The sequence below is a fragment of the Enoplosus armatus genome, chromosome 17 (assembly GCF_043641665.1).
Source record: "Enoplosus armatus isolate fEnoArm2 chromosome 17, fEnoArm2.hap1, whole genome shotgun sequence".
In the NCBI taxonomy this organism is placed as follows: Eukaryota; Metazoa; Chordata; class Actinopteri; order Centrarchiformes; family Enoplosidae; genus Enoplosus; species Enoplosus armatus.
This window is the reverse complement of record NC_092196.1, coordinates 11,733,943-11,846,401: the sequence shown is the minus strand read 5'-3', so window position 1 is coordinate 11,846,401 and position 112,459 is coordinate 11,733,943. Positions and strand designations below refer to the sequence as shown.

The 112,459-nt window shown below is 43.2% G+C and overlaps 6 protein-coding genes across 7 annotated transcripts; 3 read left to right on the top strand and 3 right to left on the bottom strand.

Moving 5' to 3' along the window:
* Window positions 1-1,137: 1,137 nt before the first annotated feature.
* LOC139299633 (adenylate cyclase type 9-like) lies at window positions 1,138-28,024 on the top strand. Its single transcript, XM_070922460.1, has 10 exons — window positions 1,138-2,950; window positions 20,487-20,659; window positions 22,348-22,461; window positions 22,877-23,133; window positions 23,309-23,411; window positions 24,155-24,363; window positions 25,548-25,707; window positions 26,028-26,170; window positions 26,395-26,418; window positions 26,665-28,024. The coding sequence occupies exons 1-10, from the start codon at window positions 1,138-1,140 to the stop codon at window positions 28,022-28,024; spliced, it is 4,356 nt and encodes a 1,451-aa protein (XP_070778561.1).
* A 5,652-nt stretch (window positions 28,025-33,676) lies between these two features.
* On the top strand, window positions 33,677-65,176 carry crebbpb (CREB binding protein b). The gene is made up of 31 exons (XM_070922418.1): window positions 33,677-33,761; window positions 41,984-42,594; window positions 46,399-46,566; window positions 48,304-48,541; window positions 49,759-49,872; window positions 50,657-50,887; window positions 51,012-51,108; window positions 51,505-51,642; window positions 51,732-51,849; window positions 52,060-52,234; window positions 52,411-52,473; window positions 52,814-52,935; window positions 53,484-53,672; window positions 53,835-54,227; window positions 54,479-54,652; window positions 54,977-55,154; window positions 55,561-55,679; window positions 55,796-56,035; window positions 56,194-56,282; window positions 57,297-57,379; window positions 57,488-57,584; window positions 57,699-57,776; window positions 57,932-57,999; window positions 58,114-58,264; window positions 59,047-59,193; window positions 59,290-59,403; window positions 59,521-59,686; window positions 60,404-60,571; window positions 60,824-60,985; window positions 61,381-61,662; window positions 61,776-65,176. The coding sequence occupies exons 1-31, from the start codon at window positions 33,677-33,679 to the stop codon at window positions 64,149-64,151; spliced, it is 7,434 nt and encodes a 2,477-aa protein (XP_070778519.1). The 3' UTR covers window positions 64,152-65,176.
* Window positions 65,177-65,896: 720 nt separating this feature from the next.
* trap1 (TNF receptor-associated protein 1) lies at window positions 65,897-72,704 on the top strand. Its single transcript, XM_070922968.1, has 18 exons — window positions 65,897-66,032; window positions 67,015-67,200; window positions 67,309-67,391; window positions 67,571-67,711; window positions 68,238-68,309; window positions 68,467-68,627; window positions 68,775-68,884; window positions 68,988-69,061; window positions 69,208-69,363; window positions 69,570-69,690; window positions 69,823-69,892; window positions 70,012-70,159; window positions 70,327-70,512; window positions 70,767-70,905; window positions 70,996-71,081; window positions 71,212-71,357; window positions 71,464-71,536; window positions 71,686-72,704. Exons 1-18 carry the CDS (start codon window positions 65,912-65,914, stop codon window positions 71,785-71,787), a joined length of 2,175 nt encoding a protein of 724 aa, XP_070779069.1. The 5' UTR covers window positions 65,897-65,911; the 3' UTR covers window positions 71,788-72,704.
* Window positions 72,705-72,806: 102 nt separating this feature from the next.
* LOC139300603 (MAPK regulated corepressor interacting protein 2-like) lies at window positions 72,807-77,286 on the bottom strand. Its single transcript, XM_070923754.1, has 5 exons — window positions 76,911-77,286; window positions 76,729-76,798; window positions 76,066-76,205; window positions 74,570-74,662; window positions 72,807-73,180 (listed from the first exon to the last, which is right to left on the bottom strand). Exons 1-5 carry the CDS (start codon window positions 76,963-76,965, stop codon window positions 73,110-73,112), a joined length of 429 nt encoding a protein of 142 aa, XP_070779855.1. The 5' UTR covers window positions 76,966-77,286; the 3' UTR covers window positions 72,807-73,109.
* Window positions 77,287-79,442: 2,156 nt separating this feature from the next.
* Window positions 79,443-88,096, bottom strand: LOC139300441 (glycerophosphodiester phosphodiesterase 1-like). The gene is made up of 7 exons (XM_070923550.1): window positions 88,081-88,096; window positions 82,993-83,258; window positions 81,129-81,304; window positions 80,819-80,924; window positions 80,484-80,576; window positions 79,908-80,119; window positions 79,443-79,590 (listed from the first exon to the last, which is right to left on the bottom strand). Exons 2-7 carry the CDS (start codon window positions 83,251-83,253, stop codon window positions 79,443-79,445), a joined length of 996 nt encoding a protein of 331 aa, XP_070779651.1. The 5' UTR covers window positions 83,254-83,258; window positions 88,081-88,096.
* Window positions 83,635-109,170, bottom strand: LOC139300440 (dynein axonemal assembly factor 5-like). 2 transcript variants are annotated; one of them, XM_070923547.1, is made up of 13 exons: window positions 108,633-109,170; window positions 107,910-108,094; window positions 107,661-107,785; window positions 107,290-107,408; window positions 104,475-104,707; window positions 103,908-104,132; window positions 99,344-99,487; window positions 97,713-97,881; window positions 94,880-95,027; window positions 91,600-91,750; window positions 89,832-89,988; window positions 89,292-89,483; window positions 83,635-84,152 (listed from the first exon to the last, which is right to left on the bottom strand). In XM_070923547.1, exons 1-13 carry the CDS (start codon window positions 109,168-109,170, stop codon window positions 83,998-84,000), a joined length of 2,541 nt encoding a protein of 846 aa, XP_070779648.1. In that variant the 3' UTR covers window positions 83,635-83,997. The 2 variants fall into 2 exon arrangements, with proteins under 2 accessions (XP_070779648.1, XP_070779649.1); XM_070923548.1 differs by having other exon boundaries at window positions 97,713-97,870; window positions 99,333-99,487; window positions 108,633-109,161.
* Between the last annotated feature and the right edge of the window lie 3,289 nt (window positions 109,171-112,459).

Below are 112,459 nucleotides of genomic sequence, written 5' to 3'. Positions count from 1 at the left end.
CTGGTTGGTGTACAGCCTTGGGGGAACGTGTTTACACACGAGTCATTGACAGCTGAGCTTGTGCAATTAAACCAAACAGGGTTATCGGGTATTCTCTGCGCACCGCGTCTCATGCATTTGCCTCCTGCAGACCTCCGTGCACACCATCCCCTCTGGGTTTGGAGACGCAGCGGTGGTGGAGACACCGGAGTAGCGAGGAGTCAGGAAAGGACAGGGCTCTGTCCACGGAAATAGTCACGATCAGGCCCTGCAGCAAGGGGCATGTGGGTATAAATAAAATCTCTGATGGCAATTTGTGCGCACATGTTCCCGTCATCCGGAGTTGATCTGCGCCTTAAAATTCAGAGCTGGCCCTTTCGACCAAGACGGCAAAAGAAGCAGATGTCGAGTCAAAGCGAATACTGCGGAGGATGTGTTTTGGATAAAGTTTTGCACAGACGTGTAAACAAAACGTGGTGAAGTTCACGAGGAGTTACTGTATAGCAGTGGAACTGAGTGGAGCAGAAAACTCAATGGATAAACGGGGATAGACATGCACCAGTGAGGAAAGTATATTGACTGCAGGACAACAAGAAAACACTCAATAATACATTTTAACTGGTCCGGATATTCGACACATACTCATACTCTTGGTGATCACAACTTCTCAAGAAGCCCTTTAAACCCACTTCTTCACTTCTTCGGAGTTTCTTATCCAACCTTTTCCATTACGCACAGTGTTTTGTAATTCCCCAAACATTTTTCCAATGTGTGAAACGGTGTGTAAGCAGCTGAGTGGACTGAGAGTAGAACAGAGCAGGCAGTGAGTGAACCTTGCAGACTCAAGTGCGTCAAAACAGACGGGAATGTAGAGGAATGCAGGGGTTGACGTCAAGAAGGACAATAATGAACTATTCAAAATCTTAGTAAGGTCTACTTGTGTTTCTACTGCCACTACACTGCTAACTGAGTGGAGTTTCTCTGAAAAGGTTTTTGTTTTTGCTCTCCTTTTTCACTTTTAAGAGTTAACAATCATTGCCCTAGTTGTTGTACTGTGGCCCCATACTTTGCCTTACTTCTTCATCTGCTTTGTTTTTAAAATAACTGTCCCTTCTGCATAGTTTTTTTTTTAAAAATTTGGATAGATTACAGAGCAGCATGGCGTCCCCGCAACATCAACAACTGCTGCCTCACAACACAGAAGTGAGCTGTGACTCAAGTGGAGATGGAGGTGTCTCAGTGAGGATTGGCAGCAGCGTCAAACACAAGCACGGAGGCGGGCCGCTGGGTTCAATCGGGGGAGGCTTCATTGGGGGATCCAAGCACTGCAAGTACAGCATCTCCTCCAGCTGCAGCTCCGGAGAGTCCGGAGTCAGGAGGCCGGCGGTCAAAAGCTTTCGCACACAGAAGAAAATGCCTCAGCTTTTTGAGAGATCTGCTGGCCATTTCTGGGACCCAAAGTTTGACTCTTCGATCCTGGAGGAGGCCTGTAGAGAACGATGTTTCCCTCAGACCCAGCGGCGCTTCCGATATGTGCTCTTTTACCTGGTTGCCGCTGGTCTCCTCTGGGGATTGTACTTTGCCGCCAACCCTTCCCGCTGTGACAGGACTACCTTTCTTCTTCCCACCGCATCCTTCCTCATTTTCTGTTTCCTTCTCTTCCTCTTAACTTTTACTAAGCTTTACTCTCGCTGCTACAACCAAGCATCTCTACTGCTCATCCTTGTAACCTTCATCCTGACCCTGGCCCCCCAGATCCAGACATCAAGCTTCAGGGACGTGGAGACTCCCACACCTGCACTCGATGTGGAAGAGTTCAGTGGCATGGGACCCACGTACAACCTGTCCTATGACAAGCTTGTGGGAGGTAGCAGCTGGTCTCCCTGTCTTTCTCCTGTAGGCACCTTCTCTCTCTGCATTGAGGTTCTTCTGTTGCTATACAGCGTTCTCCATGTTCGCCTCTATGTTTCTGTCCTGCTTGGGTTTCTCTACTCTGTCTTTTTTGAGAGTTTGGGCTGGCTGCACCTGACCCAGGTAGGGGATAACTGGAATTTAGCCTCTCGATCAGACTGGGATACATTAAGTTGGCTGGGCCCTGCCAAAGCTCTGCTCCACCTCTGTGCCCATGCCATCGGCATCCACCTATTTATCATGTCTGAGGTGCGATCTCGCAGCACCTTCCTTAAGGTGGGACAAGCCATCATGCATGGCAAAGACCTGGAGGTGGAGAAAGCCTTGAAGGAGCGAATGATCCACTCTGTCATGCCCCGAATCGTGGCTGATGAGCTGATGAAGCAGGGTGATGAGGAGATAGGTGATAACTCTGTTAAGCGGTACTCCACCAGTGGTGCAGCAGCGGCAATCTCCAGCCCTAAAAACAATAAACGCAAGAAAACCTCCATCCCTCGAGGCCAGATCATCTTCAGACCCTTCAACATGAAACGGATGGAGCCCGTCAGCATCCTCTTTGCAGACATTGTGGGCTTCACAAAAATGTCTGCCAACAAATCTGCGCACGCCCTCGTTGGGCTCCTAAATGATCTATTTGGTCGTTTTGATCGACTTTGTGAGCTCACTGGCTGTGAGAAGATCAGTACTCTAGGAGACTGTTACTACTGTGTGGCTGGTTGTCCTGAACCCAGACCAGACCATGCCTATTGCTGCGTGGAGATGGGCCTGGGCATGATTCAGGCTATTGAACAGTTCTGCCAGGAGAAGAGGGAGATGGTCAACATGAGGGTGGGTGTCCACACTGGCACTGTGCTGTGTGGCATCCTGGGCATGAAACGCTTCAAGTTTGACGTTTGGTCAAATGACGTCAACCTGGCCAACCTAATGGAGCAGCTGGGCGTGGCCGGGAAGGTCCACCTGTCACAGGCCACTGCCAACTTCCTGGATGACCGCTACCAGCATGAAAGCGGACAAGTCATTGAGAGAATAGGACAGAGTGTGGTGGCTGACCAGCTCAAAGGTAGGTGCTCTGTGAAAACATGGCATAAATGACCATGAGATGTAGTGAGTTGAGTAAATATTGCCACTTCCAGTGTTATTTCATGTCTACAGCTCACTTTATATTTTGGCTTGCAGTAATAAAAAGGTAGACATGTTTAATTCCTAACGAGTAATATAAGTACAAGCTCAGCAGCAGTTACTACAAATTGGCTGCAACAGTGAGACTTACCGCTGCAGTTATTCCCCAATGAGCCCACAAACTTTTTAAAGGCATTTTTAGGTGCTTAAGATTTTGTCCTGTAATGCCCCTCTGTCATCCCTTTAAAAAAATGTCTACTCATCCCAGCATATCAGCAGTTCACCCCCCAGGTGGATCAAAACAGGGGCAGGGGAGCACTTGCATTGGTCTCTGGGTTTTTAGTGTCATGTATCGCAACTGACACAGAGGGTTTGAGTTTGTTGTAAGTGCCCTGTGTGGTGTTGGTATTATGTGACTGTATCGCAGACAGACGCCATCTTCTCTCTCATCCTCCCTTCCACCCTGTCTCTACCCACTCTTTGTTCTCTTGTTCAATTACATTGCCTTCTAGACGACCTCAATGTGTCCTGTTCTCTTAACCTCGCTGTGAACCCAAGGGATTGCTTTACAACTTAATACAACTATCGCCTTCTCTAATAGAGATTTGCCTGCAGCTTTATCTTTGCCACTCTATCTTGTCCTCACTTTTCCTTGCCTCTAAACCGCTTGACTGCAGCTTTTATTTGATACATTTATGCAAATCACCCCAGTGTAACTAAATGTTGGCTTAATGGCTCTTTTCATCATTTAAGGCTTGCCGATCCATTATCACCCAGTGTAAGTGAAGCGACAGTGTCTGACGAAGGTATGACAGATGGTGTTCATCTGCCCTTTTGAATTAGCATTTCAGGTTTATTTTTGTTTCAGTAGATGCAGAGAGTGCTTCCTTGGAGGCTGCACGTCTGATTTTGTGCAGTACATTTTAGGCATGGATTAATATGAACATTAATGTCTTGTGCACACAAAATATCAAAACAATTGTATACCTGAGGGACTCCATTATTTGGCCTGGAAATCTGTGCTGTGACCAGTCAAGAAACAAGATTGAGCGAAAGTGCCTCTTGTTTACCAGCTCGCAGGAGCGATTTATGAGCTTGCATTTTCCCATCATCCGTTAGATTAATGAGTGACTTCCCCTCTTGCTTTTTTTATTGTGAGGATAAATGTGTTACCCTCAGTGTTATACCCCCCCCTCCTTTCTTGCCTCCTTCATGTATTCAGTTTCCCTCCGAAGATTTATCCTCTCCCTCTAGATCTGCTGTGCCAGTGAGAGAGCTGGCTGTCAGGGGAGAGTTGTTCTCCCGTGAAGTAAAATTCCCTTCCCTGTCTGGCTCAGTCTGTGTTAATCACTTGGGTAACATTGCAGCCAGGCATGGATCCTGGCTGCGGCTGGTCCCTGTTGCCTGACTCAGAGGTAAATTGTTCTGACCCTGGCACTGATTGCTGTGCAGCTGTCTTCTATGTATTTTTGATGTCCCTTTTTGAGTTAGTGTGATGTTTCACTTTCTCACAAAAGTTTTTGGCTCGTGAGTGTTTCACAGTTCCACTATAACTCAAGACTGAGGCTGTAGAGTCTGGTTTATTGTCTCATCCTGTAGGTGCACACGTTCAAAAATGCTTTCTTACTTATAGCTTCCCACTGTAACTCTAAGCTATTTGTGGCTCATTGTAGCAGAGGTTCACATGGGGTGCAGCCACGTGTGGTCAGTTGAGTGTTGCAGCCGCATCCTGTTGGCTCCTCAGCACTGACCCGAGGCCTGTGGTTTTAGCAACAAATGGCAAAAAGATGTTGGCTTGGTTTACATCCCAGTGGCTGATAGCTGGTGTTTGAGGTTAAGTAAGACAGTTTAATAACATTGCAGTTAGTTTTGAGGTTCTAACTAATGATTATTTTCAGTCTATAGAATCAGAAAATAGTGAAACAGAAACAAAAAGTACTTAATTTACACAGATATAAGGACAGAGAAAAGCAGCAAAACTTCACTTTTGAGAAACTAGGACCAGTGAATGTTTGGCATTTTTGCTTGCTACATAATTTAAAAGATTTAATCAATATCAAATGTATCCAACTAACAGTCCAAAACACAAAGATAGTTCAGTTTACGATTATATAAAACAGAGAAAAGCAGCAGATCGTCACACTGGAGATGCCGGAGCCTTAAAAATGACAAATGATTAATCGATTATCAATATTTGACATTTGACATATTTTACATTTTATAGATGATTAATGAATTAATTGAGAAAATAAAAGGCAGAATAATCAATATGGTTAGTTGATTAGTTGCAGTCCTATCTTAAATACCCATTTGAAGGACTTACTGAGATGATGTGAACAGTGCAGCCCATACGACTCTCTGTACAAGGCTCCTTGTGTGTGACTGTCTCTAAGGAGCTGCACGTGAGGCCAGGCCTTGATGTGTTGTTCGTTTTCCTGACTGGAAATGGGAGCTATATTTGGCTCTGTTTCCCTGGAAAATACCTGTGTATGTCCTTCCTTTGTGCTTAATGCAGAATGATGGCACCTGCCAGTGTGTAGTCATTAGAGTTGTTACCAGTTCAATCTTTAACACTTTACAACAACAATATTACAGATTAAAGCCCAGACAGCTTCAGTGGCTTAGTGGAAGACATTAAAGTGTTATTTCTATAATAACAATGTATCAAATGACAATCTGCAACTTTACTGTCTCACCGCACTCATAGCATTGTTTTCAGACACGCAAGTCGTTTTCAGTGGAAAAAGCTCTAAAAACCCACTCTACACTACCTGCTCAGAACCAAACAGCAGACAGACACAGTTAGCGAGTAGCAGCTAAAGAGCCAGATATTTCCAACAGGAGTCCAAGAGCTAAAAGAGAGTGAATATTGGACCAAATGGCCAGAAACACAACTCCAAATGAATGATAATGTTGCTCTGTAACTGCTGGATGTGTACGCAACTGTTCGCTGACAAATTCGCCACATCAACTTAAAAATGTGTAATATGTCTATGCTGTGTTCACAACTTGTTTCCATTGCCCCCAAGTGGCCAAAAAGAAATCAGTAAGTACAAGTTTAAAAGACTCTTCTTGCCTTTGAGAGTCTTCCTATTTTGTATGCATCTTCCCTCCTCTCTCCTGCTGTGGATCTTCCAGGCTGTAACTCAGTTGGAATGAATGAAAACATAGGAGAAATAACCCCAAATGATCACTAGCTGCTCCACTTTGATGATCTAAAGAACACTTTCATTCATTTGAGCTTCTGACAGCTCGTTGTATAATTGCACAGCAACCTTTCCACTAATACTCATTATGTACTGGGTTCTCAGTAACCAGCTGCCTCAAGGTAAGGCATGTTCTCAGATTCAGTTTGAAATTGTGAGCATGACCTTTTCTAACTTAACTGCTGAGCAAAGCTCTGCCGGGTAGCTGCGTACAGTATATCCCTTCCCGACCTGCTCTCTCCTCCCTTTGCCCTGTGGGAGATTTCTAATAAAGAAAGACTGGGCGATCTGCTCAGCTAAAGTGATTAATGTTAGTAATTCTCCGTCATATCTTCCCGCACTGGCCCTGGTGTTAGCCCGACCCCGAACACATCAGCTGCCTGCCAGCCAGCCGTTTTTATCACAGAGAATGATATTGATTGCCTATAATGAGGCTGTCATGGCTGTGTTTATTTATGATGAGGCAAAGAGAGAGGTTTTCATGTCATGTTGATATCAAAGAGAATCAACCAAGGCCAGGGGTTGTCCAAGCTATAAAACGTGAGATAATATCTATTCTGGTCCTCGATATTAATTTGTCCCAATTCCTTGTCCACCTTTAAGCCGTCTGAACAATAATTGATTGGCTACATTTGGATTGATTTGAGCACAGAGCAGAACTTGGCTGCAAATAGTCCTGGTGATGAATGTTCTGTGTCTCTTCTCTCTGGCCCTATTAGTTCATACTCTGCAGCAGGTATTTGTTATCGGGACAGCCATTTGTGCTTTTGGGACATGCACACACACATTCACACTCACACACCCCTCCCCTTACCCCGTGAATGCTATTCCATAGGGATGTACTGTCAGTCAGCAAAGTGTACAGTATTTGCCTGAGGCTCAGTGGAGAATTACTTATAATGGCGACTACCTGTGACCTTGATAAATGGTCTTGAGGTTACACTCAAAGAAGCAAGGGTGGAGAAATGAAGGCGAGAGAGAACTAATCAGATGTTAACTGCGGTCCTGTTCTGCCGTCTGAGACACGGTCCAATGGATGGTGGTACTAAAGAGCAGAAGTGCAGCGGCGTTGCCTAACCACCTTTTCATTAAGCCACCGTGTAACTGGACCTCAGCATTGAGCTCTAGTGTGAACCACATGCAGAGAAAGGGAGGCTGTACACACTTAAGCCTCTGGATTTCACACCTAAAGTGCTGTGTGTGTGTGTTTTGTGTGTGTGCTGTCAGTCTACACACTGCTGTACTTGACAAAAAGTTAAACGGATTGGCTTTTCCACCCTAATATATACACAGCTGTCTTCTCCCCCTGCCAGCAATCAAAATACCTGGCATAATTTTCGTCTAGACTCTTGAGTCCAAATCAGTATGCACACACAGCATTCAGCCCTACTGTAGAAAGACAGTGGGGGTCGATAGCGAGGTGGAGTGCTCTGAGTGGAGTGGCTTACTTCCAGGAGGGGCAGACAGAGCTAGAATATGGTTAGGCCATGGTGGCAGCTGTTGGGATGGTTTATTAAACCAGAGGTAAATAGATGCCGCGATTACTATTACACAGCATATTGCGTTCTGCAGCGGCCCTCTCATCTGAAGTCTCCTCACAGGCTGCCAGTGGAACGAAACAGCCAGGGGGACTCTAAGCTGCTGTATTGTATTGCAGTGACCAAGCCCTGCCTAGAACACCTTGGACCTGCATGGTAGATTACAGCTCTGCCGAGAGAGTAATGGCATAATACATCACACTGCATTGTGCGTATTATGGTTCAGCACGTCGTGGCATTGTAGCCTGCAGCAACGCAATCTCACCATTAATCATCTTTGGCCTTATCATACTGAGGGAGTCTGCAGCTCTTAAGGATCCCTTGTCATGCTCCGCCAACATGGGGGCCATTGTGGCAAGGTTACTGAAGGTCTACGATGCGGTGATTAGCAGGATTTTATAGCTGCAGTCATTTAGGTTATCTGCTGTGTCACGCTGTTACTCAGCAGGATTGGACTACCTGTACTCGTTCAGGAGGACTGTGCAGCAGAGGTATTGCTTGCAGCTTCGACCCAGCAAGCAATAAAAGATTTGTACTCAGAGGGTGTAATGAGTTTCTGGATGAAGAGCAGAAAATCAGACAGCATATTAGTCCAAAGGGCTGCAAATTATCTCATCTTCACAGCCCAGTGAGCTTTCTTCGATACTGTTGGAGATTTTCCTCTGAACATCTATATATCCTGTTGTGCTCCACTTAATCCTGACAAGTGTCAGCAAACCCTGCAGACCTCCCATTCCCCCTATAGGGGACAGCTGTCCTATTGGCTCAATGGGGAAGTGTCCTGCCTTTATCTACTCTGACAGAGATGACCCAGGGCGAGGTGCATGAGAGAGCCTGATATCAGCGCCACCACTGTCTGTCTGATAAGGAGCAACACATGCGAGCGGCTGACACGGCTGTGAGCCTGTAGAACAAACGCAACACATGTAGCATGTGGAGTAGAACATGCTTCACGACATGCTGTCAAGCACACACTGTTTCACTTTGCTTAGAGGCCTCTTGCCTTTTCAATGTGGTAAGTTAAGCACACAAATCAAGATCAATGGCAGTGCTGACAAAGGATAATGTTCAGGTGACCTCTTAGCGGTTGTAGGATGAAGGTATCCTCTTTGGATTTTGATGCTGCTGACAAAACAGTGTTTTACAAAGCCACCAGAGCTGCAGTAGAGTTGGCGTCAATTGATAACATCATGATATTGTGAACAGAGGTTGAGGTTGTAGTACTGTAGACCTGATTTTTTTTTTAATGTGACGAAAAAATAAAGTGCCGTATTACATACTACATTTTACTTATTAGACCGTTCTAGTAAAAAAAAAAATCTTGTGTGTAAATGTTTTGGAAGCACCTATAATCGTTGTATTATCACATAATTAAGTTTGAGCTGAAATGATTAGTCAATGAATTGATAAGTCAATCAACAGAAAATTGATTGCTAACTAATCTGGTAATTGTTTAGTTGTTTCAGTCATTGGGTTTTGGACAGTTGGTCAGACAAAAAAGACACGTCACCTCAGACTCTGTGAACTTGTGATTGAATTTTTCTTTGTTATTTTCCAGCATTTCTAAACGATTAAAACATTTATCAAAAAACAGATGTATTGATGATGTAAGCCCTAGTTTGAGTTATCAAATGTGTTGATACAATGATATATCAAGCTGATATATTATTGTATCAACCTATTTTATTTAGTAGACCTAAGTGTTAGAAAAGAGAATAGAGACTTACCAAAGACCTGTTACCACAACCTGTCCATTTATTCCCCCGGGGCCTCTGGTATGGTGAAATGGCAGAGTAATGTGAGTTGATTCCACGTTTCAGCTGCTCCATTAGCTACCATTAAACTGGTGGAGTAACGCAGGTAAGATAATGTAGTGCAGCCATGCGTCTGTTGTGTGGAAGCGGTCATATGACAGATATTTACTTTCTTGTATAATTAGCTCATAACTCACTGAGGTTATGAGTAGAGAAGGATGGAGGGAATGTTGATCTGCAGGATAGTTTACATAATGTCTTAGTTATGGGTACTATAATATCTTGTTTCTTATTTTCAAGCTACAAAGTGTGTAGTTTACAAGAGTTTTCCTTGCAGTATTTGCATTTAAAATATTTATGAGGCTCCTGAATAGAAGAGGCCTGCAAACATGATTACAAGTAGACTTGGACTCTTTCCACTACCGTAGGTGACAAAAAAAAAACGTATTTACAGTGTCAGAGGTGCAGTAATATCATGCCATCTTGATATGCTTTAGTAAAATGTCAACATGCTTCAACGCAGCCAGAGTTTGTAAAGGAATCCTCTTGCTGCTCTCTCCTTCATTGCACACAGCAAGCGAATCTGTTATCAAACACTGAAGGGCTTTTGTGCAAATGCAAATGAGCTGAGAAGATCTGCCGGTATATCGTCCTGCAAACATAACTTCCCCTCCTACAGATTGGAAAAAAAATGAAAACCCAACAGAGAAAGCAGAAAAAAGGAAAGAGTTTGCAAGAAAGAGGTTATGAAGAGAAAAAAGAAACAGATAAATACAGAGTGAGCCTCCACCTGGCTCACAGTCATAACGCCAGCCTCAGCAGAACACATGGGAAATGTTTCCCATCCGCAGCAACACACACACGCACACACACACTTACTCCAGCTCCGCACCCTGGGCCTGCCAAGGCTAATTGCCATGGCAACAGGCTATTGAAAGGGGCGAGGGTCAGCTAGAAACTGGAGGCTCTTTTTATGTGGAACGACTGGTGCTCTAACCGGGAGAGAGGGGCCAAATTTACTTTATTCAGCTGAACCTTTGGCTTTCATATTGATGTGAAAGCCAAGCGAAGGCCTATTTTTGTGTGAGCCCAGCAAGAATAAGCCAAACACGTGTTGTACACGATTCTTCGCCGCCGCAGCTCTAACGGACACCTACACAGATACAAATTGCGCACATTCTGACTCTCAAGAATTTGTAAACCTTGACGAAGTGAAAGAAATGTGAAAGTATCTCGGTGTGTCTTTCTCCTGCTGTTGCCGTCTCGCTGTTTAGCACATAGATCTCTAGCAGTACAGTGGGAGTTGAGCTGTGCATGGGGCTGAGCTTGCTCTCCGCACCACCGTGCAGATGCTCGGGTGATAAATTGCTATCATGAGTCATTGATGCATCCTAAGCTTTTCTCCTTTTGCGATCAAGGGTACAGAAAATGCCAGCACTCCTCCTGACCGACACAGACGCCTAGCCTTTACTGACATTGACAGATGGAGCTCACTCTTAAGGTGACACACACAATAACCTCCACCCACCCTCCTAAACGCACACACACTCCCTTTTTGCACTTTGCGTTCAAGTACACTAAATGCAAACACCCACACACGTGCAGCCGCACCCTGTCTGTGTTTATGGGCTGTGGAGACTCGTTAGTGTGCACAGCAGGGGTGTGTGTGTGTGTGTGTGTGTGTGTGTGTGTGTGTGTGTGTGTGTGTGTGTGTGTGTGTGTGTGTGTGTGTGTGATAAATGGCTGTGTGAATTATGAATGAGGGAAGATGACGGGGAGCCAGTCCACCCTGAAGCCTGCTACTGCACTCAGCCTGCAGGGATTGACTGTGCATGTTTTGTGTGTGTGTGTGTGTATGTAATGTACAGTAAGAGTGTGTTTTCCCCCATGAATTCTTTTGTGTATATGTGTGTCTGTTATAAATGCATGCCTAAGTATTTTATTATTAGCAGTGCAGGCTGTGAAACGAATTTTAGAGTTTCTAAGGCCACTTTAGCTCTGTCCTGCTTTACGAATGAGGAAGCCTCTGTAAGACTTGCCTCTCACACCTTCGTTCTGTATTTCTTTTTGTAACGCAAGAGACTTTTATATCAAGTGATTTTCTTTGACTCACTTCTGACCCGCCACCCTGTCTTCCTCTTCTCCCATTCACTTTCCTGTTATCTTTTCTGTTGTGTATATACTTCTCTATAGCTATTAGTCTTTAATCTCCCTGCCATTTTTAAAAAAATCACTTTAAATAATGTTTTGTTCTTAAATGGCCCAGTTAATGCATGTGAGTGTGTTTGTGTGTGTTGAAGAGCTCAAACAAATGGTCAATTAATCAATTTGTTAACAAACATAAATATCATTGATGACAGTTTTGTTAATTGATTAATTACCAAGACTGGGATAACTGAACTAAACATATCAACAAATTGCTGGTTACATTTGAGGTTTTGCTTGCCATCATCAGTCTTTTAGATTGTCAGATAAAAAGCACTTAGTTTTGGATTCTGGTTACTGGTGAGAGGCACTTATTAGTAATTGTTTGACCAAATAATAAAACTGACTAATCAAGAAGATTATTGCTAAATAAAAAACAAAATCTGAGATATATTGACCCATATTCTTTTCTTTTTTTTTTTACATAAACACATTCTTACAAAGAAAATATTTGTCAATGCCCTCTGGTGTATAAACTACGTACCTCAAACATATCTTGCATTATGTGGTATTTCTCTACTGTAATTTCTTGTTACTTATGGCTGACACATACACCAGTACCAATACATCTGCCATAAGGTAATATCAGCTTGGCTTTAGTGTATAGCTGGTGTGGCTGCCTCAGCTCCCTCCGATGGCTTCTGTGTGGGACATCCCCCCCCGCGTGTCCCCTCCAGCTGCCAGCTGCTCCTCCATCCACATACTTTATAGCCCCAGGAATCCACCATGCTGTCACCCCTAAAGGCCATTGCTGACTTACTGCATGTATGTGTGTGTGCGTGCGTGCGTGCGTGTGTGTGTGTGTGTGTGTGTGTGTGTGTGTGTGTGTGTTCATGATATATTCCCGACAGAGGCCATTCCCCACCCTTTTATCACTTTCAATCTGTCTCTCTTTGTGTCACTTGTCCTTTCTGCCTCCCTTTCTGTTTTTTCTCTCCTTCCATCTTGTTGCTGTCTCATTTGGTAACTTTTGAGTCAGAGTGCTGCCTCTGCTGTTTTGTAAATGACAACTTCATCAACAAACATTACAGCAAGGTTTATCTCAACAGGCTGCATATCAAATTGTTTCTGGCCCTCCTTCCTGTGCTTGACCGTGAGATTTAATGAACCTGTCAATTCCGCTTTTTAAAGAGGTCAACGGTCCAAACAACCATCAGCATACACACAGCTTGTGTCTCTGTCTCAGGCAGAATATGATTCAGGAATGTGGAAGCTGAGCTTGTAGTTAGCAACCTAATTTCCTCCTGCTGTATCAACGGCCTGCTTTAGATAAAGAGTCCTCTGGGAGCTGCGCAGCAGAAGGTCCAGCACATTTTCATCATCAACCCCCAGTGAAGATGCCATTACTCAAAATGTTGAGTAGGGAAAGGTGGAACATGAGAGGGAGGGAGGTGTTTGTCTGTGTTGGCTGTTTGCTTTGATCATTTACCCAGAGCCACAAACTAGGTCACTGTTAAATCGATAGGGGAGCGCTGCTCATAGCTGTGGGTCAATAGCACCTCAAGTCGAGATAATTCAGCATGTGATGAAATCGAAATTTCAGTTAGAAGCAAGACTGTGTCATAAAAGATGTCTCTTTGTTTTATTTCAACTCCTGACCAGAGATTAATGAGAAATTGGTCCCTTTTTTGTGGTAATTTGCTCTTTTTAGAGAAGAAGACAGCCGTCTGAAAAAGGTTAAGAGCTGAACCAACTTAAGGTTGATATCATCATGGAGGAGAGGAACGCCATAAGTATTTGATAATCTTACATTTCTTCATATAACACCTGTTTTAAAAAGTGCCTTACAGAATGATTGAAAGGATATATAAAGTGATTGCATTAAACTTTTTTTCAAGTGCAGTCATGAATACAAGTAGGAGGAATGTAGAAAGGAATTAAGTTGGACATCCTGCCTCAGGATTTCAAGCTGTGCTTCAACTAAATATTTTATTACCACGAGTGAAAGGTTTAATGAGGGTAACTTCATTTCTATTTTAAAACAAAACAATGCAAGGCAGATAAAGAAAATCCCAACTGATTCTAGAAAATCTTTGAAACTGATTGAGCAGGAAACAGATGTGCTGAATTGTATAAGGAGCCATACGGTCACCATTATGAGAGAGATGAAAAGAGGGTGGGGGCATTAGCATTCAGAGGAGCATGCATGGGTGAAGGGTGTGACAGAGGAAGAGGAAGATGGTGTAAAAAAGATGAGATGGAAAGTGAGTTTGAGCTTTCGGGATGATGTCAGTCGTGGCAATTCTTCGCAGAAAAGAGCCCTAAAAGCCTATGAGGTGACGAGGCAAATGGATAACGGCTTGGACACAAAAGAACAGGGAGGATAGTTTGATTTGGGATGGAGAGAGAGAGGAGGAGGAGGGGGGGGCAGACAGACAGTGAGTTACACTGATTGACAAAACACGGAGAAAATACAGGCCACTGAGCAAAGGATGAGCGGGGGTTTAAAGATTTTGGAGGGATGTCAACTGTATCTGTTGTTTTGCCAGCAGACCATGGCAGCCAAGTCAAGGATGGAGGGAGCAGAGGCACAGAATACAAAACGAGCGCCGAGTATGTACGAGACAGACACAGCCAAGCAAGAGTTAAAGACTTTGGAGAGATGTCAAGTGTTTCTATTGTCGTTTTGAGAGAGCCGCGATGGGGCCGGATTGAAGCCAGGAAAAAAAAAAACACTGGCCAAATACTTTTCTACAGCCACCCTTGTTTACAGCAGTGAGGGACAGAGAGAGGGGAAGGATATTGACAGATTTTGTTGATTGATAACGGGAAGACAGACCTGAGTATGGCTTGTTGTGCTGGGACAGTGTGTTTGTGTGTTAGCAGAGAAGTGCTCTGACGTAATTCACAGTGTAGAGACGTGAGGTTTGTGCTGAGAAAGCCCAGGTGGTGTGCAAGACTTGCTGTTTCTTTTTATGAACTCAGGCTTATATAACTTGTACCAAGAGGTCACTGTGGGTTATCAGGGGTCTCTGAGTGTTTGAGAAAAATTGTATTGGTTTAGCTGCGCTTCAATGACTTTGGTGTGTACACAGTAGGCACGACTTTAGTTGTATCCAGTCTGTAACATCTTGTTTGTGCCAGTGTTTGGTGCGACTTGAAAATGTTAAGTTACTTGATTTCTGCCAGAAAGCATTAAAAATATAAAGCTCTACTGCAGTGGTTTCCAACCTTTTAGACTTGTGCCCCCCTAAAACAAAACAATCACACTGGCGATCCGTCCTCGTCAATCCACCACTTCTGACTAGTTCAACCAAAGACTTTCTCCCACACTGAAATGGGAACTGGCAACAATGTGCCATCTTCAAAGCCCCGAAGAAGCTCTGAAGAAGGCACGATGTTACTGAAACGTCAGCTCATGGAATAAAGTCTACGCATATCCATCATTGCAGAGCCGAGGTGCTCCCACTTCTTTTTTTTATGTCATTATACTTGTTTGCGTCTAATGTAAAGCAAGGCTATTGCTATTTCTTTGAAACAGTAGACTAAGATCTCACTCTCAAGAGAGTAGTTTAATTGTGTTACATAATTAACAGAAGGTTGTTGGCTAATAAAATAATAAAAAATTAAACAATGTAAAATAAAAACTAATACATTTTATTTAATGTTACCAGTGACAGCAAGGTAATAAGGTCTGAAATCTGAATTCTCCTAATGACACTGAAATACTCTTATATTGCATCAGCAATGTAGATTTTTCTGGAAATTCAATTGTGAAGCCAAGACAAAATAACCAGATGGGAATTAGTTTTTGGGCCAATCCAGTGAATGAAATACCCCGCAAAAATCAAGGTACCTCATTGCATTGATGCTAAAACCAAATATTTCCATAAAGCAGCCCTGCTCATTTGCAACTTAGCTAACAATGGCCTAATTCAACCGGACATATTCAAGGAATAACTACCTTGCTAGAAATAGTATATCAGAATCTCTTCAGGCTGACAAATCTGTTGTTTTACAGTGTCATTATATCTCCCAGCCCCAATCTCATCTACTTTAAATCCATCAGGGGTTGACTTTAATAAAACATTGATAAAGTGTGGTAGCGCACATGTAAACATGAATCAGCATTTCGTGCTTGTTTATGTGTGTAGTAAATGGAGCAAAGTGTGAAACATCCTCTCCTCTATATTATTCAGGAGACAGTCGGTTATTGACAAAGTCAGCATGTGAAACAGCCCTCTTTGTTGAAACACCTCTGCGTGACATTCTCTGACAGAGGAGATAGTCTGCCCTGGTTTGAAATTGAAAACTCACCTCCTTACATGCCCTTTAATGCCTCGGAAGTAACCTGGGCTCAGCAGAAGAAGGACAGTGCTTGCCCTCCCCCACTCCCACCCGTCCTCGGCTCGGGGAGACACACACAAACTCTCTGCTTCTCCTCTACTGTCAGAAATGACAGTGTGAGTCCCTCAGTGATTCCTTATAAAAAATGCATATGTGTCTTTCATGTTTTCTGACTGAATGGGTTCACTCACAGACACAAACATTTTCATTCCCCACCACTACCAACCACCTCACAGACTCACTTCTTTCTCTACTTGAATTGTTCCTAAAAGCTCTGCAATCGCTTATATCTCTCTCCTCTCCTCTCCTCTGCGAACCATGCAGCAGAAATAAAGTCCTCCTAAACAGTCTGTCATACTGGACAGGTTTCCTCCTGTTCCTCCTGCCCTCTTCCCCCTGACAGGGACAGGATGTACAGTATATCCCAGGACAGGGATGCAGTGGAGGGAGAAGGAGGGGGCTGCTGGCTGGCAGTGCCAGCTGGCATGGATTGCTGCCCAGCATATAGCAGTGCTAGTTTCTCTGCGCCACCTGCTCCACTGCCCTCCTGCTCCGATACCTGGCCCTGGAAGGCAAACCTGTCATTATCGGAAGATAAAGCACATGATATGTTTGTGTGTGTGTGTGTGCTGATCCAAGCATATCTGCCAACTCTCCTTCTCTCTCCATTGCCCTCTGTGTTCTGCTGCTTTTAGTACACCTCCCTGGGATAGCAGCATTGGCTGCTGAGTCCCACTTGGGTTGCAAGTGGAATTTGAAAGGAAAGGTGTTGCTTTAAGATAAATGACCAAAAAGTTTGATATTTTTGGCTACTGTACCTGTAGCATTCATGTGCTTTTAAAAAAAACACCATTTGTCTATTTTTCTCTTCTTCTGTTGCGTATCCCAAGGGTATTTGGCCTTCCACCCTTTATTTCCTTTTTTGTGTGTGCTTTGTTGTATTTGGGACGGTGTAAGGGTGTGTCGTAGCCAGGCTTTTGTACCTGGTCATTTGCAATCCAGCTAATTGTCCTTCTCTTCGCTCAGGGCTGATGGAGGGTTGTATTTGCAGTGTCTGAAATGACCACTGCAGTCACGACTTGTGTGTTGCATCCACCTTTTTTTGTATATGTTTGTTTGGCACACCCAACCTCTGCACTGAGCACCTCTTAGCATCATGCAGAGAGGAGTTCAGGGACGGCCATTGTCCCAGAAGAGCTTGGACTGCTATGAGGAGGTGAGAGGAACGGAGCAGAGGTGATGATGTCGCTCTCCTGTGTCCTCAAACAAAGTGGCTTGGAGAGGGAGATAATGTGACTGAGCTCTCATGTGGAAAGGTTATCTACTGTTCCCTGTCAGCTGATAGGACAGGACAGGACACTTCAAGTCCCATAAGGCCCGGAGGTTTCCACTGGAATACACAACATGAAGTTTCCTGACCTTTTTCCCTGCCGCGAGGTCTTTAGAGCACAGCTGTATTCTGATGATGTTGGACCCTGTTAAAGTGGACAGTGGAGCCGGCAGTTTATCAGAGCCACAATTTACTGCCTGACAACACTGCAATTTCAGCTGCCAAAAGGTTGGATCGTGAGGATGAGAGATTGTCCTAGAATGGCCAGGAACAGGATCACAAACATCTGCAGGCACTTGAACTCAAACTCATACAAACACACACACAGATGACATACCATGCATCACTGCAAGCCCCTGCAGTTAATTTATCTTGCTGCCAGGGCTTTCCCATGTGAAGTGATTCCCTGAAACAAGCTGTCTGACCACAAGATGTGATCAATCTAGCATGCATCCCCATGAACCTGTGAAAGGGATGGCCATGGATGGTCCTGTCTTCAAGTCAAAGCCTAACATGACATGATGGAGAGGGCAGGCCACAGCTGATCGCCTGTCACCTCCCTTAGCTATCAGCTTGCCATTGTTTCCTTCAGTTTTGAGTTTTGATCCTCTTTCTCCCTGTTGTGTTCACCTCCTTATTCAGTTTTGTATTCGTGTCTGACATCCTGTTTTCAATTGTCTTTTATCAGTGTATTTTTAAAATATTGGGTCATTATTCTTTCATCCTCTATCAAATCTTCTCTGCTCTCTCTGCCTTTCACCCCTTCTCTCTAGTAATGTGTTGGTGAGTATTTTATCTAGCTTGAAACACTTCATTATCTTTAATAAGCTGTTACAGTTTTGGGGAATAGAGGCTGAATGGTCCAGTGATTTCTGTATAGTTGGATTTGGTTTGGTCCCCGTCTTATACAGTTTTATTATTACTCCGCAGGCACCATTGCCTGTACAGCAGATATAGGATTTGCATTAATCATAACTCTAAATATATTAATAAATAAAACAGAGTGACTCACATACTTAGTGAGTCACACTGACTACTAACTAGTAGTTTTGTGTTTTTCAGCCTGCAGCAGACGTGACTGTCTCTTTGACTCAAATGCTCCCAATCTGGCTTCTAGAAATCTCAGTGAACAGACAAGAACAAGTCACACCTATGCAAGTCTCTACCCACAGTCGATGGAAAATGACACATCGTTTGACATTTCTTTGCTGCCTTACGTACATCACTTGTATCTTTACTTGTGGTACATATGCAGGTTGAGAAAACACTGTGTGTCATGGGTAGTCGGAGAAGAAGAGAAGAGAAACCGAGAGGGAGGGGGGAAAGTAACCCTGTTGACCCTTGAACAGAAGCAGAAGTCATTGTATGTCATGGTGGGAGGGAGGGAAGGATTTGATTAGCAAGCTAATGAAATCTGTGAACACAGTGTGTGTGTGTGTGTGTGCGCGTGACACACTCACACATTCTCAGAGGCAGTTAAAAGCTCCCCTCAGTGTCCCGCTGCCTCTTCTTGCTGCTGTGCCATTCTGCATCACTGGTGAGGGGAAATAGTTCTTTGTTACCGCTGTTTACCGCCCTCATTTCCCATCCCTGTTTCCTCATCCACCTGGCTATCGACCCAGCTACAGCGAAGCCGTCCATCTACACCTCCGCTCGCTGTGTGTGTATATGTGTTTGACTGGATGTGTGGGTGGTGGAGGGGGTGGTTCTTTTGTGAGCGTCTCATAATTGCACTTGTGTTTACATCCTTTCTCTTTGTGTGCATGTTTTCTTTATTTTGTGTCTGCTTCATGAGCTGCTTATCTCAGTGTTTGTCTCTTTAGTTTTGTGTGTACATGTGTATTGTTGCAAATGGACTGTGTACCCTTGTGTCATATGTATAGTCTCTGTTTGAGTGTGTGTGTGTTTGTGTCAGAGAGTGGAGCCCCAGGGTGGCTCAGCACAGGCGGTGGCAGGCCTGTCTGAAGTACTTAGGGCAGACAATGCTCAGAGCCCTAGGTTGCGGCTTCACTGACAGTTGAATTATGTGGCTAAGCACACGGTCACAGGTACTTACCTATGCTGCTGACATATACACACACACACACACACACACACACACACACACACACAAATACCTGTTATTGTGTTCGTGGCTTGTCACAACAGAGTGCTGCCGACAGAGGGAGGAAATATGAAGAGGAGTTCAGCCACAAACACTTGGTCCCCTTGGATATCTATCTGAGCGACAAACCTGGCAGCAAAAACCCAAACAGGAAGTGGGCCATATGTCTGCAATGGTGATTAAAATTTGCTCTGTGGGAGCATCCTTGTGACCCAGCGGTCTAAGGCTGCGGAAAAGAAAAGAAATCTAACAGAGTGTGAAATATGCAGGTTTGTGCATTTCAAGGCATCCTACAATGTTGTAAAGCAAGTGAAACGCCTTGTGTTTATAAGCAGTTAGACAATTAAAAGGACTTATGTTTTGGGCAAACTCGTCAGTTCAGAAGGGAGAATTTTGGGCTAAAGTTTGCACATGGACATGAACTCCACACAGAGGATACATACTATATATGAAAGAGTAATTATGTCTTTACAGAGAAAATGGAGTACGGGCGACATATGGGAGCACTTATTTACAGAAATTCTTCCTCAGGCTGCGGAGGAGGGGCAGAGAAATTGGTGTGACGAGAAGGGTGCAAAAGAAATTACAGTGGACAAAATGGATCTGTGGACCTTGAAAGAAGTGCCGTCTGTTCTTGTCGTGGTGTCTCTTTAGCACTCCCCGTTTCTCTCATATGTCTGATTCTAGATAAGAGAAAAAAACCTACAAAATCCTGCACAAACATTCACACACATTTATGTATATGTTTATAGAAACAAGAATGACTCGTGTGTATGACCTCTCCTTTTTCAACTGGGAGAGATTGAAAATTGATTGATTCTAGTTTCATGCCAGAACCTGCTATTATAATTCACTGAGGGAATTCATCCTGCCGGGTACTGAGCCTCTGCTGAATCCTAAAACAACTCCACAAACCACCACCAAATACCTTTCGACTTTCATCCGCACAGAGATGACTAAACCCAACTCAGGCTTGTTCCAGTTTCATCTGGGAGTAAGTAAGCCAGTCACATCCTCCTCTCTCTCTCTCTCTCTCTGTTTCTGTCTGTTCAGGTCTGAAGACCTACCTGATCTCTGGCAGGAAGGTGGAGCCTCACTCACAATGTAGCTGCTCTCAGTCGGGGTTGGCTGGGCCTGAGCATGCCGATCCTCGGTGCCCCACATCCAGGGTGCACACACCTGATGGGGCTCCTTCAGCCTGCATCCTGCCTCCAGACAGTGCTAAGGTGAGTTCTCTGAGAAAATTATATGAAACATCAGCAATGTTGTGGAGTACATTTAAAAGTATATTTCTGGGATCATTTTTCATTGCACATCTATTTTGCCTGAGGAAGAACACTGAGCTGCATGTTCTGCTACAGCCTCTTTGATGTTCATCTTTCTGCTCTCTGTGTACTTTTGTTTATGTGGGTGTATTAGAAGCTTTAATAAATATATTTAATTTCTGCATGCAGGGAGCTGAAATGGAGGAAGTGAAAAAGAAAAAGAATGTCTTTCATCCCTGTCATTACCATGCATCTGAATTTTCCCAATTGTTCCATGTAATTAAATGGTTTTAACCTTGGGCAACCTGCGTGGTTAGAGTGCCTTTGTTGATTTCCCTCTTCACATTCGGTATACCTGCATGCATGCACTCCCATGCATGCGGCCATTTGTGTAGCACCTTAGTCCTCATTAAATCCTTATTAATAAGAATCTGAGAACAAAACAGGAAGATCTTAATAATTAGGCAATGAGAGACGCTGTTCTCCCCAGCAGGCAGTCTACTGAGCCATCATCATGTTCGGCTCATCAGCCCAGAACATGTCCATCAAATGTGTCCTCTTTAGCTCTGCCTTCAAGGGAAACGTTTTATCTGCTTTCTGTACCACTAGGTCATGGACTCACTAAAACCGTGCAACACATTATTCCCCTATAATTACCCTCAAAACCCTACACCACTGTGCCTTAAATTCATCCCAATTAATCCTCCTTACTCTGTGCACATGTGCACCTCATGATCCCTGCACAGATCTTTCAGTTCGCTGCCAGGCTAGGTGGAGGGGGGAGGGGTACTTGGGAGGGAGAAGAGGATGATGGGAGGCAGGAGAATCAGTGGGGGTCCTCGGCATGGTAATGAGCTAACTCAAGCAGGGCGACGGGAAGCCCTTCTGAGGTCTGTCTCCCTCCATTTTGAGCTTTTCATCTTCTGCGTGGCTCTCACACAAATACAGATACGGTCACGCTGAAGGATCACACTTCAAAAACTTTTGACATTTGAATTTGTGGAAGGATTTATAGGGCAGCTGTGGTCGTAAATGTTTGCACATTTAATGTAGCATGTAGGTACACGGTGTGTGCCATCTCTGCGTGTTTATGTAGGGTGTATGTGTTTTTTGGCTTCTCAATACACAGTACCTTGCACATGTCATTGTCATTCATAGCACAGCATAACTATCACACAGATCTATTTCTCATAAACACACACTCACACTTTCCATTCTCTTTCAAGAGGATGAGTGGGATGAAAATAAAGACCTTGAGCCCGTGTAGACCTCCTCTACGCCTCTTGTTTGCTCCCCATCTCCTTTTCCGTTTCTCAGTGACTGCTGCCACTCTTGTTAGCTTTGTCCTCATTAAAATGAATAATATTAAGACAATAAAAATGTGTAAGATGTTTGTAAGACTTGACACAGCATCCCGAGTTTGTGTTGTTTTGTCTTTTTGCTTCCCTAACGCTGTTGTGATCATGGCTGATGCGTGTGTTTTGACGTTTTATCGTCTCCCAAGACTCTTGCTCTCGATCTCTGCCATCTTTTCATGTTTTTCTCTGCTCATATGCTTTCCTTGATCTGTATCTCTCAATTTATTAAGTCTGTTTTATCTTTCCTGTCCCCATATGCTGCATCTTCCTCCAACCTCTACCTTCCTGCAGTCTCCCTGTCTATCCTGCAGTGTGGTCCTGATACCAGGGGACGATCAGGTTCTGGAGGAAGTAGCGGTGCATAATGGCTGTCATGACGACCGCAAGACCAACAGCAGCAGCAAGGTTAGCCTGTTGCTATTACCACAACCAAACAGATGGGACTTTAAACTGTTTATCTAAAATTAAGAATGTTTGACTTGTTTCAGTTTGAAGAGTTTGGCACTATTAATGTGTATGTCTAGTAGAGAGTATTTTATCTAACTATTTTTCCATCAAATTTTGGGGCATCGTGAACCAACTCTGGTTACATTTACTCAGGCCCAGCAGCAAAAAGGACTTAAAAGTAGTTCAAAGAATTATAACTCCCAGATGAGCCCCAGATAAAGTGTGCCACAGACACATGAATTTAAATTGGTGTGACTGTAGCACACTCTTAAGCTTTATATTTATTCATTGTTGCTGACCTATTTCAAATCAAAGACCCATTATCACATTATCATTTCTTCTGGAAATTCTCTCTCCCCTCTCCTCACCTTAGGACTCTTCAAATCTGAAGTGTTCCCCAGCGGTTTCTGCAGGGCGCGGCCCCAAGGCTCTAAATGGCCTGCTCAGTCCTCAGCTGGAAGCCTTGAACAACAGCCAGACGTCACTGTGTGAGATGCTGCAGGAGAAGGAGAAGAAGACGTGGAGCGGAGGAGCCATGGGCATGGACCACTCAGCGCTCATCCCTCTACGCTCCAAGAACTTCAGGGAGAGGAGCGATGCTCACTTTGTGGATGTTATCAAAGAGGACAGGTTAGAATGACCCAAGGAGATAAATACATTAAACAAATCTATAACATGTATACACAGTTGATCAACAAGTCAGTCTCAGTTGTTAAGGTGATTTTTGTCAGGAAATTTTAAGCAAACTGATTATAACATAAAATCCCAACTGAACATAATTTCTACTGATTTTCTTCTTTGGCAGCCTTATGAAGGACTATTTCTACAAACCTCCCATAAACAAGCTGAGCCTCACCTTCCTGGAGAAGAGCCTGGAGTCTGCTTACCGGATAAGCTACCAGGAGGAGGTGTGTCTGTGTGTGTGTGTGTGTGTGTGCTGTTTTTGTGCGTGACATAATGGTGCATGTATACCTGTGTGTTCAATGAGTGTACATGCATATGTGTGCACAATTATTTCTGACTTTATCCATTAATACTATGAGCTTAAAGTAGTTGTCTTTGGTCTGACTGTGATCTGACGTTCGTTCAGAGTTTTACAACTGTTAGTGAAAACCGGTGCATTTTAGTGATTCCAGTCATCCCATTTCTGCTGTCTCCATCTGTAAGCATGAAATCTATCTTTGTGTGTGTATGTGCATGTCTTTCTGCCTGTTTGTGTTTCTCTGCGTGCCTTTGTCTTTTTGGGGAAGCCTGTTTGCACTGCGTTATGACCAGACCGGTCAAGACTGCGGCAAAGAGAAATCACTGCAGGACTTTAAAAGTAGTTTTGTGTTAGGTTGTGACGTCCTCTGCTGGTGTAACCTCAGAAGTGCATTTTCACTCTCTGCAACTGTTGCTACATCGAGTCATTGACATGGTAATTGGGATAGATTTCAGTAGAGAGTTAAATCATTGTTGGTTGTTGGATAATTAATTTCCAACTCATCTTGAATGGTGAGATTTTATTTTTATCATGCATTTGTGCAGCTGCTCCTCGGTTACATACTTTTAATTACTACTTACTTGTATTTTTATGAATATTCTTGTATTTCTTTTTTAACTTCATGCTATGCTTTTGTCTGTTTTTCCTCCCTCCCTCTTTCCCTCCCAGGTGGAAACCCAAGCAGCGGTGCAGACTTTTGCTAGTCCAACATTCAGTTCTTTCTTGGACATGCTGCTGTGTTGTTCAGTGTTTCTGGCTCTCTCGCTGGCCTGTTTCCTTCGACCGCTTGTCACCCAGCAGAGTCTGTCCACACCAGCAGTCATTCTGACAGCTGTAGCCACCCTGTTGGAGGCTGTGGCTCTGCTGTTTGCTATACGGTGAGATACTGAATATAGGGTGGGGGTCTTAAACTACCAGCCCGTGGCCCAGATCCAGCCTGCGATAAAATGTCTAAAATTATAAAAGTTTTTCATTTTTTAGTATTTTAATTTTGGGTCATAATTTCATCCAAAGGCAAAACATAAAAATCACATTTCACTTAGCAAGCTGTGCCTAACTGTGCAACTTTAACACTTCAGCTATGACAAACTGCACTGGGATTTACCGCTGCACACCTGACACCAAAATGTCAATTTATTAATCTAAAAGAATGGAGGCTTAGAAACTGTCTGGGGGAAGGACTGTTTTAAGAGACAATTAACATTTTTTTGTGGAGTTAAATGTGGCGGCTTCCTGTCTCATCTGCACGGAGAAAGCTTCTCCAGGAATACAATCTGAGCCTAGTGGTGTGGGACCAGATGCTGCAGTACCGTCAGTTTGTGATTGGGGTCTCTAATGACCCTGTTGGCCTTCTTCCTACACCGCCGGGTGTAGAGGTCCTCCATGGATGGCAGCTCCGTCCTTGCTGTGCAGTTTTTACCACCCTCTGTAGAGCCTTATAATTGAGGGTAGTGCAACTGCCACACCATGACACTGCCAGTCAGGATACTCTCAATGGAGCACCTGTAGAAGTATCCTGGAGTCCATGTTGAGCCACAGCCTGACCAGTGTCCCCCAAGTAATTTGAGTTTTTGACCCCTAATACAAGGGAACTGAAAGAGTCTTGTTTGCATGCAGACTAACATGATTATCATTACCTGCTCAAAGTCATGAGACAACTGCAACTGGAAAATTGTTTTATATGTGAGGAACTTGTGTTAGGACCACTAGGTATTCAGACAGTTGGAAAGCAGAGAGAGAAAGATGGACATGGGGAGACACAGGAGAGAAAATGTTGACACCAGGGGAAACTAGAGTATTAGAAATAAGGGTCCTGAAGCAACAAGGCCCAGACATCTTTTTAACATAAATACATTTGATTTGATTGTTTACTGGCCCTTGGTTTGTGTTCACGTACTGAGAAGCTTTGTGAATACAAGCCAAGCTGTAGAAAAGCATGTCTGGAATCAGTTTATTTTCAGGTTGGGATCAGGGACACTCAAGTATCACGTCATTAATATTATCTCTAATACATCATAATAATCTGTATATTAATCACAGCTTCCTGTTTTTCCCTCTCCAGTATGGCTTTCTACCTGGACAGTGTGCTGAATTGCACTCAGGTGCTGATGAGAGCAATTTCAGGATGGATAGCACGTCACTTTATAGGAGCCTTCCTGGTGTCCCTGCCCACTGTGGCCGTCTACTCCCATGTCACCTGTGACATGCATCTCTCCATCCAGGTGCACTTAAACTTAATACTTTTTTCTATGTTTAGAAATGGATCACGAGGGTGTTGAAAACTATTATTTTCATTTGTTTGCTGTCTTCATTGCAGATTTATTCTCTCTCATTCAGATTGTATACTTAGGAGGTGAGGTTTGCTTCTGACCAGTAAAGCACCTCATCTGTAGGGCTACCATGCTAAAATTTCCATCTCTGGCTTAATTATATTCAGCATATGTCTGTTGTACAGTGTGTTATAGCTTACAGTCACTGTTATTTATGTGATAATCTTATGGGCTCTTTTGACTAATGACTCTGTGCCCCTTATTTTCCCCAGTTCACCATGTTCATCTGCTGTGCTGTCATCATAGCTATCATTCAGTACTGTAACTTTTGCCAACTCAGCTACTGGATGCGCTCAACTCTCGCGACTTTGGTGGGACTAACACTGCTTGCCTTGCTCTTCAGCTCCCCCTGCAGGTAAGACATACTGAAGAGACATAGAAAGGAAATGGCAGAATTTCTTGTCCAAAGATTTGAAAAATGTGGTATGATTAAATTTTGAGTTCAATAATAGTGTAGAGACAGTGTGACGATGGTGGATTACTCATTAGAATTTCTAAAAAAGAGCATATGTTTGACAGTGCTGGATTTCTAGATGCACTTGATGCATTAATTCTTGCTACTACTTTCCTCTCTTTCAGTGTTGCTAAGAGTCTGTTTTTCTGGTAAGTAAAATGATAGCATTGCTCATGTCATAGTTTGTACCTGCTCATCAAACAATCATCACCTCTTTTTGGTAGAAAGTTGTTGGTAATCACTCTTGTGTGTCGCCTACATGATGCACAGTTGAAGGTGCAAGCAACTTATGCCATAAGCTTCCGTAGTTGTTCTGTGAACTTACAGCTATAGAAGCTGTACATTTATTTTGAGAGGCAAAATATTTATTCTACCCTTCTGTTTTACTACACCAGGTCTGATGGCCAGAACAATAACAGCAACAGCTCCATTGTCATGTCTGACAGCCCAGCAGACGCAGACCCACAGCCCAACCCACAGGACCTGCTGGGCCCTGAGGCCTGTGTGGCCTTTTTCCTGCTCCTTCTCCTGGTCTGGTTCCTTAATCGTGAATTTGAGGTCAGCCATCGCCTGCATTACCATGGCAACGTGGAGGCTGATCAGCACCGCATCAAGATCCAGAACATGAGGGACCAGGCTGACTGGCTGCTCCGCAATATCATCCCCATCCACGTGGCAGAGCAGCTGAAGGTCACCCAGAGCTACTCCAAGAACCACGACAATGTGGGCGTCATATTTGCCAGTATTGTTAACTTCAGTGAGTTTTATGAGGAAAGCTACGAGGGAGGCAAGGAGTGCTATCGTGTCCTCAATGAGCTAATTGGAGATTTTGATGAGCTGTTACGGAAGCCTGCCTTCTCAAATATTGAAAAGATCAAGACCATCGGTGCCACGTACATGGCAGCAGCAGGACTCAATGCTCAGCAGTGTGCCGATGCGGCACATCCTCATGCCCACCTGCGTGCTCTTTTCGATTTTTCCCTGGAAATGATGCATGTGGTTGACGACTTCAACAAGAACATGCTGGGCTTTGGCTTCAAGCTACGCATTGGATTCAATCACGGGCCTCTAACAGCGGGGGTGATTGGCACCACTAAGCTTCTCTACGATATCTGGGGCGACACAGTCAACATCGCCAGTCGCATGGATACTACAGGTGTGGAGTGTCGCGTCCAGGTCAGCGAGGAGAGCTATTGTGTGCTCAGTGGCATGGATTATGAGTTTGACTACCGTGGCACGGTTAATGTCAAAGGCAAAGGTCAGATGAAGACCTTCCTTTACCCTAAGAGCAGTGACAGTGGCCCTGTGCCTCAGTACCAACTCTCAGTCTCACCGGAGATCCGGGCACAGGTGGATGGTAGCATTGGGCGCTCGCCCACTGATGAAATCGCCAGCATGGTGCCCACAACCAGCATAAATGCAAGCAGTACCAATACTACGGTACCCAGTGCCAGCGCTGGTTCCTCTACTACCATAGGGCTTAGCCATGACAAAGAAGTTGACAGCCGTGAAAGACGGCCCTCTACAGAGACCTCTCACGGCAGGCGATCTGTGTCTCACAGTGGCATGACATCTATACCTGTTACCAACCGAGATGGACCTCCTCCTTCTGCAAATAACAAACAGCTCATCATCTCATCCTCGCTCCAGCAAAACACTCCCCAAAGTTCCACAACAATGTCCCAGAAAGACATTAAGAAGGACAAATGCGAGGATGATTATGACAGCAGCGTTGGAGAGTTAACCAGACTTTAAGAATTTGTTACAATGGCGCTTTTATCATAAATCCTCTACCCTTTAAGCCCTTGTTCCTGCCAGTTGGCATTCGTACAATCGCTGTACATTTGGTCCTACCGCAGGTAGATTCAGAGAGAAAGACCCACAGGCCTCCTCTCTGCATCAGCCAGGTAGCAGGTTGTTTTTAGTGTAAAGCTGATTGGCTGAAATCAGTGGAGGGTGCTGGCTGGACCAAAAAGTGTGTCAGGCAGGAACACCGAGGAAATGGGAAGATGTGACGGCTGACTCTGAACCTTCTCTTGCCTGCTACAGATCCCATCGTCTCCCATTAACTTACTTGATTATCTGTAAACCTTTAATCTTAATTATTTCTTTCATATGTCTTTTAAGTGCCTTTAGAGTAGAATAATGTGTAAGCCTTTTTGAGTAAGGGAAGACTAACATAAAGGGAAAACCGCAAATAAGTTTGCTTTTTGGAGAAAATGTTTTGCTTTGTAAACTATGTTTTGCTATGATATTTTGCCTTTTATCAAAGAAGAGCTCAGCAATCTGACCTTACATGTGGAAAGTGCTACAACGTGAGGAGAATCACGTCAAGTGAAGGGAAATAAGATGTTACTCCAAGATATGTATTAGTACAATTCTGCACTAGAATTAGAGCTTAGATCAGAGCCTGTTTCCATGTTCTTCATGAAAACCACAAAACCAGAAACACAGAAAGGCACAGCAGAGACTAATCAATACAGACTAAGGGCAGGCGAGGCCGAGCTGTGTGACGTGTGGGTGTATCTGCATGCGTACAGTGTGTGAGTGTAAGTTTGTATGTGTCTGTGTAGTAACAAGATCATGCAGGGTTTAATGAGGAGAGGTGCCTAAGAGTTACTTGACTGACTTGGTGAAGCTGCAGGATGACAAACAGTTCAGGAACGTAGTTGGAAAAAAAAAAATCTTGGTTGCTGATGTGGCAGTTTTTTCTCTGGCCTCAGTTTAGATCTTTGTATTGCCTCAGTACTGAAGCATGATGGTCTCATCTATTCTTAATCAGCATGCTTGCAACAACAGCACCGTAGATGAGGCTAACTGTTACTGTACTAGTGTTTGTTCCCTCCCCCATGATCCAGGCTCTTATGGGAACTCAAGCTGTGATTAGTGTTGATGAGTATTTCGATGGATCCTACAAGGCACTGCTGTATCTGTATCAGTGTTTTTAGTTGTGACTGTAGATCGATTTAGAGAAAACAACTGCCTAGGTTTGCTATGGATCACACTGTGTGTTAGTTGATAGTGCTTTTAAGACATGGATAATCAAAGTGGAATGTCACAAATCAAAACTAAATGTGTTTTATTGTATTTATTGTTACGCAAAACTTGAACTGTTCATGAGGCTCCCCTCTCTAATTTCTATGATTTGAAAGACATTACTGGACGGATGCATTAGCTGCTTCATACTTTCAGTGGCATGAAACTTAATGTAATAGCACTGTAAATGCAAAGGCAGTGCACCAAATGTATTTCATATTATTCCCTAGGTATTTTTTACTCTTTCTTGTTGACTTCATTGGTTTCATGCTATTGTGTCAGATTAATAAGAAAATCAAGCTGATTAAACTGTACATCTCTCTTGTTGTTACATTTTATTTCTGGCACTGTTTCTCAGCAAGAAGGATTGTGTGCTCAGAGGCAAAAATGTTTTACCATGAAATCCACTTCAGTGTCTTATTTTTGACATTTTAAAATTCTGAACAACACATTAACCTCGTATTTTAAAAATTGCCATTTCATAATCAGTACTTTTAAGTAATAAAGCAAACAAGACAAATATTGCAGAAAAACAAGGAACCAATTTGCCTTCTTTTATCATCAAATAATTTCAACTGCCGCATTTAACATTACCCTTATAGTTAAATAATTTGTTTGCTTTTTCTGTGGGTGAAACTAAGGTAGCTTGTGCCTTTTTAAATTTGAACTTGATTTTCTTAATCTTTTTTTTTCACTGTCAATCAAAGTTGCTTTCATTTCTTAAGACACTGAATATTTCTCAAAAGCTTATGGCACGCATAAGTAGGAGAATGTTTACTTTTGTGCTTAAATCACATTTGATTTTGATGACGTTTTCTAAGGTTATGACATTTGAGCAGTGCCTTTTCTTAATATATACAATTAAGTATAAACATACCAAACATATTCAGCATTAATTGGCCTTATTGCAGTTTTTGAATTCCTTTTTGTTTGGCCTTTGTGATCTGCATGTATTGCTGAGATTTGGTTGTTTTAAATGCAATAATAAGAGTTTAACATCATTGGTTTGACAGGGAAAATGACTTTCTTTACGCTTATGAGCACACAACCCTTGTACCAGCCCAAAATTTGTGTTTGTTATACTACAATAAAGGGACACTTAGAATAATTGTTGTTGTTATTATCAAAGTTTAAGTGCTTAATGTGTTAAGTTAAGTGAGGTCATGATGCTTTTTTCCCTTGGTAACTTTGATAAGCTCTTTTGAATTATGTGTTTTTTATGAACTCTGAACATTTTTTTCCAGATTAGAATTTTATTTGGGACAATGAGACAGTTTTGATTGGCACTCATTTTTTGTTTTTTTGTTTTTTTTTCCTCTTTTGTTTCACTGCAACCATCATAAATGTTGATTTGGTTTGATTGAAGTGTCATTCTGGACCAGCAGAATGGCATACTAAGAATATTTTGATGCCAAAGAGTGTCATTGCCATTTTTTGTATGTTATGTCTTACTTTGCAGGATGTGTTCAAGAAAGGTCATTTATATATTCACTGTTAAACACATTTGCACAAGGCACTCACTTTTTATGTACAGTATGCCTTTATATTGTATAGTATCTGAGCGTTTTCTATTATTTATATAAGCGCATGTACTAGAGTATTCAATAGTCTAAAGAACTGGGTAATTTAAAAAATGTTGGAATAATACTTGTTCCATTTGCCTGCATGTGTGTAAAAAAATGTATGAGTGTTTGTAAAACTGCGTGGTTGTGTGTGTTTTGGAAGGGATGCTCTAATCTTAGCAGGAATGTGACCTGGACATTTTAGTCTACTTTATCATCTCAAAAAGTACGACATGCTAGGATAGCAAGGCTTCAATCAATACAGCTTTCCTTTTTCTCTTTTTTAATTTAAACTGGCCAAATAAAATGGGCGAGACACTACTAGATGTCTGCAGGTAGGCGGTATTGTTGCTTTCTTTGGAAATGTTTTTGTATATAGCACGCTAATAGGTATGCAAGTGAAGGTTTAAAATTGAATAAAGTCAGTTGCTGGGAAATGTTGTCTGGTTGAATTTATAGCCTGTACACTACCTCTGGTTCTGTAATAAACCAGCGGTGGATTGTAACCAAGTACATGTTCTCAAGTACTGTTCTTAACTAGCAAACAACTTTGAGGTACTTGTACGTTCATTGGGTATTTCTGTTTTATGCTGTTTTATACTATATGTATATATTATGCTAGTCCATTGCCTTACAATGTTACTTTTGCAGATTAGGATTTTACATAAAAAATCATTAGATCTGTTTATAAAATATGAAACATATGTTATAGGTTAAACTACCCAACATGTGATGAAGTAGTTTAAAATAGCTCCACCTGCTGCTTACATGTTAATGAATTAGTAATGATAGTCCGATAATATGTACAAAATAACAAGGACCGTTTTGCTGCATAATGAGTACTTTTACTTTCAATAATTATTACAAAAATGATTTGACTTCTCGGGAATATTTGAGAGTGTTTGAACAATGAAATATAACTGAACAGTGCTCCTATCCTGATAAGTATTTGTTTCAGTTTCTTAAGAGCTGGTTCAGAACCAGTGAAGCTGTGTACAGTATGGCTCCATCTAACCTTTGCACATACATACTGTACATAAATACTTATGGAAAATATGTGGCTATGGTAGATCTGAATTGAAAGAATGTAATGTATTAGTATGGGGACTTTGATGGGACACTATAATATGACGTTAACAAAGAGGTTTTCAAATTCTTTACTCAAGTAAAAGTAGCAATACAGTATAAGAAGTCCTGCATTCAAAATTATACTTGAGTTAAAGTATCAAAGGCAAAAGTCCTCATTATGCAGAATGGCCCCTTAACAGAGTCTTACACCAAATCACAACAAGAGAACTCTCATGACCCTTTACATATAGAGCCGGTCTAGACCGTATTCTTTATAATATTATTGTATTTGTAGTAGTGGTTATTGATGCATTAGCTTGTAAGCAGCATTTCAATGGTGTTCAGCGTTGAGCCAACTACTTTGTATACTACTAGGTAGTTTAATATATAGCAACGGTGACTCATGTTTTACAAGCTGATCATATGTTTTGAGTGAAACATCTTAATTTGTAAAATAACTATAGCTGTCAGATAAATGTGGAGTAAAAAGTACAATATTTCTCTCTGAATGGTAATGGAGTAGATGTATAAAGCTGCATAAAATGGCAATAATCAAGTACAAGTACCTCACTTGTATTAAGTGCAGTACTTAAATGTAGTGCAATTTAGTTACTTTCCACCTCCACTTCTATTATAACAAGAAGAAAATAAATATATACAGGAACTGCTGGGAAGTACTGCTGTTTGTATATTAACCACGACAATGCTTTTGTTTTTCCCTCTAAAGCGACTATTTTGTATTCGTAAAAGTGACGTTTATGTGTTTGTAAAACGTGAAGCAGGTAGCACACAGTAAATTTCAATTTTTTGGGTTATTCCTCCCCTAGAGGCAACATCACGTACGTCCACATGACGCACGGTGGGACACAGGTTTACGTCAGGGCGTCATAGCGCGACACCTCCCCCTCCTCCCCCCACAGTCTAGCTGGGAAGAAAAAAAACTTTTTTTTTTGTATCGGAGGAATCAACAGCCGCCATCTTGACGCGGCTCAGAATCGGGATTTCGGGGGGAGCATTAATTTTAAAAACCGATCGGAGCCACTCAGACCGGGCTCAAACGGCTTTTTTCGTGCAGAAAATCGAAGTGTTAGTTCTTCCGATGAGAATTAATGCAAACATGTGAGGATTACATGGGTTTTTATCGTCTCGAAAGCCCACTGTATATTTGATTTCCCTTTTAGAGAGCGCCGCTTCTCGCCGTATCTCCGTCCCGAGACGCTGTATTTACCGGGAGACAGCGGCGAGAAAAATAATCCACCTCATAGAAAATATTTTTTGAATTTTGCTCTTTTTATTTAAGTCCGAGATATATTTTATGGTCGTTCGTTTTGACTGCGAAAAAAATGATTCTGTACAGACGTGAAACCGGCGATCTGCGGAGAAAGGGATTTGCTTACGCCTTGTGTAATATTTTATGATTGATTTTTATTTATTTTTCTCGAACTGAAATATTTTTTGGACGTAATTAATGAGGATAATTATGTGGGTGTTGGGTGTTGGATTATCATGGGTTGATCTTCGGCGGCGAAGCGTGGCGCTGTTGCCTTTCTTTTGAAACCTTTTCTCTCCAGGCAGCATTTCGCCAGTCTGCCAGTCAAGAAAAAAAAACAATTGAATTGCTCCTTTACGCGCAACGTTTGGAAAAGTTACCAGTAATTAAGAGCCAGAGGCCGACAAGTTGGACTGATCCTGCTGTTATTTTTCCTGCATCATCATCTATTCATACAATTTGTCGATCAGGATGGCTGACAATCTGCTGGATGTCGGACCCCCCACTGCAAAGCGACCCAAGCTGAATTCACCTCTCTCAGGATCAGATGGCCCAGGTAAGGACAGGACACGGTTTTACAAATGTAACTCAGTGACACGGATGATGTGCTCACTTGCGATAAGATTTACGTGTATTAAACGTGCACAGTCTTGCTCCCTTTCGAGGCTGCATGCATCCACCTATAGGAGAAGAGCTAAGACAAAGTAAACCCATCAGCCACTTCAGCGGTGTTGTGCAAATATCACAGGAAAACTGTACATCAAGTCCCTGTAGGATTGTTTGATTACATCTGCAATTGGTGTAAAAAAAGTGCAAACTCACTGCCTCTTCATCACATGAGAATTACTCAACAGTGAGAGTATGCTCCTAACTGTCTTAAAGGGTAAAAACTTCAGTTAAATAACTTCTAATAGTGCTCACATCTCTGAGATGCAGGTGAATGAAATGTTGACAGTATATCTGCAGGGGTCCTATGTCTTTTTATCCCTTGGTACCTTTTGGACTGGTGCTGTTTGAAGTAGTCTCAGGCACCTGTACATTTGTTAGCCTGACATGATTAAAAAAGAAAAAGGGATCTTTTTTAGAGAAACTATTTTGCGTGCTACCCACCAGCATAGAAGAACATGCTGCCTGTGTATCCTTGGAGTTGTATTGGATTTGGTGTCTCGCTCATTGACTCTTCAGCAGTGCAGATTCTTGACAGCACAAGCACTTGAACCTGTGTTGTCTGATCTCTCTCACCACTAGGTCAGCCTGCCACAGAAGGATCAGCCCCCCTTTTCATTCAGCAAAATGCCTGAATGGCCAAGTTCAGAAGTTATTTTAGTGATTTAATTTGGCTTGCAAATGTGCATAACATAGTCTCCGAGCAGAGAAAAACTGATAACACTGAATATTAGAAACTAGCCATAGGGTGCGAGTCTTCATCAGTCTAACCTGCAGAGCAACTTTGCCCGATAACTTGAAAGAGTTGGACTGTTTTAAAAAGAAAGTGACCTTTTTTTTCTTTTTTTTTTTAAATAAGTTTACCCATTTTGTATATACATTGCGTAATTACTTAAATTAGCAGCTGATTGCATGCCACCCTCTCAGTTGTGAGGTTTTCAGCACACACAACCAGTACATGGTCTCCCAGTGTTGTTCATGCTCTGAGTTGGTTTGATTTGGTTGGTGTGGTTGGTGGTTGATGCAGAAATATAGGCATTTACAGGATTGTTTGTTTGATGTGAGGAGCTTAGCTTCATGTATAATTGATTTATCCCTCGTATACATCCCCAGCCCTATGGCCCCAGGGAAATTCTACAGTGGTCATTATATATTCTAGTTATCAACTATTATGACCATGTCCAGAAGGAGGCCAGTCAGCCCCCTGAGCATGTAACAGGTGCACTTTTGGATGACTCCAGCTGTAATATAAGCCCTTTTCACCGACATACATTTGCTGGCTTTTCAGGAAATCTCTGTGTTGTGTTTATCTGTGAATGAGAGATAAGTCGATATTCTAGTCTTTTGATTGGACTGGAGAACTAAAAGTTTGAACTCGTGAAGATATTAGTTTGGCAGATGGTCTCCAAGAAATGGGAGCTGCTACTCATCCAAGTGAAGACAAGATTAATTAAATACAGAGTGATAATAATTTCATAAACTTGGCATCAGAGCTCCACGTTTGTGCTTTCTCCAAAACTAACAAGTGACTTTAACAGAACTTTTGGCATCATGTATGAACTGATTGAATAGTGACTCACACTTTGAAGAGGGACAACTGCTGATGCTATCTGAAAAGTGGACAAAATGATAGGACAGTGCCTTAAGAGAGGCTGCAACTAGCAATTATTTTCATTGTTGATGAAACTGCAGATTATTTTTTTGAACAATTTCTCAAATAATATATATAATGAAAATAACATCCATTACATTTTCCCTGTGTCCTCGGTGACGTCATTAAATGTCTTGTTTTGTCCGACCTACGGCCCAAATCCCCTAAATATTCAGTTTACAATGTTGTAAAACATAAAAGCAGAACATCTGAGACATTGGAGTTGTGTACTTACATTATCCCAGTTTTCAACAATGTTCAAACCCAGAGAAATACGTAGTTTGATTCAAGGTAATGGTGCGTTTAATTTGGGCGCCTGTCAATGGCGTCATATCCCCTTTACCCCCTCTAGTTGCTATAACTTCTGGGGAAACCCTAGATGATACGTGAGTGAGTGAAGAAGGAAGGAATACACAGAATGTCACAGAATTATACTCGGTAACAGTAATACAGCATTTCTAATGCCACACAGCATTATTGTTTCATTAATTGCATGCCATTTTGCAACACACCAAGCTAATGCGTACGGTAACTAATTACAATACAATATCGTTCAACGCGCTCAGTTCTTTTAGATCGTTTTGTCCAAGGATAACAGCGCTACACCACGATTGAATTTGCTAAATAACGTTAGCAGTGTTAAGTTTTTAATGTTTTATCTGTGGTCAAAACAATCATACTAAAAATAACTGAGTGTGTTGAATGCCACATAGCGTTAGCTACAGTAGCTGTACGGCTGGTCAATTCATCTAATGGTAAATTCACAAGTTAGCTGTCATGCCGCTGTGCGCACGCTCTGCAGCAACAGCCTGTGCAAAAATGTCCTGGATGTTGCAGCTGCACTCCAGAGTAGAAGAGTAAAATACAACAGAGAGCAGACAGGCGAAACAGAAGTCAAATGTCTGGAGCAGAAGACGAAGAGCTAGTCCCTTGAAATGAATCATCATCCGTTGTTTGGAAGTATTTCGGATTTAGGGCAAGTGATGTTAAGCAAGAACAAATCATATGGAAAGAGTGCAAAACACCACAACCTGCAATACGATGAATGCATGAAGGCCAAAAAGAATAACGTCAATAATGTTGCCTCACGGAATCCTCGTCCTTGTCCAGCGTCAACTCAGACATCCATAACTGCAACGCTGTGCAACGCATCACCGTAAAAACGTTTTGTACAATTTTATTCATATTTTGCTTCCAGGAGATGCACTATGAATAAAGACCAGTCTTATTTTTGTACATTAGCAGGAATGTAACACAACATGAGTGCAATAAACGTATTTTGTCCCTAAAGTCAATGAATAATCGTGATCTCAAAATTGATCAAAATAAACGTGATTATCATTTTGGCCATAATCGTGCAGCCCTACCTGGCCTACAAATCATATTCTCACATTTTTCTTTCAGTGAAAATTAAATGCAAAAATTCCCACTAAAATCGTGACTCATATCACAATTGCACTTTTTTTTTTTGCTAATCGTTCATCCCTAGAATGAAATGACGTGACTAAACATGACATGACTAAAAATGTTAACAATATATTTTGAACATGATTTCTGCCTGAGTCACGTCATATAGATTTTCATCGGCAATGGTGGTTGTTTAACAATGAAGACAATGACTCCCATGTTCACACGCTACTTCACGACGTCTTCAAAGTACTTCTTTTGTTGTTTTGATTGAGAGTCCCCTAGCGGCAGAAATTACATACTGTGCGTTGAAACCGTTTTTTTCAATTACAAAGGATGAAAACAATGGTGTGAAAATAGTTGGGCACCACTTTCACTCTGCCTAAAAGCTAGTAGTAAAATACTGCTTTTATCTCTATCAGCAGTCCAGTTTGGGGTCCATCCAGCAACATTACCCTTCTTGGCACATCCTAGTTGTGTGTAAATGTGTACGTACTTGCTGTGTACTGAACATAACTGTTGGTGTTTTTTGTGCAGTCGCTAGCACCAAGCATTGATAAAGCATGGGTTTATGTCAGTGAAGTCAGTTATGGGATTGCACCACCACCGGCACCTCTTAACTCTCATCTTCTAGAGAGTACATCAAGACAGAGGCAGTCGCTTAATTTGCATTGCATTGGAGATCGGAAACATCTGTCTGCCATATACAATCAGCTGAGAGATGTGAAGTTTCTTTGTTCGGTCTGTCTGGTCTTCTCTGGGCGACTGTATTATGTAGTCCAGTCCTTAGTCTTCAGCCAAGGTAGCTCTTCTCAGAGGGGTGACAGGAGCTTTTGCTGGGCAATAAAGCAGCCCAACAGAGATACTCCTCCCCCCTCTGCTGCCAGAAGCCCTTTCTGTTTCAGTTGACACACACACACACACACACACACACACACACACACACACACACACACACACAAACATGTATTCAGCAGGACATTGCACAGTGTCTCTTGTAGACCTGCTCTCTTTGAAGTCCTGGATGCAGCTCAGGGTTTTAAGTACACTGAGAAGATTTTAAGTGCCAGGCTGCAGATGGGGGGGATAAGCACAGTTTTTCTTCTTAAATTGAAAAATCCCTAATTCTCAGAAAATTAGGAGGCAGATCTGTAAGGAACCTGTAGCGTGCAGCCTTGCTCTCCCACTGTGCCTTTTTCTTATGCACAGTTACTGGCACAAATGTACGTGGTTTTGTTGCATTGGAAATGAATCTGTGTATAGAACAAAAAATGTGAATACAGAAGTTTTTTCATTAATCTCATTTATCATTTTCTCACAGACAGCTCAGCGGCTTATCCTGCGTACCCTGGATGTTCAGATCTGAATTTCACATCTTGAACTCTTTAAAAAAAACTTTAAAAGAGGAGAATTCAGACCACATAAATTCAGATTTCAATGTAAAATATTTCAGTGCAATAAATTCAGTGCTATTTAACTTTCAGAATTAGGTTTTCAGTTGATTCAATTCATTATGGCAATTATTTGCTTCCGTAGATGTGTTACAAAGGAGTATTATCACAATATACCCTAATGTGTTTGGCTTACTGAGTCCTGTTATTGGTAAAGCTTTCGTATTATTGGTAGTCTGACAATAGCAGAGATGTCTCCCTTTGCCACGTCCAGCCCACTGCACATTGAGCTGTCGCTCACAGCCACAGATTAGCAGCCTGTCTTTGATGTTTATGTTAATATGTGACAGTTTTTTATGGTGCTCTAGTGTCATGTCAGTAGGTGTTTGCGCCTGTAGCTCCAGGCCTGTGTCAGGCTTGTTTTCGTTTGTATGGCTGAGTGGGTGTGTCAGCACCAGAGGTGAGAAATGGGCAGCCACTCTCCAACCCTGCTGATCATGTAGCAGAGTTTCCTCGTCCTCTCTCTGGCCTGTCTGTATGATCACCAACCCCTGGGTGAGCATTATTCCGCTATGTTAGTATTAGCACACTCTCAAATACAGTCAAGTGTTAAAATGTTGCCTTTCACCAGCATGATGTAGCAATGGCAGACAATACTACTGATTTGAGATGAATAGAACGGTGGGTGGCACTGGATGCCAACCAGTCAGCCACCTCAAACAGTCCAGCCCTTTTCCTCCCTGTGATGTTAGCCTTCGTATCTCTCACATCCACAAGATGCTCATATCCTCTGGAACATGACTGTGAGCTCTTTCATTCATTCAAATCTTTGCTGAATAAAAACAGTTTTTCTCCCTCTTGCATCGTGTAGCCTTGCACATTTTTTTACTTGTCATTTTGTCTGAATGGCTGTGGTTTTCATAAACATTGTGCAGCAAATGACTGCCGCCCCAGCTTTACAAGTGTAGTGTGCCACTAATTTTGCACATCTTGAAGTCATCACAGCTCTTGTTATGAAGCACCATATTAAAAGTTTTACAAATGTACAACCAATCAAATGTGTGGAAAACAAACCAGCACTACCAGTGCGATGAAAAAGGAACGTATCCAGAATTGAACTGTTTACTATTCTAAGGTGTCCCTTTTAAACAAAAACAATTGAAAAACAGCAACCAAAAACTCAAGCTCTTGACCAACCAATGGTGTAACTTCATCACTCGCTCACTCAGTCGGGGACAGACTTTCGCGTTTATAGGGCTGGCCTGCTGTGGTCCTGCCAAAAAGTCAAATGGCAAACCGGAATTCCTGTATTCCTACATCGAGGCATTAAGCTACTCACAATTTTATGCTCACAAAGTTGTCTGACAAGACAAAGACCTGTACCTGTGCACCTGTATTGTGTGATTTTTAATGGCTGCACACTAACTTATTTCCCCATGTTTAGCCGGGTCCATTACAAATGTAATATGTCCCTTTAGTCAGGACTTTGTTCACCTTCACTTGGGTTAGCATCTTACTCCTTCCACCTTCACTCTAACTCTCTCTCACTCCGGTAAGGCAGCAACAGCCTGCTGCACATCCTGTTATTATCTCCCAGACTGAAGTGTCTAATTGAAGATTTACATGTGGCTGCTGAAAAGCTTTTGGTGAATTACAAGCATCAGCATCAATGTCCTCTTCAGGTGAGAATAGTGTGACTCCATTGTTGGGAATCTCTGGTTAGCGGATGCTTCCCTTGTCACTACTTGCCATGTGATTGCTTGCTACTGGATATGTTCATCATGTCCTTGCTGTATAATGAGCAAATTCAAATCGTACTCTCAGCCTTTTAAAAAGAATCACCATACTAAAGGCACCTTTTCTACTTCAGCTAGCCTTTTGGCTCCAATGTATCCTCTCCCTGTTAAATTTGTGTGGTCTCAATCCTGTTGCTGAATAGGCATCAGATAAGACACAGGTGTTTGCTCTCAACAATGCACTGTCCATGTCTCTTGCTATAACTCTGAGACTTGCTGCTTTAATCTTATGCATTAAAGCTTAGGCATTCCATTTTAAAGTCTGTGGCTGTAATATTTAAGCTCCCATTAATTGCCACCATATTTCATCGATAAACCATTTGGATTTATCTTCAGACATTGAGCTAGGCGTGAGTGGGGGTGTGGCTGTTGCGCTGGTAAAATCTTTATTGGCTGACATACACAGGCACAGTCGCACCCTCACGTGAAGGACCTTGACATAGACTTGTGATTTGGACTGTAACCTTCATTAATGTTCTATGTATTTTCTGTGTGTGCTGAGTGTTTGTTTACTTTTTCTGCACAGCCACAAGAGTGCTCTCAGATACAGAGCTTTGCACTTTTTTTCTTGTCCCCAATGCTACTTTAAAGTTACAACAGGGACTGATCTGCTTTAGTGTACATGCACATGCGCCCATATACTACAAGCAACACTACATGAGCTTGACTAACCTGGCTAATTGGGCTAAGCTGACTAGCATGCTACAGCTGATAGACAACAACTGGTGCACTGCCACAACTTTCTGGGTAAAACTCGAGGTCTGGAATTTCTGTGTGCGAGTAGAAGACATGAGTAGACCATTTTGACAGAAATTGTTTGGGTCACAGGGCGTATTAAACTGAAGGGTTCGGGACAAATACATGTAACATTGCACCCCTAATACTGACTCATGCCAAATGTGATTTTCTGTCCTCACAGAGGACATCTTAAATACTCTGCAGTGAAATGAGTAGTTCGGAACGTGTTGTGACATGTACTTTATGGTGATATTCCCTTGTAGGACAAGGTAATTTACATTATGGCATTTTTAGCCCCTAAAATGCAAACATATGCTTACTAATTATCTCTATATGCTTACTAATTATCTCTATGGATATAGCAACTGGTCAGATCTCGTTTCCTCGTGAACCATCACAAACCATGAAATTCCGTTACATTTTTATAGTTGACAGATGGTTCGATACACCACTAAACTGTTGAAAACAATTGGTGCATTTGGAAGATTTGGTGTGCTTTCACACCCAAGATGTTTGGTTAGGTTCAGACAAACTTTGGTATGTTTGGTGTGAAAGCATAGCAGACCAACCACAGAATTTCTTGATAGAAGATGTGGGATATTAATAATGGTCTCATCCAGTTAAACATAATTTCAGAAGCTTAACTACTGCTGAATCCTTCTTCTGATCACGGGACATGTCAAATAAGCAATCTGTAAAAGTGATCTGTATAGTTATGCAGGATTGGTAACCATGGTAACATGTATGCTCCCCAGTGAGGTTGTTTTCTCTGATTGATCAGAAAGTGAATTAGAGTTAAAACGGGTATGTGTTCTAGCTGTCTATTACTTAATAGATTTTGGCAGTTAAAGTGGAAAAAAGGTTAATTGGTGCCTTGAATCCTTGAGAATCACTGGATGCTCTCTGCATTATGTACCTCAGTTTGCAAAAGAGCAAAAATGGTTGGTCTTCAGCTTAAAGCCCAGTGTTGGTTCAGGTCTGTGTAATTGGTCCTCCCTTGGTTCTCTCTTGAAACAAATTCCTTAGTTTTTCTGTGCTTGGTGGTCCACAGTTTGTATTGTTGTTGTTGATAAAAGTGGTTGAGTCAGTGATGGTGGCTAATTCTTATTTCCCTTTCTCTCTTTTTTAGATCTTGTGTCTCTGTTTGACCTGGAAAATGACCTTCCAGATGAGCTCATCCCCAATGGAGACTTGGGAATGGGAATGTCCTCTAATGGCGGTCCAGGTGGAGGTCCTGGTCTCAACTCCATGGTCCCTGATGCAGCTGCAAAACACAAGCAGCTGTCTGAGCTCCTGCGACCAGGAAGCTCCTCCATCTTGGGAGGTGGTCTCAACTCTGCCAGCCCCCAACAAGGAGGCATGGTGGGAAGCCAGCTAGGGGCTGTGCTTGGTAAAAGTCCACTGGGGCAGGGCTCTCCGAATCACCAGTCTCCCCAGGCACAGAAAGGAGGTGCAGCTGCTGGACAAGGAAGTGGAAACACAGGCATGGGCTTCAACCAGGCCATGTTGAACAGTGGGCAGGGTCATGGGGTCATGGGCCAGACAGGACAAGTGATGAACGGGGCTCTGGGACCGGCGGGCCGGGGAAGACCTGGGCCTGGCATGCAGTACCAGGGCCAAGGAATGCAGGGGGCACAAGTCGGTGCTGGAGGCAGTGTGCTGGCAGAGACACTCCAAGGAGGGCCACAGTTGGGTGCACACAATGCATTGAATGCTCAGCAAGCTGGAAACATGAATAAGGTGAGTTGAAAATTCAGCTTAATTAGTCCCACAAGTTACCAATTGTTTGCTCAGCAAAGCACAAGATGGGCACAGAGCACGGAAGATCATAATAATCTGGTGAGCACATAAAATACTAACTATACTGTCCTCAGAAGTACAGTAGTCATGTTACATTTGCAGATATATAAAATGTTCACCTTTCCAGATTTGTCAGTTTTGTCTTTCACAGTAACCCCAGTAACAGATATAAGTGGCCCCAATTACTTTGTGCTTATCCCTGAATTCAGTTGTACATTTATTTTTCATTTTTCCGTGTTAGACAGTCGGATTTCATCGTACGGTTAAACTGTTTGGATCTCAAATGTCTAAATAGTAAAGAAATGATGAAGCAATGTTTTTTTACCTTGTTTATCCACAGCAATCCTATAGGTTTAAAGTTGTTTTTATTTGCCAACACTTTATGTTTCAAGTGTAGGAGAGCTGTAGGAGAGCTCGTTATTTCTATCTGTCTGACTTTTTAAACAAAAACATTAGCATGTGGTGAGTTTAGCAACCTTAACCAACCCCGTTGGAGCAATTGGGCTGTCCTTTTACTAAAGGAGTGCCCTTTGAGTGGAAAGAAAATAGCTTTGATTCTGCATTGTAGTAAGGTGGTGTTGTCGAGCAAAGTATCTTATGGACCATATTCCAGAGTCTCATTTTCATCCAATCTTTTTATCCAGATAAGTATATGAAATTCATTAATTCTATTGCCTATTCCTATTGCTGGCTTGTCAATGGTTGTCTCCCCCTGTCACCATTTGTTCTTCTTTGGTCTGCTGGTGGAAGCAGACAACCAGTTGAGGAGGTTGAATCTGTAGTCAAGTGTATCAATGTCTGTGGGTCTGACTTGACCCAAAAGAGAGTTTCATAGCAGATCAATGCTGATGCTAATCTGAGAACTAATGCAAACAACACAAATGCAACAAGAACTGCAGTTGTGTCATGGTACTACTACACAGTGAAGCTGTTATTTTGGTTTGTGAATGAAAAACACTCCACATTATGTGCTGCTGGTTGTATTTCTATGTGAATATCTTTACGCAAACAGACTTTGAAGTGCTCATTGTGAGACAATGTTCCCCTTGTGTCTGACGGTCTCAGGGCTTTGCGGTTTGACAGGAAACCAAGGTTAAACCAGCGCACTAGCTCTCACTAAGATTGTTTCAACAGACGTCACCACATGAAACAAGCCCTTCCCCCCTCCTTTCCCATATAGACATATACACCTTAATGTCTGAATATATTTCTTTACATTATGGTGCAAAAACCAATTTCTTTGTGTCTGTTTTGTTTTATTCCATACATATATATACAATACTGTAACAAATGCAAACATTGAGACGTCAGGGTTGTGTTTGAGAGGAGGAGATGAGGAAAGAGGAAGACACAGATTTGAACCTGGTTGTGAGTAGTGTGTATGTGTTTGTAACAACCTGTGGTTGTAAGTTAAAATGACACAATCTGGCACATGGCATATTTACCTTGCATAGCTGCCATCAGAGAAACATGCTGCCGAAATGTGGGAGAGTGATGCGTTCTTCCGTCACTATTTTTCAGCAGGATTGTTAAGTTTTCCGATGTAAATGCATATTTGCAGGTATGGCAGATAAATTATCTTACCTGAGCATCTGCGTGATCTGTTGTTAGCTTGAAGGCCACAGATTCTCAGTATTAGTTGTATGATTAATTTCTTCCTGTTACATGTTTTGTCTCTGCTTATATTTGCCAAGATGAGTACTAGGGATGTATAATGTATAAGTTTTTGACTATAGCCTGAGGATGAATAGTAGCTTCACAGTTTGATTAGGGTTGCTGTTTTGTTTAAGAGCACTTTGGATGGGACAATCAAATTAATACACTAAAATGAAAGGAATCATTGTACATTTTACAATATTTCTTTTGGTCCTGCAAATTTACAGTTTGGGCTATAAACACATTTAAATGTAGTGTTTACTTTTCTTTTTTACTTTTTAGACTTCATTGTATGAAACCTGTTTGACCACAAAAAACACATGAACTGCCATGTGACATAACATAGTATTATAAAATATAATGCAGCACAGACTGCATGTCTATGACAAATAAGCCCTCTATTACTTATAATTATAATCAATAATAATGAGAATGAACAAAGTGAAACTAAAAGATCACACCACATGACCTTCATAAGAACCAGGCCATGTCCACAGTAGGGCAGAATGTTTATTTTTTCCATAGTAGCATTGTATCTAAAAGTCTGCTAACCACACTGTATCGCCTGATAACGACTAGAGCGCGTTTTAGGCCAATGTTAGAAATCACGCAACAAATATAATGCCAGTTAGGTGCGTTCTATCAGCTGGGTCGAGCACAAGGTTCCAGCCTTCAAATATGTTGCCCTTAGTGCAATTTCCATTTTAGAGTGTGTGCGCGAATCAGGAGATTCAACCCTTGTTTTTCCCCCCAGCCTGTATTTGTTCGTGGCGACCACGAGGCTTATATAGTGGGAATGGAAATGGGAATAGTGGACAGAAAAAGACAATTAATTCATAAATTGCAATTATTTGTATGACAATTAATTGTCAACAAAACTTTCACTAAGATGGAAATGATGCACAGGTGAGTAAGAACCTTATTCTTTTCTGGTTTCAGATGTTTTTGTTGATGCTCCTGGTTTTGTCTTTGCTTTCTTTTCCACCATTTAAGTCTTTATTTGCTAGTATTAACAACTGTTTCCTTTTTCTGCTCTCTCTGGCATATGCAGTCTCTCTCTGGGCCTTTGGCCTTTGATAATGGAGCTGTAAATCATGCTTAGAGGACTCATTTTGCGTGTTGTTGGGGTGGGGGAGGCATGGTAGAGAGGGAGGAACAGAAGAGGACATGCCAAGAGGAGGGGAAACACTGGAGGTTTCCTGTACAATAGTACTGTCCTCTAGCCTGGTGACACTCCTCCGTAATAAGTGCAGATCATCAAGTGAGAGAACCTGTGTGTAAGAAGAGGATGAGGCTGGGCTCATGTGTGAATGGGAGGGAGGCAGCAGGCAAGCATCTGTGTGTTTCTGTGCAGCGGAGGGGGAGGGGCAGGCAGCAGCGCAGTGCTCTTCTCAGCTGTTGAGCAAGCTGGCCTTTCTCTCGGTGTGTCTCCTCCCGTTTCTCTCTCTCCGCTGGGCTGGGCTTGCTCTGTCTGCCTGAGCACTGCTGGCTATGGGGAACCTCCGCGAAGCAAAGCAGGCTGCAGCTTTAGCCACAGTGGAGAAAAAAAGCAGGCAAAGGCAGCATACAGATGCATGCCGAGGGCCATCAGAGAGATGGGAATGAATTGCTTCTGAGGATCTAAGAAGAAAGCTAACTATTCCCTTTTGGAGGCCAATTACTATTTTATTCTACAGGTTTTTGTAGCGAATTTTACTTTTAGTAACCAGTTAAAGTTTCAAGAGACGTTAGAGCTAACATTGAGTGGTTTTAAGCTCTTCACATTTTTGACAACAGTCCCTCAATTTGTTGCTTTTGTGTGAACTTGAGGCACCAGATGACACTGATGAAGGCATAATGGACGAAAACATTTATAAATAATGAAACATATTATGTGGGAATAGAGTTGTGCTACTTATTTAATTTTGATTGACATGTATTGAAGCTCACACTGATCTCCACCTCACTGTGTGTGCATTCTCAAAGAACAACTGTTACATATGCATTCACACAGACTCTCAGTACAGAGGTAAAAGATTGGTCATCTGATGGTATGCTGCATGATATGCAAATGTTCTGACCACCCTCTGTCCTGATTGTTCACTATAGATGGGGATGTCAGGAGCTCCATTTGGCCAGCAGTATGGTCAAGCTGGGGTGCAGCAGATGGGGGCAGCGGGGGTCAATGCCCAACAACTCCATAACAAGACAGCCCTTTCCAACAACCTGCCCCAATTCCCTGGTGAGCTGAAGGGAGCTGGGAGTGTGCCAAACATGGTGAGTGTCACTTGGGTCTTAAATTAAAAAAAAAAGGTGCATATCTGTCTCAGGACCTTTTTGTTTTAGGTAAGTTAGGGGAAGAATATTCTACATTAATCTGTATCCACAATATCAATGTGCATTGGCACTGTAATTATACTGCTGCTATACAATACACCACTCACAGTGTGCATGTTATTTTTTTCAACTAAATTTGTACAATTTTTCTTAGAAATGGATACACTTCCTTAGAAATGCTTTATGCTTCTGTTGCTACACCTCCTCCTCTGCAGACATGAGCACACAGTCTGCAACCATTGAAGTATGCATACTAGCTTCGTTCTCTGCCTTGCGCTTTCATGAGGAGAGTTGTCATAGAAGTCTCAAAGAAACATTGACATGCTGCCATAAAGGACCCTTTGTCTCCTTTTCTTCTTTGTTAAGTGTTTGAAATAAAGCCAACACATTGCACATACATTTTAAACAGACTGCCACCCGGTCTTGGGGTAAATACTTGGTAGTAGTAGTTTAGATTTTAATTTGGAGATTATCCTTGTGTTATCCTTATGTACGAAAGGTTTACTATGGTTTCTGCCCAAACGTTGTCTACACTGGCCGCATAGTGGCAGCAGCAGTTGCAGATCTCCATCAGTGTCTACGCTGGATCTGTTCAGCCGCAGTACTGCCATGCACTCAGAAGTGCAATACACATAATTCGGAAGAAAATAGACTTGAAGTGCATGTAAAGCGTGAGCATGGTCGTTGTACACAGCTGTATTGGGGGAAAAAAATGTGTACCTGTTGTGTCAGATCTAAATGAGACGGCGGACTGATAAACGTGGCTGAAGCGCATTTGTGGTATTGACAGGCGTAAGCCTTTACATGTGGTAAATTTCATCCTGTCAGAGATTAAAATAAATTGCTACCAAACTAAAATGATTTGCACAAGCAAATAATCTGAGAAGAAATACTGTAACATAATTAAGTTTTACATTAATATTACAAATTTGCTCATTCATAACTGACAAGAACAACAAACAGTCAATTTGATCATGACCAATAATCAGAGTAAGGAAAGACACTCACAGACAAGTTTACTGATTTTCACTTTCGCGGATTCTAAGTGTGGCAAGATGCTAACCCTGTCTACCTAACCCCTCAGACGGGCCTAAACTTCATGCAGCCCACACACTCAGCTTGTCTGATAAGATAGTGTGTACAGCGTTATGTACATTGCTCCCTTGCTTTGAAAAAACAAAACAAAACCAAAAATGAAAATAGCATTAAGGGCAACATATTTGTTAAAGGCTGTCCACTCTGACATTGTTGAACATTTACATTAACTGTTGAGTACAGAGAGATTCTTTCGAGGCACAAAGTAAACAGAGTCCAGTGCTATGCAAATCTGTTTGAGGAACAGGAAATGGTCTTAATCCAGGCAGGAAATGTGATTTTATGTATAGTTTACCAATTCCCTCTCATTCTTAGTGGTTTCTTTCACATTGTCTTTTAATTCTTGAGTTTTAACTTCCCCTGTTTTGCCTACTCTTTCTTCTTTGGTGCCATATCTTCATTTTAATTTCTTCCTTTTCTTTTCCCACATATCTAATCCCTTGCTGTACATTGAGAATCTCTGATTCATTATATTTATTGGTTTCCTTTTTGTTTTTACTTAAAACCTGAAAGTCTAAAATGAGGAATGTCTGACATTTCTGTGCCTAACCTGCATGTGTATTGGCACTCTTGCAGTCACAGATGCAGCAGCAGGTAGGCATGGTCCCTGGGGCTGGTGGTGTGTCGGCGGGCCCAACGGCCGACCCAGAGAAGCGCAAACTCATTCAGCAGCAGCTGGTCCTGTTGCTCCACGCACACAAGTGCCAGCGGCGGGAGCAGGCCAACGGGGAGGTGAGGGCCTGCACCCTGCCCCACTGCCGCACCATGAAGAACGTCCTCAACCACATGACCCATTGCCAGGCTGGCAAGTCCTGCCAGGGTGAGTAAAAGTGAAATGTTTTCAGAGCACTGGATCAAAAATCTAGCTTGAATCCAAATATTACATTTCTACGTCCTGTTACAGTGTGTTCACCTGTGACCACAAGGTGTTAAATGGGTATATTAATGTGCTAACTAATTACCCTTCATCTGGACTTTTATGTGACTGTGATGTTGCGGGTTAGTGTTTAGTCTAATAATCACTAAGACTCAAACAAGAATCTGATCATTAAATTTACCAAGTTAGAATTTCTATACAGATGGGTTAACTGCTCCATGTGTGTTGTGAGCAACTGTAATCAGAGCCTGTGATGTGGGCACAGTGCCATTACCTTTACATGCCTCAGAAACAACACTGTAAAAGGTGTTGATGACCTAGTTTTGAGTTCACCCAAACTGCCAAAAGCTCCTGTCGCCTTCAGCTAATTGCTCGCCGATATTGTCCATAGCAAAATTGATTATTGATCTGTATGTGGCTGACCGGTTAAGGGAGTTGGCTGAAATTTGCATCCCTATATAAAACTAAACAACCAAATTGCTTAGTTGTTGACCTACAAGACGGATACAATGCAAAAGGAGTTATTATGATAATACAGCATTGACAAAAATGTAACTTTCTTGACTATGTTTAACCACTATTTAAGATGCTAAAGTTGAATTGTTTTGCACATTGTAAAGCAGTAAGCTGTTGTGCATGCATGTGTTTTATTGCTCAAATAGAGCTACTCTACCCCTTTGACTCGCTAAGCTCCAAATGCCCCAGTGACTGACAACATCAGCAAACATGAATTTAATCTTTTTTAGAACAGCTGTCATGATGGTTGTACTCTATTTCCTGGTCTACCCTGGCAGCTTCCCTCTGACAGCTGTGGGTAGTAAGGAGGTCACCCAAGGCTGATGAACTTTGAACTTTGATTATTTATACTGTTTATACACTTACAGTAAATGCAAGGTTCCATTTATGGTTTTACAACATGTACAATTGCTTTTACATATCTATTTGCACATTGCACTGTAGCAGTTGAGCATTTGCTGTATTTATACTATATGTTTCTTCACTTCTATAAACACAAATTTTGCTCGTGTTTATAGAAGCGGTGTATTAATTCAATGTGTTTTTCATAGTCTTTTTAAAATACTTAACTTTTAAAATGTCACGTAGTGCTGAATTAATTGTCACCACTCCTGTGTCTCTGTTTCCCTTTCATTTCTCCCCAGTGGCCCACTGTGCATCATCCAGACAGATCATCTCCCACTGGAAGAACTGTACGCGGCACGACTGTCCGGTCTGCCTGCCTTTGAAGAATGCTAGTGACAAGAGAAACCAGCAACGTGAGTATCTCCAGCAGCTCCCCTTCTCTGTAATACATTTGTAAATCCATGTAAAATGCATATGGGTTAAGTTAAAAGTTCCTGATGGGTGCTAATATATCCGTCATCTGGCTCTGGTCATTTTGAAAAAAACCAAAAACATTCTTCGATACCTTGTAAGCTGTTCAACAGGGCAGTTGTCACTCAGCAGCAAGCGTTAGGACAGTGTGTGTGGTATAAAGTGGTGCCACCTGCAGGTTGTGTCTCCCTGCCACAGCTCTGTGCTGGCTGGCTGTGAGCACAGGAACAGTGAGAGGATTCCTCTAGAAAGGCTGGGCCTGTAATGTTACACCCAGGGGAGGGGCTCCGTAGCTCTGCTATTAGTGGGGGCAGGGTCTTGGGACAGCATGCTCTCTGATTGGTTAAAAGGCCCTATGACAGATTTAAATCCCCCACAGAGGCAGCGTGCTCCCTGTCAGCAATCAACACAGCAGGGAGCAGTGCAGGGATTTTAGATGGAGGCCTGCGCAAGTCGTTTGCATAGAGATTTTTTTCTTTACACAGTTTTATTTAATGATGTTTCAGGTTTAAAAAGATGTTTTATAGTGATGAGTAAACTGATATTAATTATTTGTGTTTCATGATTTATTCATTCATATTCATATATGTTTTGATGTTTAGAAGAGAGAAAGCACACAGAAACACTTGAAGCAGAACTTACTCCTCAATTATCACAGGGTTTTAATTAAATGCTTTATTTAATATGACCAAACCACTTATTAATTTCCTCATCTTTTCCCTCCAGCCATGCTAAGTTCCCCCGGTGCTGGCTTGCAGAACGCCATCAGTACAGTGGGGCCTGGCCAGCCCAGTGCCACAGCCATCAACAGTGCTGCCACGCACATCGACCCCAGCTCCATGCAGAGGGCCTATGCTGCCCTTGGCCTGCCGTACGGGAACCAGTCCCCTGCTCAGGGCCAGGGTCCCACTCAGCAAAGCCCCCAGCACCAGCAGCTGCGAAATATGAACCCACTAGGTACGGGATAGATAGGACTGCACTTCCATTTTAGAGGATTATGTACAAGTGATAACAATACTATAAGTCTGTTGCTAAGCCTTTTTCTTGTAAACCCTTGTAAATGACTGTGTGTGTTTATCAGGCACTAATCAGATGAACCAGATGGCAGGAGGCATGGGTGTCCCCTCTTCAGACCAGGCTGGCATGCACTCCGACTCTCTACCATCCACACTCAACAAGTGAGCATTCTCATCCTTAATATGTCACACAAGGCCTTTTGCTGCCAAGGCACCCACTATTTTTATCGTCCTTCCCAGGAAATGTATGCTTCTACAATCATTGTCATCTTGTAAATGATGACATGATTTCATGTGATGTAGCTGGCATTTAATTCACAGACTGGGGGTTACTTAGGATAATGAGTCCTGTGGTTTCTCATTTGGTCTTCTTGTCAACCAAATCACCATTCAGTGAATCTTTTGTTGGTAAATAATCATCCATGATCTCAATCTGTTCTCTGTCCCGTGGTTCTTTTTAAATATCATGGAGGACAAAAATATTTTATCAAAATGTAAATTACAAATCATTATTTTGAACTGTAACTGTAATAGTTTCTTTCTCTCTGTGTCCTATAGTCAGTTGATGCCAGATGGATCAGTAGCGGGTGGCATGGGAAACCTGCCCACTGCCACCCCTCTCTCTGCTACAGGGGTAAGGAAGGCCTGGCATGAACACGTCACTCAGGACCTGCGCACCCACCTGGTGCACAAACTGTAAGTCCAACAATGAAACCGATGTATTACTAGTACTCGAGTTCTGTCATATGAAAACAGAATATAACTTTTCTGCTGTCTCTCTTCAGTGTACAAGCCATATTCCCCACCCCAGACCCTGCAGCACTGAAGGACCGGCGAATGGAGAACCTGGTGGCATATGCACGCAAGGTTGAGGGTGACATGTACGAGTCAGCTAACAGCAGGGTAACTAATATAATTCACACTACAGATTTTTATTATCACATCATTACGACCTGAGTGACAGTCATCTTTGCTTAATGTCTTTTAATCCTAAGCCTTTAATCTCACTATGAGTGCAGATAATTTTAACCAGAACCAGATACCAAGAAACACACTTGTTATTCTTCTAAAAATATCTTGTCTGCCTTTTGTTTCTTATCGTCCACTCACTAGGATGAGTATTACCACTTCCTGGCCGAGAAAATCTACAAAATCCAGAAAGAACTGGAGGAGAAGAGGCGCTCACGGCTCCAGAAACAGCCTGGCATGGTGGGCACACCTGGGCCTCAGCAACCTGGTATGGCTCAGCCCAACGCCATGGGCCCAGGACAGGCCGTCCGACCTCCCAGTTAGTAGCCAAACTCTCTACACTATAATATCTTAATACAAAAGGCGAAAGACACTTAAGGGTTTTGAATATTAGCTTCTTCTAACTATTCTCCATTTCTCTGACACGAGTACAAAATATTTTGGTAATGGATATTAACTTATAAATGAACACTGCTATATCCTGTCTTCTCTCAGATGGACCTGTGCCTATGCCCAACATGCCAAATCAGATAATGAACCGTATGCAGGTGCCCCAAGGTATGTGTTCGTACTTTGCTTTCTTAGCAGTCGTTTTCCAGGGAAACTGGCTCCATATTTTTTTTGGCTAACCTTCCTAGTTCTTAAGTTTGCTAATAAATTGAAGTTTAAATGTTATATAGAAAATTGGTAAGCATTTCAACAGTGAAGTGAGTTTTAGTTTCTCGAGCACACATGATTGTTTAACCAGTTAAAGTTAAATGCATTTGTCAGAGCTGTGATGTTTGAAGTGAGCTGGTTCAGTGCCTCTGCCCGCCCAGCAGGACATGGAATATTGAATTATAACAACTCCCAAGTATAATAAACAGGTGTATAATTGTGTGTGTATCTTTTCCCACAGGAATCAATCAGTTTAACCCAATGGCAATGCAGAATGCGCAGATGTCTCAGGCACCCATGGGAGCACGCGCTCCCTCCCCCATGAACCATCCACAGCAGATGAACATGAGCTCCGTCCCAGCGGTTAGATCTTTCTCCTCTGTTTCTCAGCTTTATTTTTTTTCTCTCCTCTCACTTTTCGTTTTTTCTGAGGATGTCAGTTTCCCTCTTAAACTTGTTCTTCTTGGAACCATTTTTCAATTTTGTGTTTGTTTTGTCCCAAGTTCAGTTGTTGCTCCATATTTTGGCTCTTTCCTTCACTTTTTCACTCCTCTTGACTGTTAAATGCCCACAGTTTTTGCCTGATTGCTCGTTTCTTAGTCTGTTACCATTTTGACACTAAAGCATCAAAATGGGGTTGTGCTGCCTGTGGTTGGTACAGGTCCAAATCCATTTATGAACTAGCCGCCTGGCTGTCGAGTAATCTGTAATGAATCCATAGCAGAGCCTCAGGCCATGCTGTATTTGATTCAGCACAGCTGTTACACCACAGGCCCTTTTAGAAGACTATTGTAGTAGTAGCATGCATGTATGCTGCATTCCATTCACTTTATTTTACTTGGCAAGCATTGAATAATACAGGCCTGCTGCCATAATGATTTTGTCTATTTCATCTCTCTTCTCCTTTACAGATGGGCATGTCCCCGTCAAGGATGCCTCAGACTCAAGGAATGATGGGTAGTCATGCTAATAACATGGTAGCTCAGCCAGCCAACCAGGGCCAGTTCCTGCCACAGGGCCAGTTCACTGCAGGTGCAGGTGGAGCAATGAGTGTGAATGTAGGCTTGGGCCAGCCCATAACGCAGGCTGCTGTCACACAGGTAAGACTTGTGATGTGCTGAGAGACATTTTGTACGCTCTTAGCGTTATCAGTGCTCCTAGCATTTTTCTGTCTGAACGCGGCCTTACGATTGTCACCATGTGGGCTGCTATATGAATGGTGTGTACTTGTATGCTTAACTTTGCATCCCTCTTTGTTTCAGCAGCCGCAGAACTCTAACCTCCCTCTGAATGCACTGGGATCCCTTGGCTCCCAGCTGCCATGTGGCCCTGGAGCCCAGCCCACCCGGCGTGCCACCCCTCCACCTAATGCCTCTGCCAGCCTGCAGCCTCAGCAGCAGCAGCAGCAGCAGCAGCTGCAGCAGCACCATGCTTCTGCACAGGCCCAGGTTCCACCGCAGCCCTCCACCCCCGCCTCCACGGGTGGGCCCTCCTCCACCCCAACCCACGTACCCAGTAGCCTTCCTGGCCCCCCCTCAGTTCTGGGCACAACCCCTGACCCCTCCCAGCCTCTCACACCCATGCAGCCCCAGACAGAACCCCCCAGCCAGATGCAGCAGCCCACCTCAGTGCAGGCACAGCACCCCAGCACACCGGTGAGATATTACTTCTTACTGAAAAGTCACTATAACTCTTGTTTTGCTCACTGCTTTGGCAGCTCCAGTTAAAGCTGACAGGTCTTTTGACTAAACAATTTTAAAAGGAATATTAAAGGGAGATTATATGTCAAGATTTTGTTCAGAGAGGATCACTGACAGTCCTTCCTTGATCCTTAATTTGCCAGTATTATTTGATTTCTAAATGATCAACGTTGTGATCAGAATGTCTCTTCCTCCTCTCCTTAAAGTTGTCCCAGGCAGCAGCGAGTATAGATAACAGAGTGCCCACCCCAGCCTCTGTAGCTGAGCTGAGCTCTCAGCAGGCCCTGCCGGACATGAGCGGCACTGAAGTCAAACCTGAAGTAAAAGAAGAAGATGATGACAGCAACTCTGGGAAGAAGCAGCCAGATGTAAAAATGGAGGTATGTTCATGATTTTACAAGATGATTTAGTAATCGGTAGGTAAGAAAGACATTGTTGAGGCAAGCGATAGAAAGAAGCACACTTTTGTCTACTGTTGGTCAGACCAAAAGCCATTTGCTGTTTGATACCCTGGTTACTATTGCAAACTCCATCCACCACAACCAACCCAGTTCTGCTCACATTTCATGTCCCAAAAAGTAAATTTGACTTGTGGCTTTTCGCTCTCCCAAAGGAAACTGTTATTCTTCCCATTAAATACTTGACGGTTTCACGACTCAGCACCGCAGGATAGCTGGTTGACCATGGTTGTGTTCATATAGCAGGACGATGAAACCAAACCCCCTCTGGTGAAGAAGGAGGAGCCAGATGCAGCAGAGCCAAAGCAGGAACCAATGGAAACTGAGGAGAAGAAGCCGGAGATGAAGACAGAACCCAAAGAAGAGGAGGAAAATGGGGCCAACGGCACATCAGCCACCTCTGCCACTCAGAACCGCAAAAAAAGTAAGAACACAGATATCATTTGTATATATGTGTATGTGTAACAATATATTGTGGTATGATATTTTGTGATACAAAAATTACAAGATACTTGTCATGGAGCTAAAAAAATGGATCACAATATCAAGTATATGTGTGTGTGTGTATATATATATATATTAATTTCAGCTCACGTTGCATTAAACAAGAGTGAAATTGTTTGCCTGTGTCAACTGAGAGTTGAAGATTTCCTTACACCCCAGTATAAATGTATCCTGTCACAGCGGTTTTATTGATGCTGATGATCATTTGTCAGAGTGTATAGATAGATACGGCATTTGTTCAGTTAACTTTTAATTTAAATCTTGTTTGCAGACACTGGCATGCTGTTTGTTTTAGGTTTCTTATAACATTATTATCGTCTGTCCAGTTTTCAAGCCGGAGGAGCTGAGACAAGCCCTAATGCCGACACTTGAGGCCCTCTACAGGCAAGACCCAGAGTCACTGCCCTTCAGACAACCTGTAGACCCCATGCTACTGGGCATCCCTGTGAGTATCGGCAATGTTATACACACAAACCTCAATTCAGATATTGCAAGACCGACAGAAAATACTGCTAAGCATGATTTGCTTATTCCTGCAAATGTCTCTCTCCGGCTGCACAGGACTACTTTGAAATTGTGAAGAATCCCATCGACTTATCCACCATCAAACGCAAGCTAGATACGGGTCAGTACCAGGAGCCCTGGCAATATGTGGAAGATGTGTGGCTCATGTTCAACAATGCCTGGTTGTACAACCGTAAAACATCCCGTGTCTACAAATACTGCACCAAACTGGCAGAAGTGTTTGAAGCAGAGATTGATCCCGTCATGCAGGGCCTGGGCTACTGCTGTGGCAGGAAGGTGAGACAATACAGGAATTTAACACTCAAAAATGTACTTTTTACCATATTTATCTTGTCCCTTCACATTTAACTTAACCTGCATGTGGCAGTTGACTTGAGCTCAACCTGTTTATTGCAGTGACATGGATTGTTAATGTTTCTCTGATGTTTCCACAGTATGAGTTCTCACCCCAGACGCTGTGTTGCTATGGCAAACAATTGTGTACCATCTCCAGGGATGGCACCTACTACAGCTACCAGAACAGGTAAAATTGTCATTTGACTCTGCTGAGGGGTAGAGGTGGGTAAAAAAGTGAGGGAGGGGTTATAAAGAGAAGGTGTGCAGCTTCTTCTTTAAAGATAAAACATGGTCGAAGATACCACTTCACATACAGCCATACTAGTCAACAAAGCTGTATGCACATGATGATCTTTCCTTTATAGGAGTGTTACAGACGCCACTGAGAGTTGTGTATTGTGGCTAAGCAGAATGTGCATGATCAGGCCCTGTGTTGTCTTCATATGTCTGTTGTTCCCCAAAACCAGCACCAAAGTTCCCCCTGCTGTGCAGAATCTGCTACTGCACCTCAGAATCATTCCAATGCAACGCCATTTAATTACTGTAGATAAGCGGGTTTACCAATTTAGGATTCAAGAATTCCAACAAAAAGTCAGTGTTTATGATAATTTAATGGATTCCTTGTTTTATCATTTGACCAAATCTTGATCTAAATGCCTAAAGTATTTGGACTGAAATACCTGTGACTTCAATAAAATTAATTAAGTCACTTATTGTTACAGTTTTCCTACAAGACATTTGTATTTGCGTTATAAATCATTCTGTCTCCCCCGGCATGACCATGTAATTCCTTCATCAGCTCATAATGCATGTTGCTTCTGATAGAAATGATTGTTGTTATCATATTCCAGCATGCAGGTAGATGGTGTAGGGTTGACATACAGTAGTTTATGTTCCAACATTCATTTGTTAACATTCATTTAAAATCATTAACATAGCATTTTAGCATGTTTCCCCCATTTCTGTTCCAGTTTGAATGAGAGTGGCTGGATCATGACCATTTCAACTGTGACTAACCTGTACCCCTCTGCCTGTGTGTGTGTGTATGTGTCACTCCATCCGTCCACTGCCCATGCTCCGTCCTCGGTTGTTGCCGTGTGCCCCGTTTACTCTGCATTCTGCCACCTGTACGCCGGTTTGCCTGTGCTGCTACTGTGTGTGCTGGCTGCAGTTCACCCAAATATGGCCTTATTGCCGACAGGTATCACTTCTGTGAGAAGTGCTTCAACGAGATCCAGGGCAACAGTGTGACCCTGGGGGACGACCCGGCACAGCCACAGACGTAAGTTACCAGGCCCGGGTGGCTGAACACCACCTGATGATCATCTTGCGAGATTATCAGGCTGTTTTCTCTCTGGATTCTGTGGAAAGGATTTTCAATCACAGGAGCCAACATGAACTTGGTTGTCTCTTTATCTCTTTTTTTGTGCAGCATGATATCAAAAGAACAGTTTGAAAAGAAGAAAAATGACATGCTGGACTCTGAACCGTGAGTACTGTCTGGGCAGTAACTTCAGTTTGACTCTTTTATGTGATGGCACTGATGCTTCTTTACTACTTTTTGCAAGGAAAGCACAGACAAAGCAAATGTTTGTCGTTGCAGGTTTGTTGAATGTAAAGACTGTGGACGAAAGATGCATCAGATCTGCGTGCTGCACTACGACGTCATTTGGCCATCAGGGTAAGTCTCGCTGTGGCTGTTGGACAACTGTCCAAGCCCTTTAAGCAAAGACAGTCCATGTTTGACCTTTACAGAATTCTTTCTGACAGGAATTTGCATTTGCCGGAGTTATTGTATTTTGACAATAAACTACGGTTCAATCTTTCTTCTTCTAGTTTTATCTGTGACAACTGTCTGAAGAAGTCTGGCAAAACAAGAAAGGAAAACAAGTTTGCAGCCAAAAGTAAGTCACATGTAGTAGTAAAACAACAGTAACATTTAATGAAATTATATTTTCCTTTGTTCCATAATGTAAAAGCCTCTTTAAAACTTGAACTAATATTAAATGTTTGTAAAGGGTTGCAGACTACAAGGTTGGGGACGTATATTGAGGACAGAGTGAATAAGTACTTGAAAAGGCAGAACCACCCAGAGGCCGGTGAGGTGTTTGTGCGAGTTGTGGCCAGCTCTGACAAAACTGTGGAGATAAAGCCTGGCATGAAGTCTAGGTAAGATTCTCACCTGCTGATAAAGTGTGTCTCTCTTTTTTTGCAAATAATATGGAATAAAATTATAGTTTTCATTGTGTGGCTGCTTTCTTACTTTGAGCCCAGACGGAAACTACACTGCATACCACTTCTACCAACTTCTCATCTCAGAAACAAATCAGGAGTGAATCTGGGATTATTCAAGTGCTTTTTAAGAAAGATTGCTCAATGATTATTGTGTGTCATGCATTTGACATGTACACAGAGACTTACAAATCTCATCAAAATTCTGATAAAGCAATGTTGTGAAAAGTAATGTTCTTGAGCATTTTTGCCTTCATTTGATAACGGTGACAAAATGAATGAAGAGAGCAAAGGTGCCCTGCTGGACTCAACGCTCCAATTATATTATCAGAATATTAAACCCCCACCAGGACATCCCAGACACTTTTTTAATTGATGGATTTGAATGTGGCAGATGACGACCTCCTCGATATAGATCTCTATTGTGCTGACCTTCCACCGAATGTAAATCCTCTAAAAATGTACCTTGTGGCTTTCCTGCTCACCCTTTGCTCTCAATTGCAAATACATACACAGTCCATATAGTATATGAATCTCTAAGTAAGTAAACATGCATGAAAGACCTGACAATGGAAATTATCCAGGAGATCTCTTGAGGAGCCTGGGGCCCAAAATTATTCCCTCTGCTCTCCAAAATAAAAATTAAAGTTTAGTTCTAAAAAGAATAATGATGATAAAAACAGTTTGTAACTTAACTTAATGCTTCTCTGTTTCTGCAGGTTTGTGGACTCAGGCGAGATGGTGGAGACCTTCCCTTACAGAACCAAAGCACTTTTTGCATTTGAGGAAATAGACGGTGTGGACGTTTGTTTCTTCGGCATGCACGTCCAGGAGTACGGCTCAGAGTGCCCCTTTCCAAATACCAGGTAAAACTACAGCAAAAAAAAAGAAGAATGATGTATGCAGTTAATTTTGGTTGTTTGTATTTCTCTTTGATTAAATTCTCCATATTTGCTTTGCAGACGGGTTTACATATCATACCTCGACAGTATTCACTTCTTCAAACCACGTTTGCTGAGGACTGCAGTGTACCACGAGATCTTAATAGGCTACCTGGAGTATGTGAAGAAACTGGGGTGAGTTAAGAGTAGTTTACACAGGTGTTGTGTTCTACACCCTTCCGGATGTGTGTATATATATATATATATAATTCCTGCAAGTGTTAAGTGGCTGATAACTCTTGTCACCCTCAGGTATGTGATGGGCCACATCTGGGCCTGCCCACCCAGTGAAGGAGATGACTACATTTTCCACTGCCACCCTCCTGACCAGAAGATCCCCAAGCCCAAGAGGCTCCAAGAGTGGTACAGAAAGATGCTGGACAAGGCTTTCGCTGAGAGGATCTTACATGATTACAAGGTCAGGACATGATCACGTGATTACAGTGGGATGTTCTGTCTCTCAAGAGTTTCTCAGTTATAGTTAACAATTTTGCCACCAGTTATAACTGTACAGTGAGTAAAGCCTGGGTGTGATGAGGTGTCAAGTCAGATGCCATCCCATACTGCCGTATTGAGTTGATTTATTTTAAAAATAAGTTGAGTGAATGAGTTCTAATACTCTACTGTAGGCTTGAAAATGTCACACTTATTATGAAATAATTTTGACATATTATATGTATTGCGTTATCTTGATAATTACTGTTTATTTACTGCTGTTACAGAATTTCAGCTGTTATATTAGATCCAAGTGGGATGAACATGTAAATTTAAAAACTCTTTTTAAACTTAAGTTTAAACTGCTATACCGATATTGTGTTATGTATCCCAATATTCATTTTGTCTATAACAGCTTTTTCTAGCATTGATGGGCTTTGAATCATCCGTTCTGTCTCTGCTAACAAGACAAATAGTGTTTATCAGCCACTGTGTCCAGTTTACAAGTGTGCAGCATATAGGGGGCTTGTGTTAGGTATACATTATTGAGAAAATGATGATGACAAAAACTACAATTCTACTAATTTTTAGACAATATGCAGTTGAAAGTTTTAAATTCAACTAATTGAACTCGCTGACCCTCCCTTAAAGAGCTATGTCACTATCTTGCCTGATGGAAGTCTTGTGTTTCTGTGTTCAGGACATTTTCAAGCAGGCAACAGAGGACCGGCTGACCAGTGCCTATGAGCTGCCGTACTTTGAGGGCGACTTTTGGCCTAATGTACTGGAGGAGAGCATCAAGGAGCTGGAGCAGGAGGAGGAGGAGAGGAAGAAGGAGGAGAACACAGCCTCCTCTGAGACGACAGAGGTGAGTTAGATAAATAGGTGGATTGAGCATTTTGAAATATGTTTTATAAAAGGAATTCTTGTTATGCCAAAATCAACAGTCTGGTGCTTAGGCCTGTTTCACCCCAGATTGTATCATCCTCAAGTCCTCATTATATAAAAGCTTTCAGCAGGCACTCGGGCATTGTTTAACCACTCAGCTTAATTGCATAACCTCATCTTGCCTGTTGTGCAATCTCTGCTTCTCTAAACGTCCATGTCCATCTATTTCAAGGGAGCCCAAGCTGACAGCAAGACTGCCAAAAAGAAGAATAACAAGAAAACCAACAAAAACAAGAGCAGCGTGAGCCGAGCCAATAAGAAAAAGCCTGGGATGCCGAATGTAGCCAATGATCTGTCCCAGAAGCTCTACGCCACGATGGAGAAACATAAGGAGGTGGGAAACCATATAACCCTATATAACTATAACAGATTTTTTTGCAGTCCATTCCTCATGATTAAAAATGCCATTCCATACAACATTGCAGCAACTAACTTTCTTTTTTTAACACTTCTGATATTTTTAAGCCCAGCTGGTAGAATGATATGGGTTATCAAATAATTGCACAGAACAGGTTCTTTCTCTCAATCGCACCTCTTACTGTACATCATATGGGCACATGAGTACACAAGCACACAACAGGACCCATCGTCTTTAGAGAGCAGTGCAGATACTTACATTCCCATTTAGGAAGTGCTTCCAATTAAGGAGTGAGAGTTGGGAATTTGTTACAGCACACTTTGACTGTCCTTACAACTAACCGACACGTTTCCCCTCCTTTCTACTACAAGGTGTTTTTTGTTATCCACCTCCATGCTGGGCCAGTCATTAACACCCTGCCACCCATCATGGACCCCGACCCTTTGTTGACCTGTGACCTGATGGATGGCCGTGATGCCTTTCTGACTTTGGCCAGGGACAAGCACTGGGAGTTCAGCTCACTGAGAAGGTGCAAATGGAGCACGATGTGTATGTTGGTAGAGCTGCACAACCAGGGCCAGGACCGCTTTGTGTACACCTGCAACGAGTGCAAGCACCACGTCGAGACTCGCTGGCACTGCACCGTCTGCGAGGTAGGGAATAGTGGCATTTTACAGATATGTTTTGGAATCTATATCTGTATCAGTTTTGAATTGAATTTAAATCTTGACTTAACCTTAATGTGGTCTTCCTTATCTGTCATCAGGACTACGACCTATGCATTAACTGCTACAACGCAAAGGGCCATGAGCACCAGATGGTGAAGTGGGGCCTAGGTTTAGATGATGACAGCAACGGTCAGGGTGGAGAGGCCTCCAAGAGCCCTCAGGAGAGCCGACGTCTCAGCATCCAGCGCTGTATCCAGTCCCTGGTCCACGCCTGCCAGTGCCGCAATGCCAACTGCTCTTTGCCTTCATGCCAGAAGATGAAGAGGGTGGTTCAACACACCAAAGGCTGCAAGCGCAAGACCAATGGTGGCTGTCCTGTGTGCAAGCAGCTCATCGCTTTATGTTGTTATCACGCCAAGCACTGTCAGGAGAACAAGTGTCCTGTTCCCTTCTGTCTCAACATCAAGCACAAACTCCGTCAGCAGCAGCTGCAGCACAGGCTCCAGCAGGCTCAAATGATGCGTCGCAGAATGGCCACCATGGCTGGAAGGGGTATGCCCATGCCATCCCCACCTACCTCAGCAGCCCCCGACACCCCCAACTCTGTGCAGCAGCCTAATACACCCCAGACCCCCCAGCCTATGCCCAACCAGCCCCAACAACAACAGCAGCCACCAAACCCTACCAATATTGGTCAAGGCTTCCCCAACAATGGCCGCAGCAGCCAGCCCCCAACACCAGTGCCGCAGGGCAAACCAGGGCCTCAGTCATCCCCTCTCCATCAGCAGCAGTCACCTCTTCCCAACATGCCCCACCAGCAGCAGCCTCAGCCTCAGCCACCACAGCAGCAGCAGCAGCAGCAGCAGCAGCAGCAGCAGCAGCAACAACAGCAGCAGCAGCCTCTGCTGGCAGCCCTGAAGGTGGCCAGACAGATTGAGATGGTTGCCAAGGCAAAGCATCAGCAGCAGCAGCAGCAGCAGCAGCAGCAGAATTATGCCAGGAATGGGATGCCCATGAACCACCCACGAATGATGGGGCCTATGCAAGGCCAGATGCAGATGATGCAGGGGCCTCGGGGCCCCCAGGTGATGCAGGCTATGCAGCAGGGCCAGTGGGGTCCAGGGATGCAGAATCCCATGCAGAATCCCCAGAGTCATCAGCCGCAGGTCCCGCCTCAACAAGGTCCCATGGCCCCTCAGCAGGCTCAGGTAAACCCTATGCCCCAGCAGGGCCAGCTCATGCAGAGGCCCATGATGCCTCAGCAACAGGGTCTCCAAATGCCTGGGGTCATGCCTCCCCAGGGGCCCTCACAGCAGGGTATGACACCACAGCAGCAAAACATGCCACGGGGCATACCTGGTAACATTGCCCCGAGTGCCCTGCAAGACTTGCTGCGCACTCTCAAATCTCCCAGCTCTCCCCAGCAGCAACAGCAGGTCCTCAACATCCTCAAATCTAACCCCCACCTCATGGCCGCCTTCATTAAACAGAGGACAGCCAAGTACCAGGCCAACCAGCCGCAGCAACAGCAGCAGGTGCAGCAGCAGAATCCTCAGTCCATGCTGGGGACCCAGGCAGGAATGCAGGCCATGGCAGCCATGGCAAACCAAGTGCAGAGGCCAGGGATGGCACCTCAGCAGCAGCCTCCTCAGCAGGCAGGGCCCCAGGGCATGGCAAACATGGGCCCCCAAGGCCAGATGATGAATGCTGCTCAAAACGGCAATCCCCAACTGTACCGCAGACAGCAGCTGCTCAGGATGCAGCAGATGCAGCAGCAGCAGCAGCAGCAGGCACAGCAGCAGCAGCAGCAGCAGGGGGGCATGCCTCAGGGCCACGGTCAGTTCCCCCAGCAGCAGCCAGGGCCAGCAAGTTACTCCCAGCTCCGTATGCAGCAGCAAATGGCTATGCAAGGAGGTGGGGGGCCCATGGGACAGCTCCCTCCCACGTCCCAAATGGGCCAACCTGGCATGGGCATGGATGGGCCTACCCAGAACCTACTCCAACAGCGCATACTTCAGCAGCAACAGCAACAGCAGATGTTAAAGCAACAGATGGGCTCTCCGGCGCAGGCTAATTCGATGAGTCCACAACCCCACATGCTCCAAGGCCAAGCCCAGGGAGGAGCTCACTTACCTGGCCAGACAATGGCAAATACCCTGGGAAACCAAGTACGCTCCCCAGCCCCAGTGCAATCGCCCCGTCCGCCTTCGCAGCAGCCCCCGCATTCCAGTCCTTCCCCACGGATACAGCCCCAGCCCTCACCTCAGCACGGCGCCCTCCACTCCAGCTCTCCCCACCCCAGTCTTGGAGGCCCCATGTCAGGCTCCATGGAGCAGGGACACATGGGAACACCGGAGCAAAGTGCCATGCTCCCGCAACTTAACACACCAAACAGAGGGGGGTTGAGTAATGACATGGGTATGGTGGGTGACACGACAGGAGACACGCTGGAGAAATTTGTTGAAGGATTGTAGCATTTTGCGACAGAAGAAAGGCCTTGTTCTGTTTTCAGCTGAGAAATTTTTGTACTTGCTGATGTAAAAAGCTAAAAGAAATACAAACAAATGAGTCATATGAGGCCTACAGACTGTGAACTTTCCTTAAACCAAGGGACTGCTTTTTCTTCCAACACACAGAGTGATTTAATAATTGCTGTTGAAAAGAAGACAACAAAGACACAAAGAATATATTTTTGGTTCAGACCAGCCATGCAAGAATTTGCCCTGGTCTTTGTGTTGTTTTAATTTGTTTTTCATTTGTTATGCTCTGGTATTGACTTTTTTTAACAAAACTTCTCAAAACAAAAAATATTTCATTTTATTATTCAATTCTTTTTTATTTTGTACCTTTGCAAATTAATATCGTATTTGTGTTGAGAAGACTGTAAAATTATTTGTCTGGGAATTTTTTGCCAGGTTTCACCTCTTGCTCAGTGTCTCTGTTCCTGGCTAATTTATTCTAATATGCCATTTTTCAAAAGGACTGCCTTTGGGAAAGCCTTAATTTCTTTCCTGTTTGCAGAGTCTATGGGAGATTAATGTATTTGTATAGATCTAGGAACTCTTGCACACACCCAAACACAAAAGGCAGGTGTAAGAGAAACCTGCATTGAAGCTTATTAATGTTCACAGGTGCCGGAATGTTCTTTTTACTGGCTCGGGCTCAGAAATTGTCTTGCAGATGTTTAAAAAATTGCTTTGTCTCTCCCTCAGTCTAAAGAAATTCTCATTAAGTCCTGAACCTCTTTTGCCTGTGGTGGGGAACTAACTTGTTTGACTGCTGATTTGTGTTCAGAGAGAGTTTTGTGCATCATTTTCTCTCTTGCGTTAAACTTGAATTGATGATGAACTGTTCTCTAATGTAAATCATGCAGCTAGACAGTACTGTAAATATGCAGAAAATACGAATGAAATCACTGTACAAACTGGTTCAAAGGCTCATTTCGTACTTATATACCATATTGTTAAATAAACCTGTGTGCCACAGACTCTGTTTCAAATGTTTCTGTTTGGCGAGTACTCTGTTGTGGTCAGTGTTACGATTGCAACTAATGATTATTTTCATTATTAATTGATATAAAAATCATCCCTCACAATTTCACACCCTAGATGACATTGTCTTTTTGCTCTTTTTCTCTGACAGTCTTAACAGTCTAAAACCCCAAGCGATTCTATGTACTGTAATCTAACATGTAGTTTTAATGTATAAATGTAAACTGGAACCATCAAATGTTTCACCTTTTTGCTTGAAAAATTACTCAAACTATTAATCAAATATCATGGATGGACATGAAATGTATCTGCAATTAATCGGCTCATCAATTAATCAGATAATCGTCTCAGCTCTAGTCAGACACGGGAAACGTATTTACATAATTTTGTTTGATTTTTAATGTAGTTAAAATGACCACTGTTTGACCTTGAAGGGCAAATTAAGAACTGAAATTAATCCCCATCAAATATTAAAGGAGGCTAACAAATCAACAGCAACCGAAGTATTAATTGCTACAGATATGATTAAGTCACATCAATGAAATGAAACCGTGCACTATACTTTTTACATGAGATGATTTACATTGGAATAATTTCCGGTTTTCGTCAGGCAGTGTGATGGACGCCCTGCTTACGTCATTACAAAGCGCAGTCGCGGGTCCTGCCTGTGCAGTCGTCGTTCAGCGTGTGTCCCTCGGTCAATCGACCTGTCTCGTCCTCTCTTCCCCCCTTTGCCTGTCATCATGTCCCGCTGCCTCGCGCTGGCTCGGTTCGCCCTCGGTTCCTCTCAGAGGGCCAACTCTCGGCTAATGTCATGTGCACGAGGGCTGAGCAGCAGAGCTGTCTCGCGCCCCGTCACTGGAGGTAAGTTGCGTTAGTTAGCCGGCGGAGTTAGCCTAGCCGGCTAGTTGACAGCCACAAGATCATAGTCATGTAAACTCTGCTGCGGCTAAATGCTTCATTTATCAGCCTGCAGTGTACAACCACGAGCCGATAGTTCACTTAGAATCCACACAACCGCTACAGGTGGATTTAAATCGATGGGTTTCTGTCAAGGATCAGTTATTACATCATTACATTAGACTGACCCACAGACTGGGAACTGAACTGATAGTCGGTGTCAAGTGATTTCATGTTTAATTTTTCATTTTACATGTATTCATTATTATATAAGAGAGCGTTACAAGTTCATCCCTGGCTCCTCTTCTCACTGTTTCGGCTTCATGCCTTTACTTGATGGAGTTATCAGACAGGTTGTACAGTGATACCAAAAGTCCTGTTTGTAAACTCTACTCAAGATGATATGTATATGTGGAGTTATTGTTTGCTGTGATAACATTTATTTCCTCACTGGCCGTGAAGAGATCCGTTTTGCAACATGTCTCCAAAGCTAATGTGAGGTTTCAGCAGGCTGAGTTTGACAAAGTTGTATGGATTTCCCTCTTTGCAGTACCACACCTCCACCACTGCTCAAACCATAACTCCACCAAAATATCCATCTTATGGGTCTTTCATTTGCATTAAAATAGACTAGGAAATATCTCTTTTTGATTGAAGGTTGCAGCACTCTTTCTTGGCATTTCTCAGTGGTGAAAATAGAGAATAAAGCTGGCATTGATCTTATGTGCAATCTCTTTCCATCTGAACATACATGTGATTAATCATATGATCACCTAAGAGCTGCTCTTAAAGGCTTTGTTGTAAGATAAATGTAATTATCAGACTTTTGATTAATGGAGGTTCTTGATTAGTAAAGCCTTCTGTAAGGCATCCAAAAGGACAACAATGTCAATGCCACAGCTTTGTTTGTGAAGCTGCCCCACCAGCTGACTCCTCCTGTCGTCAGACTCTCAGGTTGGACAGCAGCAGCAGAGGTGGAGCAGTCGGCCTAGAGTGTGGAGCTCCCAGCGGTCCTGCCTCGGCTTCAGCCAGCAGGCACACTACAGCACCCAGGAGGCGGAGAAAGAGCCAGAGAAAGAGCCCGAGGTGGAGCCTCTGCACACCATCATCAGTGATACAGAGTCTGTACAAGGTGCTGTAACAGCTGCAGACATAATTCTCCTTGAATGTTACAGCACACACCTGATCATGTGTTAGATTTAAGATAATCTGAATGTTGTTCTACCCCTGATCCACGCAGGTAGCTTCTCCAAGCATGAATTTCAGGCTGAGACGAAAAAACTGCTGGACATTGTTGCCAGGTCCTTGTACTCGGAGAAAGAGGTTAGAGTGTGTGTGTGTGTGTGTGTGTGTGTGTGTGTGTGTGTGTGTGTGTGTGTGTGTGTGTGTGTGTGTGTGTGTGTGTGAGAGAGAAATAATCAACTTAGCTAGACTGACATTTGAGTTTATTAACTATGTTTTTTTTTTCCGGCTGGTTCGCCTTCTCTTCTACATCCCTCCAGGTGTTCATCAGGGAGCTGATCTCAAACGGCAGTGACGCTCTGGAAAAACTGCGCCACAAACTGGTCACGTCAGGTGGTGAAACGGCTCAGATGGAGATCCACCTGCAGACCGATGGCGCCAAGGGAACCTTCACCATTCAGGTATACCCATGACTGTGTGAGGTGTGCAGTCTGCATGAGCTGTAGTTGACTGGTATTATTCTCTTTGACAGATTTGGGTGCTGTAGGTCTTTCGTCTTTGTAGCCCCTTTTCCACTGCAGGAACCAAATGTAAAGTATAACCTTTGTCACGGGTGCTGCTTTTGGTTTGGGAATCGCAATGCGTTCAGTGGAGCAAAACATACAACTATGAAGTTCTTGAGGCCGTTTTGGGCTACCAAGTGCCGGCCCCAGCAGTGTCCTGGACAAGAAAACCATAAACCTATATCACTTCTTCCATTGATTGTCCCGCAACGACTCACTTCCCTCCTCTACCACACAGCACAGCCCAAAACGTCCTGGTTTGTAAAATACAGTGGAAAGGCAAGGATGAACCAGGTTACTGCAGTGAACAAGGGCTTCTGGTGGACCCTGGGTCCCGGCCGGTTTTTGAGATAGATTGCCACCTGGTGGATGAATATCATACATATATTTTTATGAGTGACGGAGATTCTCTGTTCTCTAATAGGACACAGGAGTGGGGATGAATCAAGAGGAGCTGGTGGCCAACCTGGGGACCATCGCCCGCTCTGGTTCCAAGGTGACTGTTGTAGACTTGCGTCCACAGACTCGTGTGTTGACACGCAATAAACAATCCAATTAATCCATCAGTTCATATCTATGAATGTCACACTTGTATTTATGATGCGTCCTGTTGATTATCCTGTCATAATAATCATCTCTTCCCGACACTGCAGGCATTTTTGGACGCCCTGCAGAACCAGGCGGAGGCCAGCAGCACCATCATTGGTCAGTTCGGGGTGGGATTCTACTCTGCCTTCATGGTGTCTGACCGCGTTGACGTCTACTCTCAGTCCGCCGAGCCCGGGGCACCAGGTTACAAGTGGTCCTCAGACGGGTGAGAGGGAAGGGTGGGATGAGAGCAATAAAAGAAAGTCTTTTATTTCAACATCAAGAGCAGGAAAAGAGACATTTCCTCAGTGTGATTCTGTTCTACAGCAGAACAAAGAGCGAACACATACAGCCCTGTCATTGTCTTCCTCAGCTCTGGAGTTTTTGAGATCGCTGAAGCCGCCGGTGTTCAGCGGGGAACAAAGATCGTGCTGCACCTCAAAGACGACTGCAAGGAGTTTTCCTCTGAGGACAGAGTTAAAGGTACAAACAGCCGGAGCTGCTTCAGCGCCTAAACTGTAACTGCAGCGATGAAACATGTCAGTGCATCGCTCCATGTGATTACAAGCTGCGGTATCTCTTTCAGAGGTTGTAACAAAGTACAGCAACTTTGTCAGCTTCCCCATCTTCCTGAACGGACGGAGGCTCAACACTCTGCAGGTGAGCCTCTCTGGTTCTGTTGGTCTTAATCCAGAAACTTTGTGAATGAGTCAGGCATCACTGCAGTAACATATACTTCATCATTTGAATGTGTTTTTTTTTTTGTTGTCTTTATTAATTGTTGTCTGACCTCTGTCTCCCATCAGGCCTTGTGGATGATGGAGCCAAAGGAGATCAGCGACTGGCAGCACGAGGAGTTCTACCGTTACGTCGCCCAGTCCTACGACAAGCCCCGCTACACGCTGCACTACCGCGCCGACGCCCCGCTCAACATCCGCAGCATCTTTTATGTCCCCGACGCGGTGAGACGCTCAGGACTGGCAGTTTTCTGTTTGTCCGTGTGTGTGATGTGTTTCCGTACGCACGCCCAGTGTTGACACTTCAAACTTAAGTTTAACTGGAGTTTCGCTGCCTAGCTGAGCCAAAAAACCTCTCCAGCCAATTCAAAGGGAATGTTTTCTATATTTTCTTTAGTGCTAGTGAGTAAAAATAAGTTTTTTGTCAACAGAAGCCGAGCATGTTTGACGTGAGCAGGGAGATGGGCTCCAGCGTGGCTCTGTTCAGCAGGAAGATCCTGATCCAGACCAAAGCCACCGACATTCTGCCCAAATGGCTGCGCTTCCTCCGAGGTGGAAACAACACTCGTCTCTCCTCTGTTCTTACATGCATGATTTTATGAAATGAGGGAAAGATTAGTGTTGGTTTGTCAGTGCTAAACATTGTGTGTGTGTGTGTGTGTGTGTGTGTGTGTGTGCGTGCAGGTGTGGTGGACAGTGAGGACATCCCTCTGAATCTGAGCAGAGAGCTGCTGCAGGAGAGCGCCCTCATCAGGTACAGAACCACCAGAATCTACATTTTTTCAGGAATATTTACTCATAAATTCATTTCTCTGTTCTCTACTTGTACTCCTGCTACTGATTGATTTTCATACCCTCACCTCCCGGCTTCAGGAAGCTCCGTGACGTTTTGCAGCAGAGGGTGATCCGCTTCCTGCTCGACCAGAGCAAGAAGGATCCAGAGAAGTACAGCAAGTTCTTTGAGGACTACGGCCTCTTCATGAGGGAGGGCATCGTCACCACCCAGGAACAAGACGTCAAGGTGACTTTCTTTTTACTTTAAAAATGCAAAAACAACTTTCCACTTTTTCATTAAAATGTCATGAATGTTTGGTTTACAACTTTTTTTTTTTAGTGTCTCGAATGTTAAAATCAGCAGAAATACGTTGTCTGAAATGTGATGTCAGCCTCTGTGCTGTCTGTGAACAGGAGGACATTGCAAAGCTGTTGAGGTTCGAGTCCTCAGCCCTGCCAGCGGGCCAGCAGACCAACCTGACGGAGTACTCCTCCCGCATGAAGGCTGGCACACGCAACATCTACTACCTGTGCGCCCCCAACCGCCATCTTGCCGAGCACTCGCCCTACTACGAGGCCATGAAACAGAAAGACATGGAGGTGAGAGGGTGGTGATACATGAAGGAGGACACGAGCACAACACTGTTTTAACTCCTTTTGGTTGGTCAGGGGTTGTGATAGCAACTTTAATGTACTGTATTTGCTGTATCAGTTGGCTTTTGTCCAGATATTTTCATCTTTGATTATTATATAATAGTCAGTTGTCTTGTTAGTGAAAGAGGAAATGTCACTGAAGAGCTGATTTTAAAAACTGTTCAATGTGGATGAAAACCCGTGAAATCCCGTGTGTGCAGGTGCTGTTCTGCTACGAGCAGTTTGATGAGCTGACGCTGCTCCACCTCCGGGAGTTCGACAAGAAGAAGATGATCTCAGTGGAGACCGACATCGTGGTGGATCACTACAAGGAGGAGAAGTTTGAGGACAGCAAGCCCGGTCTGCTCCTCTCTCACATCTCCTGTTAAAAGCTGCAGCAGTCGCGGCTGTAGTCCTGACCTCCTGTTTATTGCCTTTCCTCCTCCGCAGCCTCCGAGCGTCTGACGCAGGAGCAGGCCGACGACCTGATGTCCTGGATGAAGAATGCTTTGGGCCCCAGAGTCACCAACATAAAGGTGACAAGATACACACCGTATAGGAGTCTGAATTTCTTTAGTTGTTAATGAAGCTCGAGTGTGTGAACGTGAACACCTTGCATTTAACACATTGCATAATACATTTTTTTTTTCCTCTTCTGGCCCCCAGCTGACTCCTCGGCTGGACACCCACCCAGCTATGATCACGGTGCTGGAGATGGGTGCTGCACGCCACTTCCTCCGCACCCAGCAGCTGGCCCGCACTGCCGAGGAGAGAGCTCAGATCCTGCAGCCCACACTGGAGATCAACGCAGGGTGAGAGAGAGAGAGGGGTGTGTGTGGTGGGATGGATTTATTACTTTGAAATAATATGCGTTTGTGTGCAGCTGTAACAGTCCTTTTTTTTTTAACCATCCGATAGACATGATCTGATCAAGAAGCTGCAGGCACTGAAGGACACAAACCCTGACCTGGCTGGACTGCTGCTGGAACAGGTACTGTGGGTCAGAGCTGGACATGGAAAACATATTTGAATCAACTTTTTGTGGGATATTATTATCTCTTAAAGTGACTTGTTTTAATTGTCTTGAAGTCTATCAGGGCAGTTTTATACATTCATTTCTCTCTCTGTATAATCTTTTAGATCTATGACAACGCCATGATCACAGCAGGCCTAAACGATGATCCACGGCCGATGATTTCCCGCCTCAACGATCTGCTGGCTAAAGCTCTGGAGAAGCACTGAGAGCCTCTCGCAGACATGAGCAGTGCAGAATGACTTGGTTTTAGTGACACTGAAGGACCTCCGGAGCAGGAGAACTGCAGTTTCTGAAGAGAACTACCGGCCTTTCGTTCATCTGAAGCTATAAAATCACATCTTTCCCCGTTTGGAGTACTTCAGCCCCCTTATGGAGAGCGCACAAAGGCTTACAAAGCTCAGCTGGAGTGAAGTGAACTGTTGTAAACACTTCTACGTCTTTATGCTCCGCGTTCAGCTGTGTTTCAAAAGGTATTGATATTAGTAATAATATTCAGAGGATATGTGCCATAACAAAAGTCATAACGGTTGTGGTCACACCTGTCATTTGGCATGTGAAATTTCCTGAAATTGCCATCTTGTTTTCAAGACCGGGCACGACAAAAATAAATCGTCAGGCTCAGTGTCGTCCACATCCTGAATAATCTGGATGCAAACCAGCCACAAACAATGTAGAGATGAAGAGGGAAAGCAGGAAAAACCCGGGAGTAAAACTATACTGTATTTCAAAATCCTCTTGAATTATCACTTGTAACAACAGCTAAAGATACATCGAGTTTTATTCTAAAGAGTGGCAAGAGACTGATCACGGTTCAATTAGAAATACAAGACGTCCTCTCTGCTGAATGGAGCTGTTAACGTTTGCCACTTTCTGTTCCCTTTTCTTTGAGCCCTCCAACATTCTCCTTGTTTTTCCTCATTATTTAATATTTTCTGGTCACTTTTGTGGTTTATAAGTAACTGAATACCTGCGATGTTGGACTATTTCATGTAAAGAAATATTTTTGAACTGGGTCATTTCAGTGTGTATCTGGTAGATGCTGCAAATGTGACTTGTCAACTGTCAGTGGTCAAACATGGCTTCTCAACAGGATTCATTGCTATTAAAGTGCCAGTGAACTTCATGTAACACGGATTCAAAATACTGTATGAATAAATAATCTTATTCTTGTGACCGTTAAAAAGACGCCAATGCAAAGCTTCTTGAAAATACAACTTTACTGCATTTGTGAGTAACACGACATCTCTGTTGTGAGTGAAGTACGATGAGAGAAACCTCCGTTTCTAGGTGTCGTCCTCCAGTGTGCAGTCTGTCGCAGATTGAATATTGACGGATGGATTGCAGAGTTCACATTTGGAGTCTGTGTGGTTTCTATGTTAGCGTCCCAGCGCTGTCCGTCCATTTGAATCACATCAGGGCATTTTGACCCATCACACCTCCTGCCCAGGCTTCCTCTCCCCTGTGAGCTGTCCTGCTTCAGGTTTCACCTCCTGACCGTCCGTCACGATCCGCAAATCCCAGAGGAGTGTCAGGATAGCTTGTCTATGTTGGCTAGGAAACGCTGGGCCCACCATTCATCCAGATCTATGGGAACAAAGTCTTTCAAAAAAACAAAAGGGAAGAAAGGAATTAAAAATATTAAACATCATAAGAAGATTAAAAGTGTAGACGTGCTGTTGGCACATGAGGCTGTAATGGTCATTATACCCTCGAATATTGTTAAAAAGGATGAAATATGTAGAGAAAGCTTTAGTATCATTAGAGGACACTGAAAAAAAATTAAGACATTAATGGACATATTTCCATAATAATTTCTCTATTGCCTCAGCACAAATAACCATTAGACGTTACAATAGCTCCATACAGGAGTCCATTCTCTGTTGTGACTGTGTGTATTTAACATGTAGAAATATACATGTATAATATAAATATATAATATTCTTGATCTCTAGTGGTGACAGTTACAGATTAAAACGCCACATCATACAGATATTTATACTTACACCGACTGTTAGTGTTAATATGATTTCGGTATCAGGGAATCGCGAGTGCCCTCATGTGGTCACAATGAGCAACTGCAACACGTATATCTATCAAGTTAACGTCAATGCAGTCATGATAGCATACTAACACTTCCGGTACTTACTTTCAAAATAAGGTGAACAAATAGAAAAATACAAAAAAACCAAATAAATAATAATAAAATGTTAATTGTTATGTAGTAGTCACAATTATAGATTACAACTGGACTATAGTGTTTGACCAACGGATTGATTAACAATGACATTCTTGTGCATAACTTACTATAAATAAATATATAAATGAATGAATGAAGTGAAACAAAATGGCCATTCGGTCTGTGCATCAAGCAAGAAAAAATGTATATACTCAAATAACTGGTTGTTATATTGGCTACACGTTTGGTTTCAGTGCTGGCTGTAGCATGATTTTAATTATTATGTGCATAGTCAAAATAAGTACAATAATCCCAAACTGAACACTACAGACCTCATAGGAATCCACTCTTGATCTCCCCCATGCATACCATGTATTGAATGTTATGTTGTGTTTTTAATCTGAGCTGACAAATCCCTATCAGCTTGGTTGATATGGCAATAAAGTATAAAACCTAAATTAGTATTTCTAAATGTGTCAACAGAGTTGGCACATCTCATGAGGAGAGACGGGCCTGTGACCTCTGCAAGCTTCCTTCCAGCTGGAAGGATCAGAAGCAGGGCTACTAATCCTTGGTTGGCTGGCTGTCATAAACCAATTCAACTTACTGTCCAGGTTACAGTAGCTGTAGGCCTGTGGGCTCTTATGATAAGAGCCTAAACAACCATAAATATTCATAAATCACCCTTCAAAACAGACATATTTTTACAGGAAAATCTAGCTTAACTATTAAAAATGCTGATTTATGCCCTGAAGACATGAGCAGTTCGGGGAGGATGAAGCAGTGTGAGGATGAGGAGAAGCTGTACTCACTGTCCATGTGTGGCCTGGGAGTGGTTTCTTTATAGTGGACCGCTCCCTGGGCCTCCTCAGGTCCCTGCTCCTGCCCCACCACCTCCTGCCAGGCTGAAAACACAAAGACTCAGTCAGTACATCTACGACTAACACTTCTGAGCTTCTACATGTAGAGCCAAAACAAAAATTAATCGGCAACTACACGATATTGATAATCGATGAATCAATGAAGTAATCTTTGCTGAAATGTGAGTTTTCAGATTTTTCTTGTCTTGACAGTTTTTTGATGTTTTATAGACAATTAATCAGTTCATCAATAAACCTGAGAAGCAGATTAATCAATTATGCAATGACCATTACAGCTTATATAATCGTTAGCTGCAACCTTAACTGCATGTCCATAATTTGTTTTACTACACCTCTGATCAGCTATCACAGCCTGCACACGAATCAGGATTTAACACAGTTGTAGAGGTGCAGTCTCCTTGTACTGTAATACAATTAAATCAAAATAACAATAATGATAATCTGAACCCACAGATATGGTATTAAGAATGTAATTAATAGCAAAAGTCATTATCTGCAGAGTCCTGCACCCCAGTGTCACACCCACAGTGTCAAACAAGCAAAGTCCACAAGAGCAACTGCTTCAAAGGCCCACCACTCCTGGCTAATGTTTGTATTTCAAATAATGTAGCATGTGCACTGATCACATGTAGAGTGTGTGTGTGTGTATGTGTGTGTGTGTGTGTACTATGATTGATTTTATGTCTGCTAGATGCCTCCAGAAAACTCAAATGTATACGCTTGTTTCTATGACGTTTTGAGGTATTTCAGAGTTTCAGAGAGTAAAAGAGAATGAATTAACCCTGAACAGCACTCTGTCTCAACAAGGGGAAGAGGAGGAGGAGAGGAGGGGGGGGGTGTCTGGCCTTCATTGTGTCCTTGTCCACTCAACGGCAAGGTTACTGAAGTTGTTTATGAGCTGCTGTGGCTGAGCTTCAACGCCAGCAGCTAGCAGGACACAGAAAGAGAGCACGGCCAAAAGAGACTGAATGATCCTGTGAATGTTAAAAGGAAGACTTCAAAACTGGGTCGCTGTGTAGAGTTTCACCCAGACTCAATAAAACCCTTCATCCGCGTCAGAAGTCTTTGTTGCCTTTTCCTCAAAAGCTCAGATAACAAGACTCTTTCAGTGGCCGTTGGGAACAAGTCAAAGCCAAAAATGCTGTTTCCTTCAGCTCGTGTGGCAGCGGCGGTCATGTGGAGCATGTTATGTGGGTGTGAGTGTTTCTCTGCTAGGTGCCTATCGTGGCTATCAGTGTCAGAGCAGCTGTGTGGGTGAGGCCTGGATAGGAGGGAGGGAGGGAGGAGGTTTGCAGTTTTTAAATAAACTCTTGATAGTAAAACAATGTCATTCACAAAACGGCTGGCGAGGGCCGGGTGTCTGGATACAGTGAGACAATGAGACGTTTCCTTCATTCATTCATTCATTCATTCATTCATTTCCTCACCCTCATAGACAAACTTGACATTTTCCTCGTGCGTGGGGGTGAAGCTCTCGTCCTGCTGGTTGTCTGCGGGGAGAGCCGGAGCTGGGTGATGGTACTTCTTCCCGTTAGGACGGTTGAAAACGATCTTGGGTGCAGGAAGGCTGACGGGGTGCAAAAAGAAAAAAAAAAACAAGGTGTCACAAGTAGTCTGATGTTTTGACTCATTACAGCGTCTCAAAAGTGTCTCAAAAGTGTCCACCTTTGGGCCTGAACTCAAGCAAGGTTGGTTGTGTGGAATTCAGAGATTGCAACAGCTGAACGAAGGACCATGTGGTGGCACAAGGTCACACACACAGAGCCTGGCTGCTTTAAAGGCATGAAAACAGCCCAGCAGGCAGCAGTGAGCCTTGGGGAGGCCACAGTGTGAAGGTGTGTTGTAAATCATTCAGGCCCACTCTGATGTCTCAAGCTGATGACGTCCACTGCTGCCAGGACAGCGTCACTCACAAACACACACTTAATCACAATTAATCTGGTTTTATCCAAAAATAAAAATAAAAATGGGCCAAACTTTTAAGTTTCTCAAAAGGACACACATGAAAAAGAAAGCGTCACAGACACACTGAGAGCTTTATGGTGGTTGTTCATTACCAGGAGGTGTCTCTCCAAACGTTACACACTTACTCAGGCATACTCCAGGAGGTTTGTTTGTGCTTGAAGTCGTTTATTTTGTTGTCAAGCTGCTGAGAAGGCCCTAAAAAACAAGAGAAAGTTCACATTTGATTAAAACACTTGAAAACAAGATGAAGTCTGGAGGATCTGTGAAAGTGTCTAAAGTGACTGAAAGTTACAGCTCGGTGTCTCACCTGTGCGTCGCTGGGTGACCAGTTTGCTGGGACCTCTTGTGATTGTGTACATCATGCGCAGGAAAAGTCACCTGTAAACTTTGAGTTCGGCACTTTGGAGTAAGAGGAAGTCCAGCTGGAGCAGACACAGGCGGGGGAGGCCGGCTTGTAAAGGCACTTTAAGTTAAACCCGTTCCTCCAGGATCTGTCGATGTGTATATAAAAACAACTCTTGATGTGAGAAGTGTCCGTCCCCTCCTCAGCTGATCGGGCTGAATTTCACTCACAGGGTCGACAGTTTGAAGCCAACTCGGATCCACGGAGCCGACACGAGACGGTGCTGCGGGCTGTTTGGTAACCTCTCGGAAGCAGCGCTCCTCTTTGCGTAAAACCAGCACCCGGGGCGCATCTCATTCAGCGACCTCTTCCTCTTCACGTCTTCACGTCTTCACGCCTTCACCTACCTTCTCCGTCCCCCAGAGTCCGGACAGAAAGTCACGCTGGAGCTGAGGTGTCCTGCACCGCCACAATGTCACATAACCTGAAACGGCGGCTGTCATTCATAAGACATTGCACGCACACCGTCGAAGCGCACCACTGCTCGACGTCCCTACACGCCTCCCTCAGCGCTTTAAAGAGACAGTGTCCCGGGACCGTAGAGCCACACAGGGGGCACCTCAAGGGACCCTGACTAGACTCTGAGATCCACACAATGTGAATGCGTGATAACACTATTTTTCTTCCCTAATAAAATTATAATTGAGTTAGGATATTCTAGAAATGTCCAGTGAAGTTATGACCTGTTTAATAATAGGCACGACTTCCCTCTTTACACTTATGTTAATGTTTAGACATAAATAAAACTAATTCTGTCTGTTGAGAGAATGAGAGTCTATTCAATGGGGGTAATCTGTCTGCTAGTGGCCCCTATCTGCCCAACGTCTCTGTGTTTACAGCACACACACACACACACACACACACACACACACACACACACAACCATGTTTACAACGCAACCAAGCTGTACTAGACACTAACTGAGAGGGTGGTAGATTAAAAGATAGGTCGACAAAGACACCCAGCTGGCCATGAAGAGAAATGAATACAAAGAAAACACTCATATACTAATACTTTTTAAAAATTTATTAATTTAGGATTGTTCCCTTAAAAAGCCATTATTGACTTACAGCAGATTTGCAGACTGGATTTACATTCTTAAGATTTATTTCAGCCTGTTTTGATGATGCTGTGGTGATTTATGTCTCATTATTCTTCACACTACAGGAAACAAACCTACAAGAACTCTCCTCTGTATCATTTCTACAATTACAGACAAATAACTCATGGTGGGCTTCTTAAGGCTGATTCTGATATACATTTTCAGTCAATATCCTTTAAATGTGACTGTATTCAGGCAAAACAATTAAGATAAAGCAAAATAAAATAAAGGGAATTAGTATTTCTCCCTCCAAATGATAGCGTGGAGGATTATTTAAAGCAGCAGTAGACCATTATGAGGGAAGGTCACATTTACAGAAAATATAACTGAATAATTGACAAGTGAAAGAATTTGAATGCACAGGTTTTATGGGATCTCGTCAAACATTTCTTAGGCAGATCAGGTGGAAGTTTGGATTCAAGACCTCAACATTTCTTACAAATCTGGCTACAGCTACGGTCACAAATAAGAGTTATTCTTCTCTGATGATTCATAATGAGGAGCTACACCTCACCTACACCCTCCACCTCCACCTGTGTTCAATGGCGCATTTACTTCCCCACAAGGATGAGATCCTTTGGAGCACGCAATCAGATGTTATTATAATTATCTTACATTTGAATCATTCAAAGTTTTAATGTCTTGTAATGACAGAAGGCAAAGTTGCTGAACAATCAAGTATCTTCATGTCAAGCTGTAGAATATTAGTATTAAGAAGAGATCTTCTAGAGTCCATTATTAAATAAATATCATGATAGCAGGCGTTGATATGACGCCAATATGTCTAATGTTACAACTATATACACTGATGTCTCTTTAAAAGGTGCATCAAAGCCTCTGAAAGATCAGCACAGAAGGTAGAAAAGATCTTTAAGGTAGCGTAATCCTAATCCCTGGACCAGGAGAGCTGGAGGTATTGCTGCTGGTAGTAGGATGATTTAAAAGGGGGGTTACCTGTATGCCAGCTACAGGTAACAATGTGTTCTTACCTCTACAGTAAATCATACAGTGTATGTATTTCTATAAAGCTTGGGTTGTTCGATTGCCACTACAGAGCTAGTTAGCACCACATTTCTAGCTTCCTCCCACCTTATAATTAACATCATCTAGAGATTTCAGTATTTGATGTTCTTTTTAAAAAGGAAATGTAGTAATTATGGTAATTATGTCGTCTTTTGTCTCACCAAGGAGTTTCCAACTTCTAATTTGTTCATTAAGAAGCTGTAAAACATTTTCTTTTACAAGTTGGAGACATTAGAGATTTTAATTATCCCTGTATGTCTCAGGGATGTGTGTGTGTGAGAGAGAGAGAGAGAGAGAGAGAGAGAGATCATTCAGTAATGAGGATCACAGTCCTCCAGCAGACTGTCAGTGATGTAGCCAATCTTCAGCAGGTTTTGGTAGTAGTCTTTCTCCACCGCGGTGTTGACAGTCCAGCCCACCACCTCCACACCTCGCTCTCCCCAGTACTGAACATAGTCCCTGAGTGACAGGAGGAAGAAGACAAAACACAGTTCAGTACATGAGGAACAAGACCCACAGCCAGACAAACGTTTTTTGGTTGCAAACGGCTGATTTCTGTCATTAATAAATAAGACGAACACTTGGATGAAGACATAGATACATAGAAAGTATCTTGGTGTGGCTTTAAATGAAACACATCCTGCCTCTTAGTATAAGATTATATGCTTACAAGAAAAGTTACCTCTTAACATCTCATGTGGTACTTAAACCCTGTGAATAACACACAGCTTTGCAGCCGTGCATCGTAATGATAAAACGAGTTTAATTTCCCTTACAGTGAGATGAAGTCTTTCTGCACGAGGATGGCAGAGACTCCGCAGAGTTTCCACAGTATGTGGTGGTGGGCCCAGTCCAACAAGACGTCCAGAACCCCCGTCCACAGCTGACCCCATGTGGACAGGGTCCGAGGAGTGCCGTCACCAAAGCGGCTCAGTCTCCAGGGCCGGTGGATGAGAGCCGTGACCACGTTGGGGTCAGTCTGACGCATCTGAGGACCGGAGGAGGTCAGAGGTCAACAAAATACTGTCGAAATTAGAAGGAGGTTCTGGCTCTTCAGTCAATACGCGTAATGGGTCACTTTGCAGCAGCAACACTACTAAACCAGGAAGACACCTCATATTAGGTTTCAGCTAAAATAAGGAATATTACTGTTTTGTGGTTGTGCCAGAGCTCCATTTAGAGACAATAAATACATCTTTTAGTAAATAAACAAGGAAGTAGGTACACAAATAAATAAATAAAGGAAAAGAAAATGAGAAAAAATGTTCTTCAAATATATCAGACTAAACATCGAAATAGCTTTCTAAAGACGGCAATTATTGTTTGTGTTAATCAGTCATATTTTGTGTTACCTTGTAGATGACCTTGGGCTCAAAGGAGGAAACAATGCTGGAATTGTAAAGGGCAGGAAACTTCTTATACATCTCATGAAGCACAGCCGCAGCCTGGAAAAGAGGAAAACATATTAATATGAAATGACCAACAGAACATTATTTAACTATCTGATAATAAACCAACTTCTATAAAGCAATTATTGAAATGAGTGCTTTCTAGAAGTGTAGAGTGTACAACCTGCGTGAGCCTCTTGGCTGGGAGAAATGAATTGTACAGACAGAGCTGTAACTTCAGTCTTTGTCATTACTGCATTGAGTCATTGAGAACTGCAGTTCTGTAGTGTATTCAGTACCTTATCAGGTTGATCTTTGACATCAAAGAAGATGGTCAGCTGGTGGCGGATGCATTCCTCCACTGCCTCCCGCAGAGTCGGGACCTTCTCTCCACTGAACTTGTCCCTGGAGATGAAAGACACCACAGCAGGTTTCTGAGAAAACGTTCCCGCTGTATCACACTCTCATGCTCCAAGTCTGTTTCTGTGTCTGTCTGCTTGCAAGTAACAACATTGATACTTCCCCCAAAACCATTTTGATGAAAAATAATGAATGAGTAAATCCGGTAAGGATGAAATGAAGTGAGCGGTTGTTGGATAGGGAGCGTACTTCAGCCTGTGATGAGCAGCAGCATCTAGTCTCTTCAGTTGGACAAACTGCAGTTTGCTAACTGGTCCAGAGCCGTTGGTGGTGCGGTCCACAGTCTCATCGTGCATCAGTACGGGCACGCCATCAGCTGTGAAACTCAAGTCCAGTTCCACTCCAGTAGCCCCGTTCCTACTGGCCTAAAGAGGGAGATCACAGGGGGAACAGAAGACAGAAAGTTGGGAAAATGTTTTCGGTTTGGAACAAGAGGAGAAAATAAGCCAAGACAAGTGAGACAGTGAGGATGTATTCTCTGTTTCTGTGGGCAGTGTGGATATTCTCCAGTTCCAGACACATACAAAGTACAGTCATGTGGCCTGAAGACTAAACTGACCACGGATGCCTGCATTATCTGTAACATGAAAGATGAGGAGACAATCAGTGCATTACAATGTTGAAGGTGTTGATAGTTGTTTAGAGTTGACAGACTTAACATTTAAAGGGTGGCTGCTCCAGAGTTAGGCAAAGACTTGTACTTTACTTGAGTATTTCCATTTTTTGCTACATTATACTTCTACTGCATTACAGTTCAGAAGGAAAGATTGTACTTTTAACTCCACTAAATGTATTTGACACTTTTAGTTACTTTTTACATAAAAGAAACATATGACATGCTTATATGATATGATGCAGTACTATACTGTACTACTAATGTAGTATACAAAGTATCTAAAATTGGCTCCACATTGATACTTAATACATAATACTTCTGTACTTTTACTTAAGTAATTGAATTCAGGACTTTTACTGGAGTATTTTTAGACATTGGTGTCTCTACTTTTACTCAAGTGAAGGATCTGAGTACTTCGTCCACCACTGAGGGCTCCTTAGCTTGATAACAAAGACTGAGTGACCATGTTACTCAATATATAATCATTTGTCTTGAGTGACACCTAGAGGCGGACCCTGGATTTGACGCCGGTGGACCAAACATCTGTCTGCCACATCTTGCACAGATGATGGTCTTAGTGACAGTTTGATCAGTGGAGGAAAAACGTGTGTGTGATCCAGTGTTTGTTAACATCTACAGTCTTGCAATAATAAATATATATATATATATATATATATATATATATATATATATATTGTACAGTCTCAATTTCAAGTCAAATAGATTCAAGAACAGACTCTCTGGCTACTCCTCATGTCAGAAGGATGAACTAACAGCCGATTCAGCACTGTGCTGTTTACGGAAGCCTTTTCCACCACATTCAGGAGAGATAAATAATGGACCAAAAATGTGTTTGTAAGAAGAGGCTGAACAATCGCTTGTTAGAATAAAAGAAACCCATCTAGAGGTGAAGCAACTGGGCAGACGAGAGGTATGACCTCAGAAGGATTTTGGTTAAATGAGACAGTACAAGCACAGCTGATTCAGCACCTTCAAAAACAGACACAGTGAGGGAAGAAATGATTTACAAGTGTGTGAGTGATGGTAGACTCCATCTTGAGATGGCATCAATTTATAAACAGTTCATTTTGTGTAATTGTACACTAGAATACAAGGCCAAGCAGCACAAAGAGCCTCAGATCTGCAAAGGCTGACCAACAGTGGGTGTGATGCTCTGCTTACACTGCAAAATAACTGGGGAGTCACGACATGCAAAGCCCAAGCAACCACGAGCCTAAGCTATTCATATAATTATAATCACACAGAATCCCTCATGAAATTGCCCTGCTTTTCCTTTGGGGACTCATTTGCACCTGAAGTACTCCAGATGCCCACAGAAGCTAAATACATAATTCATTTTTAATGCATTTATATAACCTTGTACTTAAACCCTGTAGTACACGGGCTCATGCACAGCTCCATATGTTTGCATGTCACCTCTCTGATCGCTGCCAGGGTGTTCTCCGGAGCGTCGTGGCTCCCTCCGCGGTGCGCCACCACCGAGACGCCGCCTGATGGAGCCCTGGGCCGAAGGACGCGGCCGGCCTGCTCCGATGGTACCGGAGGAAACCGGAACATCACCATGAAGACGTAGAGGAATGCGGTGAGGAGGGAGGCCCCCGTGGCGCTCCTCGTCGCCAACACCACCAGCAGAAACAGCGCCGAGAAATACACCACCTCATCTCCGATCTGCAGCATGATGCAGGGAGGACGGGATATATCTGTCACGATCGGACCGGAGGATGGAAGAATCGTTGTTCAGAAAGATGGCATGGATGGAGCTCTGCTGTCAGCACTCAGGTGACTACATGGTGGAGGGTCACACACAGATGATCGGGAATCAGCCGTTTCACTTGATTGTGCAGAGGATGGAGGAAGGAGGAGAGGTAGCGTCCCAGATAGAGTCAATGTCAAGTTTGAAAAAAATAAAATAAATTAATAAAATATTTAGAAACATCCGGGCAGAACATTCAAAATAAAATTAGCCACATAATGCCTACAGACTACAGTATTAAAATATGGTTTCATATTTAAAAGATTCAGATTTATTTTAATGTGATTTGTATTTACACATCTTAATAGTTTTTATTTTTTCTAAACAAAATGAAAAACAAACACTTTTATTTTGAAGATAAAAATCACATGACCCAGCTTCTCTCAGACTCAGCACCATCTGGAGGCAGGGGCTGCTGAGGGTCCGGGTTCAGGAATACACAAAAAGATCTTGTCATGAGTGTGTTACTAAAACATTTAAACCACAGTGCATCGGACATCTATTTGTTTCCATTAAAACCAAACATCAGATCCAAAAGAATATAATGAAAAGCACGAATGCAGAAGAACTGTTCTTGAACAAATGGTAAACACACAAATGCATTAAAAGGCATATTTGTCCATTGTACAATTTAAGGTGAGTGAGTGAATTAAGGCACAAACGTCCTGTCACTCAGGACGCTCTGCTGTGGTCTCTGTAGGCAGTGAGCTGATGTGCTGGAGTAGCTGGTCGCAGTACAGAGGAGTCCGCTGTTTGTCTCTCACTGCCTCTGCCTCCCTCTTCAGAAGTGCTGGGTGGACCGAGCTGCCTTTCTTCAGGATCTCTGGAGACACAAAATAGACTGGAGTCAGCACTCAGGATATTAGATGAAAGAGGACTCAAACAAAAACAGAAACACTCAACTTTCTGTACCAAAAAACAAATATCCTCCATGCAAAACAGTAGTAACGGAAGTTTTGACTGACTGTTTGCCACTTTGGGAAAAACACTAGATGAGCTTGATGAGTAGATTGATATCACTGTCACGTCTGTATAGTGAATATGATGCTACCGTGCTGATTTATTTATCTTAGCTGGACTATTTCTTGGCCAGGAGCAGTCTTCACTGGTTGCCTAGCAACCTCACGATGATGACAAAACCCCAGGAAGTGACGGCAAGAAATAGTCTGGAACCAGGCACAACCAGGCTAGCTGTTTCCCCCTGTTTTCAGTCTTTATGCTAAGCTATGTTAGCTGGCTACTGGCTGTAGCTGCATATCTACTATACAGATATGAGTGGTACTGATCTTCTCATCTAAGTATTTCCCAAAATGTCAAACTATTCCTTTAAGTCTAATAGTTTTGAAACTTGGGATCTTCAGTGTATATACAGTGCATCCGGAAAGTATTCACGGCGCTTCACTTTTTCCACATTTTGTTATGTTACACCCTTATTCCAAAATGGATTAAATTAATTTTTTCCTCAACATTCTACACACAACACCCCATAATGACAATGTGAAAAAAGTTTTTTTGAAATTTTTGCAAATTTATTAAAAATAAAAAACTAAGAAATCACATGTACATAAGTATTCACAGCCTTTGCCATGAAGCTCAAAATTGAGCTCAGGTGCATCCTGTTTCCACTGATCATCCTTGAGATGTTTCTGCAGCTTAATTGGAGTCCACCTGTGGTAAATTCAGTTGATTGGACATGATTTGGAAAGGCACACACCTGTCTATATAAGGTCCCACAGTTGACAGTGCATGTCAGAGCACAAACCAAGCCTGAAGTCAAAGGAATTGTCTGTAGACCTCCGAGACAGGATTGTCTCGAGGCACAAATCTGGGGAAGGTTACAGAAAAATTTCTGCTGCTTTGAAGGTCCCAATGAGCACAGTGGCCTCCATCATCCGTAAGTGGAAGAAGTTCGGAACCACCAGGACTCTTCCTAGAGCTGGCCGGCCATCTAAACTGAGTAATCGGGGGAGAAGGGCCTTAGTCAGGGAGGTGACCAAGAACCCGATGGTCACTCTGTCAGAGCTCCAGAGTTCCTCTGTGGAGAGAGGAGAACCTTCCAGAAGGACAACCATCTCTGCAGCAATCCACCAATCAGGCCTGTATGGTAGAGTGGCCAGACGGAAGCCACTCCTTAGTAAAAGGCACATAGCAGCCCGCCTGGAGTTTGCCAAAAGGCACCTGAAGGACTCTCAGACCATGAGAAACAAAATTCTCTGGTCTGATGAGACAAAGATTGAACTCTTTGGTGTGAATGCCAGGCGTCACGTTTGGAGGAAACCAGGCACCGCTCATCACCAGGCCAATACCATCCCTACAGTGAAGCATGGTGGTGGCAGCATCATGCTGTGGGGATGTTTTTCAGCGGCAGGAACTGGGAGACTAGTCAGGATAGAGGGAAAGATGAATGCAGCAAAGTACAGAGACATCCTGGATGAAAACCTGCTCCAGAGCGCTCTTGACCTCAGACTGGGGCGACGGTTTATCTTTCAGCAGGACAACGACCCTAAGCACACAGCCAAGATATCAAAGGAGTGGCTTCAGGACAACTCTGTGAATGTCCTTGAGTGGCCCAGCCAGAGCCTAGACTTGAATCCGATTGAACATCTCTGGAGAGATCTGAAAATGGCTGTGCACCGACGCTTCCCATCCAACCTGATGGAGCTTGAGAGGTGCTGCAAAGAGGAATGGGTGAAACTGCCCAAAGATAGGTGTGCCAAGCTTGTGGCATCATATTCAAAAAGACTTGAGGCTGTAATTGCTGCCAAAGGTGCATCAACAAAGTATTGAGCAAAGGCTGTGAATACTTATGTACATGTGATTTCTCAGGTTTTTTATTTTTAATAAATTTGCAAAAATCTCAAAAAAACTTTTTTCACGTTGTCATTATGGGGTGTTGTGTGTAGAATTTTGAGGAAAAAAATGAATTTAATCCATTTTGGTATAAGGCTGCAACATAACAAAATGTGGAAAAAGTGAAGCGCTGTGAATACTTTCCGGATGCACTGTATATAAAGCAGTCAGGAACCAGCAGATGGCAGTGACGACCTACACTACTCAGCTCAACTCAGCAACTCAAATACTGTATGTGTAGGTGCCCTTTCCTTCCACTGGGAGGAGATAATTCACTGTTCAAACCTTTCTCACACCTTCTGCTGATTTTCAGAGGTATATTGAATTACTTGAATTGCTGCTAAAGGGTAAATGCTTCAGAAACCACAATGCAAAACTGCTGCTCCAGTGTTGACGTGCTGTCACTCTGGATGAGTTAGGTCATGTAAACTCATCATCTGATACCCGCCTTTGTTCTTCAAGGAGATCGAGGGGGTTTTTAGCTTTTGTGTATACTGTGCTCAGCAGGGGCGGGGGAGTGGGACTTGGATTTAAAAGGAGAACAATGATGACTTGTGAGAGGTGAGTTATACCCGTGCCAACAGTCTGTATGATTGAGCAGGTAGCAGCCGTGCTGCCAGGACAGTGGGATTATCAGGGCGGAGGACTGGAGGAGCGAGAGAAGGAGGGATGAGAGGTGCTGTCCGTCATGCTGTCAGTACATGCTGCAGACATCAAGCCAGTTCACAGATATGCGTTTGAAATCCAAGAGGCATAAGAATGGGATATTAAAAGGAACAAAGAGAGATAGAGAGGAAGAAAGAGAGCGAGGAGGGGGGAAAAAGAAAGCTTCAAACAGAGCCATGCATGAGAGGAAGGAATGCTTCCACATTTGTGGTGCAGGCGGTTATGGGTGCTGTCAGATACAGACGATCACTCAGCAAGATGTGAGGTCATCTCATTTCACAAAGAGACTCCGAGCTGTCTACGTATCTACTGTACTTCATGGGGATCACAGTTTGAAGAACTGGGCTACGCACAATGGTTCATATTTGTTTCTATACGCTGTGTGGGTCAGATATGGTGACACACTCTCTAAGGCTGATAAATTGTTAGAATGCACTTCCAACATTTTCAGACTTGATTTTGAAGGTATCCAGAAAGAAGTATCAATTCTATCCATCACGCTCCTTCAACAATAAAAACGTAGATCTTCAAATTATAACCATCATAACTGAGGATTGAGAACTGAGCAAAGTTACACAGTATGTTAGCCTGATAACAGGCAATTAGGCAGGTAATATTCTACGTTTTTGTTACTGTCAACAAATCCCATGAAAAGATAAATACCAACAATGTGTTTTTCAAACCTCCTGACTTCTCAGGCCCAAATCCATCCACTCCTTCGAAAGATGTAAATCTTTAAAACAACGTCTTTTAATGGGATTTGTTGACAACAAGGAAAATATAAAATATCACCAGACTTATCCAGTAACTAGTATCAGTTTGGGTGCGTAACTAATTGCCAGAGCGTGAGTTAAAGATAAATCACTGTTGCATATCCAGCATAAGTTGAGACAGCAAAGGAAACTGTCAAAAATGATTCCTTTTATGTTTAAACTGGAACATACAGAATTACTACAGTATAGCTTTTCAAAGAGAATCCTTAAAATACACGCGGACAACACACAAAATCATTCGACTGCAAGAAATACAGACGTTCAGTATGGGGGCGAAGGCTGGTTCATAAAGAGGATTTACATGTGTTATTCTGCTGTCTGCAGTCAATGTTATGGACACTTGATAACCAATGGCAATAACAAAACTGCTTATTGTCGTTGGAAGGCTTTCAAAAGCGGTCTTGTGGGGCGAGAATTCATGGTATGGAAGCTATAGCTGCATCTGGTGAGTGTGTGAATGCCTTCTCCTCCTTTTTTCTTTTTTTTTTTCTCTTTCCTTCTATGTCTAGCCGTATGAAGATGAGAGATCCTGTAGCGAGGCCTCTCGTCGCTGGCTAAGGCATCAGCGCTCACCTGCGTCCTGTCAGAAGTAATGACAGCTAACATCCATGAGAGTGGGAGAGAGTGAAAGTCCTGAGGAGCTGAGCCTCGGTCACACACTTCAGGAAAAGCCGTTCAGACTTTCCACTGATACATCAACATAACACAGCCGCGAAGCCACGGGCCGTCACAGCAAACACTGGGTACGAGAGGAGGAAGTTAAGACGGACAGATAAAAGATGGAGGGATTAAGCGGGACGGGTGTGAGGACAGATGTGGAAAGGTGGTGAGGGGAAGGGGTGCCCATGTGGTTGTCATTAGGTGGAACAGTTCTGTGTTGGAGAACAACCCAGTGTACTCCATGTGTACTGGCGGGGAGTTAGTGTCTCTCTCAGGTGGGTGCTTATCCATATCTGGATCTTGTGTTTCAACTTGTGGGCCACCTCCAGCCCGGCCCCTGAGGGCTTACTTTGGCAGGGGGAATTGCTCGGGCTGTGATGAATTGTGTGAAGAGAAAAAAAAAGGATAGTGGGGAGCTTTTGAAATAAAGGACAGGGGGAATCTGCTGGCAGCGTGCCAGACAATAATCTAGTGTTTGATAGAGGATACCCCTAACTCCTCTCATCCCTGTGCGAGTGTCTCGGACACAGCAGGCTGGTCTGCAGGTCATCACAGCGAAACTCTGCTTTTATCGGCTAAATATGTTCATCAGATAATCAAGATCATTCGGTCCATATCACATAATCATTTCAAGTCATATACACATGAGGATGTTTCATATTATGTATTCCATAATGTTATCTTCACAATCCCTGCTCATTTGTATCCTGGTATCCAGGACTGTCAACAATGCAGTAAAGGTCAGCTATAAAAAAGTTTGCTATATTTCATCAAGAGTTATGGTTATGATTAATAGTCAGGACTCATGAAGAGTTGAGGGGAAAGCTATGGTGCATTCCACACGGAGTAAATCTTTAGACAGTAATGTTTTTATACACTTTTCGAGGATCCAGACTACTTATTCATTTTTGAACCCACCTTCAGCAAAGCATTATCAGGACATGTGCATATCCTCCTGCTAAGCCTACAAGCTATCAACACCCGCAGGTTCAAACACCCAAACCCAGTCTCACCGAGCACTTGGTCCTGCACCGAGCTGTCAGGGTCGTCCAGGTGCAGGAGGAGCTGCTGGAGGAGGAGCTGCAGATGAGGAGCAAAGAGCTCAGGGTTGTAGTCTTTGGTCAGACTGGACAGCCACAGCCCGAGGGCCTGCAGAGCGACGCTGCGCACCTCCTCGCTGCTGTCATCCAGATGCTTCAGCAGCTCTGTGGAGAAAAGACACCCACATACAAAAAAAACTGATTCACAGGATTAGAAGACAAAAAAAATCTTCTGTGAATTTCGCTTTAGAGAGGTCGAGTTGCTTGATTTTCAGAGTGGAGTGTGTTTCTGTGAGTGGCGTGTGTTGTTTGGCTAATTTGAGAATTAAAAATGAATTTACCAAACGTTTTACTTTCAGCGGACATTCGAAATTAAGTAAATGTTAATAGCCAGTTTGATGCATAAACTGTGACGTACAGTCATACAAAACTAATTTGCAAAGCATATATGTAAATTTCATTGTGCAGTGTGACAAAATGTAGTTCATTAATTTGCGAGTGTTTGTCATTTACCGGGGTAGATCTTGTTGAGGGCCTCAGGGTGCAGACTGGTTCCTATGAGTTGGAGTATGGTGGACAGAGAACGGCAAGCCAACAGCCTGGCCATCTGAGAGTCTTCGTCCAGAGCCGACAACACCAGGGGACTCAGCCTCTCCTCCAGACACAGCAGCTGCACACGGGAAATAAATCTTAAATGACAAGCTCAGTCTGCCCACATGTTTAATACAATTCAAACTCAATAAAAAAAAGAGTTGAGTTTACAAAAAAGATTTTAAAAAGATGTTTTTGTGTAGTAAAGTTTATAATTTTCTCATGTAGATTTCCACAATGGTAATGAATGAACTCCTCTATTAGAGGTTATGAACTTGCAACATACTGGAGTGAGTGCTTTGAGGCTGCATATTCAGGACCACTTAATTTAAAACCCTCTCTAAAATGTGTGAAAACTGTGTGACCAAAGTGACAACATATCCCCAGGAAAGCTTAAAGGAGAGTTTCCACATTTCTCTTCAATTATTAGTGTTGAATTGTTTTTTTTTGTATTTTTTTTTTTTTTTTTTTAAACCAAAGTGAAATATCACCTGATGCATGACAGATTCACATCAGTTCTGGATCAGTTTGTACAGACACACGGGCATGGGGCCCAACATCAGAAGTCCAGTGAAGACTGATGTTTTCATCACACCAACAGATGAGAAACAGAGGAAATGGACAAACAAGGTGAGGCTGAGCGCACCAAGCCACAGGCCAAGAGGTGATGGCTAAAACCTCTGTAACGCCGTCTGTTTGCTATCGAAACCGTGCAGGGGAAACAGTAAAAAAAATAATCAATTTAAAAAAAAAAAAGGAGCAAGGGGAGGAGGAAAGGAGACAGGAGGAGGAGGAAAATTTGGCAGAGAAGTGATCCGGCATTACATCAGTGACAATCTGAGGGTGCCAAGAGTAACTGGAGCTGCTAATTGTTTTCGCAGGGAGTAGAGAGGAAACAATGTCCTTCTAAATGAAAGGCTGTTTGATTTGACCGCATAACCTTCTGTTGTTATACCCGTCAGGACATGTTGTTTATTTCATCTCAACTGTTCCCTAATTTTGGACCCAATGTAACAGAGTCGTTTGGGTGCCATTAGATAGTAAAAGCTTGATCACACACCTACACCCACACACCACACGCTCACATTGTCCCCCAGCTGTTTGCTTTGCCTTGTAGTTAAAGACGTGTGAATAGAAGAGGTGTGTGTGAGTCGATTTCAACTGGTCACTCTGCACACGCGAGCGCAAACACAGCCAGATGTGCGTGTGTGTGTGAGCACACAAATTAGGAACTGGGCACATGCTCCGACAGGCAGGTGCAAGGGCATGTCCCCGTGATAGTTCCAACCTATAACAAGGGCCCAGAACAGTGGAAGCATTGTTCCTCAGGGACAAAGGTATGTGAACCCGCTTGCCCCTACGTACACCTGCTACCTGACGTGGCCAACTTTTTCAGCCAAGGAGAGAAAGATGGCGGATGATATATTTTCCAAAATGGCCAAGTGGGACCATCTATTTTGATGTGAAATGGACAAAACAGAGAATTTGAAGTAAATGTCAACTCCTGATGGATTCAAAGAATGCACTACCACATCTTTTCCTTTACAGCTGAGTCAATAAAAAAGCGTTTCTGCAGATTTGAGATCAGGAGTACGTACTACTGGAGACCTTTCATATCCGGTCGTTCGCTTCCAATGCTTATGGTTACATCCATTTCCACCTGTGCAAAGGGATGTATGTGTGCCTGTACCTGTCCAGATGTGATGGCCCCTCCGTGCAGCAGGGCCAGCAGACAGCTGAGGGCCGAGGTGCGGACGGCAGCAGCAGTGCGGCCTGCGTGCCACACCAGGTTAGGAAGCAAGACGTCACACAGGAACTTCTCTGACTCATCATGGAAATGCCTGGAAGGAGGCAAAGAGTAAAAACATTGAGACAGAACAGGAGCTGAGAAAGACACTTGCTTGTAATAGAGCAGGAGGCCATTGGCATTTATATATTTTTAACAACTACTCTTTTTGAGGACAAGTGAATGATGATGGGTGTTGGGAATGCAACTGTAACACAATGGCTATAATGCAGTCATTTTCCCACACCTGTTCTAAGGCAGAAGGGGTGGGGGTGGGGGGGCAGTGGAAGAGATGCACGAGGAAAGGAGTACAACATCTGGGTGTTCTCCTTTCCCCTCTCCCTCTCTTTTCCATGCAGGCTTAGGCCCTCAGACATCCTCTCACACACCACCAGAGCCAAAACCAACTCCACCACCACCTCTGGTAGTTGCCTCTAGCCTCTGGCTGTTCAGCTGGTGTCACAATAAACTTGTCATGACATTTGATAAAGCGTGCTGTAATGTTTCAGTGCCAGTAGAGGGAGACTGTGTGCCACTCATACAGCTAGGACTGTGCTGCTGCGTTAAATCAGTCGTTTCTTCTTGACAGGTGTTGAAAGCTCATCAAGACTGACGCAAGGAGATGGAAAGACATGTTTCCACATTACAGGGATGACGTCCAAAAGGAAAGAAGAGCTGGACTTTACCTTTCACTTGTATGTCTGTGCACACACACACACATAAACTGCCAGGAAATTTTGCCTGTACGCCCCATGGGTCTCCACACATTGGAGCTCTCTCTCACACAGCACAACACAGCATGAAAATCTACGTCCACGTCAACAAGTAATAGAGTTTGTCATCAAGTAGGACAGGGCAGTAATTCAATAATATCGATTATCAGATTGCAGCAACAATTATCAAAGTTTGTATTTGACACATACAAAGAATCGTCTTATGTATTTGTGTAACACTGGATCACAGTTCATTCCTTTGAACATCCGATTATTATATGAATGATTTTGCATACATTTGCCATATCATGGCAATATATAATAATTTGGGGGGAAAAAACATATTATTGTGATTTCAGCTACACTGTCCAGTCCTTCCTCATGTCTTAAAATCTTATTTTCTTCAAACTGTCTTGTTTCAAGTATTGTCTAGAATATGTTACTGAATACAGGGTCATTTTTGATACGTGCACAATTGGATCTGCTTCATTTTGTCTTGTTTCATGTTACTGACAGGCCTTATAAAATCTGTCTGGAAAATTTCTGACACAAGGGAAACCAGATTTGGAATAAGAGGAAGCACTTTTTTCATCTTGTTTTATGTCTTGAAAGCTGAAATTAAGACTAAAGACAGATGCCTTTTGCAGTTCACACATGCATGAAAGCAAACACTTATATCTCTCTTGCAAGTGGCACGTGATTTCAGCCTGCCACATCTAGGCAAAAAAGGATGAACTTTCATTTCTCACACATTACCTTCTACTTAAATTTCACATCCAGCTTTTTAATCACAGCACACAAATCCACATGAAACAAAGACATTGTGTGTGTGTGTGTGTGTGTGTGTGTGTGTGTGTGTGTGTGTGTGTGTGTGAGACTGGATGAAAGGCACTTACATGTACACAAACTTACTTTCCCTTTCTGCTTGTTCTATAGCGGAGCTGTCATTATGTCATTTTGGTTGTAGAACAAAGAGAGGAGGTTTTCTCTATGACTATCATTGTCCTCTTGATGACATATAGCGTGTGTGTGTGGGCTACAATCTGCTGAGCACAGATCAGGCCATAAATCATGAATGGAGGGATAAGATGTGTATGAATGGAAATATTATGGCAGACCGCACAGCCCCACATATTGTAAGTTAAGCATTTGTTTGAAACCTTTTGAAGGTGTAACATGATTTCTGTCTCCTGATGGTCCTGTGATTACCAGAGATATATCTGAGGAATGAGAGAAGCAGTTAGCAGCACAGGTGGCCGCGCTTGGGAAGAGACAGAGGCTTCTTTTGTCTAATGTGCACATTTATGGATAAAATAATCTGATGAAAGCTGAAAGCAAAGTTCCAATTTCCATGTTTTTTTTTTGGCAAAGGCGGTAGAATGTTTTGGCTTAAGAACACTTCCTGTTGTTTATGCGACTGATATTGGATATTATTTAGTTTTGTATTCTTTACACAGCCAGGCTCAGGCCAAAGGCACTTCATCATCTTAACACACAAAGATTACCAGTCTATCCCAACGGAAACACCTACAAACTCTTATGGACCTTTTGGCTAAAGGGCTAAGGTTAGTTACACGCTGCACAGATGTCTCCATGGCAACCGCATGGACGGGGTCTGTCCGTCTGATCGACAGCAGCAGCTGCTGTGATCACTGGGACCTGGAGAGGGCCTCAGGCTTAATGCATTCCCTCAGATTAGAGCTCTGAGCCCAGGCTGAAGGCTGCACAGCTGAGGGCTCGGAGGAGACCCTGGTGGGTGGGGTGGCTGCAGAGAGGAAGAACCCACAAACTGGGGCTCCTCTGTCAATAACCATTCAAAAAGGTGTGACTAAAACACTGAGGAGAGACTCAGACACCATGTGCCTTTTGTCTTCTTCAGGCATGCTGGGAAGTGATTAACTAATTTGAGTTAGTCTAACTGATACTCCCAAAGAGACCACGTTGTTTCAAATGGGATTCCTTGTGGTGAGTTTGTAATGGGGTTTATCATTTCTGAAATATGATAAACTGTATCACCTCTGGTTTATGCCCCTATCATATGACCCAACCTGAATCAACTGCAAGTCCTAAAGAAGCTGGTGGGGTTATAATGGCCTCATGGACATACACTATTGTGTTTTTGTGTGTGCGTTTCTAATTATGGTCTCTTGTGGGCGCGGTACTAATTTGCAGGTTAATGTGAGGCTAAAAGCATGAGCTGTGCTCACAGTGATGACTTAGAAAGCTAGACTAGACAAATCCAAACAACTGGCTGAGTTTAAAGCTCAATGTAACATCATGCAGTGATGAAAATTAACCTGCAGTGTTGCTGCTGTGCGTGTCTTTGCTCAGAATAAAACATACAATAACTTCTTTTTAACAGAAACAGAAACATTTCCTTCCCAAGTTTGTTTCTTAAGATAACTTGTTCTGTGTGTGCGTGTATCAAGATGTGAATGAGTGTATAGTGTGTGTCTGTGTGTCCCTCTCACCCCTGGGAATCCAGTGTGTTGGTTGCATCCAGTAACAACTTAGCAAGCATTGTGAAGAGGCTCATCCTCATCTCTGCGTCTCTGTCTGGTTGGAGGCAGCTGTGAAGCAGAGGCATCAACTGGCTCACAAACTCCCCAATTGTTGGACCTACAACACACACATTTTTATATTTTTTGGGGGCATTTTGTGTCTTTATTGGACGGTTGTAGATATAAAGAGAAAATATGGGAAGAAAAGGGGGAATTAAATAAAACAAAGGTCCCTGGCCTGAATCAAAATGCTGTGGTTATATGGCATGCGTCTTAACCACTAATCCACCGGATGGCACGACTATTGCAATATGATAATGCTGTGAGTGAACCTAATGTGTTCAAAGCTACACAATAAAGTGTCCCCTCAGCAGTGCTTCATCCAGGATTCTTTGTTTGAAGTCTTTCTAACTATGCCACGTTGCTGGATCAACAGTCAATTGACTTAAATTATCTGTAACCACTCATTTTCAGCCTAACTACAAAATGCTAAATCTATCCTTAAAAAGTCTAGTGTTTCCTTTTCAGAGAGAAGACACTTTTCACATTTATGCATTTTCTTAGTTCTTAATTCTTCCTTGTCTGGACCTACTGTGAAACGGTAAAGAAGAAAAGGCCTGCACAGACTTTTTCATGTTTAGCACTGACCAGAGGGCTTGTGTTATTGAGACCTCAATGGATTGGTGAGACAGTGACACAGAGCTCCGAGGAAATGAGACATAAAAAAGGTCTTCGTGTGACAGAGCCTTTCTTTACAAGTCTACTGCAGGAAAAATGAGAAACTCACAGTGCAAGTATTCCCAGTTACACTCATGCCCACACACACGCCCACTAACAGTCTGACTGCATGTTTACAGAGCTATATATAGTAATCTGTGTGTGTGTGTGTGTGTGTGTGTAATGAGTGATAAGTGTCCATGCCGTGTTTGGACTCATGATTGTACAGACATGAGAGGAGACAGAGGAAATCCTGAGACTGCCCGAGGGTGGCGGCCAATGTCATAAAGAGATATGGGAAAACAGAGAGACAGAGAGGTAGACCTATTTCATCCAACGGGAATGTGTGAATCAAAGGGTGTGTCGTTTAACCAGAGGTTGGAGGAGACGTCTGTAGGTCGCCAAATATATTATGGATATAACAAGGCGGCAATAGGAAATTTCCCGACACTAATAGAGACATTTTCATGGCAGCTGAAGAACAAAAGTCTGTGAGGAGGATGTGAGAGGGCAATAATTATTCCTGTCTCCAACAAACACAGATGGAGTGTGAGAAGAGCTGATGAGCAAGCAAAATGACCAATTCTCAGTTGTCAAATTAACTACCGTCAATTGTTCAGCTGAGGGTTGATTTCCCTGAATCATGTGCACATCAAACAAAGCAGCCACACGCTGTCTGTTCCGCTGCCCATAATAAAGTCCTTGGGTCCTGTTAATAGACTGAAGATCACATCTGCAAGAATGAAACCTAGGGAAGCTTGGAGCAGCATTCAACACAAATAAAACACACACAGACACACACACACAGACACACAAAGCTTCAAAGTAGCCTTGATCCAGGGGAAGGTCAAGAGCAGGCGGCTGTGGTGCTGTTTGATGTAGTGACCTGCATAGAGATCATTGAGTGGACTTAGAACGGACTGGTCAGTTAGCCGTGGGAGTGTGTGTGAGAATCTGTGTGTGTGTGTGGTGGGGGATTAGAGGGGTACCCAGCTGCCCAGTCAATTAGAAAGAGAGGGGAGGGAGAAAGAGATGGAGATGAAAGTGTGGCACATGGAGGTGCTGATGATGGAGGATTAAATGGTATAGAGGAAGGTAAAGTGAAGTCTCAACACCAAAGACAGGGTCACAGCTTTTTAACCCACTGCCGCACGCACACGCACACGCACACGCGCACACGCACGCGCACGCACACACACACACACACACACACACACACTCAAGTCTGAGACACACTGGCTGACTGACAAACAGAGGGAATGACGGGGATTTACAAAAGTCAGTAAGCCAACTGGTGCTAATGACAGCCCTGTCTTTTTCTGTGTGGCTGTGTTTGACCATGAGCTTCTCTGCTTGAGTAACAGAAAATAATCTTCCACTGTGTTTCTGTAGTGAGGGTCATTGATGGGCAACAACAATGGAACAGTACGCATCTATTGGAGCGTCAAGCAATAAATCATATAGATTTTAACCTTAAACATTGCGTCATTTGACAGCCCTCGTATCCATCAAGTGGTGCTGACAATTGCTCCACCTATTGACGCATACATGTCCAACTTTTGATGCCTACGTAGCTCTCAGGAGCAGTGTTTGACTAGGATGCGTTTGGTTCCTGTTACGAGTGCAGGTACTAGAAAATGGCTGATTACAAACAATTTCAATAAACTATTTGGATCCTTTGTACAAGAGAGGATCTGTGCTGCTGCTTTGACAGCTGCTGGTTATGATGCGCTGCCTCAATGACAGATCATGTGTGAACAGGACAAATAGCTTGATGCTTAAAATATGATGTAACATGTGTCTGAACAAGTTGAGGAAAGAATGGCTTCAGAAACCACACCATGAAGTAATGTTTAATAAAACATGATATGATTATACGGTCTCACTGACTTGCTGGGGTGAAATGGACCCAGAGAGCATGTTCAGACTGATGACTGATGTAGTGATTTTCTCATCATTAACAGCCCAATTTCTCAAAAACCTTACTGTATTTCTTTGACCATTATTGTGTGTCTATACGTGCAAACTTCAGCACCTGCTGTATAACTTGGCAATGTCTTGTGCACATTCAGGCTTCACTTCTCACCTGATTGTATGACTATGATATGCAGTTGGAGTCTCTGCGGGGAGTAACTGGACCAGGTGTTGACAGAGGCAGACAGCCAGTCCAGCAGCTGGCCCATATGTTGTCTATAGAGCTCCATCGCTGAGTCCAGGCCCTGCACCTTACACAAGAACTGTACACTCTCCAAGGCCTGAGGGAGAAAGGGATAGGTGGAACAAAATGATGTCAACATACTTTAAGCTTGCAATTTTATCATAAAATCATACATAATTTAGTCCCCCCAAAAAAAAAGACGAAAAAAGATGTTTGGGCGGAAGAAAGGGTGTTGGTGAGTTGGTGAGAAAAGTGATAATGGAGCAGCGGATATTGTGTTCAAGTTCAACAATTACTGTTTTCTTGTAATTTCAGGAATTCTTCAGGTCACGCTCACATGGGAGGCACAAAACCATCATGTGAAGCCATGGGAAGAACAACACTGCAGACATGACAAGGTCTTACACATAAAACCACTTAGAAACAAAAACCCGACAGATACACAGGATGTCACAAAGGCAAAGGAACCCACACACACACACACACACACACACACACACACACACACACACACACACACACACACACACACACACACACACACACACACACACACTAATAAAGCTGAGCTGGGAGGAAAGGGCAGGAATGAGAGATAGGAGAGTAAATAATTAGCTGACTCTTTAGGGCAGGGGAACTGACCTTAAGGGCACTTCATAGTTCCCTTCATAGTCCCTCAGGGATGGACAGGGACAGAGACAATGTCTGAGTCACAGATCGGCCCCTTTAGAAGAGAGCTAGACAAGCCTGAGCTGTCCACTGATGGGAAAGACGTGCCCCCTTTCTGGGAAAAACAAGTAATGCTTTTCCTCTGGGTCCGGGAATGCCCAAGGCCATTCTCACCCTCCCTTTCTCTTTCTTAATCCATTCCTTCTCATCTCTTCTCTAACACTGCTCCCTGTCTGGACATATACCAATGCAGACAGACGTAAACACACACACTGTTGGCCCATGTGGTGTCTGGTAAGCATCGGTGCCAATCCCTTCCCGCTCCTTTCCCTGTCATTAGCCTCCTACGGCGACGAGCAGTTAGGCGACACGCTGGCCTCAGATACTGTTTGGCCCTTTTTCATTTGGAGGCTGACCACAACATGGAAGCTTGTTACTTGCATATCTTTGGCTGTTGTGACCTGAGGAGGAGGTGTTATGGAGCCACAAATGGGGCCTGGCCGATGACACACACCTGCTAAGAAACACAACTTATCTCTCCCTATCTATTTTTTTCCCTCTATTCCTGTCTGTCTCTCTTTTTCTCCACCTTTCACCCGCCTCCTTTCACCCAGGACTGGATTTAAAGTTCCACTCCAAAGGTGCAATTTCAGCTCCTCTGGCTAAGTGGGTAATTATACTGTTGGCCATGCCCACTTTGAACTAGTACAAATGCTTGCATTCCTCAGATAGCTCTCTTGCTTCATAAAACCTGCTTACCTTTCTAATAAAAAAAAATGGAAAACCTAAAATTGGGGGGGGGGGGGGGGGGGTGATATGCTGGTTTGCCCAAGTGGAACAAAGTGATGGCAGAGTGATGGACGTATTGCATCTTTGTACTGTTTTCTCACCTTTTCGCTGAGATGTGGCTCGGTGGAGAGGCTCTGGATGGTGACCAGCACCTGCAGCAGCTGCAGGCTGACTGAGCCACAGTCTGACTCACACTGACGCAGCAGCACATCCACACAGGCCAACAACTGCTCCAAGTACATAACCTGGGAAAAAGGGAGAAGTATTGTAAGATCATCTTGTCTGGTTTATAGCAGATGTGAGTTCTGAGAGAGGGATTCGCCTTGAATGTTCGCTCTGTCTTCCGATGAACCCAATTACACTTCAGTCCTCACAATCTCCCTTTCCAGTCCCTCTCCACGTTCTCTTCCACAGCACACAGTCCCCTTCATCTTAATTAACTCAAGTGGTAATTACTCTTTTTAACCAAATAACTGCCTCCTCATCACAAGTAATCACACAGGCCCCATGTCTCTTATTTTACACAAAAAAATAAGTGATTGACAAGATACAATAACTCAGAGTGAGAACTTTCCATTGCTTTCCATGAGATGGCTGTCACTTGTCAGCCAGTGTTGTGGTGAGCTCATGTTTAGACAAAGACCTGCTGCTCTGGCTAATTTCTATGCCATCACTGGGATCATGGCCTCTTTTCCTGTTTCCTCGCAGCCTGTCATTAGGGCTGGTGCAAGTGTGTGTGAGTGTGAGAGAGAGTGTGTGTGTTTTTGCATGTGGAGGGTTGTGAGCGCATAAAGTGCCCTCCAGTTGTTTGCTTTGGTCTGGTGATGAGGAGTTGGGTGGTGAGGGGGACTCAAGTGTGTGTGAGCAAGAAAATACTCAATGCAACCTTCTCACATGCTCTCTCACGCAAAACATACACCGACTCACTGAGCTTGACTGACCAATATCAGAGCTAGATCACTAGGGGGCGCACTCTCTTTTCACAAACTTGAGTAGCTATTGTACAGCACAGCTTGGCATCAGTCTGAAAAGAAAACAAGTGTTAAGCCAAGTAAAGATGATCAGAGCGTTAAAAAAGCCAGGGCTTGTGAGGAGGAAGGAGAGCTAAGGGACTTCCCGTCTGCGAGACACATGAGCAAATGTTTACATTTTGCAATAGAGTATTGGGCACACACTGGAAAAAAGCTTGTTATACGCATCTTGAGTACAGGGTGTTAGTTAGGTGTGTAAACACTTTTTCCGGAGGCAGTCTGAGGCTAAACTAAACGTCCATGCTGCCCTAAACAACCAAGAATTGCCCTCATTTCTTCAGCCGACTAGACTGCTTACCCACTGCACTGTGCTCTCTTGTTTGAATGTGTTCACACAGTCATTGATCGAGGAAATCCCTGCCTGTGACCAAGCCATTCACTGACACCTAAACACAGCAGGAGCTCCGGGGAGGCAGTAGTGGAAATAATGTGACAAACAGTGGCAGACACACACATTAGTGTACACATACGCGGACACGCATATTATACATGCACAGGAAACAACCATTCGGGCTGGCCGAGAGACAGAAAGAGGGAGAGCGGAAAAAGTGGTGCGGTGTAATGACTGGGTGGACACCTGGATCCAGGCAAGATACACCTGGTTTCATTGGCCTGGGCACGCTCCAGGGGCCTCGTTACACAGTTTGTGCGAATCTGTCCACCGCAGGATACATCAATTACACACACACACACACACACACACACACACACTCACTCACACACTCACACACACACACACACACAGGACTCCACTTTAAGGAGCCATACCAGGCGATGGATTCCTATCCAGTGGGGAGCCCACCCCCAACAGCTACTGATGTTGCTACGGCAACAGGAAAACAAACACTGGCGGTGCATGGGGTGCCGGCCCTTTGCAGCCAGGTAAAGTTTGCTATCCTGGCTTTCTTCTACTCTCTTCATCTGTCGTTCAGTGGAGCAGTGAGCAGTATGCAGCAGTCATTCATGACCAAGGGCAGGCATGCACGAGACACGCCAATGTATGGCAGTATGTTTGTGTATACCAGCAGAATACTGGCCGTTGTGACACAAGTGTCTTCATGCACAGACAAGATGAAAAGACACGGAGGCTTCTTTTCTCCCCGCTCTCCTGCTGATCAGTATCTCTGGGTTTCAACCAAGACAGCATATTTACTGTTAACAAGCCTGGTTGTAAATATGCCTGCTACTATGCTATGCACTGTCAGGCCCCCTCTTTATGTGTTTCTTCCTCCCTCTTGGTACTATTCTTTACCAATTTACTCCAGCCCTGCAGATATTGTGACAGCCCCGTCACCATGGCAAACCACAACACAGCGACACTCAGCTGTGTAAGGTGTGTGTGTGTGTGTGTGTGCGTGTGTGCGTGTGTGCGTGTGTGTGTGTGTGTGTGTGATGGTGGGGATTTGTTAATCCCCTGTGGAATACCCCTTTGAAAATAAACCCGTATGTGATTCATAAGCAAACACCCCATATAAAGTACACAGGGTACCTCAGCACACGGTGGCTTCTCTAACCACCGGCTTGCCTTTCATTTTCCCTCAAACCCTTGACATCATCAGTTTATGACCAATATTTTTATTTTTCGCTGAGCATCTGTCATTTATTTTTGTAAGCTGTCTTTTCCCCCTACTGAAATAAAGAAAAGAAAACAGGGACTTGAAAGAGTCGGCGAGGTTAAGTCGTGCAGATGTATCATATATCAGTTCCTAAATCTTCAGTATGTTCCCCAAATTCCCCTAGGAGCCCTGCAGTTCCCCCTGCCTCTGTTCACTTTGAAGATTATTTATATTTCATTTCTTAACAGGCTTCATTTTGTCCAAGTCAAACTTCATGTTTTCTCTCTCTCTCTGCCTTTGGTTCAAGTGGCACATAACTCTCTCACGATGGGTCCAAACACACATATCTTTAAAGTTCTTAAGATGCCGTATTTTTAAAAAGTAAAACAAAATAAAACAAGGGTACTGATTCTGCTTTTTCCAGGTCTTCATTGTTTGTGTGTCTGCAGGTAATTAAACCATTATCAAATACAAGTAAATCAGTCCCATATGAAGGATCTGAGGTCTAACCAACACTTCGGATTGAGCAACTGTGCGGTAAATTGAGTGCACAATATTCTGGGTCAGCATTTCAGCACAGAGAGAAAGAGGGATGCAGGTGCTCATGTCTCCAGTGGTGTTATTTACAGCCACACAGTGATCTGGCCCTGCTCCCTGCTATGAACCCCAGCCTGTTGTCGAAGAATGTTGCAGGTGCTTTGTCTGGGTGTGCTCTTGAATCACAACACTCTGTGCTTTGCCCTCAGAAACAGAGACACAGAGAATGACAGAGGGAGATGGATGGAGAAACAGACAGAGAGGAAGCAGAGGTCTGTGTCCATCTGTGCGACAACGTGTGACCGTCCCGTCCTGTTAGTTCTCTCTGGGTGACCCTGCCGGATAGCGACGAGGGAGGACAGAGGGGGGTCAGCTTCCCTCCCCATTTATCACCGGCCTTGACCAGGCAGGCTTTGAAATTTCAGGGATTCTTTTAATGGCGTGGCTGAACCACAGTCCGGTGCAGAGACCTTACACATGGCTATAAAAAAAACAAAGGCTATGCGCTGCCTTGTCTGCTCAGAGGGGTCAGAGCAGCCATGCAGGGGTCACGTGAAATTAGTGGATTTTTGTTATTATTATCCCAGGGAGGAAATTCTTGCAGGCCTCACTGGGAGGGGGTGGGGTCATGGGTATAGGTGAGTCAGTAGTGCGGCAGGATCAGAAAATAGCTCTCTGCCAGACAACTGTTTTGATTCTGAAAGGGAAACATATTTGGTGCAAGAGGAAAGGAAGCGGAGAAGAGTCTGCTCCGGACTTGATGGGATTTTTCCATTTGCTGAATGCTGTTATTTGCTGAGAAAGTCAAACGGCACTTTTTATCATATCTGCTATGTAAAAAAAAAAAAAAAAAAGAAGATACGTGCAACGTTGTGGGAGCACATTCACAGTTGTGTGTGAGCGGACTCGTCTTGATCATAGACTTGAAATGTTAGATTTGAAAAACACCATGTGGCCAGACTGTCACTTCAGCAGGGTCAGCATTTTAGAGAATTACTCAACAGCAAACCCACTGAACTCACGGTGTACAGTAGTGCTATTGAAAACTCTTGAGGACTCTTCAACTAAAGCCCTTTTAAGAGATGTGGCATCTTATCACGAAAACCTATTTCCATAAGGGACAAATTAGGCAAGCAATATACAGTATGTCTGCAGCACTGTCTCTGCCAAAAATAAGAGACTAAAATGACCTTCTATGACACAGCCAAGATCACCTAACGAGACTGGAAAAGAAAAACAGCTGGTGCACACAGATCAGGGGGGGAAATCAATACATGGCAACCTATGAGGGCAGAAAAAACCTGGCAAACCTGTCATCAAAACAAGTCTGACATTTAATATTTTAAACAGCAACTCTTTCCCCTTCCACAGTAAACTTCAGAGGTGCTGCTACTTTACTGAAGCTACTCAGTTAACAACAGCAGAAGGATGTTGTTATACTGGGTGTGAATGGGGTAGATGGCTTTACTGGCAAAGATCAGTCATCTCAGGTAAATAAGTTAAAAACAGGTCAACCACAACCAAACCTTCTCTCTGCTGACCTGTTGATATTCCTGGCAAACGTCGGGCTGGGCCAGTGTGTTTGCGATCTGTTCGAGATGTGGTTTAAGGAGGGGCTTGGAGCAGCCTCCCAGCACCGCAGCCAACACCATGAGAGGGGCCCAGGGGTGAGAAGAAGAGGAGGGTGTTGTCACATGATCCAGCAGCAGCTTGAGGAAGACGACAGGAGGGACAAAGGTCCCCAACAGTTTAGCAGCTGCCAAGCACTGGATGTGGGTACAGAGAGAGAGAGGAAGAGAGGGAAGAGACACGGACACATGACGTGTGAGTGTAAAGGGAGGAAGAGAACAACAGGAAGTCCTTTTTTAATCTGTTACACATCAAAGATCTACAGAATCCTCCTATGTAAACAGGTGCATCCCAAGTCCTTGAGCCCTGCTCAGCCCAGTCCACATTGAGGACAGTCACTAAAAATACTGACTGAAAGCTCAACAGATGTGTCCAATTCTCTGTGCACAGGTCAAACGCTACTAAATGTCACACCTGATTCAAAGAAAGGAAATAGGTATAACATTCTGCTAATCTGATGACTAGCTCTGGGGACTCACATTGCTGACCACGTCCCTCTCTGTGTCGGTGCAGGCCCGGTAGAGGGTGGCCAGGAGAGGCTGCAGATGCTGGGTGCTGTGGTCCTCAGCGTGGAGCAGCAGCACAGAGAGCAGCTGCGAGGTCCTGACCCGTGTGGGCACCAGCCAGTCGGTCACGTCGTGGTTAATGGCCGGCACCAGCCTGCCCAGGTTTCTCACCACAAGCTCCCTGCAGCCCAACCCTGGACGCTCCACTGGAGGAGAAAATAAAGAACATTGGCTTTTGCATACTCTTCTACTGTCAGATATCAGTTTGTGATGCCCATTTTTTGTTTTTTTAAGAAGTCCTTTTCTCTCGGCCTGCCTACATCTCCTTCACTTAATGAATTACTTTGTTTTCCAGAATGGGTATCTGAAGGACATATAGATAGAGCTAGCAAGCACCTAGTTTGTGAAAGGAACCTAAGTATCCAGTTAGTTTTACTTTGGTAAGCATACTGGCCTAAAGGGAAATCAACCAGTATTGTAGAGTAATTGTAGAGTATTGTAGAGTAATATACAGTATGCTTATCTGAACTTACTACTTTCCCAAAGAAATGTGTTGTCCTCTATTTAATTTGTGTCATATGTACAATGCATTTTTATAGTGCTTTTAGGCAAGGTTCTTTGAAAGATGCCTCTCCTTCACCCATTCACACACACATCGTCTATGTGTGATCTATTTATCTGTCTTTTATGATAACTTGTGTAATCTATATTGTAATAAACTATCTGAACACTAAGAAACAGCATGTATGGAACAATACACATCACTGATTTACAAGTTTTCAAATGTCTGCTAACTGGGCTGCAACTCATCACATTTTTTACGATTAAGATTTCCCCACAAGGGACTTGTCAGAGCAAGTGAAACACATTCTCAAATAGCCCTCCACATTTCAAATCCAGCATCCCTCTCTCCCCCCTCCTCTGCCCCTCCTTATTCTCCTTCTCCTATAGGCACACTAATGAGAGAGGAAGAGAGGACTAAAGGAATACAGAGATAAATCAGAGAAACACACCAGGACAAGACAAAACAAGCCCCTTTCTGGTTGTCTCTCACTGTCTGACAGTGACCTCTTCACACTGGGAGGCCCGGCAGATTTATGATGGCAAGAAAGGGAAAGACAAAGAGGGAGAGAGAGCCTCATCCTTTCCTTTCCTTTCCTTTCCTTTCCTTTCCTTTCCTTTCCTGAGGCAGAGCCAGAGTTCATCCACATTGCCACACGTATAGCTGTAGGACATGTATAGGAGCTTTAACCAAGATGCAAAGCCTAGGAACTTTACCCCTGACACACACACACACTTAGCCTGGCCCTATAGACAAGCCACAGTGACCATGTTCAGGTTCACACTCATTCCCTGAGGCAGACACTTATCTTTCCAAGCCAGTGCCTGCCCCGAAAACTAAGCTGTCATACACAACATCATTTTTACTGTATGTTATAACCTTGGACAGCTGTAATAAAGAGAGGAGATTTAATGCAGCAAGATGTAATGATTACATTCACATTCAAAATTGTAATTTGCATTTAACTGGTGTGGCAGGGATTTTATTAGGCATGGGGAGAGACCAGTGAGGTCAATGCACCTGGAAACGTTGCTCTATTGTAACACTGGAATTTCACGTAAATGAATCCTTCGAGATTAGCCAATAAAACAATCTTACAGGATGCACAGAAGTCTGAGCTGATAGCTTAAGCTGGATCCCTAGGATTTTCCTGCCAAGTTTATTTCACCAGGAAAACATCAGGTCTGTCTAGACAGTTTAGTCCTTCCACCACCCAACATACAGTTTCTTCCTTGCTGCTTTGTTAAAAAATAGCAACAATGGACGCTAATAAGAGCTTTGGGTGACAGTAGTAATAGTATATCTTAATGCTAACACCCCATCCTGCACTCTCTAAGCTCTCCTACAGAGCTGTATGTACGTGTGTGTGTGTGTGTGTGTGTGTGTGTGTGTGTGTGTGTGTGTGTTTTGCAGCTGCAGATGTTGTTCTTCAACAGCCAGAAACAGCCCTGACTTTTGTAGGATTTGTGTATGTTGCTCAGGTTGGAGGATCACATTGTAAAGCCACTCTGCTTCAAACTTAAAACTTTATAAAACCAAACAATGACCAAACAAGCTCTTCTCTTTAAACTGATGCATCTTACAGTTGGCTTGTAATTCGCTAATTTAATGGGACGCATGTGGAATAATATGTAAATATTATGGCAGCTGTGGGTAAGCAGGTGGCTCCTGATGGTTGGGCCAGTGCCTTGCATGGTAGCTTGCTGCCACTGGTGTGTGAATGGGTGAAGGAGAGGCATCTTTCAAAGCACCTTGCATAAAAGCACTATAAAAATGCATTATACATATGACACGAATTAAATGGAAGACAACACATTTCTTTGGGAGAGTAGTAAGTTCAGATAAGCATACTGTATATTACTCTACAATACTGGTTGACTTCCCTTTAGGCCACTTAGGATACTTAGATTTCTTCCCTTTTATCCCAAAAGAAAAACAAAACAACAACTAACTTTGCTGCAAATCACATTTTTTTAATTTAAGCATGCTGCTTTTAAGACCGATATAAAATAAGAAAACATGAAGACAACTTTTAGAGCCTTGAGTTTAGATAAGGAGGTAACATTGAATGGCGCAGCTGTCTGATCCCCTGCCTCTCCACCCACATGGAGTAGAGTTTGATAGCACTTACGCCAGCAACTCACACAGCATATTAATAAGACTTCTCTTTGCAACTGACCCACTTGATAATGTGATAGAGAATAAACCAAGTCAACTGTGACTGACCTCCTGGTGGGTAGATGGGAGGTGGGGTGAGGAGAAAGTCCATCTTGTCCTTGATGTCTTCCTCATTCTCCTTCTCCCACTGGGCGCCTACCTGCTTCCATAAATCAGCTGCTAGAAGTCTGCAGGTGGGGAGAGGAAACACAGATCATTTTCCCAATCATCAACATTGTCACTGCCATCAAGAGCATGGACTGTATTTCACAAATGTGTTGTAGATATTAAGGTGATGTTTCCTTTTAACATTAAACTCCCCTGTGAGATATTTGTAAAATATTATCATATGCATGTGAAGAATATATAGTATATGACATATGATAGTGTTACACTGTATTACGACGCAACAAGTGAAGTATGGCAATGTCCACTTTTACCTTATTTCTGGGATCTCATCACTGACGCTGCTGAGCAGGAGAGGGATGAGTTTGTGGAAATAAGAGTATCTGTCTCTCATGTGAAGCAGCCAATCACCAACAACTGCAGTCACAGCTTTTCTCACCTTAAAACAAAAGAGGGCAAGATAGAGTAAACAGAACTGAGTATGTTTCATTCAAGATGTAAATTGGAGGCCAATTATTTAATATGAAGTACAGGACACGACAGCAGATTGTTTTAAATTGAACCTGTGGTGAGTCGTCAAACAGCCTCTGTGCCAGGTGAGAGAGCACGTCATCCACGTTTTTCCCAGTGCCATGCTGAATGACAGCGCCGGTGGCTTCGATGACAGACACTCGTACCCGGGAGTGCTGATGAGAAATCGTTTGCATGAGAGGCAGGACCAGACTCTCAGCCTGCATGTGAAAGTGCTCTGAGGAGAAAGAGGTGAAATGCACTTCAGTCCATTCAGTTCAGTTACTGAAAGGGTTGCAAGACATTCCTCTTTTGTTACATCTGGCATCTAAAAATTACTCAGATAAGACAAGGAAACACGTTTGTTTGACTGGTCATAAATCATAGACACTTGTAAATGGTGACAGTGGGTCAAAAGTTGATTGTTTGCAAAGGTTGGGAAAATAATAAACAGATTAATTGATAATAGGCTATGATTGTTAATTGTAGCCCTTATTGAGACAAGTGATGGAAGGCAACTGGAATTGGAAACATTGCAACTTTTTGAAAATGAATGATTGATGAGAAGCAATTCCGGTGTTTCAGCACAAAAACAATACCTTAATGTTTCCCTGTTTCCCCACACAACCTCATGAATTCTTTTGGCCACTTAATGTAACTGTAGAGGTGGGCCAGGCAGCTGCGCAGTACAGGAAAGCGAGCTTTTCTATCGCACGTCTGCGTGCCTTGAAACCATGGCAACAGACTTTATCCACAACACAAAACTTTTCACAAACCTGGCAGACACTTAGCCAAGTTTACGGTGCATTTGCAGCTTTCTCTTTTGACATCTGGGAAATGATCGACGATGGTTCTTTGCAATATGTTGATCATTTCGTTCAGATACGGCGCTAAATGCTTCCCGCACACCTCCAACGTCAGAGTCAACATCTCCACGGCCGACAGCCGAAGCTCCTCCGCCGGCTCCTGGATCTCTTTCTCCCCGAGCCTCTGAGCCAGACAGGGCATGAGATAAGGCAGCGACTCCTCCGGTTTGGGGACACAACGGATAAACTCCGTTATCATCATTATCGCGGTTTCTCTGCATCTTTCCATCGGGTCTGACAGACATTTGAGGAGAGGCTTGAGGAGGGCAGAGAAAACCTCCTGTAAGACGCTGCTGGAAAGTCCTCTATCTACAGTCTCCCTCTTGATGAGCTCAAGAGCCCTCTTTCTTGTTGCCTTGTTGTCTTCGTTTAGACAGTTTAAATGTCGGGCGAGTCCTCTCAAAACTTCAGAGGCAGCATGCTCATCACCAGTCGCCATCGCTGCCATCTTGACTGCCGTTATGGCAACCTGCAGCTGCACGACAAACAAACGGCTGCTTTACGGCAGCTTCAAATTCAAAATCACAAACTTTATTCACAATCTTTCCTGTTTCATCAAGCTCTCTCTTCTCTGAAGTCTTTAATGTTAAAATTTGACACGACACTAAAAATACAAACTTGATTGTTTCATATAGCGCCAAATTGTCTAATTATAGTTAAAATGAGGATGGTTATGGTGATTTCTCATAAGGCAGTCTTATTATCATTTGTGACATCTAGGAATGGTTGGATTACTAACTGGGCAAAGTCCCTAATGGGACCCAAAGCCCAAGGTTGTTTGTAATAATTAATGTGTAAATAATTTAATACATTACCCCCCAAATTTGGGTAATATACACCAAGCAAGTAAGATATGCAACTGAAATGAAGGACCTTAAGGCAGAACCTGTATCACTGGGGGCCCTTTTCCTTGTAGTGGGGCCAAAATCTAGTTTTTTAAAACTCAAGGTTAAAGACTTTTATTATTTCAGTTGATATTATGGTTAAATATGCATATTCCCCAAAAGATTTGCATTTAAACTACATGACACATGGCAAACCTGGGGCCTAGTATGTAGGCTAGTCCATGATACATGTACTGGTTAGTCTCTGTGGCTCAAGGTAAAATACTGTCAAGATGCTATGTGTATGCTACCGTACACTAATGCACAGGGAGTGGGGAGAACGGGGGATCTATTGTGCCCACAGCTCATTTTGCCCCATTACATAGTCTGGCTTAGTTTGTGTAATTTCCCCCCGGGGATCAATAAAGTATTTCTGATTCTGATTCTGATTCTGATAAACAGGGCTAAAGCAAAATGCAAGTTTTGTCACACCCTTCAATGTCAAAATCCACCCTAATACAAAATTTGTATTGTGCTTTTCATTATGTATGCGTACATACATATGGCCTATCTATCCTGTATGTATTATGTACACAGTCAACTGTCTGGGGTCCCTCTGTTGAGGGTCTAAGGACAGATGGTGCCTGTACAGATTGTAAAGCCACCTAAGGCAAATTGCGATTTGTGATAATGTACCATATAAATAAAACTGATTTGATTCTAGGGCATCAAGACATGAATTTATTCTGTTATCATGTGGCACTTGTCAGGGTTGGTCCATTGACATTAAAATAGTGGTTGAATCTGTGGGTTTAGGTTGATTCAATGTTAATAGGATATATATCTGACGTCAGGGCCTTAGCTACCATTGAGGACACTGACTGAGGTCACGCTTGTAATATTTTTCTGGGAATTTGTGACCTGGGGGTAATTTTAATTTTACAGTTACAAAAAATTACACATGGTAGATTTGATTGGCTCATTCAAGTGTTTCTAGACTAATTTTTCATATTCTTGACTACTTTTAAGTAAATTTGACGTAAACAAAACCACACAATTAATATTTTTTCCTTTTAGTATCTGGCCACTATATTCAAATATGACTACTTTTAAGCCAACAATTAAAATAATGAAACAAAGGATTCACTATTTGCCCACTATAATTTTACTCCTGGAAGTGTAGAGAAGGCTTTGAATTAATAGCATTTAGATTTTCATATTGGGAAATAAAATTTAGAACAATACAACGTAACAGTTGAATAAATAACAAATCCAAACAGTTCAACATTTTTAGAGAGTTTCCTTGTGATGTCTGGTCAGACTTTTGTGAGAAGGGAGAGAGGGTTGGCTGGGGATGTTGCATTCATGACTTTGACGTAATTCATGACGTATTTCTAAAATCCTGGCTCTGCGTCAAACATGTCAGTTTCAGGTTGCTCTCTGAATAGCACATGCACGCAGTCTATATCTTCAAGCACACAGATAAAAACCGTTCAATATTACAGAAATGCACCCAAATTCGCCCAATTCTTCATAGGGTGGATGCTTAGCTTTACCTTCAAATGGTCTGGCGCGTGCTCGCTGCCGCTGGCCTCGAGAGAACGCCGCTGCGGTCGAGAGGATGACAGATTGACGTCATCGGGACTGACGCAGAGCGAGTCGAGGTAGCAGAGAGAGGCAGAGCAGCAGCATCCCATCTGACAAACGGCACCTCACCAATCTCCCACCACCAGCGAGGTGTTTTCTCACAGAGCATCCTCCAGAAATAACGGTAGGGACACCAGCGAGAGCTTCGACCACACCGTGTTTTTATGAACATAAAATAGAGGTTTAGACCAGGCCCTCGATAGTACGTCGCAGTAATTCCCCCTTCGTTGTGGTTTGGTTGTCATTGTAAGGTTAGCAAGGCTAGCTGGGTTAGCTGTATGCAACTGAACAGGTGCTGAGTGTCATCACTAGCTCCACAGCAGTATACATGGCAAAAATGTTATATGTGCTTTGTTATTTGCTGTGAGGATACTGCACTTGGCAGAAGTCATGTCCTAAAGTCATAACAGATTTTGATTTATTATGCAGTAAAAACCATATCGTAGACGTGATTTCCATATGAGGAAGTGATACAGGGTAGTTAACAGTTAGCTACACCTGCCCAGCTTCCTGGCTTGCTATGAGACATACTGCTGTTATTCGACACAGCTGTAGTCTCACACAATCATAGCTGCTGTCAGCTGTCACACATTGCTACACAATTTGCTTTACCTCCACCTGCTGAAGTGTTTACTTTCACAAATAACATTGCATCCACTAAAGCACCAGTTTCCTAAACGTTAATGTTCAGTCATCTTCATCCACAAAGAAACATACTAAGGGCATAAATGGTAATGCGTTAGTAATGCATCAATTGTGCATGAGAAATGTGAGTGTTAAATACTGTTTATTCATACCATTTTCAGTTAATTAATCATAACTGTCTTAGACACAGGTAAAACGTATGCACATTTGCCCAGGGATACAATTCTTCTAATAATATGTCAACCAAATACGACTTGGCAACAAGGATAAAATCCTCTATCCTGGGATATGTAATTTATATATTTATATATCACTAGTACTTTTTTTTTTAATTACCTGAGAAAGTGTTTATAGATAATATAACCAGGAATGTCTATTTGTGGCTTAACCAGCTAATGAAATACCTCACAAATCAAGGTGCTTCATTACATTGATACAAAAATCATAACATTTCAATATTGCCATATAGCTGACTTGCTCATTGATATGCAACATTGCCCGCAATGATCCCACAGATATTAAGTACCACATTGTAAACAGTTGACCGACTTATGTTATCTCATGGTCATATCGCCCTACGCTATAACCCGTGTACCAACTTTATTATTGGTATTTACAAAA

Excerpts from the sequence above, each read along its gene's own strand:
- LOC139299633 (XM_070922460.1), top strand. The coding sequence starts at position 1,138 with ATGGCGTCCCCGCAACATCAACAACTGCTGCCTCACAACACAGAAGTG. Across the intron at positions 22,462-22,876 it reads AGACCAACAGCAGCAGCAAG|GACTCTTCAAATCTGAAGTG; the intron begins GTTAGCCTGTTG and ends TCCTCACCTTAG. Across the intron at positions 23,134-23,308 it reads GATGTTATCAAAGAGGACAG|CCTTATGAAGGACTATTTCT; the intron begins GTTAGAATGACC and ends CTTCTTTGGCAG.
- crebbpb (XM_070922418.1), top strand. The coding sequence starts at position 33,677 with ATGGCTGACAATCTGCTGGATGTCGGACCCCCCACTGCAAAGCGACCC. Across the intron at positions 33,762-41,983 it reads CTCAGGATCAGATGGCCCAG|ATCTTGTGTCTCTGTTTGAC; the intron begins GTAAGGACAGGA and ends TCTCTTTTTTAG. Across the intron at positions 51,850-52,059 it reads ACGAGTCAGCTAACAGCAGG|GATGAGTATTACCACTTCCT; the intron begins GTAACTAATATA and ends TCCACTCACTAG.
- trap1 (XM_070922968.1), top strand. The coding sequence starts at position 65,912 with ATGTCCCGCTGCCTCGCGCTGGCTCGGTTCGCCCTCGGTTCCTCTCAG. Across the intron at positions 69,062-69,207 it reads GGAGGCTCAACACTCTGCAG|GCCTTGTGGATGATGGAGCC; the intron begins GTGAGCCTCTCT and ends GTCTCCCATCAG. Across the intron at positions 71,358-71,463 it reads ACACTGGAGATCAACGCAGG|ACATGATCTGATCAAGAAGC; the intron begins GTGAGAGAGAGA and ends ACCATCCGATAG.
- LOC139300603 (XM_070923754.1), bottom strand. The coding sequence starts at position 76,965 with ATGATGTACACAATCACAAGAGGTCCCAGCAAACTGGTCACCCAGCGA. Across the intron at positions 76,206-76,728 it reads ACCTCCTGGAGTATGCCTGA|CCTTCCTGCACCCAAGATCG; the intron begins GTAAGTGTGTAA and ends GCACCCCGTCAG. Across the intron at positions 74,663-76,065 it reads TGTCAAGTTTGTCTATGAGG|CCTGGCAGGAGGTGGTGGGG; the intron begins GTGAGGAAATGA and ends TTGTGTTTTCAG.
- LOC139300441 (XM_070923550.1), bottom strand. The coding sequence starts at position 83,253 with ATGCTGCAGATCGGAGATGAGGTGGTGTATTTCTCGGCGCTGTTTCTG. Across the intron at positions 80,577-80,818 it reads TCAAAGATCAACCTGATAAG|GCTGCGGCTGTGCTTCATGA; the intron begins GTACTGAATACA and ends CCTCTTTTCCAG. Across the intron at positions 80,120-80,483 it reads AGCCCAAGGTCATCTACAAG|ATGCGTCAGACTGACCCCAA; the intron begins GTAACACAAAAT and ends TCCGGTCCTCAG.
- LOC139300440 (XM_070923547.1), bottom strand. The coding sequence starts at position 109,170 with ATGGCAGCGATGGCGACTGGTGATGAGCATGCTGCCTCTGAAGTTTTG. Across the intron at positions 97,882-99,343 it reads AGCCACATCTCAGCGAAAAG|GCCTTGGAGAGTGTACAGTT; the intron begins GTGAGAAAACAG and ends TTTCTCCCTCAG. Across the intron at positions 84,153-89,291 it reads GGTGCAGGACCAAGTGCTCG|AGATCCTGAAGAAAGGCAGC; the intron begins GTGAGACTGGGT and ends TTGTGTCTCCAG.